We start from the raw sequence: 126,102 nt of genomic DNA on the forward strand, positions 1-126,102 counted from the left end.
GACGCTCCCATCTCCCCGGTTGGGCTGTTCGGCGACACTGTCGAGGGATTTGCCCAGCAGTTCTCGGCAGTGCAGAGACAGACAGAGACGAGCCAGCACATCCTGCCCCGGCGCGATGCACCGGCAACGATGCCCCCAGGTCCAGGCCTCTGTCTGCTCGTCGCCGTGGGCGCCCCACTGCATCATCCAGAGCTGCTCCACCCCGTGCCAAACCAACACCTGGGCCGGCGCGTTGAGCCTCTCGCAGGAGGGCGGCGCCCCCCGCGTCCCAGCCGGGCCCCAAGTCGTCCAGGAGATCGACGAAGCGGCCCTGAAGCGGGCAACCTGGAGATGTTGGAGTTTACTCTTTCTCAGGAGACGGCGAAGATAGCGCCGCTCCTTCCCCCGGAGGAGGGCCGGGTGGAGAATCTTGTGTTCCCTTTTGTTTCTGTTCCGCCGTTGGCCCAAGGGCCAGCAGTACCCACAATTTCACAGAAAGAGCAATTTCCTTTTCTTCCGGGTTATCAGGTTCACGGGTTGACAGTGTGCAATGCGCTGCCTCCTCACTCTCGCCCACGACCCATCTTGCCAGCGGCCAAGAAAGTGCGGTTCGGGGACGCAGTGCCTCCCCACTCACCTCTAGCCAGTCCTCTTTGGGACCCAGGGAGTTTGGTAAGGATGCTTCAGAACGCGTTACCTTCTGTACCATCCAGCCCTACTCCTCTGCGCTGCACCACCGCATGTACGTCGATTGTGCCGTTGGAGTGGCTTGCGCTACCCAGCCCATCTCGGTGGCTCGCGCGCACAATTTGACTCGGCTACGTGATTCAGTTCACCAGGCGACAGCGGCGTTCTCGAGACCTCAGTGGTAGCTCGGAACGCCCCTGTCTTGCGCGAGGAGATTGCTGTCCTCCTGACAAAGGATGCAATCGAGCCGGTCCCTCCAGCCAAGATGAGGCAGGGGTTTTACAGCCCTTACTTCATCGTACCCAAGAAAGGCAGTGGTCTTCGACCAATCCTGGATTTGCGAGTCTTGAAGCGGGGCCTGCACAGGCTCCCGTTCAAGATGTTGACGCACAGGCGCATGATCAGGTGCATCCAGCCCCAGGATTGGTTTGCAGCGATCGACCTGAAGGATGCTTACTTTCATGTTTCGATCTTTCCGCGACACAGACCGTTCCTATGGTTTGCATTCGAGGGTTGGGCATGGCAGTACAAGGTCCTCCCCTTCGGACTCTCCCTGTCTCCCCGTGTCTTCACGAAGGTCGTAGAAGGCGCCCTTGCCCTGCTACGGGAAGTGGGCGTCAGGATCCTCAACTATCTCGACGACTGGCTCATTCTGGCCCAGTCCAGAGAGCAGTTGTGCGATCACAGGGAGTTCAACGAAGGGGTCAACTGGGAAAAGAGCAAGCTCTCCCCTGTGCAGAGAATCTCTTTTCTCGTGTGGAGTTAGACTTGGTGAGTATGACGGCGCACCTCACGGACGAGCGCGCCCAATCAGTGCTGAACTGCCTGAGTTCCTTCGGAGGCAGGACTGTGGTGCCACTGAAACAGTTTCAGAGGCTCCTGGGGCATATGGCATCTGCAGCTGCAGTCACGCCACTCGGATTGCTTCATATGAGACCACTTCAGCACTTTGAAGTTGCAACCACTGGTTGCACTCCCGAGTCCCGATGTGGGCATGGCGCCGCGGTTCATTCGGGTGTATATCACACGGGAGTGTCGCCGCTCTTTCAGCCCCTGGACGGACCTTGCTTTTCTACGGGCCAAGGTGCCCTTAGAACAAGTGTCCCGGCCGGCATGTTGTTGTCACAACAGATGCCTCCAGTACGGGCTGGGGCGCTACATGCAACGGGCAGGCAGCTCTGGAGCTGTTGGCAGTGCATCTGGCCTTGCGGCAGTTTCGGCCACTGCTGCTAGGCAAGCATGTGTTGGTCCATACGGACAACACTGCGGCTGTGTCATACATGAACCGGCTGGGAGGTGTACGATCACGCCGCATGTCACAGCTCACCCGCCATCTCCTCCTCTGGAGTCACACGCGGCCAGGTGGAGCCCTAGATCTAGACAGAGGCACGGGCACCCCGCCCCTTTGCAGGGAACGGAGACTGGTCCGCAACTCCACGACGGTCCTTTTCCCGCAATGGGAGCATGACTCGTCCACGAAAGCCAACCTCAGCATGATTGACGCTCAGACAAGAGAGGCAGCAATCGTGACCATCACCCGGTGCCAGGTAACAACCACATCCAGAAACACACGGATGGAAGGGCATCTTTAAAAAGACGTGTCTTTAAAAAGACGTTCCACCCGTGAATGCTCTTTTAGAGAAATCACCCTTTCAGTATGCTGAAGCGCACAGGGGAGATGGCCGCTTGCAACACAATCAGGGGGTAGTGCAATCTGATTTGTGCAACCCACTCGACAGAAAACGAACCACCGCCGCTGAAGCGCCGTGACACCAGCACCGAGAGACCTCCGGAGAGCGTGCTGACTTGCAGACACCATAGTCAAAGGCATTGTCAGGAGCAGAATGATGAACGCTCGGCTCTGAAGGGAAAAGCTGAATATGCGCTGCACCTGCTGCCTACATACACTCTTATATGATCAGCGGCAGCTGGATGCAATAACCGCATGCCAATGTGCATTGGCTTGTTTAGATACACTCGTAGTGGATTGGTCTCTCTAAGCGAGATCCCAATTCCAATTCGTCGGTCACCGACATGACTCGGAGTGACCGACTGATAGATGTTTATATGATAGATATAATTTTCTTATTAACACATCAATTGTCCATGAATAAAAGTACTCATTTTTAGGAGCTGATGTATGAGACTCAGTTGAAAGAGAGCTTGTAGTGGCAGGGGCTGCTGGAATGTTTAGATATACAGTACAATGTTTTTTTTTTTTTTTTTGCATACAATCAAATTTTATACTTCAAGAATTATTAAAGTAAATTAAATTACTGTAAACTGTTTTCTATTACTATTTCCTGTTATATTATTTATCAACATAAATTTTAGCGGGTAGATGCTGATGTTTGATACTTGGGATTTGACATGGAATAAGCACAATTATTATTACAATATATCACATTAATGATAAATATGAACACAATAGAGACAATTGTCCTATTAAAACATTTACTCATTTGCCCATTGTTAAAAATACTCACTTGTAGGAGCTGATGTTTGAGACTCGGTTGAAAGAGAGCTTGTAGTAGCAGGGGCTGCTGGGAAATTTAAATGTACAAAGAAACAAAACAACAAACAAATAAATTGTTGTTGTTGTTAAATCACATTTTATATTGCAAGACTTATTAAAATACAACAAATTGCTGTAAACTGTGTGAAGACACTTTTGTGTTACTGTTTACTATTTCCTATTTCCCAATGTAAATTTTTAACTGGTAGAAGCTGATGTTTGTTAGTTAGAGTGTGACATGAAATAAACACAATTATTATTACAATATACCACATTTACGATAAATATGAATAAAATAGCGATATAATTTTCCTATTAACACATTTACTCAGTTGTCCATTAATAAAAATACTCACTTGAAGGAGCTGATGTTTGAGACTCAGTTGAAGGAGAGCTTGTAGTGGCAGGAGCTGCTGGAATATTTAGATGCACAATGAGAAATGTAGAATTTCTATTGAAATACATGAAATTGCTGTAAACTGTATGAATATGATTTAAACTTTTTTTTTTTTCTTTTTTTTTTTTTTTTTTTTTACAATTTCCTGTTTTCTACTATTGCCTTTCACATTCCCAAAATAAATTATATTTGGAATTTGACATGAAATAAGCTAAATTATTATTACAACATACCACATTAATGATAAATATGAACAATATAGAGACAATTTTCCTATTAACACATTTACTCAGTTGTCCATGAATAAAAATACTCACTTGAAGGAGCTGATGTTTGCGACTCAGATGAAGGAGGGCTTGTAGTGGCAGGGGCTGCTGGGAAATTTAGATGTGCAAAGAAACAAAACAACAAACAAATAAATAATTTAGTTTTTTAATATTGATGTTGTTGATAAGTCCAATTTTATATTGCATGGCTTGTTATTAAAATACAATAAATTGCTGTAAATTGTATGAAGACAATTTTGTGTTACTGTTTACTATTTCCCATTTCCCAACATAAAATTTTAACTGGTAGAAGCTGATGTTTGATACTTAGAATTTGACATGAAATAAACAATTATTATTACAATATACCATATTTAAGATAAATATAAATAAAATAGAGATATAATTTTCCTATTAACACATTTACTCAGTTGTCCATTATTAAAAATACTCACTTGAAGGAGCTGATGTTTGAGAGTCAGTTGAAGGAGAGCTTGTAGTGGCAGGAGCTGCTGGAATATTAAGATGCACAATGAAAAATGTAGAATTGTTATTGCAATACATGAAATTGCTGTAAACTGTATGAATATGATTTAAACCTTTTTTTTTTTTTTTTTTTTTTACAATTTCCTGTTTTCTACTAATGCCCTTCACATTCCCAAAATAAATTATATTTGGAATTTGACATGAAATAAGCTAAATTATTATTACAACATACCACATTAATGATAAATATGAACAATATAGAGACAATTTTCCTATTAACACATTTACTCTTTTGTCCATTATTAAAAATACTCACTTGAAGGAGCTGATGTTTGCGACTCAGTTGAAAGAGAGCTTGTAGTGGCAGGGGCTGCTGGGAAATTTAGATGTGCAAAGAAACAAAACAACAAACAAATAAATAATTTTGTTTTTTAATACTGATGTTGTTGATAAGTCCAATTTTATATTGCAAGACTTGTTATTAAAATACAATAAATTGCTGTAAATTGTATGAAGACAATTTTGTGTTACTGTTTACTATTTCCCATTTCCCAACATAAAATTTTAACTGGTAGAAGCTGATGTTTGATACTTAGAATTTGACATGAAATAAACACAATTATTATTACAATATACCATATTTAAGATAAATATAAATAAAATAGAGATATAATTTTCCTATTAACAGATTTACTCAGTTGTCCATTAATAAAAATACTCACTTGAAGGAGCTGATGTTTGCGACTCAGTTGAAGGAGAGCTTGTAGTGGCAGGGGCTGCTGGAATATTTACATGCACAATGAAAAATGTAGAATTGTTATTGCAATGCATGAAATTGCTGTAAACTGTATGAATATGATTTAAACCTTTTTATTTATTTTTTACAATTTCCTGTTTTCTACTAATGCCCTTCACATTCCCAAAATAAATTATATTTGGAATTTGACATGAAATAAGCTAAATTATTATTACAACATACCACATTAATGATAAATACGAACAATATAGAGACAATTTTCCTATTAAAACCTTTACTCTTTTGTCCATTATTAAAAATACTCACTTGTAGGAGCTGATGTTTGCGACTCAGATGAAGGAGAGCTTGTAGTGGCAGGGGCTGCTGGGAAATTTAGATGTGCAAAGAAACAAAACAACAAACATAAATAATTTTGATTTTTAATACTGATGTTGTTGATAAGTCAAATTTTATATTGCAAGACTTGTTATTAAAATACAATAAATTGTTGTAAATTGTATGAAGACAATTTTGTGTTACCGTTTACTATTTCCCATTTCCCAACATAAAATTTTAACTGGTAGAAGCTGATGTTTGATACTTAGAATTTGACATGAAATAAACAATTATTATTACAATATACCATATTTAAGATAAATATAAATAAAATAGAGATATAATTTTCCTATTAACACATTTACTCAGTTGTCCATGAATAAAAATACTCACTTGAAGGAGCTGATGTTTGCGACTCAGTTGAAGGAGAGCTTGTAGTGGCAGGGGCTGCTGGGAAATTTAGATGTGCAAAGAAACAAAACAACAAACAAATAAATAATTTTGTTTTTTAATACTGATGTTGTTGCTAAGTCAAATTTTATATTGCAAGACTTGTTATTAAAATACAATAAATTTCTGTAAACTGTATGAAGACAATTTTGTGTTAATGTTTACTATTTCCCATTTCCCAACGTAAACTTTTAACTGGTAGAAGCTGATGTTTGATACTTAGAATTTGACATGAAATAAACACAATTATTATTACAATATACCATATTTAAGATAAATATAAATAAATTAGAGATATAATTTTCCTATTAACAGATTTACTCAGTTGTCCATTAATAAAAATACTCACTTGAAGGAGCTGATGTTTGAGACTCCGTTGAAGGAGAGCTTGTAGTGGCAGGGGCTGCTGGAATATTTACATGCACAATGAAAAATGTAGAATTGTTATTGCAATACATTAAATTGCTGTAAACTGTATGAATGTCACGAATCCCAGCCATGAACTTCCAGTCGTTCACCACCAGAGGTCACCCGCTCACCACATGGACTCTTGCACTACACTACACTACTGGCACTTCACCATTGGACTACAGTTCCCATCATCCATTGCACTGACGACACACACAGCTGATTTCACTGATCACACAATCACACACGCTTTATAAGCCTTGGACTTCCTCTCTGTCATCGCTGAGTATTGTTTAGCATATATCCTAGCGATAGCTACTCTACAGAGCTGTCGCAGTTGTTATAGTCTTGCCTTGTTAGTTTTCTCGTGTTTGATACCCACCAGTGTTACCTGGATTATCTCTCTTGCCTTGCCCCTACTGGATATTGTTCGCCGATCGTCGACCCACGCTTGCCCTAGGATTACTCTTTGTCTTGCCTGTGTTGTTCCTGTTTGCCACTGAATGAACCTTGCTTGTTTTGTAACCACGCCTTTGAATAAAGCTTGCAAATGGATCCGCATGTCTCACCTCTCGTTCGCCCGTAACAGAATACTCGGCCACACAAGGATCCAGCGGCTTTTTCAACGAACATTGGTCAGGTATGGATGCAGCGATCTTGTTACTAGCCCTCAAGCAGGGTACACGATACTCGAGCGTTACATTGCGGAATATTTGGCTCTGGCTAATGGCTCAGAATTACCAGACTGTGTGTTAATAGAATTTTTTTGTGATGGCCTTAACCAGCCTTGGAAATCAAAAGTGATTCATAAGGGCCCTCATTTGTCACTGAGTCATTTTCTGGATTATGTTCTGTGGACTGTTGGTTCAGCATTCACTGTGGGTGTCACGGAGGAACGCGATACCGCACTCACTAGTGTGATAACAGCCGTGCTGGAGCACACTCACAAAATGGTGGCCAAAACAACACCCCGTCATGTCATTGCTGCCAGTCATGAGCCAAGTAAAGTCACAGCTAATGTTGAATTGCCAAGTCAAGTCACAGCTGATATTAACGAGCCAAGTCAAGTCACAGTTAATTGTCGTGAGTCAAGCCAAGCCACAGTTGATCTTCATGAGTCAAGCCAGGACGCAGTTGATCTCCGTGAGTCAAGCCAAGTCACCGTTGATCATCACAAGTCAAGTCACATCTCCGCTGATCTTCCAGAATCTCTTCTCGTCTCAGCTGGTCATCCAGAGTCACACCACGTCACAGCTGGTCATCCAGAGTCTCTTCACATCTCCGCTGATCTGCACGAGTCTCTTCACGCCTCCGCCGACCTTCCAGAGTCTCTTCACGTCTCAGCTGATCACCCAGAGTCACATCTTCAGTACACCTGGCTGGCATCCAGTGTGGAGGATCCACCGCTGGTGTCAGTACGAGCAGCTGGTACCCCTAAACCAGTCCCTATCCCCTCGAGTCATTATGTTCCTGAACTGATTCCCCTGTCTGAGGCACTTCCCCTGATGGGGAGCACCTTTTGGTGTGTTTGGGCTGCATGCATCACCACTGAGTCTCCAGAGGCGGCGGCGTCCACTATCGTATCTTCAGAGGTGGTGGCTGATGCTGCAGAACCTCCTGAGGTAGTGGCGCTCGCTGCTGTGTTTTCAGAGGCGATGGCGCCCGCTGCAGTTTCTCCAAAGGTGGCAGCTGATGCTGCAGAACCTCCTGAAGTGGTGGTACTCCGTTCCTTGCATGGTGGTGGCGTCCAGTAATGCACTCTCAGTCTGTCATGTCAAGTTGAAGGTACCATTGCTAAACACTCTGTATTGGTTAAAACTTCTGATGATATTGCTGTAGAACCTCTAGATGTGTCAATGGTATCCATTTATCAGATCTCAGCGGTCCTGTCACAGCCATGGAAACCAATAATGAACCTTCCTTAGCTCCTATCACGGCCTATGAACTGTTGTCCTGCCCTGAACCGGCCGAGTTGGCTGGTTATGAACTCTTATTCTGTTCAGAGCTAGTCATGGAAGCCAACCATGGACTATTGCCCCATCCTGATCCAGCCAAGGAGGCTGTCTCTGAACTCTTAGCCTTGTCTGTCACACCCAAGGATGTGGGCTGTGAAATTCCTGACTGTCTTGCGGCGCCTATTTGGGCCATTTGTGAATCCTCATCCCTGCCTGTTACGGCCATGGAAGATGTAAATGAGGTTTCTGTAAGCCTGGCTAACCCCGTCATGAACCCCGGAACAAAAATACCATTCAGTGTCTGCCCCGTTACGCCTGTCACTGACAAAATAACCCCCCAGGAACTATCTGTCTGTGCTGTTTCTTCTAAGCTGTCTGAAATTGAGCCATTGGTCTGTTCCATTTCAAGTAATGTGTCTGAACTTTCTGTCCGTCCAGTTTTAGTCAATGCACCCTTAACTCCACCTGTTTGGATCCAAGAGACTATAAATGCATCCCATGTGTTTCATGTTAACTCTGTCACTGCCGTAGAGACTACTCATGAACTGGCTGCTTGTTCTGTTCCCCCACGTGTGTCAGTTGAATTGTCTGCTTTACCAGTCCTAGTCTGTGATCCTGTTTATGAACTGTCATTCTGTCCTGTCTCAGTCAACGAACCTCCTGATGATTGTTTTGTGTTCCCTGCCATGGTCCCTGAGACTGTGAATGCACTGTCTGGGTTGTCTGTCTCTACTCTCCCCAGATCTGTCTATGCCAGCGTCCTCCGCCTTGTCTGCTCCGGCCTGTTGGTCTTCTGTCTCGCTCTGGAGGTCTTTTCCACTCTGGTCTGCTGCTCTGCCGTGGAGGTCAGCTGTCTCGCTCTGGTGGTCTTCTGCTCCGGTCTGGTGGTCATCTGCTCCGCTGTGGTGGTCTTCTGCTCAGGTCTGGTGGCCATCCGCTCCGCTGTGGTGGCCTTCTGCTCCAGTCTGGTGGTCTCCTGCTCCGCCTGCTCTGCTGTGGAGATCTTTTGCTCAGCCCTGGTGGGCTCCAGTCCCATCTGCTCCACCCTGGTGGGCTCCTGTCCCATCCGATCTGCCTCAATCCCCAGTCTCTCCATTTCCGCATGGTCCTGGCCATACATCCCTCACCCTGTTCCGCTTCCGCTCCACTGCCCTCCTGGATTGTATATGAGCGTCTGGATGTTGCTCCTTGTGGGGGGGATATGTCACGAATCCCGGCCATGAACTTCCATTCGTTCACCACCAGAGGTTACCTGCTCACCACATGGACTCTTGCACTACACTACAGGCACTTCACCATTGGACTACAGTTTCCATCATCCATTGCACTGACGACACACAGCTGATTTCACTGATCACAATCACACACGCTTTATAAGCATTGGACGTCCTCTGTCATCGCCGAATATTGTCTAGCATATATCCTAGCGATAGCTACTCTACAGAGCTGTCTCAGTTGTTATAGTCTTGCCTTGATAGTTTTCTCGTGTTTGATACCTGCCCGTATTACCTGGATTATCTCTCTTGCCATGCCCCTGCTGGATATTGTTCACCGATCGTCGACCCACGCTTGCCCTAGGATTATTCTTTGTCTTGCCTGTGTTGTTCCTGTTTGCCACTGAATGAACCTTGCTTGTTTTGTAACCACGCCTTTGAATAAAGCTTGCAAATGGATCCGCAAGTCTCACATCTCGTTCGCCCCGTAACAGAGAATATGATTTTGTCTTATTACAATTTCCTGTTTTCTATTACTATTTCCTGTCACATTCTTTCCCAACATATTGTAGCGGGTAGATGCTGATGTTTGATACTTGGGATTTGACATGGAATAAGCACAATTATTATTACAATATACCATATTAATGATAAATATGAACACAATAGAGACAATTGTCCTATTAAAACATTTACTCATTTGCCCATTGTTAAAAATACTCACTTGTAGGAGCTGATGTTTGAGACTCAGTTGAAGGAGAGCTTGTAGTGGCAGGGGCTGCTGGGAAATTTAAATACACAAAGAAACAAAACCACAAACAAATAAATAGTTTGTGTTGTTAAATCAAATTTTATATTGCAACACTTATTAAAATACAACAAATTGCTGTAAACTGTGTGAAGACACTTTTGTGTTACTGTTTACTATTTCCTATTTCCCAATGTAAATTTTTAACTGGTAGAAGCTGATGTTTGTTAGTTAGAGTGTGACATGAAATAAACGCAGTTATTATTACAATATACCACATTTACGATAAATATGAATAAAATAGTGATATAATTTTCCTATAAACCGATTTACTCAGTTGTCCATGAATAAAAATACTCACTTGAAGGAGATGATGTTTGAGACTCAGTTGAAGGAGAGCTTGTAGTGGCAGGAGCTGCTGGAATATTAAGATGCACAATGAAAAATGTAGAATTGCTATTGAAATACATGAAATTGCTGTAAGCTGTATGAATATGATTTAAATATCTTTTTTTTTTTTTTTTAAATTTTCTGTTTTCTACTAATTCCTTTCACATTCCCAAAATAAATTATATTTGGAATTTGACATGAAATAAGGTAAATTATTATTACAACATACCACATTAATGATAAATATGAACAATATAGAGACAATTTTCCTATTAAAACATTTACTCTATTGCCCATTATTAAAAATACTCACTTGAAGGAGCTGATGTTGAAGGAGAGCTTGTAGTGGCAGGGGCTGCTGGGAAATTTAGATGTGCAAAGAAACAAAACAACAAACAAATAAATAATTTTGTTTTTTAATACTGATGTTGTTGATAAGTCCAATTTTATATTGCAAGACTTGTTACTGAAATACATGAAATTGCTGTAAACTGTATATGATTTTGTCTTATTACAATTTCTTGTTTTCTATCACTATTTCCTGTCACATTCTTTCCCAACATATATTTTAGCAGGTAGATGCTGATGTTTGATACTTGGAATTTGACATGAAATAAGCACAGTTATTATTACAACATACCACATAAACAATAAAAGGAATAAAAACAGATTATTGTCCTATTAACACATTTACTCAGTTGTCCACGAAATAAAAATACGTATTTGAGATTCAGAGCTTGTAATGGCATCATTTAAATTCTGTCAGGACCACTACCGTCAAAGATGACTGACAATTAGCATTCAGTTTGGATTGGCCGTATTTTTCTGTTCTGGGCAAGAACTCACTTTGCATTCATTCATGCATGTATAAGAGCAGGGACAGCAGCAATAACCCCCAGGGTAAACAGATCAAAACCATCATAAATGTATTGCAGATATCATTAAGGTTCATAATTTAATGTAACATTTTGGAAACTAGTCTGATTCAAAGGAGAATCAGAAGGCTGAATCCTGCCTGAAAAGAGGAGGAGTCAGGGATGGAGGTGGGTAATTAGCTATTGAGCAACGCGAAAGCTGGTGATAATACTGAAGGACCTTATATATGAGTGCTGTGATAGGTGTTGCATCCCTATAGGTAGACGTGGATCAGCTGAGAGCAGAGGTGTCATGCCCATTCAAAGTGAGGTGGCATGTTTAAATCTATCTGGTGCTGATGTTTGAGACAATTATCATTATAAAATTATTCAGTAGTCAACATTTGAAGTGGATAAAAACCTTTCATCAAAGTTTCATCACCTAAAACCAAAATGTGTTATTTTCTTAGGACAACATAAAATACAGTATAGGACAATATAAAATAAAAACAGTCTTTCCATGAATAATACTCACTTGTAGGAAGTCTTTGAGGAGATGTGTAAGACTCATCTGAAGAAATACTTAAAGTGTCAGGGAGTGATGTGAGATCTGGACATATGAAGATAACAAAACACATTCAATAAAAAGTCTTTCTTGACTAGCTCAGAAGGGCATCTGGTAACACTTTAGAATAGGGAACACATATTCACTATCAGGTTAAGTTTAGGTATTGGGTAGGATTAAGGAATATAAAATATGATCATGCAGAATAACGCATTGATTTGTGCTTTGTAAGTACTAATAAATATTAGTTACAAGCTACTGTAATGTGCTAGTAATGTGAATAGTTAATATGCACAATTCATACAATTAAGTTTTGTATTATATAATTATATTAAACAATATATTATTAATAAAACAATAGCATACGTTACAGGATATAACCAATTTATCTGGTGGGACTGATATTTTACACAGGATGTGATTGTACATGTTAGTACTGACCTGTATGAGTCTGTGCATTCAACCCCTATGGAGAGAAGTGAAGTGCATTATTAAATGATTTCAAAAACATTTAACGATTATTTAACGACACAAAAACGACTATTAAGCCCCGTATCTAGGGAATAGCCTAATTGCACTAAAAGGACACAATAAGGATAAGGTTGTGGTAGTGGAATCCCAGAGAAATCACTCTGGTTGAGGATCAAATAATCATAGAAATTAGGCACAAAAAAAAGACTGTTACATTTATTAAAGATAACATGAAAAGTAATAACAATAACAAATAAAAGTAAGTAATAACAAATAAAAGGAAACTGGAAAAGAAAAATAAATTAAATAACCTAATCCGATAATAAAATAAAAACAACCCCCCTCCCAAATAAATAGCAGTGCTTTAGCATCAACAACAATTAGCTCTAAATTTGAATTAGGACAACCTTTGATTGAGACAAGTTTGATTGAAGGCTGGAGGAGGAAAACAGGAGCTCTCAACCCATTCACGGTCACACCAACAATGACTTCCACGAATGAGCTCTAGTGAATACGACCATGGGAAGAGAACTAGAGCCAATACAAACCTCAGTATGTTGTACACAGCAATGCTAGTGTTTCCTTCTCAAGGGTACTAGTAACTTAACTGATGTTTTAAGAATTTTTGGGAAAAATACCCAAAAGAATGCTCAACACCATCTTCATCATTTTGCAGAATGATGCAGCCATGGCTGTAGCACTTGCTTGTTTAAATGAGCTTGTCTAGTTTAAATGAGCATGAATAATTTGGAGCAGCTAGAACTGGAGCACTACACAGTATAGTTTTAACAGAGTCAATGGTGGACTGGCATTCTTCATCATTCCATTCAAAATCTCAAAGCACATTTGTTAAAGGCAGCACAACATCTGAGAAATTTCTACAAAACTTTGCTATAATCCATGATTGGGACTGCGAGTCCATTCTCCACTAAATGCTTTACCTCCTTTTTCTATATCTTTATGTTTGGAGGGGTTCACTCCTCTCCATAGGCACTCTGCTTCATTGGCGGATGGGCATCGGTGTCAATATCATGTTTCAACATGTGAGTTTGAACAAATTTTGAACAAATTTTGATTTTGATGGCTGCAACACACTCCAAAAAAGTTGGGAAAGAGGCATGATTAACACTGTGTAACTGTGTTACACATTGTAACGTTCCATTGTAACCTTCCATTGTCCTTTTATTTACAATGCTTCATTGTTTGGGAATTTAGAATATTATTTGGTAAAGATTTGCAAGGAAAACGTGGAGCAGGAGGAATAGTCTAATTAGGCTTTCCCACGACCTGATATATGACACGAGCAACAATACTGGACTACATCTGATTTTATACCAGGCCAGAAGAAATAACGCAAGATCCATTGATAAGTTTTGGTTATGCCCAAATGCCCAGCAACATCATTATGTGCCACTCAACAAACACTACCAGTTGGAACACAACATCCCAACCTAAACCGTCAGACCTCGTTGGGGTCCACTTTCTCTTCAAGACTTGTCCCAAAAATAAACAATATGTTTATTCTCAATCTCTTCTGGAATTAATGCCACATTTCTGCAGAGCAACAGAGAAGGGTCTTTTTCTGTTAAGCAGAAATCAGGACTTTATCAACGGACAGTGGCAAGTCACCTGACTCTAATTCAGCACTAATAGCCATAGAAAGCAACTCGAAACCTTGTGATGCAGGTGTCACAGTACTATTCTCAGCCTTGTCCTTAGTTCTGCCATGACAACTCTTGGAGGGATTGCTATAGTAATGTACATGGCAATGTTAATGTGTTTGGTTTTGGCAGAACAGATCTGCTACGCTGCTTCTGCTGCTGCTGCTGCAGAGCAAGTACCGAGACTTGCTACTGCTAATACATCTACAACATGCTGCTGTGAGCATGTAAGAAATACTGCTGCTGCCAGTGCTGGGGAGTAGCTAGCTACAAGTAGCAATGCTACTAGCGTAACTGCATTTTCCTGTAGCTAACTACATTTTCCAGCAAGTACAGCAAGTGTAGCGCGATCAAACCCTACATTCCGTTTTGTGTTCTGATGAGTCACAAGCCTGTAATGCATTGAAGCCGATTTTATCACGATTCTTTGTCATGTTGGTTTTTCTATTTTGCAAGCTGTTTGAGCAGTACAGCCAAACTAATTTCCCTATTATAAAGACAAAGCCTTTCAAGATAACAAAATATAAAAAAGTATGGCAGATATTTAGGCCAAAGTGGGTGAAGATAAAAATCTTTGTCATTATTTTATCTTTGTTATTAAAAATTCAGAACAAAGATACACATTACAAATACACACAATATACAAATAAAATAAACAGTGTTTTATTTTCAGGTATAATAGGTGTATTAAGCAGGAGCATTTAAGAAACTGAATGAACAAATATACAAATAAAACACTATATAGATTGATTCCTATTAAAGAAACTGTATTAAAGTTTTTCAGTCAAGAGTAGTGAGTGATTTTTCTCTTTGTGTTTGGTGTTTTATTAAAGTTAAAGGAATAATTCACCCAAGAATTAAAATAGGCTTGTGTTTTATTTTTATACCTTCATTTAATTACTCAAAAGTTGTTTTATACCTGAGTTTCCTTCTTCTGCTAAACATAAACACTATTTTGAAGAAGGTGGAAAAGCAAACAGTTGCTGGTCCACAGTGACTTCTATAGTATTTTCCCCCCTACTGTCAAAGTCAATGTGGACCAGCAACTCTTTGGTTACCCGCATTCTTGAAAATATCTTCTTACTGATGTGAATGTATGTGGCACTGTATATTGATACGGCAGCGTCAGAACTGCAGCTGATAGAATGTGCGCTGTAGCACGATACAACAATGTTTCTTCAAAAGCAGATCGTGGAGACATTTAACATCCACGATATCGTTCATATCGCACAGACCGGACCGCAAGGCAGGGCCGGTGCCTAGGGGGTTACTATGCCCCCCACTTTCCATCCTCTCCCCACTTTGCTGAACGTAATTGATTTCGTAAGCGAAAGTGAAACCGATAAAACAGAAAGCGCATAAGAAAGCGATTGGACGCTTTAGCAGTGTCAGCAACTGCACACGATCACAGATTGCATGCGTCCCACCGGCCTCCTCCTGGGCCTGGTCCAGCAGAATCTCTATTGGGGAGATTTATGCGGCCGCCGGCTGGTCATCGCCGTCTACCTTTATTAGATTCTATAGTTTGGACGTCCCTGCCCTGCAGGCGCAGGAACTATCTGCTTCATGCTACAAAAGACTTATGACAAGCAGACCCCAGATCCCACTCAGGTCTCTTTATAGCTCGGACTCACGGGGCCCACACTGAGTGTGCCTGAGCTGAGCTCGCGTAGAAGACTTAGTTCTGCTTCTGCTTAAAGCATGGCGTTACTTGATGCGTTCCCCAAAGCAGTTGTCAATGACGAAGCAACGGGAGTTACCTTTCGATAGGGAACGCTCCGGTTACTCACGTAACCTCGGTTCCCTGAGATAAGGGAACGAGCTTTGGGTGACTGGCCATGCTGTAGCTGCACGCAAATCGATGGCTGTTGCTTCAGTCGTTGATTCTGATGAAATGGGTAGGGTTAGGGTATGGTGTAGGGAGGGCTTTATTGTCCCAATAAGGTGGCATCCATTTAATAATTTGAATTAAAACTATAATTTACACTCAATACGTTATTATTGCGTACTGTTTTATAATGTACTACAATACTGAGGTGCAGATAATTGCCACTATTTACAATAAGTAGTATAAATAGCAGACAATCTTGCTATTTTAACAGTGTAAATATAATCTGTAGCTATTTACAGTGTAAATAGCATATGGTTAAAAAATACTGCTATTTTCACTTGGTGTAAATAGAACCCATTGTTATTTGCACTTAGTGTAAATAGTATCTATCGCTAAGAAAATATGCTCTTTGCACTTAGTGTAAATAGCATGCATAATAATAATGCAATTAACAATGTGCATTTTTTGTGAGTCAAAATGAACTGATCTGTGCACACAGCAGCCTCAGGACTGTCATCAACAGCCAAAGAGGAACAAACCTCCTGGACATTTCCCGTTAACTTGCACTGAATCAAGAGAGACCAGGGGCCAGATTTACTAAAAAGGGCAAATTAGCATTAGAGCGCAATTCCATAAAAGTGCCAATGGGAGGGGAAAATTCTGATTTACTGACAAGGTGCACATTAAAGAACACAGATGCAACATCTTATTTCCATAATGACCAGCAAAATCTACTGTGTCCGTGCCTTTTCAGCACTAATTTTCCACTGTGTGTCTTTAGTAAATCCTGTCAGTAGTTTTTAACGCCAAATTAGGGTTAGCGCTGGCGCAAGCTGATAGTAAATCAGGCCCTTGACTGCAGAGAATTGTCCCTTAACAGAAAAGTTCATTTCTGACCCTGCAGGGCAAGTATAATGTACAATGACCACATAACATTAATTAATAAAAACATAAGGAAACTTAATTGTTCCATCTTATTTCAGTACATCAAGTTAAACTAAATGAAAATGAGAAATGTTGGCCAGGAAACTGAAACAATACATTAAAGTTTCTAGATGGAAAGTAAGATCCCTTTCAGCTTTAGAGTACTGACAAGATCTGCTCCAATATCCCAGGAGAAATATCAAATGAGTTGTCTAATAACATGGCCAAATTCCTTGTCACAAAAACAGAGCCTGTTAAATTTACTGAGAGAAACTCAAAGAGGGGGGAAAAAAAATCACCCAAACTTATGTTTAGCTCTGTTCATAGCTATGTTCAGTTATGAACAAGGCAGTTCTTGTCCTTCGAGGAGCAGAGGTGCACATCACACTTGCTGGAAAGCATGCTGGTCCTGGCTGGTGGCATTAAAAAATAAATAAATAAATAAAAACAACACTGATTATTTTCCAGGATAAACAATATCTATGCAAATCAATTCCAGTCATATTTGCATGCTTTAATGAATTTACCTATTCCACAGAATTCACCCATTCCACAGAATTTGCACAGTACTGTCTGTCTAGCTTATAGTGACCTCTGCTTATATACTAATCGCCACATTCCAGAACATTATCACCTGTCCCTCAAGCAGATATTTGGGCAAACAAGCAAAGCAAGGACCAGTTAACTATATTTTATCAATGATATAGATACAGGTGGTTTCAAATATTGCTACACAAATACTATATTTTTATAGAAATATTTTTAATTAATTAAACATTTAATAATCATTCAATTTTGTTTAAAACTCAAAATGGTAAAAAAAAAACAAGACAAACTTGTAAACAAATACAACTTGTGAATGATCAAAAACATTATCCATGTAAGTTTTACTACTCATTTCACCCAGTGCTGTAAAATTACAACATTGACATAACTTCCAAATCTAATATGATCGAAGCATTCCACAGTACCTTAATATCTGCATGATCTAGGCATATTATTAATCACAGAATAAAATATTTTAGGCATTTTACTTGAATGTTGACTTATCCAGACCAGTAAAACAAGATTTAGGGAAAGTTTGCAGGTTTTGTGAGTTTATGACCAGGTAAACAGGCCTATTTAAAAAAATTATAATAATAAAAAATCCAATAGCATTGCAAGGCTGAACCATAGGACTCATTAGTTGTGTAAATGTGGTCTTAGAGAGAAAACAATTTGCAGGTTTATTTTAGTGAGCTAAAATCTTTGGGGCCTCCCACAGTTAAGGTAAGTCTGCCGAACAGTAGCATTCAGGTAAAAATACTTAAGAAACTCTAATACTTAAGAAACTCTAACACAGCATAGGTTCTCTTAGTAAAACGTGATGTGTTTTGTCATTACTCACCACATGGATAAGCAATTTAACATGTTACCAAGTTAAACTATTGGGTAATGCTTTAGATTACAGCACGCAAAGTACAGCGTAAGTAAACAGAATTTACAGTGTGACTTTTTTTGTAATTATAGTGTACTGGGGACTGGAGGGCCTGAGGCGAATCAGAGCGCCTGGACGGTGCTAACTGAGGGTGAGCTGAGGGGCTTGCAGAAACCCAGGTTTCCTGTGTTCATTGTCCTGTTCATTGTCATGTTGTGTTTGGAAGTGTTGCTAAACGGTTTTTCTGTATTTCCCTACGTTATTTGGATTAAAGATTATTCTCCTTGTTATTCTATCTTCGTAAGTACTCTGTGTAGCTTGTTCCGTCACAATGTGTCGAAAGCCAAGTATATTTGTGGCGAGGGGGGCGTGGTTCAGCGAGGTCTGCAGCGGGAGAGAGAGTTGGGAGACGAGTGTTGAATAAGTGGGTCAAGTGCAAATGACAAACCCCTATGTCTTGTTCCAGTAATTGGCGGGGAGAGACCGCATAAAGGGACTGGGAAACCAGAAGCAGGGGGAGAGGGACAAACTGCTAACTGGTGGATGTGTGTGGAGATCGTTTGCTCTGGAGAGCCCAAGACTGAGATTGCTTTTGCATTGTGTTATATTGAGTGCTGGTTGCGCAACGTTTTGTTTGTTTTATTGAAAGCCAAAATAAATACCACCAGTAGCAGTCAAACTGACCCCGTCCTCTTCCTTCCTAACCTCTGACTTTGTTACAATATTTGTCACCTATTAACATAATACTGGTGTTACGATCACCAGCTAGAGTGCCCATGAGCTCCTACAGAGTCCACTCCACCTCACACTGTTGTCATTCCCTCAAAACTACATTACCAAAAATCCTTTGCCTGGAGTCTTGATCATTGATTGCATTCACCTGTGTCTTGTTACTTCATCAGTCTCACCCTATTTAAAGCCTGTTTGTTTGTTTTTTCACTCATTTATTGCTTAGTCTTATAAATATCACACTGTTTTTAGCCCTCGGCCATGGTTTGTTTCCATGCCTTGTTTCCTCTTTATCTGGGTTTGTATAAGTTCTCTGCCTTATTGTATTGTTTGGACAGACTGTCCTGTGTATTGACTTTATGCCTGCAATAGACTACGGCTTTGGATTACCCTAATAAATCTGCATTTGCATACTCAACTTCCGTGTCCCTGTGCAAATCGTGATAATAGGCAGACGTTTCGTGTAAATGTGAGTGCTTGAACTGTCTTTAAGTTCAGACACACAAACACACACAAATGAAGTCACTGTTCTTTTATTCTATTTATTTTATGAAATGCAATGATATAAGCACCAATAGCCAGTATTTACATTTACACAATAAATGGTTGTTGTTAATTAAAATAAGGCTATTTTTATTTGTTTAGTTATTAAATGCATTAAAAATTTCTAAATGTTTTACAATTTTCATTGCAAACAACCACTGTATAGAACTTGTAATAACAGGTTAATTACATACGTTTTGACAATAATGTATTTGGCAATATATGTGTGTGTGCACATATATAATAAAAAATTTGAACTGCTACATGTTTAGTTGAACTATCATAAGCCATGGCCATAAACCAACTGAATATAACCTCATCTTTGCAGACTACACTTTAAAAACACAAGAGTAACAAACGTGAACTATTTATTTCATATAAACCAGTGGCTTTCAATCCTGGTACTGGGGGCCCGCTGCTCTGCATTATGTCTCCCTTGTCTGACATGCTCAGCTGAGTTCATGAAGCTTTCAGCTAATGAGCTGGTGATCTGAATCAGGTGTGTTAAATGAGGGAGACATACAAAATATGCAGAGCAGTGGGTCCCCAGTACCAGGATTGAAAGCCACTGGTTTATATAAAATAAATAGTTCACACTTGAGCATGGAATGTGCATGAAATGTGCAAAGAGGTTTAAAGAGGATTTAAAACCATTGATCTAAACCATCAATCATCAAAATAATTAATTCTAAATAAAGAAGACGTCTTACCATAGCAATGACAAAGAACAGAAGAGCTGTGCCTTTACATACAGTTTTAAAAGAATGACGTGCCATGTTGTTTAATGGATTCTGATGAGTTTATCCGCAACTTTTCTCAACAAAGAACTTCTCTACAACCTCATTAATCTGGCTGGTCCTTGTCAAACTGCACCGAGCACTGATGTGAGAGGTATGAGCTCTTGCTCAAGATGTCACCAGAGTTAAATGTTTCTTTTATATTAACAGTGTTAATGCTCCGCCTCTGCTTCACATGGCTGAACAGCATTACGAAACTCATCGCTTCACTACATCACCAGAACTGAAAATAAAGCTTCCTTTAATTTGTCCATATTCTAGTTAACATACTAGTAACCATTTCCTAGTTTCCTTACATAGTAAGATACTATGATGAATATTTGCATAACTCCCACATGAAGTATACAAGAGCACCACTGTTCACTGTATAGGGCTCAAAACAAAATCAAATTGTTTTCATGTCATGATTGGATAGATATCATGCTGGCATAGAAAAGTGCCTTCCCAAACTGTTCCTACAATGTTGAAAGCATAGCATTGTCTTGGTATGCTGATGCATTAAGTTTTCCCTTCACTACCTTCTATCCCAACCCCAGAAAAACAGCCCCATGTCATTATCCCTCCTCCACCAAATGTTACAGTCAGGCAGGCAATGTTCTCCAGGTCTCCACCAGACCCAGATTTACCCATCAGACTGCCAAACAGAGAAGCATGAATCATCACTCCACAGAACAGGTCCACTGCTCCAGAGTCCAGTTCTGGTGTGCTTTACACTTCATTTGATGCTTGGCAATGTACTCACTGTACATTGTTGCCCCTCATTCATCTATCGCACGCTTTCAACTAGTTCAAAATGTTGTGACCAGGCTTCTTAAAGGGATCATGAACTGAGAAATCAAATTTCCCTTGATCTTTTGATATATAATAGGTGTATCTTGGAAAATCTCCTGTAAGTCTCAAAACTTAAACTTTCTTGTTAGTTCAAACAGCTTTTATTGAAACCAAGCTGCAAATAACACATTTTGGAATTTGTTACATTATAATGTCATAGTGCAACTAAAGACCACCTCTAGAGAAGAAGATAAATGCCTACTTCTACATTATTGCCTCTTTAGCCCCGCCCACTGATTTGTGCATGTAGAATGAGGAAATACTAGAGAGATGCTAACACAGGATTACAAGATGATGTGAAGTGTAAATTGTAAAAAAAAAGTATTTGAATTAATTGCCTTGTGATCTAACACCTTATCTACTATCTAAATTGGGTGCAAGCGTTGTTGCGTCGTGTCATGACTCCATTTCTCGTCAGAAGCAGCACAAGCGCTTGGATTACGTCAGAAGTAGAATTTACGTCACAGCTGCACCCATTTAATATTTTAATATGCTATTAAAAATTGCTAATTTTGTGGACATAAGAGAACATTATAAAATTTGAAAAAATGCAGTTAGGGGAAACGCAAATGTAAGCGTACCAGTCTTGATCTCATTGGTTTGGATAAAATTTGTATTTTTAAAGTTTTATTGTTTGTATTTAAATCCCTCCATAACCAGGTACCACAATAATTACCTGACTTGCATAATGTCACAATCTCTGGTCTGCTGCTTATCTGAACATCTGCACTACAGTTCCCATCATGCTCCTTGATCCACAATTTGCACTCAGTCAGCCTTTAACCACACCTGACACCATCCACCTCATTAACTCACCCTATTTAAGCCCACAGCTTGCTTGCCTGGGGCCTCATTTATAACCATTGCGTACGCACAAAACCTGCCCTGAAAGAGGCATATGTCACTTCCTACGCAAAAGGTGGGATTTATAAAAACAAACTTGACGGGAAAATTTGCGCACCTGCACGCAAACTCTGACCCATGCGTACAAACTCTTTTTGCAGGAGTGAGAAAATTAATGAAGTAAACAACTATTTTAAACTCTGTTTTCATGTCGATATACATATTTACATAAAATATTCCACTCTCATAATGCCCAGAGATATGTGGGCATTGCTATTACAGTGCAATCTTGTGGGCAAAGCCCAAGAAGTTTGTGCAGCTTTGCCAATTGAAGATTCACTAAATTTTGACGTTGTGAAACTGGCTGTTTTTTTAAATTACGAACTGGTACCAGAGGCGTATCGGCAGAAGTTCAGGCTTGCAAAGACAGCCAAGCAAACGTTTGTGGAGTTTGCGCGTGAAAAGTAAGCGTTGTTTGAGAAGTGGTGTCTCTCTACCAAAATTGCCACACTTGAGGATTTGCAAGAACTGATTTTGCTTGAGGATTTTAAGAACAGTCTGTAGAGAACATTGTAGTGCATTTAAATGAGCAGAAAGTCTCTAAATTGTCTGATGCTGCAATTTTTAGCCGACAAATTTGTGCTCTCGCATAAAACTGTATTTTCCCCTGTGCGCGCGCCAAATGTTCTCTCCACCGTGGATGTGGGGAAAGATAAAGGGAACAGCTCTTTCAGGCCTGCGAGTGAATTGAAAAATGCTTCAAAATGGCCCGATAGAAAACAAGTTTGTATTGTTTTCTATTGCCTTGATCCTGGCCACTTGATTTCAAATTGTAAAGCTTGGCAGCAGAAAGCAGGTGGTAAGCCTAAAGGGGTAGCATTTACCTCCCTTACCTCTGTTCCTGAACAGTCGAGTTTGCGATCAAATTCCTCTACCTTCGAGTCATTTCTGCAAATGTATACAGTAGCGCTCCCAGATGGTTCTTCTGATCCTAGACCTATGTAATGTTAAGGGATACAGGGTCCGCTCAGTCAATCATACTGGAAAGCACACTGCCGTTCTCATCAAAATCATACACTGGTAATAATGTGCTCATTCGTGGTATCAAAATGGGCTGTATCTATCTATCTAAAATCTGACCTTATTTCTGGTCCTGTGAGTATCGGTGTGCATTCACAATTACCTGTGGAGGGCGTAGATATGATCCTAGGTAATGATTTAGCTGGAACTAATGTCTTCACGTACCCGATCGTATCTGCGGAGCATGATGTTAGCAGCCAAGATGATGCACTGTCACAGTTTCCTTCTCTTTTTCCGTTGTGCACTGTGACTCGCGCCCAGAAAATTTGCTGATGTATTTGATCTTTCTAGCTCGTTCTTAGGTTCATCGCCGGAGAGCTCTGAATGTAAATTGCTTATACAGCTGCAACTGTCCCAAGGTGATGAATATTTGAAATAAAATTATGTTCCCTTAAAAGTGGGTAGTGTAGTAAACTTTAGAACCATTGTTATAATTTTAGCTTTTAGGGAATCACTCTTAAGATTCGATATTTATATGATTTATTGAGATTAATCAGAATGTCCAACTTATACCTTGTTAACGATACCTTATTAACGACTTGTCCAGCAAGCATTAAAATCAGCCCGTTATTTCTTGACAATTTTGTTTATCTTATTCGCGGCCAACGATAAAACAAACGAAATAGTTATCAAATTCATGAGAGTAGGTAAACGCGATCTTTGGCAAGTTATTAAGATTTGCAAATCACATAGCAACAGACAAGAGATTTCTTAATAGAATCAAAGTTTATTTCCCTACTCTAACATAATACTAAGCTAAATGACACAAACAGAAGACGTATCAACACACACACATTCGTTGCAATAAATTGTCTTGATCTGAAGAGAGTTTTAGGTTCTAATGCTCATTTTCAACCTGAGGGAAATCACACACACATGGAAATCTTCTGTCTTTACTCTTAAAAGATAAATAAAACCAGTTCCATCAGATTTAGGAAATATTGTCTTACTTTCCTGGCTTTCAGTTGAGTTCAATTATTTCCCGGTCCAGGAAAGTTTGTGCGCGGATTGTGCGCGGTTTGTGTGCTTGGTAGGTCGTTGTCAGGAGAATACTCTTCAGTGGTCGGTTGGCTTCGTTTTGACTTGATGATGCTCCCAGGAAGGTTTCAGTTTCTGAGGCTTTAGATGTTAAAGTTCTTTGGAAGTTTGAGTCTTGATCTCAGTTCACTGCTCAATCATGATGTTAAATGACTGAGAGTGCTGCGCGAGCTGAGCTTAAGCTTGAGCTTAAACTTTTCTTTTCAACAACCCTCTCTGAGACACAGTTGGGTATTTGTTTTTAACGGGCCAATTTGGGATCCGCCCACGGGCGACTGACCCAATCGGATTCTTCCTGTGGGGCGGAGCCCCGCCCTGCACAGCTTCTTTCCGTGCATACATTATCTGCTGCCTTATTTCATGAAATAACACACATATCCTAGCAGATTCCTGTAAGTGTCCTAATTTGTACATTATGATGGGAAAAGACAATTTTCATCCATACCAGATTATTGCTAATAAAATCAGCTTTCATCTGAAATCAAACTCCACGTATTTTTCTTATAACCAAAATACATATATCAATTGTATCCATTACGCGGTTAATGCATCGATTAAACAATCCTAAATTCTAAATGAACACATCCACGCATGTGAAACTGAACAAATATTGATCAGGAAAATCATACATCACAAGATTACAACAATACCATAAATTCCAATAACACAGCAAGCTTATACATGTCATGAAAACCTTAATATATGTTAACAATATATTGTATATATTGTTTTCGAGTATATTGCTTCAATAGCAGAAACTAGTATAATTTGTCCCTTTTAAAATACTTGAACAAATCATTGCATCTCTTTTTCTGTCAGAGAGCAAAAAAAGGCGCATTCCTCTTTTGGAGAGAAACGCGAGGTCACGAGTGTCACTTTCGTGGAGATCTGGGAATTGCCTTAATTCTGACGTCGGCTGTAAAACCGTCTTCCCCTGCAGATAACATCATTGAATTACTGCGTTAATGGAAAGAGAAATCAGGGAGGGTTTGTTTCAGAGTTTTCCCAGATGACAAGGTCTTTACCCTGTTCGACTTTATTTATGATAAATCCGGTCGAGCACTGAAGGTTCTCTTCTTTAAAGACATCCAGATGTTCTTCTCAAATATATTCTGGCTTTTAGAGGTCTCCTGAGACCAGAAGATTTAGGACAGGAGATCAGCAGGAGGGAAGCTTTGATTCCCGCTCGAGAATGTTTTGTCCGAAATTATGTGTGTGTGTTCTGGTTTCGACCAGGCCCTACAGTAGAGAACAGTTAATTTCTGCTCAAAAATCTGAATGAAAGAACTGCAAATACAACATGAGATGTCAAGCGCCTATCATCCAGAGTCGCAAGGTGCGCTTGAGCGTTTCCATCAGATGCTCAAGTCAATGCTGCGCACGTATTGTGTCGAAACCGGTAAAGACTGGGTGGATGGATTGCCCTTATTGATGCTGCCGGTAAGAAGTACCGTGCAAGAGTCCTTAGGGTTCAGCCCCGCCGAACTTGTGTTCGGACATACAGTTCGGGGACCCTTGAAGTTAATCCGTGAACAGTTCCTTACTAAATATTCTCCCTGTATGCCGATCCTGGAGTACGTGAGTACGTTTCGTGAGTATCTCCATAAAGCTTGGGACGTCGCTAAGCAGCATCTTGCCGACACTCAAGCCAAGATGAAAAATAGGTATGATAGGAAGAGCGTTGCTCGCAGTTTTCAACCTGGAGATTCCGTACTCGTGTTGTTGCCCTTACCCAATTCTCCTTTGCATGCTCGATTTGCTGGCCCATATACAATTGAAAGGAAACTGAGTGATACTAATTATACAGTTCTCACCCCCGATCGACGGCGTAAAAGCCGAATCTGCCATATAAATATGCTGAAACCGTATGTTGACAGAAATGAGTCTGGTGTTAACCCTGTAACTAACAGTGTGTCTGCAGTGAACGTTATTGGTCTGCCTGTTATACGCCGGAGGTAGATGGTTTAATTAACAAAGATGCTCTAACCTCTTGTGGAAGGCTTTCAAACTCTGCAATTCTGTCCACACTGCCAACTTATCTGTCGTATCTGCCTGAGTAACATCGCAATGATATCATCGAATTGATTAACAAGTATCCCTCTCTGTTTAACGATGTTCCCTCCCAAACTAACGTGTTGATGCATGACATCGATGTGGGTCAAAGCACGCCCATAAAACAGCATGCTTACCGAGTGAATCTGTATAAACGTCAAGTGATGAGAAGTGAAGTTGGGTACTTAGTGCTTAATGGTTTTCCTGTCGCCAGTCAGAGCCCATGGAGTTCCCCTTGCATTCTTGTGCCCAAGTCTGAAGGCTCCCTTCGGTTCTGTACCGATTTCCGAAAGGTAAATAATGTAACTAAAGCTGACTCTTTTCCACTTCCCAGAATAGAAGATTGTGTTGATCGTGTGGGCTCTTCATGCTATGTAACCAAGCTCATCCTTTTTAAGGGTTACTGGCAGGTGCCGTTAACGTCGCACGCTTCCGAGATGTCAGCTTTTGTCACGCCTGATGCGTTCATGCAATATACAGTGATGGCCTTCGGAATGCGAAACGCACCAGCCACATTCCAACGATTAATGCAAACTGTGTTATCAGAAATAAGAAATTGTGAAGTCTTGATGACATAGTGGTTTACTCCTTTTCGTGGGACATTATGCACCCTTAATGCAGTCCTAAAGTGCTTGGCTGCGGCATCATTAACACTTAACCCCAGTAAATGTGAATTCGCCAAGGCTGTGGTTACTTACCTCGGGAAACTAGTTTGGCAGGGCTAGGTCAAACCTGTGAGTGCAAAAGTTGAAGCTATTGCTGAGTTTCCGTCACCTACTAATATACGTGAATTACGACGTTTTTTGGGAATGACCGGTTATTACAGGTGGTTCTTTAAGAACTTTGCCACTGTGGTTGCGCCCCTTACCGATCTCCTTAACACTGAATGAAAATTTGATTTACTGTGCAATGCTCCAATCCTGTCTGCCCCAAATTTCGCTTTGTCCTTCATTCTGCAGGTTGACGCAAGTGCTCGTGGCGCCGGTGCGGTGCTGATGCAAGCTGATGACGCTGGCATTGAACATGTCAGTTATTTTTCTAAACAATTTACCAAATGTCAGCAGAACTATAGTGTCATAGAAAAAGAGGCATTAGCTTTACTTCTAGCCCTCCAACACTTCGAAGTGTACCTAAACTCGGGTAATCGATTTGTAGTATACACAGATCATAACCCTTTAACATTTCTGTCTCGTATGTCAAACTCCAACCAACGTTTAATGAGATGGGCACTGATTGTACAGGAGTTTGATTTAGACATACGCTATAAGAAAGGTGCAGAAAACATGGTGAATCGGTGTGATGTATTTCAGTGTTGTGTTACATGCTATATTGTGCGCCGTTTCTCTCTCTCCCTCTTTCTTTCTGGCAGCGCTTGATTGGGACCAGCTGCAAGAGATTACATTGTGAGCGGGAACGTTTAAATGCTGGGAAGCGGAGCATTGTTGGAGAGCTTCTGTAGTGTGCGCGTCGTGAAGCTCCGCCGCTGGTGTCTCGCCGTTCCGTCCTCTGTCTCCTGCCCTAGACTAAGTCCGATAGTGTAGTGTGTTAAACAAAGGTGTTGTTTACTTGCCATTGAAATCTAGTGAAACAGCGTTTCCTGCACGGCAAGGACTAAGCTATATATTCGTTCTCTGTATCATTTGTTCGTTATCTGTGAACAATTACTCCGTTATTCCTGAAGCAGTAGGTTGGGGATTGCCTTTTAATTTTGTGAACTTCATTTTCTCCTGTTTTGTCTAGCTAGGGAGTTAGAGAAGACTTCTGTATTTCTTTTGGCAACTTTCTTTGTTAGGTAATTTAATTGTTTAAACCCCTAGTTAGTACTTTGGTTTGTTATTTTGGCCTGGATCCCCTTCCAAAGAGATGCGCTTCTTGATTCAAGACATACTAAACTTGTCAACTTGTAATAATCCCTGTTGTGGTCATTGTGAGCTGTGACAGGAGAGGAGGAGTGTCGTTGTTTTCCCAATTTTATATTATTCTTGTCACCGGCCTTGCCAACCCTAGACTGGTGAGGATGTGACACTTCATAATAAAAAACTTCATTCAAAAACTGCATGTTGTGTTTACTTGTGTTATCTTTGATTAATATTTACATTTGTTTGATGATCTGAAACATTAAAGTGTGACAAACATGCAAAAAAATTAAAAATCAGGTAGGGGGCTAACACTTTTTCACACCACTCTACCTAACAAAATTATGCATTTTAATTCTCATAAGATACACAAAGCTGATGAATTGCACCTTATACAATAATACATTCACAAATGTGCAAAAAAGTTAAAAACAACAAAATAATAATTATTTAATAAATAATAGTAATAATTTTTTCTGAGGTACTTCAACCAGTGTTTAGGTTAATGTATTTTTTGTTTATTACCATATTACCAATATTACCATTCTCACAAAAGGTACTCTGAGCTCATGAAACTGCATCTTACACGTTAAATGTTTGCCAAAAACTCATAAGGGGTACTTTGAGATTAAAATTCTGTCATTAATTCCCCTCATGTCATTCCACATCAATAAGCCCGTTGTTTCATTAAAAATTACACATGCAATGTTTTGATATTTTAAACAAAAAACGTTGAATACTGATATTTACAATTATTTTAAAAATGAAAAGATACTTTAAATGTGAAATTAAAACCGGCAGCAAGTCATTGTTAATAAGTGAATCATTGCGATTGAAACAAATCATTTAAACGGTTGATTGATTCATTCAGGAACGAAACACCATCATGTTGCTCAGAGACGCAACACAGTAGTGATGGGAAGTTCGGATCATTTTACTGACTCTGACCTTTGAGTCTCGTTCAGCAAAATGAACGAATCTTGTTTTCGAGTCATTTTGTTAATTTTAGCAAAGTATAATTAAAATGTTACGTGCTACTTCCCTAACACATCTACTACTTATGCAAAGGTTGATCACACAACAAACAATACAAAACTATAATCGTATAAGAAACAGAAAAAAATTAATTCATTGTTTACCTGGGTCTTTAGTCTATGATTAGCACACCTCACCTCTTATCTGACAAGTCTTCGGTTTGAGTTGTTCGTTCATCACGTTACAACCCCATAAACTTAACCAGTCAGAGCCGGAAAAATAATTGATTAGTTCATCTCCCGAGTCTTCGGGTTTGAGTCATTCGTTCATCACGTGCTAGAGCAGTGAAAATTCCCATTTCCACCATCAGGGCAATAATTAAGAATTTCCAATCAAAATAAAATGTTACGAAACTGCATGGAAGAGGACATGTGAGAAGGAGAGTTTGAGTGGCTAAAGACTCTCCAAGGACCACAGCTGGAGAATTGCAGAAAATAGTTGAGTCTTGGGGTAAGAAAACCTTAAACAAAATTGTCAAACAGCACCTACATCACCACATGTTGTTTGGGAGGGTTTCAAGAGAAATTCTCCTAGCTCATCCAAAAACAATCTTCAGCATATTACTGGGACTTCAAATGGGACTGGCTTCTATGGTCAGATGAAACTAAAAAATGAGCTTTATAGCAGCAAACACTCAAGATGGGTTTGGTGAACACAGGGATAAAAAAGTACTCCATGTGTACAATGAAATATACTGCTGTATTTTTTATGTTGTTGGCCTATATTTCTGCTGGAGGTCCTGGACATCTTGTTTAGACACATGACATCATGGATTCTATCAAATACCAACAGATAAAAAAACAATAAGTGACAGACACTGTTAGAAATCTTATAATAGGCCATGTTTGGATCTTCCAACCGTACAATAATCCAGACACAAACCTTACTTACCTGCATAACTCCATTTTGCTGATCACTGGAATAAAACTGAACCATTGTTGAATTTTGTCCAACTTTGTCTGAGTCTGTGTGACACAACACATACATTCTCTTGCAATCTCTAAGATCTGAATTTGAATTACTTTGCATCTCTAGGTCCAAACCTAAGAATAGATGTGATTGTGCCATTGCTCTTTGGACCTGAACTATGGAACAGCCTCCCGGCCGACATAAGAACTGATTCAGTTATTTTTTTCAGATCTAATCTTAAAACGCATTTATTTTCTTTGGCTTATAATATTCTGTGATTCCCCCTTATATATACCAGTTTCATAATTATATTTACTATTATTATTATCTGATTATTGTTATGTCTTCATTGTAGTCTTTTATATTGTGCAGCACTTTCGTCAGCTTTTTTTAATATAAATAAATATTGATTTAATTGATTGCTTGATTGAGTGCAGCTGTTGGTCAAGGAAACCCATTCCATGAAGTTCCTGCAGAAGTTTTGGTGCTGATTTTAATCCTAGTGGAAGTTTGGTGACTCTTACGCACCATGCTTTGGTCTACTTTGTAGAGGAAAGGGCTCTATAAATAAAGTAGACTTGAGACATGCATCTCAGCATTTGTGACTTGCTCTATGACTTTACATGGTCGAGCTGCTGCTGTTCCTAAACACTGTTTATGTAAATTCAGACTGCATGATGAGGAGATTTTTTTTATACACCTGTTTCAATGCGTCTGATTGGTGTGCCCCAAAACTTTTGTACATGGTTGTTTCTGCAGCTCTGTCTGTAATACTTACAGTAATATAAATCGTTAAGTCATTAATGTTTTAATCTGGACCATGTTTATTTTTTATGTTTTTCAACTCATCTTCTTACCAAATGTCCTTACTGCAACGTTATATATAATAATGTTCATGATATACATTTTCCTTTTTGAACTTCTATAAAAATGTAATTTTCAAATTTTGTACTGTTTTGTAAATACTGTTATTAAAAATAAATGGGGGGGGCTAGTGCGCATGTGTGAGGTATAGACGCATTGGGCTTGAGCTTCTCTCTGTGTTCTCGACAAAGTTGTTATCTTACCATGTTTTATTTAGTTTTTGCTTTTAAAGTGTGTCTACTTGTTTCATTTAGCATAAACTCTTATTAAGACCCGAAAATGCAGAAGCCGAGTGCCTCTAATAAAGTTAAAAGTGCCGATGATCAAGTCACCGGAGCTAATGCTAAAGCTAATAGCTCACCTGACGAGGCTAGGAAAATTCCAGATGGGTCATTCTTCAATTGGGGTGGCAAATGAGAGGCAGAATTTGTAAAAATGCTTGTTTGTTCTTTTCTAATAAAATATATTGGTATGCATTTAAAATTTGTTTAATATGCTATATCCATTTAAATGAAAGATTAAGAACATTTTGCTTGTTAAATAATTTCAATCAAACACTGGTGACACAGCCACTTATGTCTATGTCATTTTGAAGTAACACCACAGATGTAATATAACACCACAGACGTTATATTGCAAGTTACTATAGGCTCCATGGTGATACTCTAATGTCTAATGTTTCCTATGAGGGTTGAGTTATACATTACCTTTGGGCATTTCTAATGATTGACTGTTTTGCAGCTCTTCACGATGGTACCTTTAGTTACTGAACCTGTATTTATTATTGTAAGCATTATAACTTATGTCTAAGGTATTAAACGTGTAATTTATTTTTTATTTTTCGTTTTTTTGTTTTTATTTTTTTACGTTTTTATTTCTTTTTTTCTTTGTGAGTGAGTGTGAAATCTGAGACAATGTTGTTTGTTTATTCCGTGTTTACTCTGAAAAATCCTTGAAATAAAACAAAAAAAATGTAAAAGAAATTGGGGAAAAAAATAAAAGAAAGCAGAGCTGCGGTAATGACATCTTGTGTCTGAAGGACACAATGTTAAAGTGCCTTGAAATCAAAAACAGGCTACTGTACAGAACAACAGTAAAATAAACAGAAAACAGAAGGTATTGCATATGTAAAAGTTGTTTTGCAGTAAAGAACATGTTTTTCATGTTTAAAAATATTATCTTCTAAAGTTGATGTGTGCAGTACTTTGTGTTTTGCCCTCTGGTTTCTTTAATTTTTCCTCCACTGCCTTCTTTTCAGAATTGTCCCTCTTTTTGTCAGCTGGGAAACACTTTTTATCTGCCCATTTTTCTTTCTCTTTTTGTAACCTTCTTTTTCCTTCTGCAGATACTCTGCATACCTCTCTGGGTCTTTTATCATTTCCTCTCTGCATTTCTTTGATCTTATTGTTGATGATTTTGGTCTCATCTAGGGTTACAAAATGTCATGTTTAAATATAATTTACAATAGACTGGATATTTGTAATTAAATATACAGTAAACCTTGAACTTGTCTCTAACACAACACAAGGTCTTTACCGCAGCACCTAAATTTGCTGCGGTAAAGACGTGTTGCGGAAATGACATTTTTGCTAATATTGCAGCTAACTGGCAGCTAGCAAGGTCTACTACATTAGTTTTAAGTCTTAGCATCTTAATATTTCTGAATTAAACCATAATATACATTTATTTTAAAAATGTAGTTCAAAGTACAGAATTACTAAGCTGTATGGTAAGGAGACACAATAAATACTGACACAGAAAATATGATATTTACATTATATTTTTGGGATCTTGTGAGTGAGGTAGTGAGGTGGCCCAATATGTCGGCAATGTGCTCATGTGCTAATTTCTGTTTCCATAGAAACTAGACTTGTTTATCTTCGATAAAATGTCATAATAAAAACCTTTTTTCATTGTTGCGGTAAGGACTCAAAAGTGTGGGACAGGCACATTTAGTTGAAAAAATCATAAAAATTATCAGTAAATAATAAAAAGATAATAATTAAGATGTTATAAATTAATATGTGTATGAAATTTTGCCAAATTGTCATTCAGTCAGCTTATTTTACGTATCTCAACATTGTTTGGACCTATAAATGCTTCATAATTTTGTATTAAATCACATTAATCATCAATAATATTTTTTGTCAAGGTGTGTAATGACACGGTGAATATATTTATAAAAGCATCATATGACAAATTTTAACATAAATCTAAAATTTCACTGCTTCGGTGATCTCAAGTGGAAGAAGGATGAAAGCATTCTGCCATAAGTCTTTACAGCATAAACGCAAGAGAAATGCATAGAGCACTTGTTAAATAACAAAAAATCAATTCCATTTTACTCATCAAATGTTATGTGGCCTCTGGTTTTAGTCAGATGTCTTTTGGAGATATGAACTGTAAGTTCTCACTACAATGACTGACAGAACAGAGTACTCTTACTAGTTTTAAAATTCATTTATTTGTTATTCATTATGTGTTCATTGTTTCCGACATTTATCAGAATATTCCTAAAGAATTGATCATCAAAACCAAAAAGAAGTACAGTAAAGTATCCTTTATACAAGAAGTTTCGTAAATAGCATCCATACACACAAATAAGTTCACAAAAGCTACAGAAGCTAGAAACAGTCTCCAGTGTGAAAGTGACGCTAATGCACATTTGTTCAAATACAAATAAAATGTTAAATAAAAGTATTCCAAGTATTGATCATAAAAAGGTTTAAACAGTAAAAAAATCTTGTGCTTTATAAAATATGTTTGAGCAATATCACAGTGTGCTTACTATAATACTAGCCCAGTTTCAGGTGTGATTGCTTTTAAATAAATGTGCAGTAGTAAATAGGACATTAATGTAGTTACTTACATTTAAGACATAATTTGGATAGTTAGCCATTAGCACTCTTGTAACGCTGCTTGTCTTATCAAATTAAAAGGTTGAAACTAACTGTATAAAAATCAAATGGAACATAAATTACAAATCCCAAGCAAATGCTCATATCCAGCACAGCAGGTTGAGCTTCATGCACACTGCACAATCTACAACATAATAATAACTAAACTGTACCATATCAGTCCTATTTTCTTCATTTATAATTATCAATATAATAGTACACAATATTTCCATTTTTATCGTGTACACTGATAGGTCAGGAGTGCCTTCTAGTGTGTAAAAAAAGAAAAATTATTTAGTTTCTGCTCTAAATTGTTAAATAATGCATGATACATTATATTTCTCTAAGTAATTTTGAAGATATAAAAATTTTTTAAAACTTGGGATCCCACAAAGCCCCCAATAGTGTCAGTACTAAAATGTACAGATGTTTGATATTGCAGTAAATATATTATGTCAAATTATACAAATATCTCTTTTGGACAAAGATAAAAAAATAAAAAATCTCTTGATTGAAATATCATAAATACAATTACTTGCTGTTTACTTTAAATTATTATCATAGAAATTGGCTGAATTTTTCCAGTGTAACCTTTTAAATGTATTCATTAAAATTAAACTATTACTCAAAAGTTTTGAGCATTGTGCAAGAAATAAATTACATCCAGCTACATGTAAAGGACATATATATATATATATACATACACGTATGCATATGTGCTCATCATATACATGTGAAACTTAAAATATGCTTAAATGGACATTTATGATTTTTAATATTTTACATTCTGATAGATACTGAGAGCTTCTGCATTCTGGTAAATTAAGTCCACGTTGGTTCCAGTTCTTGATCGAATTATGTCATACGCACACAGGTGGAGGTAAACATATTGCTCCTGTTGTAGAAAACAGAAAAAAAAAACTGTATAAAAATATGAGTCTGAGTATGCAAACTTACTTTGGCAGTTTCTTTGTAGAACAAATGTTAACACCAGTTTTTATGTAGTATGTTTAGTATGAGTCAAGCTCAATCGATTATTTTTGTCTCATAATGCTAATTATGACAGATAATTTGGACTTGTTCCTCCTCCAAAAAAAAAAAAAAAAGCAAAAGGTCACAGTGTTTGGCTAAGTAATATATTTAAGTAGAATATCTGCATGATGTAAGCAATAAGCTTGTTAACATACAATATGAAAAAAATAGCTTATTATTGCTTTTCTATGTAACGCCTTATCCAATTTTACTCTATTACTGTTACAGCTCATCATAAATCCTACAGTGATTATTAAAACAGCTTCACAGTTAAAATAATACAATATATTCAACAGAACACTTTGGGCTTTGGGTACATCAGTGGTCCACTCCAGATGGACCATAAAGCTATCCAATCCTGACCCACTCCAACCACAAATGAAGAATGTTTCCTCTAACTTCTCAAACTTCAACAGATGCTTGTTCTGAAACTTCAGCTCCATTGTTGTTCACCCTTACCATCTGAAGCAGCTCAATCCTTCCAGCAACTAAAGAAGGCATTCACATCAACACCCATCAGCACCATAAAAAAAAAAAACTGCCTTCCAACAAGCAAGAGTATGATATTGGCAACTGGGAGCTACAGGGAGCAAGCACTCAAGAAGTGGCACCACTAGCTTTAAGATTCACACCATTATTGCAACCTGGAATCCCTCTGCGATGCAAACCTTCACCAGGCCTGGTTGCCCTTTTTCTTCTCTAGATTCCATTTAGTGATTTTCCAGGGTCTGCTCCAGAATCTATTCTTCTAGAATAAGATTAATAATCATTGCACTCCTCTCTGGGCATCCGGGGACAACCCAAAGCTTTATGCCCTTCTGCAACAAAGCACTGGTGGTGCCAACTTGGAATATGTCCAGATGATGCACGATGTCCAGAGCTTTGTCCGATTATGCCCAGGTTGTGCCATGTCCGAAGTACCTCGCAGCCTTCCAGATGGAAAGGTCCTTCCACTGCCAACCCCTCATCATCTATGGTCACATCTAGATGTGGACTTCACAACCAACCTTCCTTCCTCAGTAGTCAAACCTGTGTCCTGATTGCTACTGACTGTTTACACCTGGTTTATTTAAAGGGGTTACCCAAATCATTTGAGACTGCAGAAATACTATTCCATCTTGTCTTCTGGAACTACAGCCTACTAGAAGTCCACAATTCATATGCCAAGTCTGGAAGCTTTCTTCAAGCTGCCTGGCAATTTTTCTTCTGGCTATCATGCCTAATCTCCTGTTTCCTCTGAACTTACAGCCATCAACATCAGCAGCTCTAGAGTCACTTCCTGCCCTGGGCTGAATGTGCCCAAAACTGTCTCCAACAGCCATCCATGGGTATGACACAATTACTGGGTCCTCTACTGTGATTTTCCTGTTCTCATAAACCCTCCACATCTCAGCTGTCGACCACTAGTGCCAACTTCATGCAGCATGCTGTCTGGCATCAGAAAGGCCATTCTGATACCCTGTGATCAGACACCTCTTCCTACCAGTCCAGACAGAAAGTCTGGTTATCTTGACCCTTGAACTCTGTCTCTGGGCCCATTTTTAATTATCTAAGCACATGGTCTGAAGTGCATGGAGCATGTGCACATAGGGCATGTCTGAATCCACTTTTGCTAGTTTAACAACGGAAAACAATGGTTGGCGCAACAAGCCCTCTGTCTTCCATGCACAAAGTAATTTCCTCAATACATTGGCCCATATCTGTGGACCATCCCGGACCAACGCTGTAGGTCACTCAAGGTGACATTCTGGACCATCCCTACTCACCTTGTTCCACTGCAATCATCCCAACCATCCAGCTCATCAGGGACATGGTCAACCAGAGTGCCCACTCTCCAGTCCACTCATCAAGGACTCCATACATACTCATCACATAGTCACACACATTGTATAGTCTTACAGTACACAGAGGACTATCTGATTCCACTAGCCTTCAGTAGTGTTCTCTTCATGACTCCCTTATGGATCCACAGTGTGTACCATCATTAAAAACTGCATTATCATTGTGTCATCTTATACATCTGTCTCTGATTTCTACTGCCATTCCTGCTCCACCTGTTATTCGCCCATGGGTTCAATAAAGAATCATCTGGCTCAATCTGCTTTCTTACAGTAAGCGATTTTACAAAATTATACACATTTCTTCTCTAAAAGCTGGCTGCATTTACTTTCATTGTAAGCGCCTCACTGTAACCTCCACTTTTTTTAAAGGAGGAACAAGCTTAACTTGTACTGATCCCCAGAAAACCTTACCTCAGTCTGCACCATGAGAGGCCTGTGCATGCGCATATCATTAACAGTTCCGTAGATGTCCACCATGCTGTTTCTTTCAATCTGGAAGATCAGGTGGTCAATGGCAATGAAGGTCCCTGTTCTTCCCACACCGGCACTAAAAAAAAGTGTGAAGGTCAAAAAATAAATTAAAAGTTTAATCTAACAAATGGCAAAATTTGAAATTTGATGTTTGCATTGTACTATAAATTGATAAACGCTTGTTAATAGGAACTTACCTGCAATGCACCACAGTTGGAGAGTGACGTGAGTACTGGTCCATGTGTTCTCTGACCAGGTGTCTGAAGTCAATAAGGACTTCAGTGGTCTGTGGAACTCCATGATCCGGCCACGCCGTGAAGTGGAACTGACGTACATAGCGAGTTTCTGCTGTTTTCACCTACAGAATTAACCATATTATTATTGTAAAATATTACTGATTTAAAAATAACAACAAAAACAAATCCACTCATACTACTGAAGGAATAAATGGAGATATCAGGTGCAGGAAGTGTTGCTTTACATTTTTAGTTCTGAAGTCTCTTATGGTCCAGCTCTCCAGTTCTATCTCTGAGGTGGTTGTCACAGAGATGTTTTGATAATGATTAGTCCCAGATGGCCAGTACTTCTCACATTTCACCTGGAGAAAATGACAGAGAGCTGGTTATCTTTACTCTGAATATACATTTTCACACTTTTCAATGTGACTAATAATATTTCACAATGGTTGGTGGTGATAGCCTCGCAGGCAGCGCGCCAACATGTAATGTCATTGTGCTTTGGGCATCCCAAGATCGAGTCCCAGCTCGGGGACCTTTCCCGATCCCGTTCCTCTATCTCTCCCCCACTTTGCTTCTTGTCTAACTACTGTCCTATCGAAATAAAGACATAAAAATGCAAAATAATAATATTTCACAATGAAAACTTACTCGTCCCATCTCGTTGCATTTGGTCAGCATCACTATGGTGTAGACATTCTTCTCCCAGATCATTCTCCAGAATTCATTCACTGTGACAGGCAGCGGACCCTGAGCTGCTATAAACTCTTTTCTTGAATTATAGCCCTGTTTAAAAAAAAAGAAAGAAAGAAGAGTGAAAAACATGCTTAGACATAACCCGAAAAAACAAAAACACTTCAGAATTTTTTCTTCTGTTTATATACTCACTGGGATGTAGTTGGCATTGATGTAGTCATCAAAGGGGCTGCCGCACATTGATAACTTCACTCTTGAAGCATCATCTGTGAAGGCAAACATACAATTAGTATCATAAATTAGTTATTAATTATGAACTAAAAATGCATCTGATTTTATATAAGGTTATAAGGTTACATTAGAGGGTCATCAGTGTTGGGAACTAACTAGTTATATGTAACTAAATTACGTAATTTAATGTAATTATAATCAGTTACAGAGGAAAATTTGTAATGAAATTACAGTTACTTGGGAAAATGTTAACAATTACAAAAGAGGTTACATCTGATTTTTTTTTTTCACACACACATCCACATACTGATTTCTTTCATAAATTGCATTGACAGCTCTAAAATATGAGACAATGTTTCAGGAGTTTAGGACACAGAATAGGACACATGCTCATTCAATAACTGTTTTATTTCCTATTTGGGATTATGTATATGCTTTATTTTTTAAGATTAACTGTTTATTTCCCAAGGCATTGTTAGATGCCAGTGTTTCCTGTCATAACTATGCAAAGACTTGATTTCAAAAACAGTATCATAACTACTAAACTATTTCTTGTTATGAAACTATTTCTGTTTAACCTCAGAAAAATCGCAAAGTGAAAAGAATTATTATAATCTTAATTTAAGTGATGAAGGGTTTGAGAAGTCTGACAGTAATCAGTCTTGAGTACTACTGTAAGGTTAACCCTGCCTAGTTTACATATTTGAAAATGATTAGCAGTTGGAAACATTAGAAATTTAGAAAAGTAATCAAAATGTAATCAAATGTAATCAGTTACATTACTTTAAAGTAGAGATAGAGTTGAAATAGTTGCAACACTTATTACATTTTAAAGAGGGTAACTTGTAATTTGTAACTATTACATTTCCAAAATAACCTTCCCAACACTGATCGTCATACCTATCATGTTCTGTTATAATTTAAAGCACTCTTTTATATTTTGATCATTTTTGTCACATATTGTCTTTATACATTTCCAGTTCATTCATTTCTTGTTTTTCTTGATTTATGTTTATCACCTGTGTCTCGTTTAGATAAACATAATCCTGAGTCTACATTGAGTGTATTATCTATTCTTAATTTTAGTTTATTTCTTTAAATGTTTATTGCTTTTAAAGGGGTCATATTATGCTGTTTTAAAGATCATTATTTGGTGTAACAGAATATGTTGACATGCTTTAATGTTCACAAACCACATTATTTTTCAAATACTGTACATTATTGTAGGTCCTCTATGCCCCGCCTCTCTCAAACGGGTCGTTTTCTACAAAGCCCCTCGTTCCGACAAGCACAGTCTGCTCTGATTGGCCAGCTGACACAGTGCATTGTGATTGGCTAAACACCACAAGCACGCTTTGGAAATAATTTTACCATAATCGCAAGCTTCAGCTTTCAAGTTAGTTTTATCAGTTCAAGCCCAAGAGAGTCATGTGACAGAGACAGTGATGATGTTCATATGTGTTTGCAGACAAGCTGCGGTTAAGACGTTTTCTGACAGGCTGTACACTCCGCTGTGATGTGACCCTGTTCCCCTCTCTCTCTCACACACACACACGACACGTTACGCACAAAACTCGGCATTTGAACAGTCAATAGCAAATACTTGAACTAATAACAAAACATATTTACAGTCGCTGATTCATAAGTGCCAGATTGTTATAGCAAAATCAGAATTGACCCCTTTTTTTTTTTGGAGATAGCCTTCGTGCATAGCCAGCCTTGTACCCTCCTAGGTTCACGAAACTGTCGTCCATAAAATGTGTCGCACAAATTCGAACATTTGGGTTGTGCTGTTGTGTTGTAAACAAATCTTAACCAATTATTTAATTGCATCCACTTTCAGAAGGCCAAATAAAGTGCTTTTGCTTTTGCATAGAAACACGCAGCGTCTCCCTGACATAGCTGCATCAACATTACTGCGGTTACTGAAACCACAGTCTTCTTTCTTTGCGTAAACATTTGGGCAGCAAATATTTCCACATTGTGACGTAGACATGTGGGGGTGAGTTTGAATGAGCTGTTTTAGGGGGGCGTGGACGAGTCTTAACTTTTATAAAGAATATATCTTTGGGTTTGAGACTTTAGTCTTTGCAACTTCAGGGATCTTATCTATGCACAAACAGCTTGTAACACTCCAAAGAGAAAGGAAAACTTGAAATCGCATCATATGACCCCTTTAAACATTTTAACTTTTGGCCCTCCAGTGGTTAACAAAATTAACTATGCATCTTGCAGGAGAACATTATTTTGGTTGTGCTTTGGCTCTGCGCCTCAGGAAATGAACTGAAAATGTACACCTTTTAGTACATGCAACAGTCAGTCTACTCACAAGGTAGCACATTGCTGTAACGGTTCTTCGGCTTGTTTTCAATAGCCAGGGCAGTGTTTTTGGACTGTGCCGTTCCAACAGTTTTCAACTCCTGCAACAACACAGCACTACTTTAGGACTAGAACACTAATTTCTATATGAATTTCTGTGACAAGTCCTGAGTAAAACTGTTTGATAATATTGTCATAGGAAGAAGTGTCTAAATAAAGAAAAAAAAATATATATGTTTGTGTTTCTCATACCTCATACTCTTCAGCAAAACCACAGTTGGAATCTGCATGCTTCTGATTAAAGTACTCTTCATAATCTTCTATTCTCAAAGCAATATCACTGTGTGCCATAAAAAAAATAAAAAAACGTAAAAAATATACAATAAAGTGTAAAGAATCATGTTTCCACATTAAAAATTAATAGATTAATAATAAAACAGTTACTTACATTTTATTGCTGGAAATAGAAGGAAAAATTAATACATTAACAATTTAAAGTTTTGTCAAATAAATATTCAACTATAAACATATCAAACAAAATTACCTAATGGTGTGTACAGGGATATCAGGACATTGTTTTTTGGTTTGTCTGGAACAGAGAGTAGTAAAGAAATGTTACTAAAATGAATCTGAAAGACTCCTGTATCTTGAGCTCTATCCAGTAGTTACTTCTCTGATGACACTAGCAACTCACCTTCTTGAATAGAAGAAGAGAATGAGAGTTATGATGATGAGAAAACAGATCACTGCCAAAACTACGCCAACAATCATTGGAGTGGTATCCGGGGGATTGTAAGGGGAATCTACATGAGAATACGATAAGTGTTATTATATTATTAAACATGTTCCCGATGAAGAAAAAGCAGTAATGTATTTACAGTTTTTATCAGAATAAAACCTTGTTTATTAAATTATCCAGATCAAAAAGTTGATATGCATGTATACACTGAGATGCAATAGATTATCCTTAAAAAAAAACACATTATCTGTTTTACATCATTTTCTGATGGAGCTAACATTGATTGTCACAACATGATATTAAAAGTTATTGTGGGAGTTTTGTACAAAGAGGAAAAGGACAGATATTTGATCATTTTACATACTGGTAGATTGTATGATGCAGACAGTTTCTCCTTCTGTTGATTTATCTGCTGCCACAGCAGTGATGCAGAATGTGTAATTGACTCCAGCAGTCAGACCAGTGATGTTATAGGAAGTGCTAGTAGTTTTATTTGTTTCTTTATAAGTCGTCCTTTTCTCATCGGTCCATTGCATTCTAAAAAAATCTCTTTTTCCAGCTGGTTCATACCATGTCAGAAACACAGATGATGTTGTGATGTTGTTTGCTGTGAGATTCCTGATCACATCTGGCTCTGTGTGGGGAAAAGAAAAATAAATGAGTTGGTGAAAGTGAGAATTATAATTATACAATTACATGGCATTTGTACACTGTAAAAAAAAAAGAAAGAAAAGTTGAGCAAACTTAAATTTTTTAGGCTACCAGCTTCAGCAGATTTTTGAGTTTTCTCAACTTGTTGTTTTAAGTTTATACAACAAAAAGTTCTGAATCTCCTACAAAAATAAGTTGAGAGAACTGAAAAATCTGCAAAAAGCTGGTTGGTTCAACTTTCTTTTTTTTTTTTTACAGTGTAGTTACACCAGAATTTGTGAGAATCAAATGTACACTGTACAATTTTCCGTCCAAAAATGAGATGTTGTCAAGGCATCAAGCTTAATAGGTTATGACAATAAAACCATATCCAATGTGTACAACTAAGAGCATGCAACAGCACTTTAGTTTAGGGACAAATTCTCACGTTTAAGTAGTTGCTTATTAACTAGCATATTGGCTGTTTATTAGTGCACATATTAAGGCCTTATTCTGCATGACCACATTTTGGATCCTTTAATCCTCCAACCCCATACCTAAACTTTACAACTACCTCAATAACTATTAGTAAGCAGCAAATTATGAGTTTATTGAGGCAAAATACGTAGTTAATGGTGGGAATTGGTCCCCAGAGTGTGAGTCAGTTTGTTTAAACATTCTATTTAGCAAAGAACAGATAATTTATAATTTTACATACTGGTATAGTTTGAGAGGCAGAACGTATTGCCTTCTGTTGATTTATCTGCTGCCACAGCAGTGATGCAGAATGTGTAATTGACTCCAGCAGTCAGACCAGCGATTTTATACTCTGTGTTATTGGTTATTGTATGGTTGGATGTTTTAACATCAGTCCAATTAAGGTGAAAGAAAGCTCTCTTTCCCGCTGGCTCATCCCATCTCAGAAACACAGATGATGTTGTGATTTCAGTCATTTTGGGTATACCGATCACACCTGGCTCTGTGAGGGGAGAGAAGAGCAATTCATACATGTTGATGAAAGGGGAATTAAATAAAGTATGACTGTAAATATGAGTAAATATGAATGGTGCAATTATGAATTGATAAAACAATGGAAATAAGGCCAGAACTCAGTCTGGTGTATTAAGATGTTGCTGTACAGTTTTCTGATCAATGCATGTAAATATGAGATGCTTTCAAGGATGAAGGTTCAGCAGATTCATTCAGATTAAACATCCAATCAGAGCTCTTACTGGTATACAGTGAAATCTGATTGGCTCTTCCCTCGGTCACATGATCAGCTGCAACTACAAACACTCTGAATGTGTACTGTGCTCCAGGAATCAGATCATTTATTTTGATGGAGGTGTTTTCAGTAGTCACATTCTTATCTTCATATTCTACACGGTAACTGGAGCTTTGACCGTCTGGTTTAGTCCAGTTTAGTAAGACAGAGGATGTTGTGATTTCAACAGCTGTGAGGTTCATGATGACGTCAGGCTCTGCAAGTGAAAAATAACAGACATTCAGGGATTAAAATGTGAATGCTAAAATCCTAATGTTGTCAAGATTTATATATATATATATATATATATATATATATATATATATATATATATATATATGTATATATATGAAATGAATCAGTCAATAATATGAGTATCTGGCTAGAGAAATCAGGAAATATTTAATTGAAAAACATACTAGTATATTTTGAGGTAACCACTGATTCTCCTTCTGTTGATTTTTCTGCTGCTATAGCTGTGATGATAAATGTATAATTGACTCCAGCAGTCAGACCAGTGATGTTACAGGAGGTGTTATAAGTTGTTGAACTTCTGTTTGTTTTATCACCCGTCCACTGAATTTTAAAGAAAGATCTATTTCCAACTGGTTCTTCCCATGTCAGAAACACAGAAGATGTTGTGATTTCAGACACTGTTAGATTTATGATCATATTTGGCTCTGTTTGGGGAGAGAAGAGCATATTTTTACAATCAGGACAAAAGTTAAATACAAAAACATTTGGGGGAAATGTCAACTGGCGGGACAAAATAACTAACAATAGACTAAAAAGGGGGAAGGGATCATTCTTATAACATTGTAGCAGAAAACAGATATTTTATAGTTTTACATATACTCACTAATATATAGCAAGAAAAATAGATTTTTTTTATTCTACATACTAGTGAATTGTGAGATGCAGACAGTTTCTCCTTCTGTTGATTGATCTGCTGCCACAGCAGTGATGCAGAATGTGTAATTGACCCCAGCAGTCAGACCAGTGATGTTATAGGAAGTGTTAGAAGTTTCTGTTGTATTTGCGTTAGTCTTCTCATCAGTCCATTTGAGTTTAAAGAAAGATCTATTTCCAGCTGGTTCAACCCAAGTCAGAAACACAGATGAGGTTGTGATTTTAGACACGTTGAGATTCCTGATCGCATCCGGCTCTGTGTACAGCAGAAAAGAACAATTCACAAATGACTTTTGAGTTCTTGTTTGTTTGTAACATATGGTATAGTTCAGCAATATCAATCAAGGAAGAAGAGTACTGTTTTCCCGAATGTTAGCACGACTGCAAATGTAATTCTGATTTTATGCAATTAAAAAAAAGCTATTAACTGACTTACATTACAGAACAGTATTTCTGATTTGCTCTATATCGCCAAAACAGCTCCAAATATGTAGTGTCTATTAAGTGCAAATAGGCCACCTTGTTAGCGGAGGCTATTTAGAGTAACTGTACCCACCAATGTCTACTTGCAATAGAAATCATTACAAAAGACGCATATTCAACAACACCAGCAGTGGCGTAGGGAGACTCTTGATGATAACTTCTAAAGCGATCGACGCAAGTTTGAATCTGCCTTTTGCCAAACTCGTTCAACTCACATTCTTTTCCCTTTTCCCATCACATATCAGATCGGAAAGGCGTTTATTTTCAGTAAAGTGCCTCAGGTATATATAGTGTTTATAGGGTATAGCTGTAGGGTTAGGTGTAGGGCTTTATTGACCCAGCCGACATCCATTAATAATTTCAATAAAGATTATAATCTACACTCAATATGTTATCATCTCATACTGTTTTATAATGTAGGCTACTACAACTCTGAGGTGCAACTATCCACTACTATTTATCCACTAATATTATTAAGTATAAATACAGCATCTTCTACTGCACTTATTACAAATAAAATAATACTTTTTAAAAACTGTAAATATAATCTCTTTATTTATAAAATACTCTTTATTTATTAAATACTATTCATGAGTTCGTGTGCCCATATAATCTTAGCATTAGTGGTAAACAGATTTGGCTTCATGTCTGCAATGGAGGGCTCAGAGAGACTATTCTGCTCGAGCTCTGATAGCCCCCTATAGACAGAAAGATAAATAAATAAATATGTATGCATAAAAGGAGGAGATGGGGAGGAGGAGGTATGCCGAAAGAACTAACAAAGAAAGTGGTAAAAGGCTGTCTTTTATACTTGGATATTAATTGGAAGATTAGATTTTTTAAAAATCCCGAGCAGAAGAGTTGCGTGTCTGTGAGCAACACAGTGCTGTTTGGTTCCTGGTCCCGCATTTTGAACCCACTGGCCGAGCGAATGATTCAATTACATTCATAAAATGACTTGCTTCATTCCTTAAATTCCTTAAAAAAACTCTGAATCATGGAAATGTGTCTTTTTTTTTTAAAACGAATCCCAAGCCATTTCATGTTGACGTCAACATGAAATATTCATAGTAAATCACCCCCTCCCCCTCCCACGTTAAGGGTGAAAAGGTTCTCTCTGGTGCACCATACTCTCATTGAAATATAATGCTCAGGCGGAAACATTCCTGGCTGTTCCACTCTAAGGCCCCTGAATGCCGACGTACTCTCATACCACCTTGGTGCCTCCACACCAACCGTGATTTTTTTGTTTTTTTTTCTCCCTTTCTAAGAGGAATTCGTTATTTAATTTCTACTTATTTATTCAATTATTTCTCTCTCTCTCTCTCTCTCTCTATCTTTTATTTATTTATAAAAAAAAAAAATTGTATTGGTTCAGTTATTTTTTTCTATCTTTATTTTACTTTCTTTCATGTTTTGTATTTAATGGTATAGTCTAAGTATGTTTTGTCTTATGTACTGCTTTAAAAAAAAAAAAGAAACATTAGCTTATTGCCCGCCCACTTGTTGCACACACAGGCCCGGGAAAACGTCTTAGGTTATGTATGTAACCCTCGTTCCCTGAAGGAGGGAACGGCGACGTCACGTTGGATGACCGACAAAATTGGGATCTCACAGAGAGACCAAACCACTTTGAGTGTAACTAAACGAGCCAATGGACATTGGCATGCGATCATTGCATCCAGCTGCCGCTGATCACAGCGTGAGCATAACAGGCAGCAGGTGCACCGCATTAATTCATGCTTTCGCTGAGGAGCCGAGCCGGTGACTCGGCAACTCAGCAGTGGTACAGCGACTGTGGCGACAGGACGTGACGTCTCTGTTCCCTCCTTCAGGGAACGAGGGTTACATACGTAACCGAGACGTTCCCTTTCAGTCGGTCATTCCGAGTCACGTCGGATGACCGACGAAATAGGGATCCCTACCAAAGCGCCACAGAAGCTGCCCCTTCCAGTGCCCTGTGTAGGCCTCCTGATCCTTCCTATAAGGCAGACGATAGGACTGGGCTCTACACAGAGAAGGTCAACTACTGTTGTTCCTTGAGCAACCCACCAGTAGGACTTGGATAACACTGGGAAGCATGCCCTTCCGCTTGGAAGAGGCACACTGCGGAGACACCTCCTCCCAGAGGGGGTTAAGTGACATTTAGACATGTGAAGTAACCCCGTAGGGCCCTATAGCACATGGAAGTCTCTTAGATGGCTTAGGCTGCATCATTAGAGATGGCAGAACGTGGTCTGCCAGGGGAAACACGGCTCTAATAAGCATACCATGGGATGCACATATGGGATCCCGACAGGATCTCTCATATGGGCACTAGCCTCACACCAGATTTCAAGAATTCATTGGCTGAAAGGCCTGGCGCCGGATGCTCCGCCACGTCCGGACGCCGGAGTGCTGGAGGACTCGACAGGGTTTGCCTGGTTAAGGAACTCTCTGGAGAATTAGGCGTAAGGACGCCACAAGCCAACTCTGAGCCGGGCCTCTCAGTGCCACTACCCGTTTGAGGTGAGAACACAGGAGGAAACCGGTTAGACACGTAGGCTATAAAACCTAGCGAACGTGTTGGGAGTCGCCCAACCTGCAGCTCTACAGATGTCTGTTAGCGAGGCACCACGAGCCAGCGCCCAGGACGATACGACACCCCTAGTGGAGTGAGGACGCAACCTGAGCGGGCAGGGCACACCTTGTGCTTCATAGGCCAAGGTGATGGCATCCACTATCCAGTGGGCCATCCTCTGCTTGAAGAAAGCCTTCCCCTTCTGCTGTCCTCCGTAACAGTCAAAGAGCTGTTCTGAGGTCCAGAAGCTAAAGCTAGGGCTGGGTCTGCCTCCTCCAGGGGCAGTGCTTGCAAGTTCACTACCTGGTCCCTGACACATTATCTGTTTTACATAATTTTCTGATGGAGCTAACATTGATAGTCACAACATTATATTAAAAGTTATTGTGGGAATTTTGTACAAAGACGAAAAGGACAGATATTTGATAATTTTACATACTGGTAGATTGTATGGTGCAGACAGTTTCTCCTTCTGTAGATTTATCTGCTGCCACAGCAGTGACGCAGAATGTGTAATTGACTCCAGCAGTCAGACCAGTGATGTTATAGGAAGTGCTAGTAGTTTTATTTGTTTCTTTATAAGTCGTCCTTTTCTCATCGGTCCAGTGAATTCTAAAAAAATCTCTTTTTCCAGCTGGTTCATACCATGTCAGAAACACAGATGATGTTGTGATGTTGTTTGCTGTGAGATTCCTGATCACATCTGGCTCTGTGTGGGGAAAAGAAAAATAAATGAGTTGGTGAAAGTGAGAATTATAATTATACAATTACATGGCATTTGTACACTGTAAAAAAAAAAGAAAGAAAAGTTGAGCAAACTTAACATTTTTAGGCAACCAGCTTCAGCAGATTTTTGAGTTTTCTCAACTTGTTGTTTTAAGTTTATACAACAAAAAGTGGAGAATCTCCTACAAAAATAAGTTGAGAGAACTGAAAAATCTGCAAAAAGCTGGTTGCCTTAAAATTTTAAGTTGGTTCAACTTTTTTTTTTTTTTTTTACAGTGTAGTTACACCAGAATTTGTGAGAATCAAATGTACACTGTACAATTTTCCATTCAAAAATGAGATGTTGTCAAGGCATCAAGCTTACTAGGTTATGACAATAAAACCATATCCAATGTGTACAACTAAGAGCATGCAACAGCACTTTAGTTTAGGGACAAATTCTCACGTTTAAGTAGTTGCTTATTAACTAGCATATTGGCTGTTTATTAGTGCACATATTAAGGCCTTATTCTGCATGACCACATTTTGGATCCTTTAATCCAACCCCATACCCAAACTTTACAACTACCTCAATAACTATTAGTAAGCAGCAAATTATGAGTTTATTGAGGCAAAAGTCGTAGTTAATGGTGGGAATTGGTCCCTAGAGTGTGACTGAAAACATATGTTATAGGTTCCTTACATAAAAACAAGTAGATGCTAATGAAATTATATTAGTAGAAAAAAAGGTTGGGTCAGTTTGTTTAAACATTCTATTTAGCAAAGAACAGATAATTTATAATTTTACATACTGGTATAGTTTGAGAGGCAGAACGTATGGCCTTCTGTTGATTTATCTGCTGCCACAGCAGTGATGCAGAATGTGTAATTGACTCCAGCAGTCAGACCAGCGATTTTATACTCTGTGTTATTGGTTATTGTATGGTTGGATGTTTTAACATCAGTCCAATTAAGGTGAAAGAAAGCTCTCTTTCCCGCTGGCTCATCCCATCTCAGAAACACAGATGATGTTGTGATTTCAGTCATTTTGGGTATACCGATCACACCTGGCTCTGTGAGGGGAGAGAAGAGCAATTCATACATGTTGATGAAAGGGGAATTAAATAAAGTATGACTGTAAATATGAGTAAGTATGAATGGTGCAATTATGAATTGATAAAACAATGGAAATAAGGCCAGAACTCAGTCTGGTGTATTAAGATGTTGCTGTACAGTTTTCTGATCAATGCATGTAAATATGAGATGCTTTCAAGGATGAAGGTTCAGCAGATTCATTCAGATTAAACATCCAATCAGAGCTCTTACTGGTATACAGTGAAATCTGATTGGCTCTTCCCTTGGTCACATGATCAGCTGCAACTGCAAACACTCTGAAAGTGTACTGTGCTCCAGGAATCAGATCATTTATTTTGATGGAGGTGTTTTCAGTAGTCACATTCTTATCTTCATATTCTACACGATAACGGAAGCTTTGACCGTCTGGTTTAGTCCAGTTTAGTAAGACAGAGGATGTTGTGATTTCAACAGCTGTGAGGTTCATGATGACGTCAGGCTCTGCAAGTGAAAAATAACAGACATTCAGGGATTAAAATGTGAATGCTGAAATCCTAATGTAGTCAAGATTTATATATATATATATATATATATATATATATATATATGAAATGAATCAGTCAATAATATGAGTATCTGGCTAGAGAAATCAGGAAATATTTAATTGGAAAACATACTAGTATATTTTGAGGTAACCACTGATTCTCCTTCTGTTGATTTGTCTGCTGCTATAGCTGTGATGATAAATGTATAATTGACTCCAGCAGTCAGACCAGTGATGTTACAGGAGGTGTTATAAGTTGTTGAACTTCTGTTTGTTTTATCACCCGTCCACTGAATTTTAAAGAAAGATCTATTTCCAACTGGTTCTTCCCATGTCAGAAACACAGAAGATGTTGTGATTTCAGACACTGTTAGATTTATGATCATATTTGGCTCTGTTTGGGGAGAGAAGAGCATATTTTTACAATCAGGACAAAAGTTAAATATAAAAACATATGGGGGAAATGTCAACTGGCGGGACAAAATAACTAACAATAGACTAAAAAGGGGGAAGGGATCATTCTTATAACATTGTAGCAGAAAACAGATATTTTAGTTTTACATATACTCACTAATATATAGCAAGAAAAATTGATTTTTTTTATTCTACATACTAGTGAATTGTGAGATGCAGACAGTTTCTCCTTCTGTTGATTGATCTGCTGCCACAGCAGTGTTGCAGAATGTGTAATTGACCCCAGCAGTCAGACCAGTGATGTTATAGGAAGTGTTAGAAGTTTCTGTTGTATTTGCGTTAGTCTTCTCATCAGTCCATTTGAGTTTAAAGAAAGATCTATTTCCAGCTGGTTCAACCCAAGTCAGAAACACAGATGAGGTTGTGATTTTAGACACGTTGAGATTCCTGATCGCATCCGGCTCTGTGTACAGCAGAAAAGAACAATTCACAAATGACTTTTGAGTTCTTGTTTTTTTGTAACATATGGTATAGTTCAGCAATATCAATCAAGGAAGAAGAGTACTGTTTTCCCGAATGTTAGCACGACTGCAAATGTAATTCTGATTTTATGCAATTAAAAAAAAGCTATTAACTGACTTACATTACAGAACAGTATTTCTGATTTGCTCTATATCGCCAAAACAGTTCCAAATATGTAGTGTCTATTAAGTGCAAATAGGCCACCTTGTTAAGTAAGTAAGTAAGTAAGTAAGTCGTGACGCATTGTCAAGTATGGTGACCCATACTCGAAATTGGTGCTCTGCGTTTAACCCATCCAAGTGCACACACACAGCAGTGAGTAGTGAACAAATGCGCACACACACACACACACACACACACACCGTGAACACACACCCGGAGCAGTGGGCAGCCATGCTGCAGCGCCCGGGGAGCAGTTGGGGGTTCGGTGCCTTGCTCAAGGGCACCTCAGTCGTGGTATTGAGGGTGGAAAGAGCGCTGGACATTCACTCCCACCACCTACAATCCCTGCCGGCCGGGGACTCGAACCCACAACCTTTCGATTACGAGTCCGACTCTCTAACCATTAGGCCACGACTTCCCCGCAGAGGCTATTTAGAGTAACTGTACCCACCAATGTCTACTTGCAATAGAAATCATTACAAAATACGCATATTCAACAACACCAGCAGTGGCGTAGGGAGACTCTTGATGATAACTTCTAAAGCGATCGACGCAAGTTTGAATCTGCCTTTTGCCAAACTCGTTCAACTCACATTCTTTTCCCTTTTCCCATCACATATCAGATCGGAAAGGCGTTTATTTTCAGTAAAGTGCCTCAGGTATATATAGTGTTTATAGGGTATAGCTGTAGGGTTAGGTGTAGGGCTTTATTGACCCAGCCGACATCCATTAATAATTTCAATAAAGATTATAATCTACACTCAATATGTTATCATCTCATACTGTTTTATAATGTAGGCTACTACAACTCTGAGGTGCAACTATCCACTACTATTTATCCACTAATATTATTAAGTATAAATACAGCATCTTCTACTGCACTTATTACAAATAAAATAATACTTTTTAAAAACTGTAAATATAATCTCTTTATTTATAAAATACTCTTTATTTATTAAATACTATTCATGAGTTCGTGTGCCCATATAATCTTAGCATTAGTGGTAAACAGATTTGGCTTCATGTCTGCAATGGAGGGCTCAGAGAGACTATTCTGCTCGAGCTCTGATAGCCCCCTATAGACAGAAAGATAAATAAATAAATATGTATGCATAAAAGGAGGAGATGGGGAGGAGGAGGGATGCCGAAAGAACTAACAAAGAAAGTGGTAAAAGGCTGTCTTTTATACTTGGATATTAATTGGAAGATTAGATTTTTTAAAAATCCCGAGCAGAAGAGTTGCGTGTCTGTGAGCAACACAGTGCTGTTTGGTTCCTGGTCCCGCATTTTGAACCCACTGGCCGAGCGAATGATTCAATTACATTCATAAAATGACTTGCTTCATTCCTTAAATTCCTTAAAAAAACTCTGAATCATGGAAATGTGTCTTTTTTTTAAAAACGAATCCCAAGCCATTTCATGTTGACGTCAACATGAAATATTCATAGTAAATCACCCCCTCCCCCTCCCACGTTAAGGGTGAAAAGGTTCTCTCTGGTGCACCATACTCTCATTGAAATATAATGCTCAGGCGGAAACATTCCTGGCTGTTCCACTCTAAGGCCCCTGAATGCCGACGTACTCTCATACCACCTTGGTGCCTCCACACCAACCGTGATTTTTTTGTTTTTTTTTCTCCCTTTCTAAGAGGAATTCGTTATTTAATTTCTACTTATTTATTCAATTATTTCTCTCTCTCTCTCTCTATCTTTTATTTATTTATAAAAAAAAAAAAATTGTATTGGTTCAGTTATTTTTTTCTATCTTTATTTTACTTTCTTTCATGTTTTGTATTTTTGGTATAGTCTAAGTATGTTTTGTCTTATGTACTGCTTTAAAAAAAAAAAAGAAACATTAGCTTATTGCCCGCCCACTTGTTGCACACACAGGCCCGGGAAAACGTCTTAGGTTACGTATGTAACCCTCGTTCCCTGAAGGAGGGAATGGAGACGTCACGTCGGATGACCCACGAAATTGGGATCTCGCCAGAGAGACCAAACCCCTTCGAGTGTAACTAAACGAGCCAATGGACATTGGCATGCGATCATTGCATCCAGCTGCCGCTGATCACAGCGTGAGCATAACAGGCAGCAGGTGCACCGCATTAATTCATGCTTTCGCTGAGGAGCCGTGCCGGTGACTCGGCAGCTCAGCGGTGGTACAGCGACTGTGGCGACGGGACGTGACGTCTCTGTTCCCTCCTTCAGGGAACGAGGGTTACATACGTAACCGAGACGTTCCCTTTCAGTCGGTCACTCCGAGTCACGTCGGATGATCGACGAAATAGGGATCCCTACCAAAGCGCCACAGAAGCTGCCCCTTCCAGTGCCCTGTGTAGGCCTCCTGATCCTTCCTATAAGGCAGACGATAGGACTGGGCTCTACACAGAGAAGGTCAACTACTGTTGTTCCTTGAGCAACCCGCCAGTAGGACTTGGATAACACTGGGAAGCGTGCCCTTCCGCTTGGAAGAGGCACACTGCGCAGACACCTCCTTCCAGAGGGGGTTAAGTGACATTTAGACATGTGAAGTAACCCCGTAGGGCCCTATAACACATGGAAGTCTCTTAGATGGCTTAGGCTGCATCATTAGAGATGGCAGAGTGTGGTCTGCCAGGGGAAACACGGCTCTAATAAGCATACCATTGGATGCACATATGGGATCCCGACAGGATCTCTCATATGGGCACTAGCCTCACACCAGATTTCAAGAATTCATTGGCTGAAAGGCCTGGCGCCGGACGCTCCGCCACGTCCGGACGCCGGAGTGCTGGAGGACTCGACAGGGTTTGCCTGGTTAAGGAACTCTCTGGAGAATTAGGCGTAAGGACGCCACAAGCCAACTCTGAGCCGGGCCTCTCAGTGCCACTACCCGTTTGAGGTGAGAACACAGGACGAATCCGGTTCAACACGTAGGCTATAAAACCTAGCGAACGTGTTGGAAGTCGCCCAACCTGCAGCTCTACAGATGTCTGTTAGCGAGGCACCATGAGCCAGCGCCCAGGACGATGCGACACCCCTAGTGGAGTGAGCACGCAACCTGAGCGGGCAGGGCACACCTTGTGTTTCATAGGCCAAGGTGATGGCATCCACTATCCAGTGGGCCATCCTCTGCTTGAAGACAGCCTTCCCCTTCTGCTGTCCTCCGTAACAGTCAAAGAGCTGTTCTGAGGTCCAGAAGCTCTGAGTCCTATCCACGTACTGTCGCAGTGCGCGTACAGGACAGAGCAAAGCTAGGGCTGGGTCTGCCTCCTCCAGGGGCAATGCTTGCAAGTTCACTACCTGGTCCCTGACACATTATCTGTTTTACATCATTTTCTGATGGAGCTAACATTGATAGTCACAACATTATATTAAAAGTTATTGTGGGAGTTTTGTACAAAGAGGAAATGGACAGATATTTGATAATTTTACATACTGGTAGATTGTATGGTGCAGACAGTTTCTCCTTCTGTTGATTTATCTGCTGCCACAGCAGTGACGCAGAATGTGTAATTGACTCCAGCAGTCAGACCAGTGATGTTATAGGAAGTGCTAGTAGTTTTATTTGTTTCTTTATAAGTCGTCCTTTTCTCATCGCTCCATTGAATTCTAAAAAAATCTCTTTTTCCAGCTGGTTCATACCATGTCAGAAACACAGATGATGTTGTGATGTTGTTTGCTGTGAGATTCCTGATCACATCTGGCTCTGTGTGGGGAAAAGAAAAATAAATGAGTTGGTGAAAGTGAGAATTATAATTATACAATTACATGGCATTTGTACACTGTAAAAAAAAGAAAAGAAAAGTTGAGCAAACTTAAATTTTTTAGGCAACCAGCTTCAGCAGATTTTTGAGTTTTCTCAACTTGTTTTAAGTTTATACAACAAAAAGTTGAGAATCTCCTACAAAAATAAGTTGAGAGAACTCAAAAATCTGCAAAAAGCTGGTTGGTTCAACTTTTTTTTTTTTTTTTTTTTTTTTTTTTTTTTTTTTTTTACAGTGTAGTTACACCAGAATTTGTGAGAATCAAATGTACACTGTACAATTTTCCGTCCAAAAATGAGATGTTGTCAAGGCATCAAGCTTAATAGGTTATGACAATAAAACCATATCCAATGTGTACAACTAAGAGCATGCAACAGCACTTTAGTTTAGGGACAAATTCTCATGTTTAAGTAGTTGCTTATTAACTAGCATATTGGCTGTTTATTAGTGCACATATTAAGGCCTTATTCTGCATGACCACATTTTGGATCCTTTAATCCAACCCCATACCTAAACTTTACAACTACCTCAATAACTATTAGTAAGCAGCAAATTATGAGTTAATTGAGGCAAAAGTCGTAGTTAATGGTGGGAATTGGTCCCTAGAGTGTGACTGAAAACATATGTTATAGGTTCCTTACATAAAAACAAGTAGATGCTAATGAAATTATATTAGTAGAAAAAAAAGTTGGGTCAGTTTGTTTAAACATTCTATTTAGCAAAGAACAGATAGTTTATAATTTTACATACTGGTATAGTTTGAGAGGCAGAACGTATTGCCTTCTGTTGATTTATCTGCTGCCACAGCAGTGATGCAGAATGTGTAATTGACTCCAGCAGTCAGACCAGTGATTTTATACTCTGTGTTATTGGTTATTGTATGGTTGGATGTTTTAACATCAGTCCAATTAAGGTGAAAGAAAGCTCTCTTTCCCGCTGGCTCATCCCATCTCAGAAACAAAGATGATGTTGTGATTTCAGTAATTTTGAGTATACTGATTACACCTGGCTCTGTGTGGGGAGAGAAGAGCAATTCATACATGTTGATGAAAGGGGAATTAAATAAAGTATGACTGTAAATATGAGTAAGTATGAATGGTGCAATTATGAATTGATAAAACAATGGAAATAAGGCCAGAACTCAGTCTGGTGTATTAAGATGTTGCTGTACAGTTTTCTGATCAATGCATGTAAATATGAGATGCTTTCAAGGATGAAGGTTCAGCAGATTCATTCAGATTAAACATCCAATCAGAGCTCTTACTGGTATACAGTGAAATCTGATTGGCTCTTCCCTTGGTCACATGATCAGCTGCAACTACAAACACTCTGAATGTGTACTGTGCTCCAGGAATCAGATCATTTATTTTGATGGAGGTGTTTTCAGTAGTCACATTCTTATCTTCATATTCTACACGGTAACTGGAGCTTTGACCGTCTGGTTTAGTCCAGTTTAATAAGACAGAGGATGTTGTGATTTCAACAGCTGTGAGGTTCATGATGACGTCAGGCTCTGCGAGTGAAAAATAACAGACATTCAGGGATTAAAATGTGAATGCTAAAATCCTAATGTAGTCAAGATTTATATATATATATATGAAATGAATCAGTCAATAATATGAGTATCTGGCTAGAGAAATCAGGAAATATTTAATTGGAAAACATACTAGTATATTTTGAGGTAACCACTGATTCTCCTTCTGTTGATTTGTCTGCTGCTATAGCTGTGATGATAAATGTATAATTGACTCCAGCAGTCAGACCAGTGATGTTACAGGAGGTGTTATAAGTTGTTGAACTTCTGTTTGTTTTATCACCCGTCCACTGAATTTTAAAGAAAGATCTATTTCCAACTGGTTCTTCCCATGTCAGAAACACAGAAGATGTTGTGATTTCAGACACTGTTAGATTTATGATCATATTTGGCTCTGTTTGGGGAGAGAAGAGCATATTTTTACAATCAGGACAAAAGTTAAATACAAAAACATATGGGGGAAATGTCAACTGGCGGGACAAAATAACTAACAATAGACTAAAAAGGGGGAAGGGATCATTCTTATAACATTGTAGCAGAAAACAGATATTTTATAGTTTTACATACAGTCACTAATATATAGCAAGAAAAATAGATTTTTTTTATTCTACATACTAGTGAATTGTGAGATGCAGACAGTTTCTCCTTCTGTTGATTGATCTGCTGCCACAGCAGTGATGCAGAATGTGTAATTGACCCCAGCATTCAGACCAGTGATGTTATAGGAAGTGTTTGTTGTTGCTGAACTTCTGTTTGTTTTATCATCAGTCCACTGAACTTTAAAGAAAGCTCTATTTCCACCTGGTTCATTCCATGTCAGAAACACAGATGCTGTTGTGATGTTGTTTGCTGTGAGATTCCTGATCACATCTGGCTCTGTGTGGGGAGAGAAAAGTAAATGATATGTAATGGTGGTAAAATTACAACAGATGCATGAATTATACAATTATGATTAAAGTAAAGCTCAGATGGAGCTTCGATGCTAGCTCTTCATTGCAAAGATGGTTTAATAAGTTTAACAGCCTATTGTGTCTTATTATTCTATTAAATTAAACAATTAAATTCTTAAACTAAATTTAAGATGACAGACATTTTTAAAAGGTTAGAAAAAATATAAAGACCCTGTATAAAGATGAAAAGTATGGCTACACGATATATCGCATGCAATATTTAATGCGCATCTTGTTCAGTTCATTATAAATGTGGTTTTGCGCAGCTTGTCAGTGAACAACGGCTCTGTGTAGTAAATGCGGCTCCATGTGAAATCACGCACGTGATGGAAATTACAGGTGATTACAGAACCGGCTTTACTGAAAAGATGGGCATTAAATATTGTATGTGGTATATCGTGCAGCCCTAATAAACAGTGCCTCTGGAAATCAATTTGAAGTGGAAACATTTCCCTATGGGAAAGTTCATTTATAACACTGATGGCAATTAACATGAAAATACTCTTCATCTCTGGCTTTGTTGTTTAAAGTGTTATTTATGATTTTTAATGAAGTTCACAATTCAATATTATGTGATTTTTTTTATAATAATAATAATAATGTTTTCAATTATTATTTGTGTACATAGTTTGGCTAGCAAAGGTTTTTTTTTTGAATGAAGATTATATTGTTTATGTCATTCAGATTGAACATCCAATCAGAGCTCTTACTGGTATACAGTGAAATCTGATTGGCTCTTCCCTTGGTCACATGATCAGCTGCAACTGCAAACACTCTGAATGTGTACTGTGCTCCAGGAATCAGATCATTTATTTTGATGGAGGTGTTTTCAGTAGTCACATTCTTATCTTCATATTCTACACGGTAACGGAAGCTTTGACCGTCTGGTTTAGTCCAGTTTAGTAAGACAGAGGATGCTGTGATATCAACAGCTGTGAGGTTCATGATGACGTCAGGCTCTGCGAGTGAAAAATAACAGAGATTCAAGGATTAAAATGTTGTTTTTTTAGAATGAAGATTAGATTGTTTATGATAACTCCATCAGAACATTTAATGAATCTAGATTACATTTTAGTAAATACGGAGATCTAACAAAATTATCTGTTTTATTTATTTTGTTTTACATACTGGTATAGTTTGAGATGCAGACAGTTTCTCCTTCTGTTGATTGATCTGCTGCCACAGCAGTGATGCAGAATGTGTAATTGACTCCAGCAGTCAGACCAGTGATGTTATAGGAAGTGTTCTTTGTTGAATTTCCGTTTGTTTTCTCATCAGTCCATTGAATTTTAAAGAAAGCTCTATTTCCACCTGGTTCATTCCATGTCAGAAACACAGATGCTGTTGTGATGTTGTTTGCTGTGAGATTCCTGATCACATCTGGCTCTGTGTGGGGAGAGAAAAGTAAAGGATATGTAATGGTGGTAAAATTACAGATGCATGAATTATACAGTTATGATTAAAGTAAAGCTCAGATGGAGCTTCGATGCTAGCTCTTCATTGCAAAGATGGTTTAATACGTTTAACAGCCTATTGTGTCTTATTCTATTGAACTAAATAAAATTCTTAAACTAATGTTAACAATTTAACAAAGATGACAGACATTTTTAAAAGTTTAGAATATAAAGACCTTGTATGAAGATAAAAAGTAGGGCTACACGATATATCGCATGCGATATTTAATGCGCATCTTGTTCAGTTCATTATAAACGTGGGTTTTGCGCAGCTTGTCAGTGAACAAACGGCTCTGTGTAGTAAATGCTGCTCCATGTGAAATCACGCACGAGATGGAAATTACAGGTGATTACAGAACCGGCTTTACTGACAAGATGGGCATTAAATATTGCATGCGATATTACTACGTTTGTACTCCAGGAAGGTAAACAAGACACGGCAGGCAGGTATATCAAATAATAAGCTTTACTCTCGACGACGAAGGAAGGTGTAACACATACAATAGCGGACAAGGGAACAGGGGAGAACACAGGCTTTTAAAGGCAGGTCACAATCAAGGGAGAACAGAAACAGGTGAGGAGCTAATTAACTAATAATCATGGGGACAAACTAGGAAGGCTGACAGAGACATAACTAAACAAAAACAGATCAGAATCGTGACAGGTCGCCCCCTCCCGGAACGGCGCGTCCTCACGCCGAAAAACAGACCAACAGAGGAGGGAGGGTGGGGGTTCGGGAGGCGGGCATGGAGTAGGAGGGAGCCGGGCAATGGAAAAGAGGCAAAAACTAAAAGTCCAAAAAAATGAGTCCAAGGGGGAGTTGAGGGTGGGAGGAACCAGGGAGGAGCCCGGAGCAGGGGGAGTCAGATGGCAGTCCAGAGGTCAGCCAGGATGGCAGCCCACGGCGGAGTCGACGTCGGGGATCCAGAATGACACGGTGGAGCCGGAGTGACAGGATGAAGGTGGAGCCGGAAGGAGGGAGGAACCCGACGGAGTCAGAGGAACAGAGGGATGAAGCAAAGCTGGAGGAGTGGAGTTCCGTGGAGTAGGCAGGGGGACGACTGACCAAGGCGGAGCCGGAGGGACTAGGGAGCTGGTGGAATGAGGGGCCATGGTGGAGACGAGGGAGCCAAGAGCCAAGGTGGAGCCGATGGGTCAGAGGGCCGAGGTGGAGTCCGGGTCTCGAAGGCTGGAGGAGAAGACTGGAGATCCTCCAACCCCGAGGTAGCTGGTTGCAGGAAGTCCCGAAGCGCAACCGACCCACCGGACATGGCGTGCTGAGGGTGAGCTGAGGGGCCTTCCTGAGGCAGCTGAGGGAGGGCTGATGGACTGGTTGGCTGATACTGAGGAGGAGGGAGTGGGAGGCAGGGAGGGAACCTCCTGGAGACATACTTCGAGGAGCTGGCTGAGGCAAGAGTACTGGATGGAACCAGCAGGTGCACTGGAGGGCATGGGGAGGTGGGTGGGAGCAACGGAAAAGGGAGAAGCCAGAAATCCTCCTCACTCAAGCAGTCCAACAGCTCAGCGTCCAGTAACTGCTCACCCTCAGTGGTGGGAGTGTGGTCAGGGATTTCCTCCATTCCCTTGATCTCCACTATAACTCCCACGACGCACGGTGTTGCTGGCTCACACACCTGGTCAGTCGCGTTGAGTTCAGGTTCCAGGGCGATGAGTGGCTCTGTCACTTTAAGTGGGGTTGGCTAAACAATCGCGGCCGGCTCGGGCTCTACGGCTGCGGTGGGCTCTGGCGAACACTCCGTGCAGCGAGATGGTGAGGGCTGGCTGGGCTCTGGATCGGGAGTGGGGCTGGAGCTGTCCTCAGCAGGGCCGACGAAAAAAAACAGTCCACTATTCTCCAGCACCCACTCCACACAAGCGGAAAAATTCTCCTTGGCACTGTTCGCTGGTAGGCATGCCTTACACCGCTCTCTCAGGTTGGCGATGTAAAAAACAGAGCGAGCGGTCAGGGAAGTGGGTAAGGCAGGCCAGATCGAGAAAGTCCCTAGTATGGTTCTCCAGCGAACGGTCCATCTGCTCCAGGCACAGGAGTTGGACAGCGGGAAGATCCATAACAGGAGAGGGAAACCAAAAACAAACAAAAGAAAAACGCTGCTACATAAACTTTGTGGGTCCGCTATTTTGTTACGTTTGTACTCCAGGAAGGTAAACAAGACACGGCAGGCAGGTATATCAAATAATAAGCTTTACTCTCACCGACGAAGGAAGGTGTAACACATACAATAGCGGACAAGAGAACAGGGGAGAACACAGGCTTTTAAAGGCAGGTCACAATCAAGGGAGAACAGAAACAGGTGAGGAGCTAATTAACTAATAATGATGGGGACAAACTAGGAAGGCTGACAGAGACATAACTAAACAACAGATCAGAATCGTGACAGGTATATCGTGCAGCCCTAATAAAAAGTGCCCCTGGAAATCAATTTGAAGTGGAAACATTTCCCTATGGGAAAGTTCATTTATAACACTGATGGCAATTAACATGAAAATACTCTTCATCTCTGGCTTTGTTGTTTAAAGTGTTATGATTTTAATATCTTCATGTAATTAAGAGCACACTTCTTGTATTATATTTAATATCATAATTGCTATTTAACATTACCCCTACATTTTTGACTATGCTGGGAATGCTGATTATTCTTTATGTGTATGTTACTTTATATAATGATACATATTGTTCCAGTTAAGGTCATTTGTAGGCTCCCAGCCACCTAATTCATAAACATAAATTCAGTGGAATGGAATACTACCATGATGCTTATTTATAACTGCACATCACAAATGCAGTTCACAATTCAATATTATGTGTTTATGTGTTTTGTTTATTATTATTATAATGTTTTCAATTATTATTTGTGTACATAGTTTGGCTATCAAAGTTTTTTTTTTTTTTTTTTTTTTAGAATGAAGATTATATTGTTTATGTCATTCAGATTAAACATCCAATTAGAGCTCTTACTGGTATACAGTGAAATCTGATTGGCTCTTCCCTCGGTCACATGATCAGCTGCAACTGCAAACACTATGAATGTGTACTGTGCTCCAGGAATCAGATAATTTATTTTGATGAAGGTGTTTTCAGTAGTCACATTCTTATCTTCATATTCTACACGATAACGGAAGCTTTGACCGTCTGGTTTAGTCCAGTTTAGTAAGACAGAGGATGTTGTGATTTCAACAGCTGTGAGGTTCATGATGACGTCAGGCTCTGCGAGTGAAAAATAACAGACATTCAGGGATTAAAATGTTGTTTTTTTAGAATGAAGATTAGATTGTTTATGATAACTCCATCAGAACATTTAATGAATCTAGATTACATTTTAGTAAATACTGAGATCTAACAAATTATCTGTTTTATTTATTTTGATGGAGGTTTAATTGATAGTTACACCATTTTTCTAATTTACTCTGTAACACAAGTTTTCGATAGGAATTTGTACAAAAACAAAGGCAAAATATATTCAAAAATTCTACGTACTGGTATACTGTGAGTTGCAGAAAGGTATAATTTTGATAATGTACTATGTAGCACAAAACAGATATTTTATAGTTTTACATACTGGTATAGTTTGAGATGCAGACAGTTTCTCCTTCTGTTGATTGATCTGCTGCCACAGCAGTGATGCAGAATGTGTAATTGACTCCAGCAGTCAGACCAGTGATGTTATAGAAAGTGTTCGTTGTTGAATTTCCGTTTGTTTTCTCATCAGTCCATTGAATTTTAAAGAAATCTCTATTTCCACCTGGTTCATTCCATGTCAGAAACACAGATGCTGTTGTGATGTTGTTTGCTGTGAGATTCCTGATCACATCTGGCTCTGTGTGGGGAGAGAAAAGTAAATGATATGTAATGGTGGTAAAATTACAACAGATGCATGAACTATACAATTATGATTAAAGTAAAGCTCAGATGGAGCTTCGATGCCAGCTCTTCAATGCAAAGATGATTTAATAAGTTTAACAGCCTATTGTGTCTTATTATTCTATTAAATTAAATAATTAAATTCTTAAACTAAATTTAAGATGACAGATATTTTTAAAAGGTTAGAAAAAATATAAAGACCCTGTATAAAGATGAAAAGTAGGGCTACACGATATATCGCATGCGATATTTAATGCACATCTTGTTCAGTTCATTATAAACGTGGTTTTGCGCAGCTTGTCAGTGAACAACGGCTCTGTGTAGTAAATGCTGCTCCATGTGAAATCACGCACGTGATGGAAATTACAGGTGAATACAGAACCGGCTTTACTGACAAGATGGGCATTAAATATTGAATGCGATATATCGTGCAGCCCTAATAAACAGTGCCCCTGGAAATCAATTTGAAGTGGAAACATTTCCCTATGGGAAAGTTCATTTATAACACTGATGGCAATTAACATGAAAATACTCTTCATCTCTGGCTTTGTTGTTTAAAGTGTTATTTATGATTTTAATGAAGTTCACAATTCAATATTATGTGATTTTTTATAATAATAATAATAATGTTTTCAATTATTATTTGTTTACATAGTTTGGCTAGCAAAGGTTTTTTTTTTTTTTTTTAGAATGAAGATTATATTATGTCATTCAGATTGAACATCCAATCAGAGCTCTTACTGGTATACAGTGAAATCTGATTGGCTCTTCCCTCGGTCACATGATCAGCTGCAACTGCAAACACTCTGAATGTGTACTGTGCTCCAGGAATCAGATCATTTATTTTGATGGAGGTGTTTTCAGTAGTCACATTCTTATCTTCATATTCTACACGATAACTGGAGCTTTGACCGTCTGGTTTAGTCCAGTTTAATAAGACAGAGGATGTTGTGATTTCAACAGCTGTGAGGTTCATGATGACGTCAGGCTCTGCGAGTGAAAAATAAAAGACATTCAGGGATTAAAATGTCGTTTTCTTTAGAATGAAGATTAGATTATGATAACTCCATCAGAACATTTAATGAATCTAGATTACATTTTAGTAAATACTGAGATCTAACAAATTATCTGTTTTATTTATTTTGATGGAGGTTTAATTGATAGTTACACCATTTTTCTAATTTATTCTGTAGCAAGTTTTCTATGGGAATTTGTACAAAAACAAAGGAAAAATATATTCAAAAATTCTACGTACAGGTATACTGTGAGTTGCAGAAAGGTATAATTCTGATAATGTACTATGTAGCACAAAACAGATATTTTATAGTTGTACATACTGGTATAGTTTGAGATGCAGATAAAAAGTGCCTCTGGAAATCAATTTGAAGTGGAAACATTTCCCTATGGGAAAGTTCATTTCTAACACCAATGGCAATAAACATGAAAATATTCTTCATCTCTGGCTTTGTTGTTTAAAGTGTTATTTATGATTTTAATATCTTCATGTACAGTGGTGTGAAAAAGTGTTGGCCCCCTTCCTGATTTTTAATTTTTTTGCATGTTTGTCACACTTTAATGTTTCAGATCAAGATAACACAAGTAAACACAACATGCAGTTTTTGAATGAAGCTTTTTATTATGAAGGGAAAACAAAATCCAAACCCACATGGCACTTTGTGAAAAAGTGCTTGCCCCCTAAACCTAATAACTGATTGGGCCACCCTTAGCAGCAACAACTGCAATCAAGCGTTTGCGATAACTTGCAATAAGTCTGTTACAGCGCTGTGGAGGAATTTTGGCCCACTCATCTTGGCAGAATTGTTGTAATTCAGCCACATTGGAGGGTTTTCGAGCATGAACCGCCTTTTTAAGGTCATGCCACAGCATCTCTATAGGATTCAGGTCAGGACTTTGACTAGGCCACTCCAAAGTCTTAATTTTGTTTTTCTTCAGCCATTCAGAGGTGGATTTGCTGGTGTGTTTTGGATCATTGTCCTGCTGCAGAACCCAAGTTCGCTTCAGCTTGAGGTCACGAACAGATGGCCGGACATTGTCCTGCAGGATTTTTTGGTAGACGGCTGAATTCATGGTTCCATTTATCACAGCAAGTCTTCCAGGTCCTGAAGCAGCAAAACAGCCCCAGACCATCACACTACCACCAACATATTTTACTGTTGGTATGATGTTCTTTTTCTGAAATGCTGTGTTACTTTTACGCCAGATGTAATGGGACACACACTTTCCAAAAAGTTCAACTTTTGTCTCGTCAGTCCACAGAGTATTTCCCCAAAAGTCTTGGGGATCATCAAGGTGTTTTCTGGCAAAACTAAGACGAGCCTTTATGTTCTTTTTGCTCAGCAGCGGTTTTCGTCTTGGAACTCTGCCATGCAGGCCATTTTTGCCCAGTCTCTTTCTTATGGTGGAGTCATGAACACTGACCTTAACTGAGGCAAGTGAGGCCTGCAGTTCTTTAGATGTTGTTGTGGGGTCTTTTGTGACCTCTTGGATGAGTCGTCGCTGCGCTCTTGGGGTAATTTTGGTCGGCCGGCCACTCCTGGGAAGGTTCACCATTGTTCCATGTTTTCGTCATTTGTGGATAATGGCTCTCACTGTGGTTTGCTGGAGTCCCAAAGCTTTAGAAATGGCTTTTCCAGACTGATAGATCTCAATTACTTTCTTTCTCATTTGTTCCTGACTTTCTTTGGACCTCAACACGATGTGTCGCTTTTGAAGATCTTTTGGTCTACTTCACTTTGTCAGGCAGGTCCAATTTAAGTGATTTCTTGATTGCAAACAGGTGTGGCAGTAATCAGGCCTGGGTGTGGCTAGAGAAACTGAAGTCAGGTGTGATAAACCACAGTTATGTTTTAATGGGGGGGACACTTTTTCACACAGGGCCATGTGGGTTTGCATTTTGTTTTCCCTTCATAAAATAAAACCTTCATTCAAAAACTGCATGTTGTGTTTACTTGTGTTATCTTTGATTAATATTTAAATTTGTTTGATGATCTGAAACATTAAAGTGTGACAAACATGCAATAAAATAAAAAATCAGGAAGGGGGCCAACACTTTTTCACACCACTGAAGTTAAGAGCACAATTCTTGTAATATATTTATTATCATAATTGTTATTTAACATTACCCCTACATTTTTGACTATGCTGGGAATGCTGATTATTCTTTATGTGTATGTTAATTTATATAATGATACACATTGTTCCAGTTAAGGTCATTTGTAGGCTCCCAGCCACCTAATTCATAAACATAAATTCAGTGGAATGGAATACTACCATGATGCTTATTTATAACTGCACATCACAAATGCAGTTCACAATTCAATATAATTAGATTTTTTTTTTTTTATAATAATAATGTTTTCAATTATTATTCTTGTACAGAGTTTGGCTAGCAAAGGTTTTTTTTTTTTTTTTTTTTTTTAGAATGAAGATTATATTGTTTATGTCATGCAGATTAAACATCCAATCAGAGCTCTTACTGGTATACAGTGAAATCTGATTGGCTCTTCCCTCGGTCACATGATCAGCTGCAACTGCAAACACTCTGAATGTGTACTGTGCTCCAGGAATCAGATCATTTATTTTGATGGAGGTGTTTTCAGTAGTCACATTCTTATCTTCATATTCTACACGGTAACGGAAGCTTTGACCGTCTGGTTTAGTCCAGTTTAATAAGACTGAGGATGTTGTGATTTCAACAGCTGTGAGGTTCATGATGACGTCAGGCTCTGCGAGTGAAAAATAACAGACATTCAGGGATTAAAATGTTTTTTTTTTTTTCTTTAGAATGAAGATTAGATTGTTTATGATAACTCCATCAGAACATTTAATGAATCTAGATTACATTTTAATAAATACTGAGATCTAACAAATTATCTGTTTTATTTATTTTGATGGAGGTTTAATTGATAGTTACACCATTTTTCTAATTTACTCTGTAACACAAGTTTTCGATAGGAATTTGTACAAAAACAAAGGCAAAATATATTAAAAAATTCTACATACTGGTATACTGTGAGTTGCAGAAAGGTATAATTCTGATAATGTACTATGTAGCACAAAACAGATATTTTATAGTTTTACATACTGGTATAGTTTGAGATGCAGACAGTTTCTCCTTCTGTTGATTGATCTGCTGCCACAGCAGTGATGCAGAATGTGTAATTGACTCCAGCAGTCAGACCAGTGATGTTATAGGAAGTGTTCGTTGTTGAATTTCCGTTTGTTTTCTCATCAGTCCATTGAATTTTAAAGAAATCTGTATTTCCAGCTGGTTCATTCCATGTCAGAAACACAGATGCTGTTGTGATGTTGTTTGCTGTGAGATTCCTGATCACATCTGGCTCTGTGTGGGGAGAGAAAAGTAAATGATATGTAATGGTGGTAAAATTACAACAGATGCATGAATTATACAATTATGATTAAAGTAAAGCTCAGATGGAGCTTCGATGCTAGCTCTTCAATGCAAAGATGGTTTAATAAGTTTAACAGCCTATTGTGTCTTATTATTCTATTAAACTAAATAATTAAATTCTTAAACTAAATTTAAGATGACATTTTTAAAGGGTTAGAAAAAATATAAAGACCCTGTATAAAGATGAAAAGTAGGGCTACACGATATATCGCATGCGATATTTAATGCGCATCTTGTTCAGTTCATTATAAACGTGGTTTTGCGCAGCTTGTCAGTGAACAACGGCTCTGTGTAGTAAATGCTGCTCCATGTGAAATCACGCACGTGATGGAAATTACCGCTGATTACAGAACCGGCTTTACTGACAAGATGGGCATTAAATATTGGATGCGATATATCGTGCAGCCCTAATAAAAAGTGCTCCTGGAAATCAATTTGAAGTGGAAACATTTCCCTATGGGAAAGTTCATTTATAACACTGATGGCAATTAACATGAAAATACTCTTCATCTCTGGCTTTGTTGTTTAAAGTGTTATGATTTTAATGAAGTTCACAATTCAATATTATGTGATTTTTTTTTATAATAATAATGATGTTTTCAATTATTATTAGTGTACATAGTTTGGCTAGCAAAGGTTTTTTTTTTTTTAGAATGAAGATTGTATTGTTTATGTCATTCAAATTGAACATCCAATCAGAGCTCTTACTGGTATACAGTGAAATCTGATTGGCTCTTCCCTCGGTCACATGATCAGCTGCAACTGCAAACACTCTGAATGTGTACTGTGCTCCAGGAATCAGATCATTTATTTTGATGGAGGTGTTTTCAGTAGTCACATTCTTATCTTCATATTCTACACGGTAACTGGAGCTTTGACCGTCTGGTTTAGTCCAGTTTAGTAAGACAGAGGATGTTGTGATTTCAACAGCTGTGAGGTTCATGATGACGTCAGGCTCTGCGAGTGAAAAATAACAGAGATTCAAGGATTAAAATGTTGTTTTTTTAGAATGAAGATTAGATTATGATAACTCCATCAGAACATTTAATGAATCTAGATTACATTTTAGTAAATACTGAGATCCAAGGGCGTAGTTTTGGTTTGAACATTGGGGGGGTTGAAGTGGACCCCGGGTCATGCTCCCTCTTAAGGTTTATTTGTTTGTTTGTTTGCTTAAACGTTTATTTTTGTAAAATGGTCTTTTGTGCTATCCACCTCACACTGTAAACCCGAACAGTACAACTAACTTATAAAAAATGAGAACACCATAATTATAATCAATTACATAGTTTATTGAACTTAAAACTATAGCATTTTTTGAACAAATGACTTAATTTTAATTTTGCGTTGCTCATCATTTTTGAGTATACATTGCTACTGAAGTGATATTTTTTAAGTATACGGAGTGACGTTCAATGACGTCATCTACGTCAGGACGTACGCCATCGTTCTGACTGACGCTACCAGAAAACATAACCAAGATGGCGGACACTCGTGTGAGTATTTCATGCACATTTTTTAACCATTAACCCCATTGCCATATTTAATTTATTATGTAACGTTAATATTGTAATCAGTTAGTCAGCGGAACCAAGTCAGCAACATAGTTTTGGCCCAGATCCGGTCTATATCTGGCCTGAGTGAAATCCATGCGGGCCAAATGTGAGCCGGATCTGGGCCAACGCTGCTTGCTGTCTGGGAAGTCATAATTTTTTATTCTGTTTTTGTTAAGCGATCTGTTCTGGAAAATGCTTATTTATGCTTGCCTTCAGCTGTTAATGTGCTTGCGGCTAGCTGTAACTTGTATCCATTACGTTAAGGCTAATGACACAAAGTTATATATTGGAAAAATAGTTAATAATAAGAGTTGTGAAAACTAGGTATGGTAGAGACACCGGCAAGCTCGTATTAACAGTTACATATTTTTTGCCTTGTAGGCTAAAGTGGATGCAGAGTCTGTGAACTTGGTAAGTATCCTTTTTTCGTTTACTTCAGATATTTTTAGCAGCTTCACACATAAACCTGCATTGAATATTTATCTAATTTTGTACAGATCAAGTTAGCAAGTGAGTGAAGTAAAATAACGTGTTCAGAGTTTACCACGCAATGTACAAATTGTACAAAACAATGACTGAAAGTCTGAAACATGCTTTGGCCTCATTGGTCGACTTTGTAGCATTTGCCAGATCTAATCTATTATAATCATGAAAACTAAAATGCTGCTATTTTTTGTTTTCCTGTATAGATGTATAGTCCCTGTTATTGTGAAGATCTGATTCAATTCCAGTGGTAAGTTACATAACACAATGTAAAGTTAAGGCTAAATTTCTTGGTTTTAAAAAAGTATTCACCCCAATTGTAGGGATAAAAAAATCAATGGAGTGGAAGTGCAAGTTGTGTGCCGTCTAAAAAAACATATTTCGAAAAAACATTTCCTGTGGTAAAGCCAGTGCAGTACGTGTTGGAGTCTGGGCGCACAGTCGTTTATGTCCCAATACTTCAGATGATCCAGGAAATATTCAAACATACTGACATCCTTGACCGAATAAAAGGAAACCAAGGCATCACAAGAAGGTCATTATATGAGCCATAAAGATGGCAAGTATTTCCAGGAGAATACTTTGTTGTCATCTTCAGAACTGTCACTGCCATTGATTTTATACATAGATGATCTAGAAATCGCTAATCCACTTGGGACTTCACGTAAGATCCACAAACTCTGTTCAGTCTATTGGATGTTTGGTGATCTGCCATCTAAATATCGATCTGCACTGCATGTGATTCAGCTCGCAGTCCTATGTAAGGTACCAGATCTTCACAGCTGTGGCTATCAAAGAGCACTTTCTCCTTTGTTGCAAGACCTTGGCTGCCTTGAACATGATGGGGTTTTTATCGAGTCCCTTGGTCAGTCAGTTCGGGGTACTGTTTCAGTTGTTGTGGCTGATAATCTAGCAGCCCATTCCTTAGCAGGCTTTGTGCAGTCTTTCAGAGCTGGATATGTTTGTAGGTTCTGCAAAGCTACACGAGAAGAGATTCAATCTTCTGCTGTTGGAGATGGCGAATTTACCCCAAGGACAAAAGCCAACCATGATCATGACCTGCAGGATGTTTTACAAGGGGATGGTCACAGTCAGTTTGGTGTCCAAAGAGACTGTGTCTTGAGAGAGAGTTTGCAGTGTTTTCACACAATCACTGGTTTCCCGCCTGATGTCCTTCATGATCTTTTTGAAGGCATTGTTCCAGTGGAGTTGGCCCTGTGTATTATATATTACCTTAATATATATTCAACTTTATTTCACTCTACTTTTGCAAATTCTCTATGTATGTTCTTGTCTAGTTTTTAAATTTGGGCCAATTCTGTGTAAACTGAAAAGGCCTGCCTGGTTAAGTATGATACTATATTAAAGTGATAGTTAACCAAAAAATTCTTATGATATACCTGATGATGTAATTCATTACTAGACATGTTTACAGTTGGACCCTCTTTGTGCATTCCAGGTGGAGGAGTCGGATGAGCCAGACATCACTGGTACCCCTCTTGCCCTTGTGATGGAAGTCACTGAGAACACTGGTCCTGTCTGTTTCAATCCGGCAAGGACCGCTGTTGTGGTGGAAGATGAGTTTGTGCTGAGCGACATCCCCACGTTTCCTGAGGCCTTTGTGTTACTCTTTGGGTTAATGTATGCATTGCATTTGGATTACCCAAGAAAATTGATTCACACCTTCACATTCATCCAGAAAATGCTGATGGGGCTTGATGATGGTAAACCTCTGAAACCCTGCTTACTCAATCTAAAAAATTAACTATTACTTACTTTGTAGGCAAATTCCATCTTGTCTACAAGTGCTGTTTTAAGTGCTTGGATGTTTTCATTGGGTAGGTTGTGTCCTGGCCACCAAATCTATCTTGATTGCACTCTGGGTTTGTTAGTTCCTGCTAAGTAGTTTTGTAAGCGTATGTTGTAGAAAATGTAGTTTAAAGCATTTATACATTTGGTATGTTGTCTTCTGCACCAAATCCACCTCAGTTGCACTTCTACAACAAAAACTTTTTGCAATCAGATTGTATTTTTTTATTCTAAGGTGTTTTACAAGTGTATATTGTTAAACATGTAGTTTAAACATTTGGTAGGTTGTTACTTTAATATTGTCACTTCCTTTGTTTATCTCAATTTGTTTTATAAGCTAAACATGTAGTTTACAGCATTTTTACATTTGGTAGGTTGTTTTCTGCACCAGATCTACCCCAGTTGCACTCTTACAACAGAAACTTGATTTTTGTTATCAGATTTTGTTTATTTTAAGGTTGTTTACAAGTGTATATTGTTTAATATGTAGTTTAAACATTTGGTAAGTTGTTAGATCTACCTCAGTTGCACTTTACACAATGGAACATTAGTTTAAAGCATTTAAATGTTTACATTTACGTTTTGTACAATCTATCTCTGTTGCATATTTAATGCAATCAGGTATGTATTATTGTTTGTGTTTTGACTTAATTTATTGTTTTTATTTCCTATAATTTATAATTTTTTAACATTTCTTTTTGGAGGAGCTTTATTTATTTTATTGATTTTATTTATTTTGATTTTCCATGTTGCAAAATAATGGCCATGGGTGTAAAAAATTATAATCAATGTTTTAACAGTTTCTAATTTGATTTGTTACATGTTTACAGAGATTTATATAAACAGTTGTGCAAAATAGACAAAGAATTTAATAGTAAATAAAAACCCTTTAATTATATGTCAACAGTTCTGTGTGTGCTTTTTAGTATTTTGAACTCAAATATGTATCAGGCTATGAGTTATTCAGGAGTTTATTTCTTGAATAAAATATTTTATTTATATAAGTGGTAATTAGTTAAAAACAGTTAGTATTGAAAACATAAAACTTTAGTGTAGCATATGTAAAGTTTTTAAGTACACTGTACTTAAAATTATAAAAAAGGGAAAGAAAAATATTTAAGTTTAGTGTAATTGTAATTTTTAAGTATGTTTACTTAAAAAATCTTAGGTAATCAGTTTCCACAAAAGTTTTGAGTACTCTGAACTAATCGGGTTTTACAGTGCACATGCAAAGTTGGTTGATTGCGTAACTGCAATAAAGTAATAAGCTAGTTAACAAATACTTGTTTGCATAGGATATAATATATTTTAGACACTTAGGCTATAGTTTGACAGAATGTTCTAATTCAGCACGCCATGGGAAGTCAATCTAACTTAACGTTTTCTTTTATTGATATTGTTTATTTCTTACTCATTAACAGTTCATCAGGCTGTTAATGATGTAACCTGTGCCATCACTGGAATATCTGAAGGTTTCTCCATCACTCATCATTAGAACCCATTGCCTCTCGATTCTGACTTGTGCTTGCTCTTATGAAAAGCACCATAGTTCTTAACTGTAGCATTTGTTATAATAAGGCTAACCTATTCATCATTACCAGGCCAATAATGACTTTTATATTAATCTATATTGCATTTGTTATGAGAAACAACAGCCTTTAGAAACAATAGCTACAACAAGCCACAGTTGTAATATAAATCTATAAGGAAAATCTATTCCCTTAACAGATTTTCTATTATAAATTCTACAAGTTAGACAAAATTTACAACAATAAATAAGCCTACAATAAACCGTGATAAATTATAGTAAAGGTGGTCATCATGAGTAGTTTAAAAATATTTTAATATTATGTTAGTGCTGGTGCAATATTATGTGTTCTCTTTTCATCAGTATTTTTAGTTTGTGACTTTTTTTTAGATAATGTTCGACTTTCTCCATAGCATTTTAAAGTGGCAGTTTCTCAATAGAATACGATAGGAATGGCTCGCGCAAATCTTCTCACGCTTCTCGAGCGCGCTGGTGCACGCGCACAGAGTATAGGGGGATTCACGCGCCGCTCGTGCACAATTAAAAGAACTGCGCTTCAGTCATGTTGTGCTGATAAGCGCTCCGTTCGGTTCGTATGTGAAGTTAGCGCTTATAAAAGCGCAGAAGGCGCGGTTCAAACAATTAATAAATAGCCTGAGTCCAAGTTTCCATTAACCGTGATATAAATATTGGGGGGGTTGAACTTGCTAGTTTTGGTTATTGGGGGGTTACCTCCCCCCACCCCCACAAACTACGCCCCTGCTGAGATCTAACAAATTATCTGTTTTATTTATTTTGATGGAGGTTTAATTGATAGTTACACCATTTTTCTAATTTATTCTGTAACAAGTTTTCTATGGGAATTTGTACAAAAACAAAGGCAAGAGATATTAAAAAATTCTACGTACTGGTATACTGTGAGTTGCAGAAAGGTATAATTCTGATAATGTACTATGTAGCACAAAACAGATATTTTTTAGTTTTACATACTGGTATAGTTTGAGATGCAGATAAAAAGTGCCTCTGGAAATCAATTTGAAGTGGAAACATTTCCCTATGGGAAAGTTCATTTCTAACACTGATGGCAATTAACATGAAAATACTCTTCATCTCTGGCTTTGTTGTTTAAAGTGTTATTTATGATTTTAATATCTTCATGTACAGTGGTGTGAAAAAGTGTTGGCCCCCTTCCTGATTTTTTATTTTTTTGCATGTTTGTCACACTTTAATGTTTCAGATCAAGATAACACAAGTAAACACAACATGCAGTTTTTGAGTGAAGCTTTTTATTATGAAGGGAAAACAAAATCCAAACCCGCATGGCACTTTGTGAAAAAGTGCTTGCCCCCTAAACCTAATAACTGGTTGGGCCACTCTTAGCAGCAACAACTGCAATCAAGCGTTTGCGATAACTTGCAATGAGTCTGCTACAGCGCTGTGGAGGAATTTTGGCCCACTCATCTTGGCAGAATTGTTGTAATTCAGCCACATTGGAGGGTTTTCGAGCATGAACCACCTTTTTAAGGTCATGCCACAGCATCTCTATAGGATTCAGGTCAGGACTTTGACTAGGCCACTCCAAAGTCTTCATTTTGTTTTTCTTCAGCCATTCAGAGGTGGATTTGCTGGTGTGTTTTGGATCATTGTCCTGCTGCAGAACCCAAGTTCGGTTCAGCTTGAGGTCACGAACAGATGGCCGGACATTGTCCTTCAGGATTTTTTGGTAGACGACTGAATTCATGGTTCCATTTATCACAGCAAGTCTCCCAGGTCCTGAAGCTGCAAAACAGCCCCAGACCATCACACTACCACCACCATATTTTACTGTTGGTATGATGTTCTTTTTCTGAAATGCTGTGTTACTTTTACGCCAGATGTAATGGAACACACACCTTCCAAAAAGTTCAACTTTTGTCTCGTCAGTCCACAGAGTATTTTCCCAAAAGTCTTGGGGATCATCAAGGTGTTTTCTGGCAAAACTGAGACGAGCCTTTATGTTCTTTTTGCTCAGCAGCGGTTTTCGTCTTGGAACTCTGCCATGCAGGCCATTTTTGCCCAGTCTCTTTCTTATGGTGGAGTCATGAACACTGACCTTAACTGAGGCAAGTGAGGCCTGCAGTTCTTTAGATGTTGTTGTGGGGTCTTTTGTGACCTCTTGGATGAGTCGTCGCTGCGCTCTTGGGGTAAATTTGGTCGGCCGGCCACTCCTGGGAAGGTTCACCACTGTTCCATGTTTTCGCCATTTGTGGATAATGGCTCTCACTGTGGTTTGCTGGAGTCCCAAAGCTTTAGAAATGGCTTTTCCAGACTGATAGATCTCAATTACTTTCTTTCTCATTTGTTCCTGACTTTCTTTGGACCTAAACATGATGTGTCGCTTTTGAAGATCTTTTGGTCTACTTCACTTTGTCAGGCAGGTCCAATTTAAGTGATTTCTTGATTGCAAACAGGTGTGGCAGTAATCAGGCCTGGGTGTGGCTAGAGAAACTGAAGTCAGGTGTGATAAACCACAGTTATGTTTTAATGGGATGGGGGGGGGGGGGGGGGTGCAAACACTTTTTCACACAGGGCCATGTGGGTTTGGATTTTGTTTTCCCTTCATAAAATAAAACCTTCATTCAAAAACTGCATGTTGTGTTTACTTGTGTTATCTTTGATTAATATTTAAATTTGTTTGATGATCTGAAACATTAAAGTGTGACAAACATGCAATAAAATAAAAAATCAGGAAGGGGGCCAACACTTTTTCACACCACTGAAGTTAAGAGCACAATTCTTGTAATATATTTATTATCATAATTGCTATTTAACATTACCCCTACATTTTTGACTATGCTGGGAATGCTGATTATTCTTTATGTGTATGTTAATTTATATAATGATACATATTGTTCCAGTTAAGGTCATTTGTAGGCTCCCAGCCACCTAATTCATAAACATAAATTCAGTGGAATGGAATACTACCATGATGCTTATTTATAACTGCACATCACAAATGCAGTTCGCAATTCAATATTATGTGATTTTATTTTTTTATAATAATAATGTTTTCAATTATTATTCTTGTACAGAGTTTGGCTAGCAAAGGTTTTTTTTTTTTTTTTTTAGAATGAAGATTATATTGTTTATGTCATTCAGACTGAACATCCAATCAGAGCTCTTACTGGTATACAGTGAAATCTGATTGGCTCTTCCCTCGGTCACATGATCAGCTGCAACTGCAAACACTCTGAATGTGTACTGTGCTCCAGGAATCAGATCATTTATTTTGATGGAGGTGTTTTCAGTAGTCACATTCTTATCTTCATATTCTACACGGTAACGGAAGCTTTGACCGTCTGGTTTAGTCCAGTTTAATAAGACTGAGGATGTTGTGATATCAACAGCTGTGAGGTTCATGATGACGTCAGGCTCTGCGAGTGAAAAATAACAGACATTCAGGGATTAAAAGTTTTTTTTTTTTTTTTTTTTTAGAATGAAGATTACATTGTTTATGATAACTCCATCAGAACATTTAATGAATCTAGATTACATTTTAGTAAATACTGAGATCTAACAAATTATCTGTTTTATTTATTTTGATGGAGGTTTAATTGATAGTTACACACCATTTTTCTAATTTATTCTGTAACAAGTTTTCGATAGGAATTTGTACAAAAACAAAGGCAAAATATATTAAAAAATTCTACGTACTGGTATACTGTGAGTTGCAGAAAGGTATAATTCTGATAATGTACTATGTAGCACAAAACAGATATTTTATCAGAATCAGAATCAGAATCAGAAAGAGCTTTATTGCCAAGTGTGTTTGCACACACAAGGAATTTGTCTTGGTGTTATGAGCTTCCAGTACAGAAAGTACAGAAAGACTTATAGTTTTACATACTGGTATAGTTTGAGATGCAGACAGTTTCTCCTTCTGTTGATTGATCTGCTGCCACAGCAGTGATGCAGAATGTGTAATTGACTCCAGCAGTCAGACCAGTGATATTATAGGAAGTGTTCGTTGTTGAATTTCCGTTTGTTTTCTCATCAGTCCATTGAATTTTAAAGAAATCTGTATTTCCACCTGGTTCATTCCATGTCAGAAACACAGATGCTGTTGTGATGTTGTTTGCTGTGAGATTCCTGATCACATCTGGCTCTGTGTGGGGAGAGAAAAGTAAATGATATGTAATGGTGGTAAAATTACAACAGATGCATGAATTATACAATTATGATTAAAGTAAAGCTCAGATGGAGCTTCGATGCTAGCTCTTCATTGCAAAGATGGTTTAATAAGTTTAACAGCCTATTGTGTCTTATTATTCTATTAAACTAAATAAAATTGTTAAACTAACGTTAACAATTTAACAAAGATGACAGACATTTTTAAAAGTTTAGAATATAAAGACCTTGTATAAAGATAAAAAGTAGGGCTACACGATATATCGCATGCGACATTTAATACGCCTCTTGTTCATTATCAACGTGGGTTTTGCGCAGCTTGTCAGTGAACAACGGCTCTGTGTAGTAAATGCGGCTCCATGTGAAATCACGCACGTGATGGAAATTACAGGTGATTACAGAACCGGCTTTACTGACAAGATGGGCATTAAATATTGCATGCGATATTGTTACGTTTGTACTCCAGGCATGTATATCAAATAATAAGCTTTACTCTCGACGACGAAGGAAGGTGTAACACATACAATAGCGGACAAGGGAACAGGGGAGAACACAGGCTTTTAAAGGCAGGTCACAATCAAGGGAGAACAGAAACAGGTGAGGAGCTAATTAACTAATCATGGGGACAGGAAGGCTGTCAGAGACATAATTAAACAAAAACAGATCAGAATCGTGACAGGTATATCGTGCAGCCCTAATAAAAAGTGCCCCTGGAAATCAATTTGAAGTGGAAACATTTCCCTATGGGAAAGTTCATTTCTAAAACTGATGGCAATTAATATGAAAATACTCTTCATCTCTGGCTTTGTTGTTTAAAGTGTTATGATTTTAATATCTTCATGTAATTAAGAGCACACTTCTTGTAATATATTTATTATCATAATTGCTATTTAACATTACCCCTACATTTTTGACTATGCTGGGAATGCTGATTATTCTTTATGTGTATGTTACTTTATATAATGATACATATTGTTCCAGTTAAGGTCATTTGTAGGCTCCCAGCCACCTAATTCATAAACATAAATTCAGTGGAATGGAATACTACCATGATGCTTATTTATAACTGCACGTGACCAATCCAGTTCACAATTTAATATTATGTGATTTTTTTTTATTATTATTATAATGTTTTCAATTATTATTAGTGTACATAGTTTGGCTAGCAAAGGTTTTTTTTTTTTTTTTTTTTTGAATGAAGATTGTTATTGTTTATGTCATTCAGATTAAACATCCAATCAGAGCTCTTACTGGTATACAGTGAAATCTGATTGGCTCTTCCCTTGGTCACATGATCAGCTGCAACTGCAAACACTCTGAATGTGTACTGTGCTCCAGGAATCAGATCATTTATTTTGATGAAGGTGTTTTCAGTAGTCACATTCTTATCTTCATATTCTACACAGTAACTGGAGCTTTGACCGTTTGGTTTAGTCCAGTTTAGTAAAACAGAGGATGTTGTGATATCAACAGCTGTGAGGTTCATGATGACGTCAGGCTCTGCGAGTGAAAAATAACAGACATTCAGGGATTAAAATGTTGTTTGTTTTTAGAATGAAGATTAGATTGTTTATGATAACTCCATCAGAATATTTAATGAATCTAGATGACATTTTAGAAAATACTGAGATCTAACAAATTATCTGTTTTATTTATTTTGATGGAGGTTTAATTGATAGTTACACCATTTTTCTAATTTACTCTGTAACACAAGTTAAGGTCACAACGAGTTATGTCGTGACGACATTAGGGGATTTACTTGGAAGCCCCAATCATCTCTGACTTAAGAGAAAACGCCAATGAATATTGGCTAGTGGATTTTGCATACCTGAGCCACTCCCCATGCATACGGGTATAAAAGGGCGACAGGTGCATCCACTCATCAGATTTTTGCTTCGGAGCCGAGTGGATGAACGGTTGATCTCCACAAAGCCATTCATCATCTGTCTAGAAGCTGTTCTGGTTGGCGTCACTGTGCGAACAGCGGTGTCCTGTCTGCAGCGATTCCCCTGGGCACTTCAACTAAAAGAGCAGATTTCCTAAAAGAGCAATTCATGGTCGGTTCACGTCTTTTTAAAGACGCTGTTCCGGCCGTGTCCTCCGTCAACAGCCACGATCGTTGTCTTCAGTGTCTGGGCTTCCAGCACGCTGAAGCTGCGTTCGTGGATGGTGTATGCGTTCATTGAGCGTGTAACCATGGCAGCGCTGCGATCGCGCCTCTCTCTCCTCACGGGGATGGGAGGGGTTCCCTCTGTCACTACCCGCGCTGGCTTCTCTGCCACGAGCAGAGAACCATGGGCTAGTGCTCTGGGCGATCTGTGGGTTACAGTGCGAGCCTTCCGCCGGGCCAGTCACCACGGACCTTTCACTCCTCCTGCAGCAGCTGTTCTGTGCGGCTCCCCGGTGATTCTGCTGTGCCGTCTTACGGCGTGCCCAGCATTTTCATTCGGCACGCCGATAGAGGATTAGATGTCGATCGCGGCATCGGGGGATGGGCAATCGTCCTCTGAGGATGAAGGTTCGGTGCAGCTGCCCCCTCGGGGTTCGCGGCCGCCGCCGAATCGGACCCAGAGTTGACGGCCGTGCTTTCCTGGGCCGCCGCGAGATCGGGCGGTGAGATGATTGGCTCCTCGGCATGGGCTGTGGCTCGCGACCACGCCCTGCCCTGGTTCCTTTCTTCCCTGAAGTGCACGAAGAGCTGATGAAGTCGTGGACTGCCCCTTTTTATGGCGCGTCTGCCTCCGTCCTCGCTACCCTCAATGGCGGGGTGGCTAAGGGTGACGCTGACATTTCCCAGGTGGAGAGAGCGGTCGCGGTGCACTTGTGCCCGTGAAACGCCGCCACTTGGGGGAATTGTTCGCGCATCCCGTCCAAAGCCTTTAGGCTGATGGCCGTTCTCGGCCAAAGCTTACAGTGCTGCGGGCCATGCCGCCCCTGCCCTGTATGCCATGGCTATCCTGCAAGTACACAAGCCAAGGCATTAAATGCACGAGGGTAGTACCAACCCAAGGTTAACGCAGGAACTGCGCTCAGCGACTGGCCTTGCCCTACGGGCAACGGAAGTCACAGCGCAGTACCTCGGGAAGGCGATGTCCACACACTTGTGGTCCAAGAGTGCCGTCTATGGCTCAGCCTGCTGAGAGGGGCAAAGTCGACAAAGTACACTTTCTCGACGCCTCGTCTCCCAGGCTGGACTGTTCGGCGACACTGAGCCCAGCAGTTCTCGGCAGTACTGCAGCAGACCGAGGCCGTCCAGCACATCTTGCCCCGGTGTGATGCACCGCTCCGCCGCAGGGCAAGCCCCAGTCTGCTGGTCGCCACGGGCACCCTCCTGTGTCCCCCTGAGTTGCTCCGCCTTGTGCTGGTGCGTTGAGCCTCTTGCAGGAGCGTGGCGCCCCCCGTGTTCCAGCTGGCCCCGATATTGTCCAAGGAGGCGATAAAACGGCCCTGACACGGGCAAACCGGAGATGTGGAAAGCTGCTCCATCTCAGGAGCTGGTGAGGTCAGCGCCACTCCTTCCCCTGTAGGAGGGCTGGGGGAGAATCATTCATTCTCCCCCACATTGTCAAGTGAGAGCAATTTCCTTTCCTCCGGGTTATCAGGTTCGCGGGTTGACAGTGTGTGACGCGCTGCCTCCTCACTCTCGCCCGTGACCCATCTTGCCAGCGGCCAAGAGAGTGTGGTTCGGGGACGCAGTGCCTCCCCACGCACCTCTAGCCAGTCCCCTTTGGGACCAGGGAGTTCGGTAAGGATACTTCAGAACGTGCTGCCTTCTGTGCCATCCAGCCCTACTCCCCTGCGCTGCACCACCGCAGGTACGTCGGTTGTGCCGTTGGAGCCCCTTGCACGGCGTCTGGAAGCATGGCTTGCGCTACCCAGCCCGTCTTGTTGGCTCGCACGCACAATTCGACTCGGCTACGCGATTCAGTTCGCCAGGCGACCTCCCAAGTACAGCTGCGTTCTCGAGACCTCGGTGGTAGCTCGGAACGCTCCTGTCTTGCGCGAGGAGATTGCTGTCCTCCTGGCAAAGGATGCAATCGAGCCGGTCCCTCCAGCCGAGATGAGGCAGGGGTTTTACAGCCCTTACTTCATCGTGCCTAAGAAAGGCGGTGGCCTTCGGCCAATCCTGGATCTGCGAGTCTTGAATCGGGCCCTGCACAAGCTCACGTTCAAGATGTTGACGCAGAAACGCATCATCAAGAGCGTCCAGTCCGGGGATTGGCTTGCAGCGATCGACCTGAAGGACACTTACTTTCATGTCTCGATCCTTCCTCGACACAGACCGTTCCTACGGTTCGCGTTCGAGGGGCGGGCATGGCAGTACAGGGTCCTCCCCTTCAGGCTCTCCCTGTCCCCACGTGTCTTCACGAAGGTTGCGGAGGGCGCCCTTGCCCCGTTACGGGAAGTGGGCATCAGGATCCTCAACTATCTCGACGATTGGCTCATCCTGGCCCGGTCGCGAGAACAGTTGTGTGGTCACAGAGACTTGGTGCTCCGGCACCTCAGCCAGTTGGGGCTTCGGGTCAACTGGGAAAAGAGCAAGCTCTCCCCTGTGCAGAGAATCTCTTTTCTCAGTGTGGAGTTAGACTCCGTGAGTATGACGGCATGTCTCACGGACGAGCGCGCCCAATCAGTGCTGAACTGCCTGAGTTCCTTCAGAGGCAGGAGAGTGGTTCCGCTGAAACAGTTTCAGAAGCTCCTGGGGCATATGGCATCCGTAGCCACAGTCACGCCGCTTGGATTGCTTCATATGAGACCACTTCAGCACTGGTTACACTCACGGGTCCCGAGATGGGCATGGCGCTGCGGGACACATCGTGTGACCATCACGCAGTCGTGTCGCCGCTCTTTCAGCCCCTGGTCGGACCTTACGTTTCTATGGACAGGGTTGCCCTTAGGACAAGTGTCCCAGCATGTTGTTGTCATAACAGATGCCTCCAGCACGGGCTGGGGCGCTACATGCAACGGGCAGGCAGCCTCGGGGGTCTGGACGGGGCCTCGTCTGCTTTGGCACATCAACTGCCTAGAGCTGCTGGCAGTGCATCTGGCCTTAAGGCAGTTCCGGCCGCTGCTGGTAGGCCAGCACGTGTTGGTCCGTACGGACAGCACTGCGGTTGTCTCGTACATCAACCGTCAGGGAGGTGTACGATCACGCCGCATGTCACAGCTCGCCCGCCATCTCCTCCTCTAGAGTCATACGTAGCTCAAATCGCTGTGCGCCATCCTCATTCCGGGGGAGCTCAATCGTGCGGCCGACGCGCTCTCACGACAGCTCAAGTTCCCTGGAGAATGGCGACTCCATCCCGAGACGATCCGGCTGATTTGGAGTCGATTCGAGAAAGCTCAGGTAGACCTGTTTGCTTCCCGCGAGTCCTCCCACTGCCAGCTGTATTACTCCCTGACCGAGGTTCCCCTCGGCACGGACGCGCTGGCACACAGCTGGCCTCGGGCTCTGCACAAGTATGCGTTTCCCCCAGTGAGCCTGCTCGCACAGACCCTGTGCAAGGTCAGGGAGGACGAGGAGCAGGTCCTGCTGGTTGTGCCTTATTGGCCCACCCGGACCTGGTTTCTGGAACTCATTCTCCTCGCGACAGCCCCTCCTTGGCGCATCCCTCTGAGGAAGGACCTTCTTTCTCAGGGGCTCGGCACCATATGGCACCCGCGTCCAGACCTGTGGAACCTCCATGTGTGGCTCCTGGACGGGACGCGGCAGACTTGAGTGGCCTGCCACAGGCTGTGGTGGACCCCATCACTCAGGCTAGAGCTCCTTCAACTAGGCAAGCCTATGCACTGCAGTGGAGTCTGTTCGCAGACTGGTGTTCCTCTCATCGAGAGGACCCCCGAAGATGCATGATTGGAGTAGTGCTTTCTTTCCTGCAAGAGAGGTTGGAGCGCAGGCTGTCGCCCTCCACCTTGAAAGTGTATGTGGCTGCTATTGCAGCCCATCACGATGCAGTGAACAGCCGGTTCCTGGGAAAGCACGATCTCATTGTGAGGTTCCTGAGTGGTGCCAGGAGATTAAATCCTCCTAGGTCACCCTTGGTGCCCCCCTGGGATCTCTCTATAGTCCTGGCTGGACTTCAGAAGGATCCCTTCGAGCCACTGGATTCAGTTGAGCTGAAGTTCCTGTCTCTTAAGACAGCGCTCCCGACCGCGCTCACTTCCATCAAAAGGGTCGGGGACCTCCAAGCATTTTCGGTAAGCGAAGAGTGCCTTGTGTTCGGGCCGGACTACTCTCACGTTGTCCTGAGACCCCGGCCTGGATAAGTGCCTAAGGTTCCCACCATGCCCTTCCGCAATCAGGTGGTGAACCTGCAAGCACTGCCCTCGGAGGAGGCAGACCCGGCCTTAGTGTTGCTGTGTCCCGTAAGAGCTCTACGCATATACGTGGACTGCACCCGGAGCTTCAGAAGCTTGGAGAAGCTCTTTGTCTGCCACGGAGGTCAGCAGAAAGGGAAGGCTGTCTCCAAGCAGAGGTTGGCCCACTGGATAGTGGATGCCATCGCCTTGGCGTACCAATCCCAAGACGAGCTGTGCCCCCTCGGGGTGAGGGCTCACTCTACACGGAGTGTTGCCTCCTCCTATGCGCTGGCGCACGGCGCCTCTCTGGCAGACATCTGTAGAGCTGCGGGCTGGGTGACACCGAACACCTTCGCGAGATTTTACAGTCTCCGCGTTGAGCCAGTTTCTTCCCGTGTGTTGGGTAACAGGTAAGTGTCGGGAAGAGCTGGCCGGTGTCACGCTTGCTGCGCCATTCCCCCTCACCAGGGGATACGAGCGCCTGCTTTCTCCTCCAGTTCAGTTCCCCGGACGGCGAACCCTGGTGGAGTTCCTCCAGCACCCCCGGCAGTCAGACTGGGCGGAGCAGTCTGACGCCAGGCCCAGTACTGGTGCTAGCTCGCCCGGGTCTCCGGTCAGCCCCTGTACTCGGCTAGGTGTCCGTATGGCCTGATTCCCTTCGGGTAATCCCACACGTGTATTCGTCCACGGTACGGTTTCCCTCACGGTGTTACCTCCCTTTGGGCAGGATGTGGCCTCCGTAGCGTCCTTCTCCGGAAGGCTCGCTTCCCTGTCGGTACTGCCAAGCTGTACAACAAACAGGAAAGACTTGAAGCATCTTTCATGGAAGGTCGAAATCCCTTCCGACTTCTTGGGGTAAGGAACAGTGGCTTGGCTATCTCCAGCAGCAATGTACTCAGTGGTCCCTGCGGGCACCCAGGCTAGTGAATTTGCGCTGGGGCGATGGGAAGGTTGCGACCTTCGCATGGCATTTGTCTGTCACGTGCTAGCTTGTCAACATCTGCATGCCACAAGGTTGTGACAGGGTTCAGGTTGTGGCGCTTTCCATAGGACCCCTAATGTCGTCACGACATAACTCGTAGTGACCGACAGATAGGGAACGTCTCGGTTACGTATGTAACCCTCGTTCCCTGATGGAGGGAACGGAGACGTTATGTCCCCATGCCTCAATCCTGAATCATCGCTGGTTGCCAGGGACACGTTCTCGGCTCCTCAGCGGAAAACCTGATGAGTGGATGCACCTGTCGCCCTTTTATACCCGTGTGCACGGGGAGTGGCTCAGGTATGCAAAATCCACTAGCCAATATTCATTGTCAGAGATGATTGGGGCTTCCAAGTAAATCCCCTAATCTCGTCACGACATAACGTCTCCGTTCCCTCCATCAGGGAATGAGGGTTACGTACGTAAACGAGACGTTTTTGATGGGAATTTGTACAAAAACAAAGGCAAGAGATATTCAAAAATTCTACATACTGGTATACTGTGAGTTGCAGAAAGGTATAATTCTGATAATGTACTATGTAGCACAAAACAGATATTTTATAGTTTTACATACTGGTATAGTTTGAGATGCAGACAGTTTCTCCTTCTGTTGATTGATCTGCTGCCACAGCAGTGATGCAGAATGTGTAATTGACTCCAGCAGTCAGACCAGTGATGTTATAGAAAGTGTTCGTTGTTGAATTTCCGTTTGTTTTCTCATCGGTCCATTGAATTTTAAAGAAATCTATATTTCCACCTGGTTCATTCCATGTCAGAAACACAGATGCTGTTGTGATGTTGTTTGCTGTGAGATTCCTGATCACATCTGGCTCTGTGTGGGGAGAGAAAAGTAAATGATATGTAATGGTGGTAAAATTACAACAGATGCATGAATTATACAATTATGATTAAAGTAAAGCTCAGATGGAGCTTCGATGCCAGCTCTTCAATGCAAAGATGATTTAATAAGTTTAACAGCCTATTGTGTCTTATTATTCTATTAAATTAAATAATTAAATTCTTAAACTAAATTTAAGATGACAGACATTTTTAAAAGGTTAGAAAAAAATATAAAGACCCTGTATAAAGATGAAAAGTAGGGCTATACGATATATCGCATGCGATATTTAATGCGCATCTTGTTCAGTTCATTATAAACGTGGTTTTGCGCAGCTTGTCAGTGAACAACGGCTCTGTGTAGTAAATGCTGCTCCATGTGAAATCACGCACGTGATGGAAATTACAGGTGAATACAGAACCGGCTTTACTGACAAGATGGGCATTAAATATTGAATGCGATATATCGTGCAGCCCTAATAAAACGTGCCCCTGGAAATCAATTTGAAGTGGAAACATTTCCCTATGGGAAAGTTCATTTATAACACTGATGGCAATTAACATGAAAATACTCTTCATCTCTGGCTTTGTTGTTTAAAGTGTTATTTATGATTTTAATGAAGTTCACAATTCAATATTATGTGATTTTTTTTTTTATATATATAATAATAATAATGTTTTCAATTATTATTTGTTTACATAGTTTGGCTAGCAAAGGTTTTTTTGTTTTTTTTTTGAATGAAGATTGTATTGTTTATGTCATTCAGATTAAACATCCAATCAGAGCTCTTACTGGTATACAGTGAAATCTGATTGGCTCTTCCCTCGGTCACATGATCAGCTGCAACTGCAAACACTCTGAATGTGTACTGTGCTCCAGGAATCAGATCATTTATTTTGATGGAGGTGTTTTCAGTAGTCACATTCTTATCTTCATATTCTACACGGTAACGGAAGCTTTGACCGTCTGGTTTAGTCCAGTTTAGTAAGACAGAGGATGTTGTGATTTCAACAGCTGTGAGGTTCATGATGACGTCAGGCTCTGCGAGTGAAAAATAACAGACATTCAGTGATTAAAATACTTTTTTTTTTTTTAGAATCCGGTTCTGTGTGGGGAAAGAAGGGCAAATAATTAGCAGTAATGGAATGAACTAAAACAGCTGTTTGAACAATGCTATTATAAATTAATATAATATTTGTTTTTAGATGAGAGCTCGTTGAGTCCAGGTACGTCAGATACAATGGTGGCCAAAATAATTAGAACACCAACTGAAAAATGGTTTTAAGTCAGTTATTTCTACCTTTTGCTGTGTCAGTAATAAATATCAGTTTACATGTCTTTACAAGATTTTACACTTTACACTGATTTACATACAGTCAAATTTTATACTGCAAGAATTGTTGCTACAATACATGAAATTTCTGTATGAATGCAATTTTGTTTTATTTTCTACTTTTCAACATACATTTAAAAGGTAGCTTCTAATGTGTAAATATAAAGCAGTCAGTCAAGTTTACATTATTTAGTAATCTGATTTCTTCTTTAAACAAAAAATATATAACAAACAAGATTTATGTAACCGTTTCAAAGAAAAAAGGGATGTTTTTTATATGTTTTGGAGCATGGGCACTGACATCTTGCAATACCACAGCGTGTGGCATCCCAGAGTTGTTAGCTCTGTTGGTTAGTGAAGTAATATAAGACTTTCTTTACTTTCTGTCTTTGATTTTTACCATAATTGTATGAATACCCAACATTAAACTGTCTAAATCACAAAGTTTTGATTTTGTTATCCCAAACATTGTTTTCGTAACACGAGGCGCAACGTGATGTAAACAGACAACGCTTCATACAATATTGATCATGTCACATCTTATTTTTATGTCAGACCTTTCAGACATATCTGCATTACACTGGCTCATTCACTAATAGTGATATATATAACATATTTTATGTTCACCTACGAATACAATTAGCTTACCTGCTGTTAACAGGATGTTTAATCTAATCACCTATCTGAACAATCGGACCAGTGCTGCTTAAGTTTATCGTTACCATGTGTTTTAAGTCTTTTCAGATTAAATATTAAAGTGTTTCCAGTAGTGCTGTCAATCGATAAAAACAATTAACTAATTAATCACACTTTTTTGGGGGGAAATGAACTGTGATTAATTGACATCAAGCTGCGGCTGACAGAGACTCTGAAGAGGGACTTCAGGAGCCAGATCGAGATGGTAAGCAGCACATCGCCCGCAACGAGGATCATCATGTCAGGATCGCTTCCCACGTATCGACGAGGACACAAAAGGTTCAGTAGACTTTTTGTTCTAAATTAATGGTTATTGTCATGGTGTTAAGAACAGAAACGGCTCTTTGTTAATAATAGGAATCTTTTCTGGGAATGTTCTAGGCTTTTTTGTGCTGATGACCTGCACCCCAGCAGAGTCGGAGCAGAACTCCTGTCGGACAACATCTCCAGGATGCTGCTCCATCTGACTAGTAAGCCAATTTTCAAATAACTTTTACAATGGCTTTTGTTCTACACACTCAAATGATAGAAGTACTTGTGTTCAATCTACAGTATAGATACTGTGTCTGTTCCCCAAATAGTGAGGTCAAAATGTAAATTTAACGCAGGATCTAGAAAAACTCTTATTGTGATTTAACCAGAAAAATGCAAAATAAAAGAACAAAAATCATTTTTAAAGCTTGAGCTCCTAAACATTAGATCACTCGCATCCAAAGCAGTTATTTTAAATGAAATGATCACAGATAATTTTCTCTCAGACCTCTTGGTTAATGTCAATAAAGCGATAATTGTCAGAGACTTTAACATTCACATTGATAATACAATTGATGCGTTAGGACTTAATAAACTTTTCTGGGGTCAAGCAAGACGTCTCCGGGCCCACGCATCGTTTTAATCATATGCTAGTTTTAATTATATTGCATGGAATTTATCTTACTAATATAGATATTGTACCTGAAAGTGATGATGTTACTGACCACCACCTTGTATCGTGCATGCTGCGTATTACTGATATTAACTATATGGCTCCGTTATTGTCCGGATAGAACTATTGTTCCAACCACCAAAGACAGATTCACAGATAACCTGCCTGATTTGTCACAACTGCTCTGTGTATCCATAAATGAACTAGACAAAGTGAGTAGTCAAATTAAAAAAGTTAGAGAAAAATGACTCCTTGTGACTTCTTGTGAACTGTGACAATATATATATATATGGAGCATAGCGGTAGTTCTGGCAGGCCATGTTAGTCAAGCTCACATCAGCTGACACTCAGCTGATCCACGTCGAACTATAGGATCACGACACCAATCATAATTCCCTTCATAAGGTCCCTTCAGTCATTATTCAGCAGCTATCGCTTCGCTCAGGAACTAATCACCCACCTCCATCCCCAGCTCCTCCTCTTGTCCAGTCAGGACTTGGCAGTGAATATATCATTGAGTCAGACCACTGAATCATGTTGTTAAAATAATCACGTAGAACATTAATGGTATCTGCTACATTTATCACTGATGATGGTTCAGTTCTGTTACTCTGCTCTCCCTGCTCCTATCCATGCTAGGCTGTGTGGATGGGCAGGGAGTGTTTGCCCAGAACAGAACCATTCCCCCAACCTATAATGTATGCTAATCGTAAGTTATATTGACGATAGTGGTCCTGACAGAAATGTATATATTGTTCACAAGGAGTCAAAGAAGCACGGACAAGGAGACGAGGAATTCACAGAATGAGAGTCTTTAATCATCCAAATGGGAACATAGAGCACAAGAAAGACATTCAAGAACCGACAAAACTAACTGAACAGACTTGGGCTTTTAAACACAGGACAATCAGGCAAGAACGAGACACACCCGGAATCAAATTTAACACAATTTGACATTTATAATTCCCTCAAAATTCAAGATAAGTCATGCCTCCGCATGATTTTTATGTCTGTTATATTTATATCAACTGATAGGTAATATCACATGAAGAGTGCTGTTTTTCTCCAAATATCAGCATGATTGTAAATGTGATATTGATTTTATAAAACAGCTCAATAAACAAGTTAATATTAATTTACTTACAATTTAGACACAACAGTTCCTGTTTTTGCTCTATTTTGGCAACAAATGTCATTTGAAACAAAGACACAGCAGAACATTTTTGCATCTCCGAGCAACACCTACTGGCGTTTTTAGGTTTATATTTAAAGTATATTTTCCTTCCCTCAATAAATCCTTTCAAATATCATTATTCCACCTTTTTTTTACATAAAAGCATTAATTATGCATTTCTAACTGTCCTGCATTAAACAGTCTGTGTGAATCCATATACATGATACTTCAGATAGAGATGCTGTGTCACTTTGCATTGCAAGGAAAACTTTTGTTGATACTGATTTGGTAACAGCACTATAGTGTCTTACTATTTGAATTTATTGATTAAATTTATGAATTTGACACAAAAGTTGATGCATACATTTAATTTGGCTAGAAACATAACTGGCCTTATAAAGGCAAAAAAGCCATCAATGTTAAAAATAAATTTAAACTGATTGGAAAAATTAATTTCTGTTACTCCTGCAAACTAATTACTACACAGAATATGAATAATATCAAAAGCTTGGGGAGTCAGCTGTCCACCACGGCAGTCCTAAACCTGCCAAGGTACCAGCAAAAAAACAAACTGAGAAATGGACTTCTGCTGTTGCCAGAAGTGGTTATATTCATTTTTGTTTTACTTTCGCATCACCCAAAATGTCAGTATTTACTGGATGTCTCTGAGATCTGGCTAAAGTATGCATCAGCGATGTCCATCGTATTGTTGCACAAGTGGAACATGGGATTCAAACTCTACATGTCAAGTTATCTGCTCAACTAGTTTAATGTGTTGTCCTGGCCGAGAGCAGCAATGTGTTCATTTTATAGCATGTTTTTATTAATTTTAAAAGCAGACTGTTTTTTTTGTTTTTTTAATCCATTCTCATCTATTGATAAAATTGACAAAATTACAGAAAATATCTAGATAACATTTTTTGTCATTATCGCACACCCCTAATGTATAATTTTTTTTTTAGAGAAGTATTATTTTTCCTATTTATACCCAAAACAGGATGGACTGGCCATTATGGAGTACTATAAACACATGCGATATCTGTTTCATTCACACTGGAAGCCTTCAAGCAGAAATTCTACTTATGCATCACAGAAGTAAATAGAAGAGTAAATAGAGTAATAGCACTCATGGTGCTCCAGAAAATCCCTAATATGGACAAAGGCATTCAACTATCGCTATGACTGAATAAAAAATAGCGATGAAACATGAAAACAATAAACACTCGACTGCGACAATATACAGTATAGATTATATGTGTTCTTCAAGCCATTTTGGGTAATTTCATAATAATATATTTGCAATTGCTAATCGACATAGCCTTTATTACAGTATAGAAAATATTTTCTGCCTCATTCTGTGAAAAGAAGCCACATGGCAAAAGGAAATTATTGGGTATGAGACAGCTCGGCTTTGGTTTAAAAGAGTTCAAAAATATTTGTTATCAGTCATGACTTAACGGGGGAAAATAGAGCAGACACTGAATAAAGCTTTCTACTGTGCATGTGTCGACCGCCTGCATTCGCGTACAACTTCAAATGGAGTATACTTTGAAAGGCTAGCATTCGATTGTACGCATACACTAGCATGCGCGTACAAATACGAAGTATACTTAGGCCTTTAGAAACACTTCTCCTTGCAAGTCATTACAAGGGAAGATATTTGGCGTGTTGCTTTTTCAAATGCACGTTTTAAGCGGGGAGGAGACTCACAGGTGCACAAACAGAGCCACTTCGAAGAGAAATAAAACACGCAGAAGCTATTTAAATGCAACAGGGAAAAATTATTTAATTCACAAGTGCGTATTGAACCGTGGATTTCATTCCGAACGGTTGAATATTTTTCAGAATTGTGGCATCCCTACAATGACATTAAAAATAAAATAAAATACCAATATAATTTTCCTATTAATACATTTACTCAAGTTGTACATGAATAAAAATACTCACTTGAAGAAAAAAAAAGTTGCTTACAGTTAAATTTTATACTGCAAGACTTGTTAAAATGCATGAAATTGCCGTAAACTTTATGATTACAATTTTGTCTTATTACTGGCCACGTTCACACAACAGCAGAATACGGTTGTCAGTCCAGTATTTGAGTAAGTGAACTAACACCCTTAAATTTTCAGGACTCACAACTGCAGTCTCAGAAAACATGCTGTGTGAATGGAACAGAGGCTGTATCCGAAATCGCCCCCTATACCCTCATTCACTATTCCCTACATTAGTCCACTCATATAGTTCACTTGAATGAGTGAATGAAAACGAGTGAGTGAATTCGGACACTAAGTGCACCGGAAGGACTGCCCCTTTTGCATAGTTTGCTTCCTGTTATATAATAATTTGATACGGGCAGCTCCAATAGTAAGATTGAAGGATTTATCTAGAACTCAGTCACGGAAATTATGTATAAACCCTAGTAGTCAATTTACAATTAATTTGTACCTCTGTTGTATTACGCCGTGGACGAGTGCTTCTAAAATTAATGGATGGATGATTCAGCTGTGGGCGCCATCTTCTGGTGAGACGCGGGAATTCACTCGGCGCGCGACTCTCTGGGGATTCTCTAGCCGTTGAGTGTACATCGCTTGTACACTCGTTTTTGCGGTGCATTGTGGGATTGAATGAGTGCACTCGAGAACATCCACTATGGTTTCGAACACCACTTAAAATGGCTGTCCCCTCAAATAGTGCACTATTTGAGGGTATAGGGGGCGATTTCGGATACAGGACTGGACAACTAGTTATCTGTCACATCATACAGTGCAAGTCGCTCTGCGGCACAAATACACGTCGACCATGTTGTGTGTTTTCATGTGTGGTTTCGGTAACATACAGTGACGGAGAAGTGAGCTGTGTGTCACCTGTACGTTTTTGATCCAGTCAGTTTTTCTCCACTACAGCCACTCCCGTCAGTTTTTTGTTCTGCATGTGACTCAAATACTCCGTTCCCCCCCCCAAATATTACTGCTGTCAGTTAACGAAGATTAGACAGAACAGGGCTCGACAATAAGGACTGCCCAATGGCCTGGGGCCAGCGTGAAAGACATTCGGGACAGTCGACGGATTTGTCACTTGCCCGATCAGGCCACTGCAGCCTCGTCATGAAAGTTTATTATTTGCATGTGTTTTTAAGCCTTGTTCATTTAAAATTCAAGTGATTTAAAAGCATTAAGGTGCGAAAGACAATTACATTCTGTACTCGCACACTATTTTCCATGTAAACAGCGCTGCACACAGACAGCCGCATGACATGCGCAAGCCCTGAATTGAGTTTCTTTCCATGCCTGAACGGGCAAACAAAAGTATGTCAAAATACCCATCTTGACTAGTAACTTTTTAGCTTTAAAGGGGTCATATAATGCTACATGCACTTTTTCAAGTTGTTTGAACTGAAATATGTGTTGGCAGTGTGTGTACACAACCACTAAAAATCTTAAAATGCTAAAAGCGTTTCTCTTAGTATACTTCTTTTAAACTAAAAATAGGGAAGTATACTTTTAGACTTCTCAGAAATGGGCTTTATGTACTTCTCAAAAACATACTTAAAATTACATTTAAGTACACTTGACTTACACTTAGAAAAAGTCTAAATATATTTCAGATATAGCTTGTGCTCTTAGAATCTGTGTATTCATTATTATACGGTAGGGGGCGCTTGTACACATCTTCTGTACAGAATTTCCCCCCAAAAAAACTCAAGTGAAGAAAAAACCAAAACAACATGCTTCCACGTGCGATCATCAAACATAAAACAGCATCAAAACTGTGTAACGTATGGACTAAAATGTCACCAATGAAGAGGCAATAATGACTGTCAAGGTTTGGGGTGTTGATCGATTTCATCAACGTTTTGATTATCATTCTGAATCCAATTCATAGTCTTTTTTCAGCTTTTTGTTCAAAATGTTGTTTATCTCTTTATTTTTTCATTTATGAAACTTACCCACATTCAAGTGTTTAAAAAAAGAATGCAAGAAACTAGAATAAAATGTTTTTGTTTACAAGCAGATACCCTGTTCTTTCTTTTGATGTTTTGTATGTTCAGATATTCATATAACAAAATGTATACAAATTAATACTTAAATAGGGACATAGTAGTATACCTAAAGTATGATGTGAAGTTCACTTAAAGAAAACTTGCAGTATAAAACTTCTAAACATGCAGTTTACTGAGATTATACTTATATAAGTACTGTAAGTATACTAAAATGCTACTAGAAGTATTTAATTAGTAAACTATCAGTATACCTATAAGTTCAATTTTAGCAGTACAAGCTAAACACTTTGATGTAAACTTGTTGTGTACTTAAAAGTATAATTTTATATACTAGAAAGTGGGCCAATTTAGTCCCAAGGAGTATTGAAATAGTACACTTACAAGTATACTACTAGTAATACATAATACATTTACTCAATGGTCCATGAATAAAAATACTCACTTGTAGGAGCTGATGTTTCAGACCCTGTTGAAGGAGAGCTTGAAGTGGCAGGGGCTGCTGGGATATTTATATGTAGAAAGAAAAGTAGTCAATTTTTTTTTTTTTGCATACAGTTAAATTATAAAAATAAAATAAAAAAATAAAAAAAATAAAATAAACTTTAAATATACTACTTTTTGGTAAGGGTAGTTTTGTATTTATTCTAGTTTATATGAAAAGTTTCATGTAGCATAGATTAAAATTCATATACAGAGTAAATCCCTTTCACTGAACATGTTAAAAATAAGCTTGAAAATTGTCGGAAGCGTGGTGGTGGTGACATTGAAGGCGAGCGACCATGGTGCTGTAGTTCGTTTATAGCCTAAGCTTAGCTTTTAAGTTCTGCCGCTTTTATTTAGGCTTCAAAATTCATAACAGTTATTCAGCTCCATTTCTGTTTCGTGCAGATGTTTTATATAGCATAATTTCACAAAGCTAAAGTCAGACCAGTCTGTTTTTGCTTCAGATTTTTTAATTATACAGTCTATTATAAATCAAACTTTGCAAGTTTTTTTGTTTGTTTTTTGGATCGATTCATGATTACAATGCAGTGGTTGTCTCTAATTTCAAATGGCTATGAAAAATCAAGGTCCAACACAGAGTGAAGAATATGCAAATGTTATTTGTATATGTCATTTTTTATTTCTGAACCTGAACATCTAAAAACATAAAAACCTAAAGAATCATTTAATTTCTATCTTTGTGCTATATATTTAATTGTGCTATTATTTGTAATTTGTTCATTTGTTATTTACTGGCTGTTTGCTTGTCTTTAATAAAGTTTGAAATTTGTATTTGTCAGGCTAGTGGTTTTTGCTGTGGTATCGAAATTGAAATCCAGAATTGTAAAATTTAATAGGTATCTAAAATATTGGTAACAGAAACTATTTTATTTATTTTTTTGTGGCAGGGCTAGTCAGAATGTTGGCAGGGCAAGTAAAAATTTTAACCACTGACCAAAAAAATCCTTAGCGTTGACCCCTGCGGAAGAACTCACAGCTCGACTTGTCTCTTGTCATGTCAGAAAGTGATAAAACTTTCAGTTTTAAGGAAGTCACCATCTATGATATTACTTTGGTCATTGTCCCTGTGGTTACTGGTAAGGAATATAGGCTTGACTTCCATTGCACTTTCACCTACAGTATTCAAAATGCTACTGAAAGCTGCTGTATGAACAGGATATTTTGAGACTCACACCTAAGTAAATGCAGTTGTCAATCCTAAAAACTGACAGTGAGAACATAGCCACTATTTCCTATTTCCTATTTCCGATGGTCATTTTTAATGGGTAGATGATGATGTTTGATATTTGGGATTTGACATGAAATATGCAGAGTTATTATTACAATATACCACATTAACGAAAAAAAATTAATAAAATACAAATATAATTTTCCTGTTAACACATTTACTCAATGGTCCATGAATAAAAATACTCACTTGTAGGTGCTGATGTTTCAGACCATGTTGAAGGAGAGCTTGAAGTGGCAGGGGCTGCTGGGATATTTATATGTAGAAAGAAAAGTAGTCAATTATTTATTTATTTTATTTTATTTTTTTGCATACAGTTAAATTATACACTGTGAGAATTGTTGTTAAAATACATGAAACTGCTGTATGAATAATTTTTTTTCCTATTAACATTTCTATTTCCCAACATAAATTTAACGGGTATTTGCTGATGTTTAATACCCGTTACTATTACAATATACTATTACAATATCCCACATTAACAATAAAATTTATAAAATGACACCTGGGTCATTCCGTGTCAACTCATCCAGAGGTCCCCAGCTCAATTTTTTATTTTACTAATATATATATATATATATATATATATATATATATATATATATATATATTTATTTATTTATTTTTTATTTATTTTTTATTTATTTATTTTTTCTTAAGAAAGATAAACTTGTTTAGTGATGAGAGCCTAAATATTAAATGTTGTGGATGAATATTTACTGTGTAATCCACTATTTTATAGAAGGGGGTCAAAATGTCAATTTTCACCTGAGATTCAGATCCAAATTACAGGGGGGTAAAGTGACTTAAGAAAGATTCCAGCATCATTATATTATTTTTACACAGAGATTGATAGGTCTATTAGTAAAATATGTTGACTTTAGCAATCTTTTTGCATTATGTGCCAATGGTGTATTCAAAAATGGGGAAACGTACGCTATGGGGAAAACTCCTTTTTCTCCGAGGACTGAAGACTTTTTCAATCACGCAGTGTGACTGCACGGCCATTGGTTCGTGCAGTAATAAAAAACGAACCAATGGCTCGTCAGCGGCACTGCACGAGCCTATGGCAGCAAAGCCCGCCAGAGCCCGCCAAAAGGGGCGGGGTCATCTGGCTATATAAGCGGGCACTTCACCATAGGAAAACAGGCCAATTCGACTGAAGCGACGACCTGAGTCGTGCAGCTGCATGGCATGGCATAGTACACAGTACTCGTTCCCGTATCTAAGGGAACCGAGGTTATGTTAGTAACTGAGTATGTTCCCTGTCGATACTTCACTCGTACTGCGTCGCTAGACGCTATGGGGAACAAATACAAGGTTATGTTAGTAACTGAGTATGTTCCCTGTCGATACTTCACTCGTACTGCGTCGCTAGACGCTATGGGGAACAAATACAATCCCGCCATGCCATGAAGAGAAACGACATACATAAACTGGCCTTGAGCAATAAGGCTCAGAGGGACCAATTATAAGCAGGAAGAATCCTGCAGGAGGCATGAGAACCAAACTCAAGAGCGTTCCTGGAGAATCAGGCAATGCCTGAGGGGACCGCTTAAGACAGGCGTGTGCCCTCTAAGCAGAGAGAACCCGAGACTGTAAGGCTGGGATATCCAAGCTATAGAATCTGGCAAATGTGGACGGCGAGGCCCAGCCGGCAGGCGCACAAATGTCTGCCATGGACACACCACTAGACCATGCCCAAGAAGAGGCCACGCCTCTAGTGGAATGGGCTCTCACTCCAATGGGGCTCTGGAGGCCCAGGGAGGAGTATCCTAGTGCGATAGCGTCAACTAACCATCGAGATATTCTGTGCTTTGTGACCGGAGACCCCTTGGTGCGGCCGCTAAAGCAAAAAAAGTGTTGTTCCGTCTGCCTAAAGGGAGCGGAACGCTCAATGTACATTCTCAATGCCCTGACCGGGCAGAGAGCGTAATAATCTGGGCTCTAAACGGAGTGTAGGGACATAGCCGTGATTCGGTTTTAGGACGACCTTAGAGTCGTTAGGCCCAAACTCAATACAGGCAGGGTTTACAGAGAGAGCCTGCAAGTCACCTACTCGCTTCACCGATGCTAGCGCTAGTAGCAGAGCGGTCTTGAGCGACAGTGTTTTTAAGCTTGCAGATTGCAGTGGCTCAAAAGGAGGGCACTTGAGGGCTCTCAGGACCGTGGGCAGGTCCCATGCAGGGACTGTGAGGGGTCGGGGCGGATGGAGCCTCCTAGATCCCCTCAGGAAACGGACAACCAGGTTGTTCCAGCCCACTGACTGTCCGGCTATAGGAGCATGAGAAGCTGCTATAGCTGCCCCGTAGACTCTGAGCGTGGAAGGGGCACGTCCCTTGTCCAACAGCTTTTGTAGATATGACAATATCACTGATTGTCAATAACACCGCGGGCTTGACACCAGGCGGAGAAAACTGACCACTTACAGGCGTAGAGGCGTCTCGTGGATGGGGCTCTAGCCTGTTCAATGGTATTCAGGACATTCTCGGGGAGATCTATTGAGTCACATCGAGTGCCCATAGATGCAGGTCCCACAGCTCGGACTGGGGGTGCCAGATCGTTCTGTTCGCCTGAGAGAGGAGGTCTCGCCTCAGGGGAATGGGCCACGGAGCCGCTATAAGCAGCTGAGATAACTCCGGGATCCAAAGCTGGTTCTTCCAGAGTGGGGCCACTAGAAGCACTTTGTGCTTGCATTCCCTGATTCGCCTGATTACTTGAGGAATCAGAGCAATCGGGGGAAAAGCGTATAGAAGGAGGTTGGGCCATTCGTGGGCCAACGCGTCCTCACTCTTCGAAAAATAAATCTGGCAGTGAGAGTTGTCTTTGGAGGCTAAGAGGTCGACCTCTGCCCTGCCAAAGATTTGCCAGATGTCCTGAACCGTCTGTGGGTGGAGCATCCACTCCTCTGAGGGGACATTGTTCCGAGAGAGCATGTCTGCTCCTTGGTTCAGAACGCCGGGCACATGAGCTGCTCTCAGTGAACGCAGGTTGAGATGTGCCCATACTAAGAGGCGCTCTGCCATCTCGAAAAGGCGTTTCGAGGTGAGCCCGCCCTGGCAATTTATGTATGACACCACCGTCATGTTGTCCGAGCGGACTAGCACGTGGTGTCCCTTCAGGACTGGCAGGAAGAACTGAAGAGCTCGACATACTGCCGTCATTTCGAGGCAGTTGATGTGCATCTGTCCTTCTGCGTTCGTCCAGGAGCCGAAGGCCGGATTGCCATTGCACAGAGCTCCCCAACCTGTGTTGGAGGCATCTGTTGTAACAACCTTCCTTCTGTAAACCAAACCCATTGTCACGCCTTGCTCGAACCATCGCAGGTTCTTCCAGGGGGCCAGGGCTGACACGCAGGCCCGGTTCACCCTGACGCGAATGCGTCCATGATGCAACGCATGAGGCGCAATTAGAGGTTTCAGCCAGTACTGAAGGGGTCTCATCTTGAGAAGGCCCAACCGAAGAACTGGCGATGCAGAGGCCATGAGGCCCAGCATCCTTTGAAACGATTTGAGTGGGTAGGAGGCTCCAATCTTGAAGGAAGCCGCGAGCTGCCGTATGTCCAGAACGCGATCTGGCGCGACTTTTGCCGTCATGCAGGCGGAGTCGAAAACTGTCCCCAGGAACGAAGTTCGTTGGCTGGGGGACAGGGAGCTCTTGGCTAAATTGATCCTGAGTCCCAAGTTCTCCAAGTGCCTGAGGAGGAGGGACCTGTGTGCTACCAGCTCTGCCTCTGACTGTGCCAGAATGAGCCAGTCATCGAGGTAATTCAGGACACGGATTCCCATCTGTCTCAGAGGGGAGAGAGCCGTGTCTATGCACTTCGTAAAAGTGCAGGGAGCTAGAGCCAGCCCGAAGGGCAGGACCGTGTATTGATAAGCCACACCTTCGAAGGCGAATCTCAAGAATCGTCTGTGATGGGGGGCTATCTGGATGTGAAAATAAGCGTTTTTCAGATCCAGTGAAAAGAACCAATCCTCTGGGCGAATTTGCGAGAGGATCTGTTTCAATGTAGTCTCATGAGGGCGCGGTTCAGACGTGCGTTGCTGCTCCGCACTAAGGTGGGGACCCTGCCGCTGTACCGCGGGGGTCTTCGAGCGAATTGAAGTGTGTAACCTCTTTCTATAATCCCCAGAACCCACTGTGACACTACGGGGATGGCCCGCCAGGCCTTGGCCCGTGTGGAAAGGGGTTGGATTAGTTCGGGTGGTGAGTCGCCTTGTGGGAACTCGACACACTCTGTAATTGGAAGAGGAAATTTGCTCTCTTTTTGAAAATGTTTTTTTTTTTTTCTCGCTATAACAGCGGCTGTATGTGGAGGCACTTTTGGAAAGGGCCTGTGATTCACAACAGGTTTTGTAACAAACAGTTTTTTCTTGGCACCCAGAACTGAACGGGGTGCTTGAAGGCATAACAGAGGGAGTTTTGGGGTTGGTCCAGCGTCTGCGAGACCTTGTCCCCTCCTCTTTCTTCCTATCGGATCAGGACGATGCCGGAGGCGCGGGGTCCAAGGTCAGCTTGGGCCGGGGTCCCTGACGCTTTCGTAAGGGGTAGCGTTTGGCCGAGCGGGAGCGCTGCCGAGGCTCAGGCTTCTTTGTAGGCTGAGCGGGCGACGGCGCAGGTTTAGTTGGCTGTTGCGCTGGAGCAGGCTTGGGGCGACTGGCGGCCGTTGCGGAGCTGGACCGTTTGGGCAGGAAGTGTCGCATAGCCTGGGACGACTTCTGAGCCGTGGTGAATCACTCTGCAAAGCCCTCGACGGCAGGTCCAAAGAGCCCCGCAGGGGAGACCGGTGCGTCGAGGAAGGGGACCTTGTCAGCCTCTTTAATCTCAGTGAGGTTTAGCCATAAGTGGCGTTCCAACACCACTAAGTTGGCCATTGACCTCCCAATGGACTGCGCTGTAGCTTTGGTAGCACTTAAAGCCAGGTCGGTGGCGCTGCGTAGTTCTTTGAGAACTGCGGGATCCGGCCCGAACTCGTCCATGGTCCGGAGGAGTTTGGCTTGAAAGACCTGGAGCACAGCCATGGAGTGAAGCGCTGAGGCGGCCTGCCCGGCGGAGGAGTATGCTCATTCGGCAAGGTCCGACAAGGCTTGGAGGGATGAGCAGCCTTTGCTTTCCATCCGATGGCGGAGGGTGGGCAAAGGTGCGCAGCCACAGCTTCGCCAAGAGGGGGCAACCTCTCGTATCCCTTCTCTTTGGCGCCATCCACTGAGGAGAGAGCAGAAGAAGAGTTAGAGCGGAGTCGGGCCGAATACGGGGCATGCCACGACTTCGTAAGTTCGTCATGGACCTCCGGAAAAAAAGGAGAAGCTCGCTGACGAAGGGCCGTGCGGCGCCCCGGCAGGAACCATTCGTCCAGACGACTACGAGTGGGCTCCTCCGGTATAGACCACTCCCAAACCCAGCTCGTCAACAGCCTTAGAGATGATGCGGAAGAGCTCGGCATCCATCCCTGGCTTTGCTTCGCTGGGTTCGGCAGACGAGGAGGGGGCGGGGTCAATGGTAGAGCCCGAGATATCCCCCTCTGACGCTATTAGAGACATGCTGTTATCTAATAGCTCGTCCTCAACAGCACCGAACGAGACCACGCGGGGGCGAGGCACGCGTGAGCTCGCTCTCCGCTGAGCGCTTAAGCCCTTTACCCCGCCGTTTTTTCCCACCAGGTCCCTGGGAGGAAGAAAACGGGAGGGCGCGAGGGGCGGAGTCGCTCTCTGAAAAGAAAGCGATCCGAGCGTGCAGAGTCACGAGACTCATGTTCATGCAATATGAACATTCCATCTCGCTCAGAGCGGCCTCTGCGTGGGATTTACCCAAGCAGGAAACACACTCTGAGTGGCTGTCGGCATCGTGCAGAGAAAGTTGCATTTGCAACAACACCGGCGATTGCTCTTTTCGAAGAAATTTGCTCTTCTTGAAGGCTCGCCGGATGGCAGCAGGGGACGAGCTGGCGTCTGCTTGATCGCTGAAGTGGGCTGGATCAGCGGGGAGCAGGAAAAAAGGCAGCCTTCCAATCCGCAGCGAGGCGTTTCAACGGCGAGCGTCTGGAGTCCTGGATCAGTGAAGAAGTCGTCGCTGAAGGAGAATTGATCTGTTTTCCTATGGCGAAGCGCCCGATTATATAGCCAGATGACCCTGCCCCTTTTGGCGGGCTCTGGCAGGCTTTGCTGCCATAGGCTCGTGCAGCGCCGCTGACAAGCCATTGGTTCGTTTTTTATTACTGCACGAACCAATGGCTGTGCAGTCACACTGCGTGATTGAAAAAGTCTTCAGTCCTCGGAGAAAAAGGAGTTTTCCCCATAGCGTCTAGCAACGCAGTACGAGTGAAGTATCGACAGGGAACAGCACTTTTTATTTTTTTTATTTTTTTTTAAATTTGCATGCCTGTAACTCAAGAAGCATTAAAGATATCTTAATGTCCTTTTAGATACTGGTTCTTAACGTTCCTTTTGGCATCTTCATTTTAATGCCCTATATAGTTCGCTTCCAGAGATATTGAAATTTCAATATGGCTCCAGGAGTAAATCATTAAATTGTACACATATTCAGTGGTCAAAAACCACTCAGGAATGTCTGAAGAACAAATCATGTTGAAACTAGAGATGTATCTTGTTTCCTTCTCTCAAAACAACTGCATTAAACATACATGTCTGAGTGCCATAAATATTATATTTCCAAAGTTTGCATGCCTATAACTCAAGAAGTATTAAAGATATCACAATATGATTTTAGATTCTAGTTCTTAATAAGCTTTTCTTTTGGAGTATTCATTTGCAAGGCCCTAAATTATTCATTCCAGTGATATGGGGACCTCAATGAGGATCCATGTTCAGATTATTGAATATTACCCATTTTCAGTGGTCAAAAACCAAATGTTGGCCACTTTGTATACAGCTGATACTTATTTTATATAAAGAACGAGATCTGAAGAATAAATAATGTTGAAATTAGAATTGTATCTTCTTTCCCTCTATCAAATAAAAATCTAAGTGCTAAAAATGCACTGAAATGTTCAAGTTGAGACACATTATATTTTTGAATCAGTTTTAGAGATATTTAAAAAAAAACAATTTTGCTCATTATAACAGCTTCTGAAGCTGCCAAGAGTTCACATATGCAGTATAGTAACATATTTGATACAAATCCCATGCCTCATATGGAAGTGTGGTTGCTTTCGCCACACACTGCATTCACATCAATAAACCAAAATTTGCCTCACCTGGATTAATTATTAGAATTTAATTTTCTTTTATTGTTATAAAATGTGATGCATAGTCATAAATCAAGTATTATCTACTGCTAAAGGGCATACTTGAAAGAATCACTTATAGTACCTTAAATTAACATCTCGGTTACGTATGTAACCTTCGTTCCCTGAAGGAGGGAAAGGAGATGTCAGGTCGGATGATGACCGATGAATTGGCATCTCGCTTAGAGAGACCACTTTGATTGTAACTAAACGAGCCAATGCACATTGGCATGCGATAATTGCATCCAGCTGCCGCTAATCACAGCGTGAGTGTAAGTAGGCAGCAGGTGCAACACATATTCAGTTTTTCGCTGAGGAGCCAAGCCGGTAACCAGCCGCTCAGCGGTGGTACAGAATCCGTGGCGACAGGACGTGACGTCTCCATTCCCTCCTTCAGGGAATGAGGGTTACATACATAACCGAGAATTTCCCTTTTAGTCAGTCACTCTCGATGTCACGTCAGATGATGACCGATGAATTGGGATGCCTACCAAAGCGCCACGGATGCTGCCCCTTCCAGTTTCCTGTGGAAGCCTCCTGCGCCCCCCTCTTTTGGTGTAGACCGGGGCTTGCCACAAGAAGACCAATTACTGTTGTTGTAGCACTACCCACTCAGTGAGACTGGATAACACTGGGAAAACATACCTGTTCTACTTGGTACCGGAACATTGCGGAAGCCTCATCTTTCCCGAAGGAGATTTCGGAAGCCCTTACACATATGAACAACCGTTTAGGTGCATATGGAAAAATAAAGGATATTCTAACCCTCTTGTAAATATGGCAGAAGATTTGCCAAGGAACACTGATCTGAGGTTATACCATGGACTATACACATATGGGATCCACTTAGGTCTCTACATATGGAACCCAACCCTCTACCGGTTTCCACGGATTCATCGAGTGAGGGCCTGGTGCCGGACGCTCCGCCACATCTGGCTGCCGAGGGGAAAGAGTAGCTCGACGGGGTCTACAGTACGGACTCTATGGAGCGGTTTAAGCAAGCCGACCCAAAGCCGGGGCCTCTCAGTGCTTCTACCCGTTTGATGTGAGAACACAGGAGGATACCGGTTCCACACGAAGGCTATAGAATCTAGCGAACGTGTTGGGGGTCGCCCAGCCAGCAGCTCTACAAATATCTGCCAGCGAGGGGCCACGAGCCAGCGCCCAGGAGGAAGCAACACTCCTAGTAAAGTGAGCTCGCAACCTGAACGGGCAGGGCACACCCTGTGCCTGATAAGCCAGGGTGATGGCATCCATTATCCAGTGGGCCATCCCCTGAATAGAGACGGCATTCCCCTTCTGCCGACCTCCGTGACAGACAAAGAGCTGGTCTGAGTCCTGAAGCTTTGTGTCCGGTCTACGTAGCATCTCAAGGCTTGGATGGGACAAAGCAAAGCTAGGGCTGGGTCTGCCTCCTCCAGGGGCAGTGCTTGCATTAGTGGGAACCTTGAGCACATAGCCGGGCCAGGTCCACAGGATTACCTGGGAGTCAGCTGGCTCAAACTCTAGGCACGAATCGTCGACTGAAAATGCATGCAGGTCCCCTACCCTCTTGATGGAGGCCAGTGCAAGCAGGAGCAGAGTTTTCATTGACAGAACCTTCTGCACAACTGTCTGCAAAAGCTCAAATGGGCCCTGCTGTAGTGGTCTAAGCACTACAGACAGGTCCCAAGAGGGTATAGAGGGGGGCCGTGGAGGATTTAGCCTTCTCGCCTCCCTAAGGAACCTGATCCCACAGACTTTCCTTCCACGGGGTCGTGGTTGGCAGCAATCACAGCCACATAGACTTTATGGGTGAGGGGAGGCAGCCTACACTCCAAGCCTTGCTGCAGAAAGGACAGGACGACTCTGATCAGACATTTCAGGGGGTCTTCTCGGTGAGAAGAACACCATTCGACAAACAGGTTCCACTTCAAGGTGTAAGCGTGTCTCATAGACGGTGCTCTCTCCGAAGTGATGGTGTCAACTACCTTTTGGGGTAGGTCACCTAGAAACTCTGCGTCCCGTCCAGGGATCAGACATGAAGTTTCCAGATGTCTGGACATGGGTGCCACAAGGTGTCCCATCTCTGAGTCAGTAGATCCTTCTTCAGAGGAATTTACCAGGGAGGGGCTGTAACGAGGCGCATCAGTTCCGGAAACCAGGTCTGAGTGGGCCAGTAAGGCGCCACGAGAAGGACCTGCTCCTCGTTCTCCCTGATCTTGCACAGTGTCTGTGCGAGAAGGCTCACTGGGGGAAACACATACTTGCGAAGGCCCTGCGGCCAGCTGTGTGCCAGTGCGTCCATGCCGGATGTTTCTTCGGTCAGGGAGTAAAACAACTGGCAGTGATACGTCTCTAGAGACGCAAACAGGTCTACCTGAGCGGCTCCAAAACGTCTCCAAATCAGCTGGACCATCTGGGGATGGGGTCTTCATTCTCCAGGGAGCGCAGCCCATGACAGCTTGTCGGCTGCCCAGTTGTGCAAGCCCAGAAGGTGAATGGCACGAAGCAACAAGGTCCACAAGGTGTACGTATGTGTGGGGCAAAGCTATCAAAATAGGGTCAAGACCCTTTTGGGGTAGGGACATGTTTGTTTTGGTGATTTGAAATAGCAACATTGGCTACCAGAAAGGGGGGAAGGGAAAGGGAAGTGGTGTGTGGCCGAGTATGGTGAACCATACTCGGAATTTGTGCTCTGCATTTAACCCATCCAAGTGTACACACAGTAGTGAACATACACCCGGAGCAGTGGGCAGCCAATTCTGCGGCGCCCAGGGAGCAGTTGGGGGTTCGGTGCCTTGCTCAAGGGTCTCACGTCAGTCATGGTATTGAGGGTGGAGAGAGTGTTGGTTATTCACTCCCCCACCTACAATCCCTTCCGAACCAGAGACTCAAACCCATGACCTTCAGGTTACAAGTCCAACTCTCTATCTTTTAGGCCACGACTGCCAAAGGGATTTAGAAATAATTTAGTGATTTAAGTGATTTAGAAATCACTTACCCCACCTTTAACACATTTACTCAATTGTCCATGAATAAAAATACTCACTTGAAGGAGCTGATGTTTGAGACTCAGTTGAAGGGAAGCTTGTAGTGGCAGGAGCTGCTGGAATATTTAGATTTATGAAGACAAAAAATTCCATAGTCAAATTTTTGCGCTGCGAGAATTAATTAAATATATTAAATGGCTGTAATCTGTATGAATACAATGTTGTGACTATTTCCTATATCCCAAAGTACATTTAACACATAGATGCTGATATTTAATACTTGGGATTTGACATGAAATAAACACAGTTATTATTACAATATACTATATTATCAATAAAAATCTACTGATGGTTTTACGCAGCAATCATGCAGTTCTAGATTTGAACTAGTACATAGCCTATATCCCACAGGGAGGAGCCTCTCGCTGCAGCCCACAAGATCCAGGGGGCATGGATGGATCCAGATCCAACTCCTCCCACCTTACATATACCTAAACCTACCCATCTCCACGCCCTGATGCCTAAACCCACCCCATCTCCACCCCAAACCTATTAATCTCCACCCCTAGATGTGGATACAACCACGCCCCCTGGATCTTGTGGACTGCAGCGAGCCCTACTTGCCCACAGGGGAAACCCCACCGCACATAGAGTGTAAGTCTGTGGGTAACACTGTAAAAATACTCACTTGAAGGAGCTGATGTTTGAGACTCAGTTGAAGAAGAGCTTGTAGTGACAGAAGCTGCTGTGACATCTTGATGCATGAATAAACAATACAATTTACATACATACAATAAAATTTTATACTGTAAGAATTGTTGTTAAAATACGTAAAATTGCTGTAATATAAGAATACGATATTTTATTTTTACTATTTCCTATGCCCTAACATAAAATTTAACACGTAGATGCTGATGTTTGATACTTGGGATTTGACATCAAATAAGCACAGCTGTTATTACAATATAGCACAAGAACAATAAAAAAATTTATACTGTAAGAATTGTTGTTAAAATACATAAAATTGCTGTAATCTGTATGAATACAATATTGTTACTATTTCCTATCTCCCAATGTAAATTTAACACGTAGATGCTGATGTTTGATACTTGGGATTTGACATGAAATAAGGACAGTTATTATAACAATATACCACATTAACAATAAAAACGAATAAAATACAGATATAATATTTCTATTAAAGGTGGGGTATGTACTTTTTCAAAAAACACTTTAGAAAACTGAGTCGGGCCAATACCAAAACTAACTTGTAGTCAACCAGCAGTAAGGGGCGTGTCTACTCGTAATGTTGAGCAGAGAGTGCTCAGTGCACATCACAGACATTAGCCGAGCCGAGTGACGACAGAAAGATAGAGATGGCGGATAAAAAACAAAAGAGGAAAATGTCTGCGGAACAAAGGAAGGCTTACACCGTGTCTACACTGTACGCGACAAAGCAACCGTTGAAAATCATTCGAAATTTGTGTCAATACGTTATAAATAGAATGCGGCAGCAGTTTACTGACGGGGATTTGTCGTGTCCCATCCAGTGTAGACAGCATCACTGATTATAATGAGTTCTATAGTATTTTGTCGTGCCGCACCGCTTGCGTTCGGTGTAGACACGGTGTTACGATAAGGCAAGAAGCAGGACCCGTGTAAATATCGGATCAGCTTTCCAGTGCTGGAGAGAACTCAAGAAGTGGGAAGGCCTGTAATCGGACGCCGAGGTTGCTTTGTTTCTTCTTGATAGGGGAGTAACATTGGTTTTGCTTTGTTTCACAGAAGTAATCGTTGCCTGGGTTGTGTACGTATGTGTAGGGCAGAGCTATCAAAATAGGGGCAAGACCTTTTTGGGATAGGGGCGTGTTTGTTTTGGTGATTTGAAATATCAACATTGGCTACCAGAATTCACTTACCCCACCTTTAACACATTTACTCAGTTGTCCATGAATAAAAATACTCACTTGTAGGAGCTGATGTTTGAGACTCAGTTGAAGAAGAGCTTGTAATTGCAGGAGCTGCTGTGATATTTAGATGTACAAAGAAAAAAAAAACGTTTTTTTTTGCATAGTCAAATGTTTTGCACTGAAAGAATTATTAAAATACATTAATTTGCTGTAATCTGTATGGATACAATATTGTGACTATTTCCTATATCCCAATGTAAATTTAACCCGTAGATGCTGATGTTTGATACTTGGCATTTGACATGAAATAAGCACAGTTATTATTACAATATTGCACAAGAACAATAAAAACAAATAAAATACAGATATAATTTTTCTATTAACACATTTACTCAGTTGCCCATGAATAAAAATACTCACTTGAAGGAGCTGATGTTTGAGACTCAGTTGAAGAAGAGCTTGTAGTGGCGGAAGCTGCTAGGACATCTTGATGCATGAAGAAGAAAAAAAAGTAGATTTTTTTTGCATAAAATAAAATTTTATACTGTGAGAATTGTTGTTAAAATACAGAAAAAAATTCTGTAATCTGTATTAATACAGTATTATTACAATTTCCTATCTCCCAATGTAAATTTAACACGTAGATGCTGATGTTTGATACTTGGGATTTGACATGAAATAAGCCCTACTTGCCCACAGGGGAAGCCCCACCGCACATAGAGTGTAAGTCTGTGGGTAACACTGTAAAAATACTCACTTGAAGGAGCTGAGGTTTGAGACTCAGTTGAAGAAGAGCTTGTAGTGACAGAAGCTGCTGTGACATCTTGATGCATGAATAAACAATACAATTTACATACATACAATAAAATTTTATACTGTAAGAATTGTTGTTAAAATATGTAAAATTGCTGTAATATAAGAATACGATATTTTATTTTTACTATTTCCTATGCCCTAATATAAAATTTAACACGTAGATGCTGATGTTTGATACTTGGGATTTGACATCAAATAAGCACAGCTGTTATTACAATATAGCACAAGAACAATAAAAACAAATAAAATACAGATATAATTTTTCTATTAACACATTTACTCAGTTGCCCATGAATAAAAATACTCACTTGAAGGAGCTGATGTTTGAGACTCAGTTGAAGAAGAGCTTGTAGTGACAGAAGCTTCTAGGACATCTTGATGCATGAAGAAGAAAAAAAAGTAGATTTTTTTTGCATACAATAAAATTTTATACTGTGAGAATTGTTGATAAAATACAAAAAAACATTGCTGTAATCTGTATTAATACAATATTGTTACTATTTCCTATCTCCCAATGTAAATTTAACCCGTAGATGCTGATGTTTGATACTTGGGATTTGACATGATATAAGGACAGTTATTATAACAATATACCACATTATCAATAAAAACGAATAAAATAGAGATATAATTTTTCTATTAAAGGTGGGGTATGCATTTTTTCAAAAACGCTTTAGAAAACTAAGTCAGGCCAATACCAAAACTAACTTGTGGCAAATCAGCAGTAAGGGGCATGTCTACTCGTAATGTTGAGGAGAGAGTGCTCAGTGCACATCACAGACATTAGCCGAGCCGAGTGACGACAGAAAGATAGAGATGGCGGATAAAAAACAAAAGAGGAAAACGTCTGCGGAACAAAAGAAGGCTTACACCGTGTTTACACTGAACGCGACAAAGCGACCGTTGAAAATCATTCGAAATTTGTGTCAATACATCATGGGGAAGTTGTGGCCTAATGGTTAGAGAGTCGGACTCGTAATCCAAAGGTTGCGGGTTCGAGTCTCGGGCCGGCAGGGATTGTAGGTGGGGGGAGTGAATGTCCAGTGCTCTTTCCACCCTCAATACCACGACTGAGGTGCCCTTGAGCAAGACACCGAACCCCCAACTGCTCCCCGGACGCCGCAGCATAAATGGCTGCCCACTGCTCCAGGTGTGTGTTCACGGTGTGTGTGTGTTCACTGCTGTGTGTGTGCACGTTGGATCGGTTAAATGCAGAGCACGAATTCCGAGTATGGGTCACCATACTTGGAAGTATGTCACTTCACTTAATTTTTTTTGTTTACATAAATAGAATGCGGCAGCAGTTTACTGACGGGGATTTGTCGTGTCCCATCCAGTGTAGACAGCATCACTGATTATAATGAGTTCTACAGTATTTTGTCGCGCCGCACCGCTCGCGTCCGGTGTAGACACGGTGTTACGATAAGGCAAGAAGCAGGACCCGTGTAAATATCGGATCAGCTTTCCAGTGCTGGAGAGAACTCAAGAAGTGGAAAGGCCTGTAATCGGATGCCGAGGTTGCTTTGCTTCTTCTTGATAGGTGAGTATCATTGGTTTTGCTTTGTTTCACAGAACTAATCGTTGCCTGGGTTGTGTATGTATGTGATTTGAAATATCAACATTGGCTACCAGAATTCACTTACCCTGCCTTTAACACATTTACTCAGTTGTCCATGAATAAAAATACTCACTTGTAGGAGCTGATGTTTGAGAATTAGTTGAAGGAGAGCTTGTAATTGCAGGAGCTGCTGGGATATTTAGATGTACAAAGAAAAAAAAAAAACATTTTTTTTTTTTTTTTTTTGCATAGTCAAATTTTTGCACTGCAAGAATTATTAAAATACATTAAATTGCTGTAATCTGTATGAATACAATATTGTGACTATTTCCTATCTACCAATGTAAATTTAACACAGATGCTGATGTTTGATACTTGGGATTTGACATGAAATAAACACAGTTATTATTACAATATATTATCAATTAAAATCTACTGATGGTTTTACGCAGCAATCATGCAGAGTTCTAGATGTGAACTAGTATATAGCCTATATCCCACAGGGGAAGCCCCACCGCACATAGAGTGTAAGTCTGTGGGTAACACTGTAAAAATACTCACTTGAAGGAGCTGATGTTTGAGACTCAGTTGAAGAAGAGCTTGTAGTGACAGAAGCTGCTGTGACATCTTGATGCATGAAGAAGAAGAAAAAAGTAGATTTTTATTTGTATATAATAAAATGTTATACTGTAAGAATTGTTGTTAAAATACATAAAAATGCTGTAATATATGAATACGATATTTAATTTTTTCTATTTCCTATCTCCTAATGTAACATTTAACACGTAGATGCTGATGTTTGATGCTCAGATACTTGGGATTTGACATGAAATAAGCAGAGTTTTTATTGCAATATAGCACAAGAACAATAAAAATGAATAAAATAAAGATATAATTTTTTGGACGTGACAGCGATTTTTTTAAGAAATAAAATTATAATTTAAGTAATATTTGTTGACATGCTTAAAAGAAAATGTCTGAATGTAATGAATTTATGTATTGAAATAATTATTAGCATTACAGCATTACATATTGTATTACAATAACAGGATATAAACAATAGTTATACAGTAACAGTTCTAAATAACTGGTATGGGACTCTGATGTTTGATACTGTGACTGTAAATGTTACTGACCTGTAGAAGTCTGCGCATTCAACCCCTGCAGAGAGAAGCGAAGTGCATAATTAATAGAGATGAAAACTCAAGTAATGAAAGTCTGCGTCTACAAAAACGACTTAAACCTGGACTTGAATTCATTAACTGTCGACTTCAGACTTAAATTGCACTTAAATCCAGACGTACGTGACCAACGACAGCAAAGTCAAACATATTTTTCTAGATAACGCCATTTTGTGAGGTCATTTACTCCTGAATTTAAATCAACACGACGCTATGAATTATAAACATACTAATTTGCACAATACATAAATCCATTAACGACAAAAGGCGGCGCAGAAAAATCAAACAATCTCAGTTTTAAAAGCCTCTAATTTATCAGTAAAATCCACTCTGTGAGCTTCAGAAACAATTTCACACATTAACTCCGAAGTATTTATGTACCCTACAGAGACTCTGATTGGTCCGTTTTTACAACAAAATATTGTGATTGGTCAAAAATGTCACTCATCTTATTGTGATTGGTCAATCTTCACCGGTGCTGAGAAAAGAGACTTTTTGCTGCGTCTTTTCATTTCTAAAATATTTTACACCGCAACAATCAGCCCTTAACTACATAATATTATTTTAAATAATATTATGTAGTTAAGGGCTGTTTTTTGTTACGTGACAAAATGGCAAATTTGGAATTTATGATAAGACATACAATCGCTTGAACTTTTTTGTGATGCGTTTGTGAAATATTTTGTGAAGGAATAAATCTCTTTGCCAAAGCATGCAATTAAATTATCTGGTTATGTTGTCAAGTTTATATAGTTCTCGTTTGGCTCTCAACGAAGGTGGTCGCATTTTTCTCTCCCTCTCCTCCCCTTACCTTCCCTTCCCTGCTTTGCTCTCTCGTCTCGTCTCGTCTCGTCTATTGTCTAATACTTGAGAGACTCTCTCTGCACTGCTCTCCAAACTGAAAAATCTTGGATTTGATCAACTGGTTTCTCAACGCAATTGACACCATCTTCTCGATGAGAAGTTTAGGTTCGGGGGAACCTGACTGCCCTAGCGGGACGTTCGCAGCTGGCTACACGATGGACGCATGGGAAAGGTGGCGGGTCGTGTGTCTGGCGGCTCTTTCCGTGGAGGACATTGAAGATATCTACCTATTTGGAACCATGATAACAGGTCTTCTGCTGATTGGATTAGGCTTTGCCCTGGGTTATCGAAAAATTCAGGAAACGGGTACAGCTGTCAAAAGCCTCACAAGGCTGCCCGTCATGATTGAAGCAGTGGGCAGAGCGGTCAGCACTGAGACTGAGACTATTAACCGCAATTTGGAGACCAGAATGGACAAAGAGTGTAGCCGTGAAAATTGGAATACGGCTACTCGCCCCAAGACCAAACAATCGCAATCTTATATTCTTTTGGCTCTCTCACACCAGCACTGGCCTTGGCCAAGGTCGCTGTTGGAAAAATAACCCCGGGAAGAGCACTGCAGTGAGACGCTCTTGCGTTCCTCCCCCCTTCCACAGACACCTGCGGATTGTTGACTCTGTCTGGGTCCTGATCAAGGCTGTCTCCATAGCAACGTGCTGTGTCGCTATGACATTCTGCGGACTGAGACAACTTGATTTGAATGCCAGCGTGGCGGCTCTCCAGGCCTACAAATACATACATGCATACACACATACGCACATATATACAGATATGCATTCACCTCCCCACCCCCGATCCCTCGCCTTCGCCGCTTTGTACCGCCAGCCTGACAAGCGGGTCCGACCGGCACCGAGAATGGCTGCAGGACCGGATGGCTGCTTGCCGGAACTGGATTACCTCCCCTTTTGCAGTCGTGTGGCTATGTTGTTGATTGACTATGTGCTTTTTGTTGCTGGGGTGTTTTTCCTGTTCTCACACTGTACTCCCAAAGGAGTATAGTCTGTGAATTATTTTTTTTTCTCCCCCCTTTCCTCATGTCATTTCATGCTGTATTTCTTCCTCCCTCTACAACAAATTCCTCGTATGTGTAAACATACTTGGCGAATAAAGCTCATTCTGATTCTGATTCTGATATAGTTTCATTTATATTAATCTTCCCATAAACCGGTGTCATTTAATGGCTAAAATAAGATCCAATACATATTTAACCACTAGGGGGAGACATTGTTTTTTCTGTCTTTGTTTCTTTAAAGCAACACTCCACTTTTTTTGAGTAGTAAAAGAGTGAGTTTGAAAGTAGTCCCCAGCTAGGTAACTAGTTATGATATAGCTGGGGACTACATTCAGGCGCTGTGTAATATCATTGCGCCTGCTGCACCCATGGTACGGCAGCAAAGTTCCTTGATTATTACGCCGGAGTGAGAGTATAGTTCCTAGCCATATCAGCATAGAAAATCGCAACTTTTGATTTTTCGTTGATCTTAGTACACCATGTAACTACAGAAGAGTCAAGTTTTAAATAGGAAAATTATCAAAACTCTTTGGTCATTTTTGAGCAAGATGCTAATGGTCTAATCTGATTCAATGATCTATAGTAAACTAAGCTAAAAGTGCTACCGCCAGATCCGGAGATCGGCTGAGTGGATTGAAAAACGGTAAAACTCAACTGTTTAAATCTAGGGGAGTTATAAAATGAGCCTGTTTTCCAAAAAAAGTGGAGTGTTCCTTTAAACCACTCATGTAAACAAGAACATCCAAAATGCTTATTACAGATTAAATGCTGTCTTATCATAATTATATCTGTTTTAGAGTAGTTGACATGAGAGTGAAATTTGTTGTGAATGCTTTCATGCTTTCCTCAAAGCAGTTTGTCGACATCAGAAATAATGAGATACAGTGAAGTACTGCTCTAAAGTGTGTTCAAGGGAAGTATTATATACAATGAACACCAAAACTAATTTAATAAAAAACAGAGATGGAAACTGAGTTCTTCCCTCTCAGCTTTAGAGTACAAACACTCACACGCTCTTCTCTGAATATCACAGGTAAAGCTTCAAATGAGTAATGACATCACCAAACCAACTTCCTTGTCACTAACAAAGAGACTGTTAAATTACTGAGAGGGAAACTTTGTAAAAACTACCTATTATAGCAATCAAATATTTACTATGCTGTTAAATATAAAACCATGATGATCTATTGCCATCAAGCAGATTTACTTTAAAATCAAAATGGCAAAGCAAGTCCATACAAAGAAGCGGAGCAAAACTCATTTGAAATAAAAATATGAGTTAAAGGATATTCTTAATATATAATATATACTTAGCTGGACTTTTGGCACTTAAGGGTCAGGAAGAGCTGCACCCAAAGCACAAAGCTGCCATTTCCCATCATGCCCCTCCACTCCTCACTATTCACAATGCAATTTCTAAATATCATCTTGCCTGACCTCCACCCAAGATCACAGATTGACAGTTTATAATGGTGCTAAAGTGTGTGTGTGTGTGTGTATCAGGCATAACATTATGACTACTGAGAGGTGAAGGGAATAACACTGATCATCTCTTCATCACGGCACCTGTTATATTTGCAAGTGAACATTTTGTCCTCAAAGTTGATGTGTTAGAAGCAGGTAAAATGGCCAAGAGAGTTTGACAAGGGTCAAACTGTGATGGCGACTGGATCAGACCATCTCCAGGATGCACTATGGGAAGAAGGCAAGCCGGCGGAGGCAGTGTGATGCTTTGGGCAATGTTCTGCTGGGAAACCTTGAGTCCTTCCATCCATGTGGATGTTACTTTGACACATACCACCTATAAGTATTGTTGAAGACCATGTACACCCTTTCATGGAAATGGTATTCCCCAGTGGCTGTGGCCTTTTTCTGCAGGATAATGCACCATGCCACAAAGCAAAAATGGTTCAGGAATTGTTTGAGGAGCTCAACAATGAGTTTGAGGTGTTGACTTGGCCTCCGAGATCTCAATCCAATCAAGCTTTTGTGGGATGTGATGAACAAACAAGTCCGATCCATGGAGGCTCCACCTTGCAACTTACAGGACTTAAAGGATCTGCTGCTAACATCTTGGTACCAGATACCACAAGACACCTTCAGGGGTCTAGTGGAGTCCATGCCTCGACGGGTCAGGGCTGTTTTTTGAAATGTCAACCTTTTATCAATCTTACTGTTCCTGTAGCTCAGGAAAAAATAAAAAATAAAAAAATAAAGTGTGCCAACTGCAAATACAACTGCATACAAATAAAATTTAAAAATCTTAATAATAATAATTTGTTAGTTATTCCCCATGTTTTTACCTGCAAGAATAGGTATAATAACTTAATTTTCTGCATCACAAAAGTAAATAATAATAAAAAAATGAATGAATAAATACAATAAAATAAAATCATTTGGCTAGCAAATGCCAGCGTCATTGGTATTGTTTCCTAGGGTATATAGTAAAACAGTTAGATTAAGCACATCGGCTGTTACACATAAACAGGCTTGCAAACACTGAATTTGTTTTTCCAAATGAAATTTGCATCGCTTGCCTTATCAAGGCTACGGAAAAATAGTTTGTCAGTGAAAAATATTTGACTATGCTAATACAGTATTTCATTATTTTATTGCTTTATTGCCAAATTAAGAGTCAAGATTTTAACCCGTCTGGACATTTGGTCAAGTCAAGTAACACTTATTTCCATACTGCTTATACAAGACCTGCATCCATACAATTAATAACAGTTGAAAAGCTATACAATAGCTTTGGAAAAGCTACACAAAATAGATTCAGTGCTGGGATACAATCTGGCCAACCAGAAGTTTATATACTGGAATATGATATACTTAATGGTATAATATTGACAGAATACGTATGACACACACCTGTTCTGTGAAAGCTAATTTATAACCACAAGCTTTCCAGGTTTCTAAAGTTTTCATAAATTAACCATGCAAAATAGTACACATCTTTCTTATCAAACCAAATTCAAATAAAGCAAATAACCCTGCATCATATTAAAATGATTTCGTGAGAAGCAAAGGGAAGTTGGCTACATTAGAGTTGCAAATTGTTAAAGAGAAAACACCTAACAACAAGGGCAAGAAATAAACCGCTAACATATCCGTGCATGAATAGTTCATTTCAAAATGACTGTCATGCTGCTGATCTAAACCCATATGGCTTCATTTCCACCGCTGGACACATGAAGAGAATGGGACTGGTTGCTCTTTTCCAGGCAGTTTGTTTCAATGGAGACTGAGGCTAGGAATACCAGGAAAATTCTGGGTTCAGTTCAAGTTCAAGTCATTTGTGGCATAATGTTGATTACCACAAAAATTTTGACTCATCCCACCTTTACAAAATGCAAAAATGCAGGTTACACTGAGGCACTTACAATGGAAGTGAATGGAGGATTAAAACCAGAAATGTAAAGCATATAATTACGGAAGTTCTAAGCGGCCATGCATTATTATAATTTTTCTGTCTTGTTTTTTCGTGATCACGACATAACGAAAGTTGTTTTCTCGTGATCACGACTTAATTTTCTCGTGATCTGGACATAACGAAAGTTGTTTTGTCGTTATCACGACTTAATTTTCTCTGTGTATTCGGCATGAGAAAATGCTATAGAAGCAGCATCATCGCAGCATCATGGATGATCGTATTCACTTTTACTTTGATCAGGGACTCACTCAAACTGAAATAGCTCTGTGTCTGTCAGTGATTGACGACTTACACATAAGTGTTCGACACTTGAGAAGGAGGCTGTTGGGTCTGCAACTTTATCGTCGAAGACAATATAGCGACCCTGATTTTCTCACGATAGCTACAATTACGTCGTGAGAAAACGGTTTTTATGTTGAGATCAACAACTTTCGTTAAGTCGTGATAACGACAAAACAACTTTCGTTATGTCAAGATCACGAGAAAATTAAGTTGTGATCACGAGAAAACAAGACAGAAAAATTATAATAATGCATGGCCGCTTAGAACTTCCGTATATAATTTTATGAAAAAAAAAAAAAAAAACATTTACAGTACATTAATATTTCTGCTAAAACTTCTATATTATTTGAGGTAAGAAATTTGTCCTTGTCATTTTTATAGTTACTTTACAGTTTTAGTCATTATGTTGTCATGGCAACAAAGTGGCATATAATTCTTACACTTGGCATAATTTTTCATTATATTATTTATTGTTTTTACTGTTGTTGTGTTTATTTACTTGTTTATTCATGCTAAATGTATTATATTTATTAATTATATATTTTATACAATATTTATATTATTACAATATGTATAGTATATTATTGTATATTTTTATTACAGTATATTTAATAAAATTATTACACATAATTGTTCACGTCTTTTCTTTATACTATTGAAACAGTGTTTTTTTAAATATGTTATTATATATTTGTTGCATTATTATTATTATTATTATTGTTGTTGTTATATTATATTAATCTTCCCATAAACCGGTGTCATTTAATGGCTAAAATAAGATCCAATACGTATTTAACCACTAGGTGGAGACATTGTTTTCTCTGTCTTTGTTTCTTTAAAGCAACACTCCACTTTTTTTGAGTAGTAAAAGAGTGAGTTTGAAAGTAGTCCCCAGCTAGGTAACTAGTTATGATATAGCTGGGGACTACATTCAGGCGCTGTGTAATATCATTACGCCTGCTGCACCCATGGTACTGCAGCAAAGTTCCTTGATTGGAGTTGGACTTGTAACCCGAAGGTCGCGGGTTCGAGTCTCAGGTCTGGCAGGGATTGTAGGTGGGGGAGTGAATAACCAACACTCTCTCCACCTTCAATACCACGACTGAGGTGAGACCCTTGAGCAAGACACTGAACCCCCAACTGCTCCCCGGGCGCCACAGCATTGGCTGCCCACTGCTCCAGGTGTATGTTCACTACTGAGTGTACACTTGGATGAGTTAAATGCAGAGCACAAATTCTGAGTATGGGTCACCATACTTGGCCACACACCACTTCCCTTTCCCCCCTTTCCCTTAATTCCATCCAAATTAAAAGTTGATCTTTACATAATATATGTGTATACTGTGTTTATTTATTATGTGTATATATATATATACATACAAACACATGCATGTATATATTTAAGAAAAATTTTATGTTTGTATATTAAATATATTTATGCATAATATAAAATATAAGAATATCAATATATAAATGTATGTAAATATTTTTTAAATATACACTGTATGTGTGTGTATTTATAACAGTACACACACATATATTATGTAAACAAAAACTTTTTGTTATGACATGTTATGCGTCTTTAAAGATCTTATAACATCTTTTTGTTATAAGATGTTATGCGTCTTTAAATTTTTTAAACATTGTTCACATCTTGTCTTTAAAATATATAAAAAAAAAATTAAGGTTTAATTGTTATTTATAATACATTTATTATTATTATTATTGATTTATTTCAGATTACATGTATTTCTTAATTATGTATTTTTGTTATATGCATATTATTATATTATATATAGTATATTATTGTATTGTTTTATTGTTGTATTATGTTATATTTAATTATATTATTAAACAAATTGTTCACGTCTTGAAACAGTGAGTATTTTATTTATTTATTTTTTTACAGAAAGAAAGAAAGAAAGAAAGAAAGAAAGAAAGAAAGAAAGAAAGAAAGAAAGAAAGAAAGAAGGAGGGACAAGTAGAAATTATTTTTTGTGGTAATCAACATTATGCCATAAGCGCTTTCAGGTGATATTCAAAAAGATCCAAAAATAAAAATATGCTAAAAATAGTCAAACTATAGCCTTATGTGAGGAAGAAATAAAAATGTTAGTCAATAATCACTCATAATCTGTTTAGTGAATAAAAAACATGCTTTGGACCAAACAAATGGGAGAGATATTGAATTATTGTTACTTAAAATGACAATTTAACCACAATTAGAGCCACTAATGACAAAAAGTGGGAGCTAAACTGTCAGGCCTAATCAAAGCTGCAGCTGCATTTTGGTCTGATTGATTAATATATTCCTGACCTTCTAGGATACTATTGTTGTGCTGAACTCATTGGCCAAAACAGCAGGCCTGAAAGCAGTACAACTTCCTGTGGGCCGGGAGAACGAGGTGGCCGAAACGATCGAGTGGTGAGAATAACAGGAAAAGAATGACGTAAACTTCTTAAGACTGGGCTTTCCAGCACCGTGACCCCAGACCGTCTGGTCTGAGACTGACTCAGGTTCACACTTTGATACGGTCACAAGGCCAGTTTCTGACCTTATTGTTTAACTCTCAGGACAGAGGTGGTTCGTAACCCTTAAAATATGTTCAGTAACCGGCTACATTATTTGTTATTATTGGCTAAGAGCCGGCAATTATGTTGCAGCAGTCATAATAAACATTTTATGGCCTACAATTGTAATTTATAAGAAACTGGAAAACTGTCAAGTCAGTTGATATGGCGATTCAAAAAAACTCTTTTAAAAAAAAAGATTATCAGCTCTCATGCTCTCAGCCTCTATAAACAACAAGCACATTTGCATTTGTTCCAAGTAATTCCACCTATTTTCCATTCAGATCTGGCAAAATCATTTCTCAAAAGATCATAGTCTAAGAAAACCTTAAGGAGCCCTTGTGAAAAAGAAGCCCACTTTAGCATACTTTTAAAAATAGCACTTATTATGGTAATAACATACTTTGAATCTACATAAGTGTGAACTGAATGCAATGCTTTCGCAAATGTATTTATTTACATTTATATTAAATGCAAATAGGTGAACCTAAGTGAATTTTTGACACTTAAGTAGGACTTAAGTACATCTTTATACGTAAGTCCACTTAAGTTGGACTTAAGTACATCTTTATACGTAATTTCATAATTTTTCTATTGTCTTTGAAACACGATTAAAGTGTACTGTCTGTACTGTATGGAAGCCTGTTTCTGCCTCTGAATAAAAAGTAAAAAGGCAATTATGACATTTATCTCACAATTCTGATGTTTCTTCTCAGTATTGTGAGATATAAACTTGCAACTGTGAGTTATAAAGTTATGAGGAAAAAAGACTGACTATTTTCTTACAATTGCGACTTTATATCTCATAATTCTGACATTATAACTCTCAATTGCATGTTATAAAGTCAGAATTGCAAGTTTATATCTTGCAACTGTGACTTTATTTCTCAGAATTGCAGCTATTTCTCACAACGTTTTTTTCAGAATTGCGAGAAAAAAGTCTGATACCTTGTTTTATTTTTTTTATTCAGTGGCAGAAACGAGCTTACATACGAATGCACTGACACACATTCAAGGTAAAGTAAAATATACTCAAAGTCATTTCTATTGTAACTTGTATGTCATGTCAATGAAGAAGTTGCAATTCAGTACATTAAAATATATCAACTTTAAAAGTAATATCAAATAGCAGTTAAAAACTTTACATGTGCTCTAGTATGCTAGTCAACACATCAAAATTAATGTATAAAAGATAAAATATTATTAAAACTTAATGGTTTAAGTGTATTTTAAAGTAAAAATTTGACATTAATACAAAATCCATGTTTTAAAAGTGTACTTAAGTGTGTTAAGAGATACAGGAAAGTGAACTCCCTTTAAGTACACTTAAGTTTAATTTCATTAATATTATATTATCTGCAAGTATAGTTTTTTTTTTAAATGTGAAGTATACTACAAGTGCCCATTTAATTAAATTAAAACAGCTTCTTTTTCACAGCAGTTTACACCTAAAAAAGCTGTCATTTACTTGTATAAATTGGCCATCCTATAATTTTATTGTCCATGTGAGAAATATGAGGGAAACATTAGAGGATTGTGTTATCAAATGTATCATTTTAAGGCTTAATCTTTAAAATACATTTGTTTAAGTTGATTTGTTTAAGACTTGGTATGCTTCAGTTTTTCTTAACTCACTAAACTCGACTCGATGATGCAAATTTGAGTGTGTTCATCAAACAAAGCTTATCGTATGACTTTATTGTATGAAAGTTAGGAAAATACCGCATCTCATATGGACCAACATTATGATGCTTCTGAGGTGCTTTTGTGTCCTTTTTGAAGCTCTCTCACCAGAAAGAAATAGTTTGAATTGACAAAAATAGGCAATGCAAAGCAATATGCAGTACTTATTTAGTCATTTAAACGTTGACAAATTGCTAAAATGTTTATTACAGACTTAATATGCATTTTATTTTGTTCTTAATTTTGTTGCATCAGAACTAATAAAGCTTCTTGTCAGTAAGTAAAAAGAGAAACAAATTGTATTCTATGCACTTATTCCAATCACATCACATGGCATAAAAAACGTCATATTACAATTCCGACTTTGTACAGTAAGTAGAAACTTCTCAGGAAGAATTTCAGACATACAAAATGAGGATAATCTTGATGTAAATCAGCCAATAAAGATAAAGTCTGGAGACAATTTCAAACAAAGCGAAACCGGTTCTTCACAGCTGATCCAGAATCCTGAATCTGGTGTTTGAGTTAGATTTTATATTAAGATATTAGAGACCAGCAAATGGTTTTATTTTCAGCACTTTTATTTCATATTTCATATATTATTTCACCCAGAATGTACTTTAGCTATTTAGACACATAAAGCAGTTAAAATGTATAAATATGTGATTCATTATACTGTACAACAATATATAAACGCAGGTATCTCAAAGCAAATGCTGCACAGGCTAACTTTTTGACACTTTTTTCTTTGTTGGTTGGTTTTAATAATCGGGTGTTTTAGTGGATGTATGAAGTCAGTTCTCCTCATATTCACACAGGTGTCCGAGCAGAATAACCACCGGTTCATCATATTAACTACACTCTCTACAGGTTCAAAATCTGTCACTGTTACTTTTTTTACTAAATTGCACACTTTATGTATTAATATGTACATATAAGATACTAAAATGCCTCTTTTAGGGGGAAAGAAGGTGTGACAGCATTTGAAAGCTACCTTTTTATGAGAGTGACCAAATAATATTAATTTTGAACACTAAATATGTTTGTCCTTTAAAACCTTTTGGTGGCATTTCAGATAGAAACTTTAATTTATGAAATGCAATTATATTTATACTTTTCATTGCCAGTTTTGGGCCACTCTACATAACCAAACAAATGAATCAGATAAATGAATCATATTGTTGCAATAACATCCAAAATATCAAACATTTATTTGAATTGCCCTGGAATAGCAACTCTTTGAGCAGAAACCAACTAAATTCTGTCTGACTTCAGTATAAAGGTATAGGCTACTGTTTTATCATATACATTTACCAAACAAACTTCTTCAGTTTGTCATTAAAATAAATGCCACTAATGTTGATATTTTAGGAAATGCAATGATATTTCTATATTTTAGTGTTTTGTTGTCTCAACCCTTACAAAAATGAATCATGGTTTATTGTAGGAGCCTAAAAGTGTGGAACAATGTGTTTTTTGGCGTACTGATTACCAATTGTATCCTATAACCACAGTTTTACTTATAAGTACCATGGTTAAACTATGGTAGATAGATGGAAATATAAAGTGAAACACAATAACATTGGAGAAAAAAAAAAAAAGACAGACCATTTCACAAATTTTTAATTGAACACAATGAGAAGAACAACCCATGTCTTTTAACCAACAAAATGTAAGTTTGCTGTTTCTTGCAGGCAAGACCATCAACAGTTAACAGCCACAAGTGCTCGCGTGAACTTGTGTTTTATCTCTACAATCAGACATTATACTAATATATATTTAGGCTATGCAAAATAAAGAACTTCTCTTACCCGAAGAATGACAAAGATCAGAAGCGCTGTGCCTTTACAGACAGTTTTGATTGAAACACATCCCATCTTCTTTCACGGATCGCAGGCTATATTCTCGAGCAGCCAATCTTCAAATCATTTTCACAAGTTTCCCCGCGACAATGAACTTCGGTGTAAACTCTTCAACTGCACCGAGCACTGATGTGAGAGGTGTGAACTCTCACAGTAGGTGGAGCTGACGGATTTCTGTCACCAGATTAATGTTCCTCCTCTCGCTTCACTCTATGCTTCACTACATCACCAGAAATAATGACTGCATTCCTCCCCCAGGAAGTTATCATGTCCACTGTTTTAAACTGGCCACGGTAGAGCCCAAACTTATGAAAGTGTGGGAAACAGTTGTGGTAATATCCGACGAGACCCTGCAAAATACAGGACATTACGTTTTACTTCCTTGTAATATTTAATGCAAGATATAGCCTAAATGGTTATAGTGTACATTGATGAATGGATGATAGGCTATATAATGCAGGCCTTACAAAACTTTACTGTAACTGTTATGTTTAACATTTTAGGGGACTGAAACTTCCTTTTATTTGCCCCTGTTCTCATTGCACTAAACACTTCTGCTTTCTTCACAGCATGCCATTCTGATGAATATTTGCATAACTCCCACACAAAGCACCTACATCTGGTGCATCAGAAAATTTGAATATGGTGAAAAAGTTCATTTTTTCTTGTAACTTATTTCAAAAAGTGAAACTTTCATATATTCTAGATTCATAAAACACTTCAAAAGATGATTAGAGCTTACAGCTCATGAAAGTCTAAAATCAGTATCTCAAAATATTAGAAGATTTCCTTAGATCAATCAAAAGAAAAGTTCAAGTTCTTTAAAGTATGTTAATTTATGCACTCAGTACTTGGTCGGGCTCCTTTAACCCAAATTCCAGCATCAGTTAGGTGTGCGACTGTTGAGAGACTAACAAACCCCCCAAGTCAGATTCCCAGTGAAATGCTCTCCGACAGCAAATGCAATGAGTTTGCTTCCTTCTTTTCTGAGAAGATCAATAATATCAGAAAGGAGATTGACACATCCTCAAGTTATGCAGAGGTCACACAGATTCGACCGCAATTTCAAAAAGAAGTGACTATGTCTGTCTTTAAAGCAATTGATTGCAAAATTTTGGAAGAAATAGTACAGCATCTTAAATCATCAACCTTCTATCTTGACTCACTTCCCACATCTTTTTTCAAAAGTGTGCTTAACTGTTTAGAAACTGATCTCTTTCTGGGACTTTTCCAAACTCCCTTAATACTGCAGTTGTTAAGCCCCTTCTGAAAAAGCGCAGTCTTGATAACACCATGTTGTGCAACTATAGACCCATATCAAATCTTCCTTTCATAGGTAAGATTATTGAAAAGGTAGTTTTTAATCAGCTGAACAAACTTAAATGGATACCTGGACAATTTTAAATCTGGTTTCCGAGCACATCACAGCACAGAGAAAGCACTCATTAAGATAATAAATGATATTCGCTTAAATTCTGATTCAGGAAAAATCTCAGTGCTGGTACTACTAGATCTGCTGCGTTTGACACTGTTGATCATAACATACTTCTAGAGAGACTGGAAAACTGGGTCAGGCTTTCTGGGGTGGCACTCAAATGGTTCAGGTCATACTTAGAAGGGAGAGGTTATTATGTGAGTATAGTGGACAGCCATGACATGTGGAGTCCCACAAGGCTCAATTCTTGCACCGCTCTTGTTTAGCCTGTATATGCTCCCACTAAGTCAGATAATGAGGAAGAACCATATTGCCTATCACAGCTATGCTGATGATACCCAGATTTACCTAGCCTTATCTCCAAATAACTATAGCCCCATTGACTCCCTCTGCCAATGCATTGATGAAATTAACAGTTGGATGTGCCAAAACTTTCTTCAGTTAAACAAGGAGAAAACTGGATTCATTGCATTTGGAAACAAAGATGAAGTTCTCAAGGTGAATGCATACCTTGACTCTAGGGGTCAAACGACTAAAAAATCAAGTCAAAAATCTTGGGGTGATTCTGGAGACAGACCTTAGTTTTAGTAGTCATGTCAAAGCAGTAACTAAATCAGCATACTATCATCTCAAAAACATTGCAAGAATTAGATGTTTTGTTTCCAATCAAAACTTGGAGAAACTTGTTCATGCCTTTTTCCCCAGCAGGGAGGATTATTGTAATGGTCTCCTCGCCGACCTTCCAAAGAAAACCATTAAACAGCTGCAGCTCATCCAGAATGCTGCTGCCAAGATTCTGACTAGAACCAGAAAATCTGAGCATATCACACCAGTCCTCAGGTCCTTACACTGGCTTCCAGATACATTTAGGATTGATTTTAAAGTACTTTCACTCGTTTATAAGTCACTCAATGGCCTAGGACCTAAATACATTGCAGATATGCTCACTGAATATAAACCTAACAGACCACTCAGATCATTAGGATCAAGTCAGTTAAAAACGCCAAGGGTTCACACAAAACAAGGAGAGTCCGCTTTTATGTGTTATGGTGCCCACAGTTGGAACCAGCTTCCAGAAGAGATCAGATGTGCATTCCCCCACCCCCTCTCCCCGCCGTGCCTCGTAGACAGGGAACCTACTTATTCGGTCAACCGTATTCTGGACTCGAGACGGAGGGGATGCGGATTCCAGTACCTGGTGGACTGGGAGGGTTACAGTCCGGAGGAGAGAAGTTGGGTTCTTGCCAGGGACATTCTGGATCACTCCCTTATTGATGATTACAATCAACGGGTAAGTTCACCTGGGAGCAGCAGGAGGCGCTCCTAGGAGGAGGGGTACTGTCACGGTTTATGGGTTCACTGACTCATTCTCGCTCTGTATGTGTGTGTGTTTGTGTGTGGGCGTGTCTGTGATTGCTGCTGACGGGCTGATCAGCGCCAGCTGTTGCTGATCAGCTCTGCTATTTAAGACCTGTGCATTCTGTCCTGTGCTGTCAGATTGTTTGGTGTTCCCGCTGTGTTCGAGTTCCCTGTTCCTGTTCTTCGTCTTCTTTGGATTCTGTTACGAGTAAACGGAGGATTCCGTATGTTCCCGGGAGATACACAGCTGCCCCTGCGCTGCCAAGAGTGACTGTGATTTTGCACATGCTTCATTTAACTCTTGCTATATGTCTTGCTTGGAGATATTTCATTGTTATATTTCACATTCGCTAGTTAATCCTCTTTTGTGATCGTGACAGAATCTCCATAAAGCTTGTCAGCAGATCGAAGCATAAAGTGCTCTAAAATCTCCTGGTAGACTGCTGTATTGACTTTGGACTTGATAAAACACAATGGACCAAAACCAGCAGACGTCACAGCACCCCAAATCATCACTGACTGTGGAAACTTCAAACTGGACATCAAGCAGCTTGGATTCTGTGCCTCTCCAGTCTTCCTCCAGACTCCGGACCTTGATTTCCAAATGAAAAGCAAAATTTACTTTTATCTGAAAAGAGGACTTTGGACCACTGAGCAACAGTTCAGTTCTTTTTCTCCACAGCCCAGGTAAGACGCTTCTGATGTTGTCTCTGGTTCAGAAGTGGCTTGGTATCCCTTTTCCTGAAGATGTCTGAGCGTGGTGACTCTTGATGCACTGACTCCAGCTTCAGTCCACTCCTTGTGAAGCTCTCCCAAGTGTTTGAATCGGCTTTGCTTGACAGTATTCTCAAGCTTGCGGTCATCCCTGTTGCTTGTGCACATTCTCTACCCAATTTCTTCCTTCCAGTCAACTTTGCATTTAATATGCTTTGATACAGCACTCCTTAAAGAGCCACCCCTCATGACCCTCTGTGACTTACCCTCTTTGTGGAGGGTGTCAATGTTCGTCTTCTGGATCATTGCCAAGTCAGCAGTCTTCCCCATTATTGTGGTTTCAAAGAACAAGAGATACCCAGAATTTATATTGTATGTATGGTCTTTTATTGAAATTCAAATGTAAATATTCTAATATTTTGAGATACTGATTTTTGACTTTCATGAGCTGTAAGCTCTAATCATCAAAATTAAAACAAAAACGTTTGAAGTGTTTTACTTTACATGTAATGAATCTAAAATATCTGAAAGTTTCACTTTTTGAAATGTTACAAGAAAAACTAAACTTTGTCACGATATTCAAATTTTCTGAGATGTACCTGTATATATTGGCCTATGTCCAAACATGACATGAAATATAGGATATATGGAAGATCCTTCAGAAGTCAATTAATATGCTAATATGCTGATTTAATGTCAGTAGGTTATTGGAAACAGCTGTGCTGCTTAATGTTGGAACTTGTGAAAAGCTATTTTTGATCAGGATATAAGTATTTATTGTTATTTTATATATATATATATATATATATATATATATATATATATATATGTGTGTGTATCATATACTTTCTGAGTAAAAGTATTCAGTTCTTTCAAAAAAATATTGTTACAAAAGATTTCTAAATTCTGATCTTTTTAATTTTCTTATTCATCAAATAATCCTTAAAAAAAGTATCACAGGCTCTAAAATGACTAGAAATTATGCTGGAAATTTAGCTTTGCATCTCAGAAATAAATACATTTTAAAGTATATTAAAGGAGAAAACCATTTTTTAATAAATTGTAATAACATTTCACTATATAACTGTTT

The 126,102-nt window shown here is 39.6% G+C and overlaps 2 protein-coding genes and 1 long non-coding RNA gene across 3 annotated transcripts; 1 reads left to right on the top strand and 2 right to left on the bottom strand.

The window, feature by feature from the left end:
• Positions 1-2,892: 2,892 nt before the first annotated feature.
• LOC306866891 (uncharacterized protein) lies at positions 2,893-20,477 on the bottom strand. The gene is made up of 15 exons (XM_079412315.1): positions 20,273-20,477; positions 12,428-12,452; positions 11,957-12,031; positions 10,881-10,925; positions 10,539-10,592; positions 10,154-10,210; positions 6,202-6,258; positions 5,796-5,849; positions 5,394-5,447; positions 5,053-5,109; positions 4,647-4,703; positions 4,300-4,356; positions 3,896-3,952; positions 3,538-3,591; positions 2,893-3,209 (listed from the first exon to the last, which is right to left on the bottom strand). The coding sequence occupies exons 1-15, from the start codon at positions 20,336-20,338 to the stop codon at positions 3,139-3,141; spliced, it is 840 nt and encodes a 279-aa protein (XP_079268441.1). The 5' UTR covers positions 20,339-20,477; the 3' UTR covers positions 2,893-3,138.
• A 12,833-nt stretch (positions 20,478-33,310) lies between these two features.
• On the bottom strand, positions 33,311-121,635 carry LOC306866890 (receptor-type tyrosine-protein phosphatase beta-like). Its single transcript, XM_079412314.1, has 50 exons — positions 121,454-121,635; positions 109,753-109,777; positions 109,178-109,243; positions 108,750-108,803; positions 107,367-107,432; positions 107,000-107,065; positions 106,663-106,728; positions 106,300-106,356; positions 105,021-105,086; positions 104,392-104,448; positions 94,304-94,360; positions 92,825-92,881; positions 85,047-85,295; positions 83,991-84,248; positions 77,386-77,634; positions 75,854-76,111; positions 75,132-75,380; positions 67,300-67,548; positions 66,265-66,522; positions 65,657-65,905; positions 62,901-63,149; positions 61,858-62,115; positions 61,257-61,505; positions 57,954-58,211; positions 57,536-57,784; positions 56,491-56,751; positions 56,009-56,269; positions 55,606-55,854; positions 55,092-55,352; positions 54,014-54,283; positions 50,112-50,375; positions 49,632-49,892; positions 49,207-49,455; positions 48,693-48,953; positions 47,615-47,884; positions 44,125-44,388; positions 43,643-43,903; positions 43,192-43,440; positions 42,678-42,938; positions 41,694-41,963; positions 41,285-41,393; positions 41,135-41,179; positions 40,843-40,930; positions 40,601-40,691; positions 38,233-38,306; positions 37,996-38,130; positions 37,590-37,706; positions 37,306-37,466; positions 37,049-37,184; positions 33,311-34,659 (listed from the first exon to the last, which is right to left on the bottom strand). Exons 1-50 carry the CDS (start codon positions 121,517-121,519, stop codon positions 34,537-34,539), a joined length of 8,976 nt encoding a protein of 2,991 aa, XP_079268440.1. The 5' UTR covers positions 121,520-121,635; the 3' UTR covers positions 33,311-34,536.
• LOC306866892 lies at positions 68,033-71,662 on the top strand. The gene is made up of 4 exons (XR_013783974.1): positions 68,033-68,087; positions 68,529-68,558; positions 68,837-68,880; positions 70,090-71,662. It is a non-coding gene; the product is annotated as an uncharacterized lncRNA (long non-coding RNA).
• Positions 121,636-126,102: the final 4,467 nt, after the last annotated feature.

Source organism: Barbus barbus (genome assembly GCF_936440315.1).
Source record: "Barbus barbus genome assembly, chromosome: 48".
NCBI lineage: Eukaryota > Metazoa > Chordata > Actinopteri > Cypriniformes > Cyprinidae > Barbus > Barbus barbus.

Coding starts and splice junctions, on each gene's coding strand:
- LOC306866890 (XM_079412314.1), bottom strand. CDS start 121,519: ATGGGATGTGTTTCAATCAAAACTGTCTGTAAAGGCACAGCGCTTCTG. Junction 108,804..109,177: donor TCAAACATCAGCTCCTTCAA/GTGAGTATTTTT, acceptor ATATCCCAGCAG/CTCCTGCAATTACAAGCTCT. Junction 47,885..48,692: donor CTGCCTCTCAAACTATACCA/GTATGTAAAATT, acceptor TTCCCCACACAG/AGCCAGATGTGATCAGGAAT.
- LOC306866891 (XM_079412315.1), bottom strand. CDS start 20,338: ATGGCACGTCATTCTTTTAAAACTGTATGTAAAGGCACAGCTCTTCTG. Junction 12,453..20,272: donor TGTTCTTTGTCATTGCTATG/GTAAGACGTCTT, acceptor TTCTCTCCATAG/GGGTTGAATGCACAGACTCA. Junction 5,448..5,795: donor GCAAACATCAGCTCCTTCAA/GTGAGTATTTTT, acceptor ATTTCCCAGCAG/CCCCTGCCACTACAAGCTCT.